General features: G+C 42.3%; 1 long non-coding RNA gene across 1 annotated transcript; it reads left to right on the top strand.

Moving 5' to 3' along the window:
• The first annotated feature begins 29,541 nt into the window (after positions 1–29,541).
• On the top strand, positions 29,542–133,870 carry LOC126459530 (uncharacterized). Its single transcript, XR_007585908.1, has 3 exons — positions 29,542–29,807; positions 133,184–133,345; positions 133,489–133,870. It is a non-coding gene; the product is annotated as an uncharacterized LOC126459530 (long non-coding RNA).
• Positions 133,871–144,179: the final 10,309 nt, after the last annotated feature.

The raw sequence follows: 144,179 nt of genomic DNA, 5'->3' as shown, positions 1-144,179 counted from the left end.
TACGGACGTATATATCAGCCTATCGCTCTCTCTAACCTGTCTCTCTCATTTTTTTCTTGCTGTAATAACCAGTGGGACGAAATTGGCGGCAACACGATGTTTCCAAGATAATGTGTCAGGATTTCATGACATGACCTAACTGAAATGTCACATTCTTCAGCAATCTCTCGGACAGTCGGTCTTCGACTGGCACGCACAATTTCGTTGACGTTCCTGACGTTAGCGTCGTCCGCAGGCGTTGAAGGGCGTCCTGAACGAGGGTCACCTTTAACTTCCGTCCGACCATCTTTAAACCGTGCGAGCGATTAATAACAACACGGACTACGGCTTAAGCACTCTTCACCGTAGGCTTTCTGTATCATCTGGTGTATCTCAGTACAGCTTTCTTGAGTTTCACATAAAATTTAAAGCAGAAACTATGAGCCTCTAATTCGGTCATCTCAATACAGCACTGAACAATAACAGTCATACAACAATGTAACTTCCGGCAGTTACACATTAAACACAGGTATGTGCAGGGATGCCAACCGCATTTCGCTCCAACACACCATTGGCACAAAATTACGAATGTTCTAGAATTTTTTGAAAAGGCCGCGCATATGTCTCAGGCGTCCGTATGGATCACGTGTATGCCTGCCAGTTTATCACTGGTCGCTATCGTCCAGTTAGCAGCTTTTTACCATGAGCTGCAGACGTCTCGTTGTAAAAAACTGGCCGAGACATTTCCCATGCGATGTTCCACGTGCAGTCCCGAAATTTCGTCACTGTGATTTTCTTGGTTGGGTTGCCTTTGAAAGCGTCGCGGTGTTTCTCTGTAGGGCCTTCTTTCTGGAATTTCTGTGATGCAGCTCATCTGTAGGTAGAAGCGTCGCACGTAACCACGTCTATGGTGGTATGCTCCGTGGGCGCTGTTGCGTACTGCGGTCTATATTTGTCTAGCAAGAATAAAAGAGGCTGCCTACAGTACGCTTGTCCGTTCTCTGCCAGAGTACTGCTGTTCAGTGTGAGATCCTTACCAGATAGGATTGACGGAGGACATCAAAAAAGGTTGAAAGAAGTGCAGTGCGTTTTGTATTATCGCGAAATACACTCCTGGAAATGGAAAAAAGAACACATTGACACCGGTGTGTCAGACCCACCATACTTGCTCCAGACACTGCGAGAGGGCTGTACAAGCAATGATCACACGCACGGCACAGCGGACACACCAGGAACCGCGGTGTTGGCCGTCGAATGGCGCTAGCTGCGCAGCATTTGTGCACCGCCGCCGTCAGTGTCAGCCAGTTTGCCGTGGCATACGGAGCTCCATCGCAGTCTTTAACACTGGTAGCATGCCGCGACAGCGTGGACGTGAACCGTATGTGCAGTTGACGGACTTTGAGCGAGGGCGTATAGTGGGCATGCGGGAGGCCGGGTGGACGTACCGCCGAATTGCTCAACACGCGGGGCGTGAGGTCTCCACAGTACATCGATGTTGTCGCCAGTGGTCGGCAGAAGGTGCACGTGCCCGTCGACCTGGGACCGGACCGCAGCGACGCACGGGTGCACGCCAACACCGTAGGATCCTACGCAGTGCCGTAGGGGACCGCACCGCCACTTCCCAGCAAATTAGGGACACTGTTGCTCCTGGAGTATCGGCGAGGACCATTCACAACCGTCTCCATGAAGCTGGGCTACGGTCCCGCACACCGTTAGGCCGTCTTCCGCTCACGCCCCAACATCGTGCAGCCCGCCTCCAGTGGTGTCTCGACAGGCGTAAATGGAGGGACGAATGGAGACGTGTCGTCTTCAGCGATGAGAGTCGCTTCTGCCTTGGTGCCAATGATGGTCGTATGCGTGTTTGGCGCCGTGCAGGTGAGCGCCACAATCAGGACTGTATACGACCGAGGCACACAGGGCCAACACCCGGCATCATGGTGTGGGGAGCGATCTCCTACACTGGCCGTACACCACTGGTGATCGTCGAGGGGACACTGAATAGTACACGGTACATCCAAACCGTCATCGAACCCATCGTTCTACCATTCCTAGACCGGCAAGGGAACTTGCTGTTCCAACAGGACAATGCACGTCCGCATGTATCCCGTGCCACCCAACGTGCTCTAGAAGGTGTACGTCAACTACCCTGGCCAGCAAGATCTCCGGATCTGTCCCCCATTGAGCATGTTTGGGACTGGATGAAGCGTCGTCTCACGCGGTCTGCACGTCCAGCACGAACGCTGGTCCAACTGAGGCGCCAGGTGGAAATGGCATGGCAAGCCGTTCCACAGGACTACATCCAGCATCTCTACGATCGTCTCCATGGGAGAATAGCAGCCTGCATTGCTGCGAAAGGTGGATATACACTGTACTAGTGCCGACATTGTGCATGCTCTGTTGCCTGTGTCTATGCGCCTGTGGTTCTGTCAGTGTGATCATGTGATGTATCTGACCCCAGGAATGTGTCAATAAAGTTTCCCCTTCCTGGGACAATGAATTCACGGTGTTCTTATTTCAATGTCCAGGAGTGTAGATGACAAATTATCTCGGATAGGATACACGAGTTGGGGTGGCAGTTAACAAAAGAAAAGGGTTTTTCGTTGCAGCCAGATCGTCTCACGAAATTTCACTTGTGTTTTCGTTTTCCTGCATGCTATTCGAGAGTGCAACGGTAGGGAAGTAGTCTCACGGTGGTTCGATGAACCCCTCTGCCAGACACTGCAGTGTGAACTTCAGAGTATTGTATTGTATTTTATTGCATGGAATGGGGACCTAGAAACGACGGAGAGGCTTCGTCCCCGCCGTAGCCCTCAGTGGCTCACAACAGGCTACAGCAGTCCACTCACCCCACCACCACCCCACACCGAAGCCCCCTCCCCCCCCCCCCACCCACCCACCCCAGGAACGTCTCACACCAGACGAGTGTAGTCCTAATGTTTGCGTGGTAGAGAAATTATGGTGTACGCAAACGTGGAGAAAGGTTTGCACAGCAGTATCCGACATAGTGGACATAGTGTAACTGAGGCGGAATAAGGGGAATCAGCCCGCGATCGCCGAGGCAGATGGAGAACCGCCTTAAAAACCATCCACAGACTGGTCGGCATACCTGACCTCGACACTAATCCTCCGGGCGGATTCGTGCCGAGGACCGGCACGCCTTCTCGCCCGGAAAGCAGTGCGTTTTTTTTCTTTTTTTGAAAATTTGTGCCAGACGGAGACCAGAACCTGGGTCTCCTGCTTGCTAGGTAGATGCTCTGGCCAATTTTTTTTTTCCATGATGGCCCTTGGACAGTTTATTTCTCCCCTCATGGTTAAAAATAATTGCACCGTGCACGTGTCTTTTTTTATTAAAATAAAACAAAAGAAGTCATTTCGACACAAAGGCAGGCACTCCTTCCTCAGGCCACAAGTGGCCCATCGGAGAGCCTTCCGACCGCCGTATCATCCTCAGTTGAGGATGCGGATAGGAGGGGCGGGTGGTCAGCACACCGCGCTCCCGGTCGTTATGATGGTTTTCTTTGACCGGAGCCGCTACTATTCGGTCGAGTAGCTCCTCAATTGGCATCACGAGGCTGAGTGCACCCCGAAAAATGGCAACAGCACATGGTGGCTGGATGGTCACCCATCCAAGTGCCGACCACGCCCAACAGCACTTAACTTCGGTGATCTCACTGGAACCGGTGTATCCACTGCGGCAAGGCCGTTGCCATTTCGACACAAACAAAAGGGTAAAATCAGAAAAACGTATAGGAAGGAATCGGGCGTCAATTTTAACGTGTCCACAAAAATAAAAAATAAATAAAAAATAAAAAAGGGGGCATGGCAACTCATCCAATGCCTTGTCGATGAAAAACGAGATACAACATATTAGAAAAAAATTCGCGATAACGGGGCATTCTGAGCCACGTCCAATGTGCGATGGCCATATATTGGGAAAAGGCACACGGATCTGTGTCATATCCACTCACCATCACGTAGTCGACATAATGGCCAACAAGCCACATGACGGTATTGTTCTTCGATCGAGGAAAGAAGGTTGAAACGGGACGCACGAGAATCCCCCCCCCCGAGACAGCAGCCTCCGACGTCCTGAGGAGAAAATCTGTTGTCGGCGAAGCCATCTCCAATGGTCATGACCGCAGGAAATCAACCGATGAGATAATGTATCAGTTTCATGGCAACGATTGCAGCGATCCGTTACACTGAGGCCAATACGAAAAAGTCGCACGTTGGTAGGTACAATATCATGAACAACTTGGTACCACGAGGACGCCACTTCCATCGGGAAAATCGTGAGGCTGATGGTAGACCAAACATCTTCCAGTTCGTTTCTGGCGACATGGCTTCCACAGAGGGAACACTCTGAGGAACTGGCCAGCGGCTTGACAGCATTTTTATGGAGAGATTCGCTTGGGACAGGATATTGACTCCCAAATAACTGACCTCACGAAAAAATTCCTTGACGTGCCGTAATTTATAACTAATCCTACCAGTATCTACTGGAGGTGTTAAACTCGCCGGTCGGATACAGTCATAAAGGCGAGCTGTGACTGGGGGGGGGGGGGGGGGCGTTGACACGTTAACACGGTGCGACGGATATGTAAGACAGAAGCCTTAACCCGAATATCAGGGAGGCCCAAACCTCCCTGAAAAACTGGACCGCGCTATGACCCCACAACGCACGCGAAATACAGAGTGGCCCCAGATAAACCTGCCAGTTAAACCTTGCAACTTGCGGTACATCATCGCAGGAAGTGGAAAGATTTGTGCAATAAAATAAGCCTTGGGATGAGAAGTTCCGCCTTATGCAAGACACCTTTTTTCTTTTTGTTTCACCCATACATGTTTCAGCACTTTTGTGCTATCATCAGTGGGTTCTATTTCTATTTTTAACTTACATGATGTTATTGTCCTCTTGTTTTGGTAGCTGTTCTGCTACACAATATACAACTTGTCATAGTTTTGAAGTTGTGGTACGTTTTCCTGTGTTGTTGGCGAAGTAAATAGGCTTACTTCTTTGCCTGTGTTCGCGTGGCAATGCAGTTTTTCCGATTACTCAAAACATAGGCAAAGAAGTAAGCCTATTTACTTCGCCAACAACGCAGGAAAACGTACCACAACTTCAAAACTATGACAAGTTGTATATTGTGTAGCAGAACAGCTACCAAAACAAGAGGACAATAACATCATGTAAGTTAAAAATAAAAATAGAACCCACTGATGATAGCACAAAAGTGCTGAAACATGTATGGGTGAAACAAAAAGAAAAAAGGTGTCTTGCTAAGGCGGAACTTCTCATCCCATTTTCTTAGCAAGCACGGAAACAACAAGAAGAACTGCACCACAAGATGACTGTTAAAATAAGCCTTACTTAACACATACTTTTTCATGGCCCGAACCTTATGAAGAACTGAGAGGGAGCGACGGCTCGTGTACAATGATTGCACCCTGAATTTTATCCGTGACAGACTTCCAGTTTATCGTAGCCATCTTTAGCGGACAGCTGTCAATTATAACACCCAACGATCGATATCGGGTGACCTTCGAAGCCCATGGAATTTCAGCTGCGTCAAATCCTCGGAAACAGTAAACGACATTACTGGTCATTAACTCGCGCTACCGTAAGACGACAAAAGGCACCCAAAACTTCCTTCAGCAGTGGTATATCATCATGGGTACGGAGAAGAACCATAACGTCATCAGCATATGCACGAACGGTAAACCTTTCTCCCAGCAGCGACCAGCCACTCGGACGAGCAGCTATAGTTCGCGATAATGGTTCCAGAAACAGCACGTAGAGCGACATTGATAAATGACTCCCTTGAAGGACGCCCTGACACACCGCGATGGGGGAAGTAAGACGGCCATTTACGTCAATGGACGCCCGAATACCAGTGATCAGAGAGCTAAACAGCCGTCGTGCAGCATTGTTAAAACCAACAGTCGTCAATACTCGCATAAGGAATCCGTGATTGAAGCGGTAGAACGCTTGGTGAAAATCAATGAAAAGGAAAGCGCTTGGCACGGGATTGGTGGAAGCAATCGAAATTAAATCTCGACATTCAGCAACGGGAGTCAGGAGAGTACGACCCAGAAGACAACGTTGACGGCTCGCGATGATGGTAGTCAACAATAGCGATAGTCGGCTACTGACCGCTCGCGCCACTATTTTATAATCATAGTTGAAGAGGGTTATCGGGCGAACCTGATCCACACTCAAACGTCCCGGCTTTTTGGGGACCAGGACTATTTTAGCAACCTTAAAGCTGGGCGGGAGAAGGCCTCCGTGGAACTCTTCATTCACCATGGAAGTTATCGTATCTCCTATTAGGGGCCAAAATCGAATATAAAATTATTTGCGAAAGCCATCGGGGCCAGGTGATTTATGGGAGGGAGAACGAGCCACAATATCAAGTATATCATCGCGATGGAATACAGAGAAAAACTCTTCTTGGTGAGCTGATGTTACAACACGATCAAGGAGGGAGGTGAAATCAACAGACGGTGGACCGTCTGAATCCACTTCAGCATAAAGCTCGGAATAGTACTGGTAAAGTTCACGCATGATATCAGATCGGGCGGACCACTGACGCCCATCTAGAGAACGAATGGTAGAAAGACGCGTCCTTTCAGATCCTTTTGAAGCCGGAGAAGATGATAGAGAGAGGTCAACTCATCCTGTACGATTGAACGAGGCTGGGAACGCATTCGGACCCCATCCATTTGCCTACGTTCGAGTTGGAGAAGTTTTGCCTTCACACGGTGGACGTCGACGACCCTCAAGGGGGCATCACGAGCATTATCGCAAAGATCGCGAAGGACTGCATAATAAAATTCCCTAATGCGCCTTATTTCAGCCGCTTTTTCAGCGCTAAAATGCATGAGTGTATTTTGAATCCGGGGTTTAGCAGAGGTAACCCACCATTCTAGAAGTGAGGAATAACGCGTCTGGGACTGGGTTGTCCGCCGCCATACGTCTGCGATGATGCCTTCCAGAGAGGGGTCCGTGAGATGTAGAGTGTTTGGCTTCGATAAAGGGCGCGAGAGATGGACCCGCTGCGGGACGTGGTTAAAAGTCACTGGAACAGCACAGTGATCAGTGAAACTGGCAGGAATTACAATAATCTATAGAAGCTGACTACATATGGGGGCAGATAAATAAAAGCGGTCCAATCGGCTACTTGAAGTAGCTGTAAAAAACGTTAACCGCATCAGTGTAGGATATCTGCAAACCCAAGCATCCTGGAGATGCAAGGACGTCACCATATCATTAAGTTCACGACAAAATGTATAATTGGGGGTCTGATCAACACGGTGTAAGACGCAGTTAAAATCACCCCCTAACAAAATCTCGCGCGGATTCCGTCGGAATAAATAAACAACTTCTTTCTTATAAAACCGCGCGCGATCGGATGAACGGCCGGATCCAGACGGAGCGTAAAGAAAAATTAAGGGGAGGTCTTAAAAACTACAGTCTATACCGCGACCATCATCTAGCGTTTCGAAGTACGTCAGCGGGATTCCATCTCGATAAAGCAAAGCCATACCGGTAGAATTTTCAGGTGCGACATTGAAAAACATAGAATATCCAGGAAGACAAAACACATCACATAATACTTCTTGTAAACACGTGATATCAGCTTGGGAATCGTAAATAAACTGGCGTAACGCAGCAAGCCGTAATTGGGAACATATCCTATTAACATCGAGGGTTAGAAATGTATACGCCTTGAAAGGTGGCCACACTGAGTCACAGCGCCAGAGAATGCGCCAAAGATTATTATTCCGCCCCCTCCACTGGTGCAGTAGTAGTTTAGAGGATGTCGAGGCAGTTGTTGTTCTGTTGGGGAGAGAGTAGATGCTGTTGGGTTGGTGTAGTGTATAGATGGAAGAAGTTCCAATTGTCAGAGTGTATTTGAGGAGATGGGCTTTTGATTTATGATACTGGTGTAATGGAAAATTTTCGTTAATATATAATGAGGTAAAAAGGTATTACAGTTTTCTTTAATGACAATGCCTGTTGCTCACAGGTACAGTCAACAAGGCATCTGGCTCGTGTTCATTTATTAGTCTTGTAATTCTGGTTTCTATGTGCAGTTATAGTATTTCTGCTTTTTCAATTAGTTCATTGTAAATGGTGTTTAAAATATTTTGTCGTATTGAGAAAGAACCGAGCCAGATAATGTACGTTGAGTCACACTACCACACACAGAACAGTTACACTTGTGCTATGTTGTTTCGTAGCTTTTATAGTTGCAGGGGACTTAGTTAAGCAATTGTGTTAATGGAAATTCCTTGTCATTCTTTATTTTTATTTTATGCAGTCAGGGTAATAATAGTCAGGGTCAACCGGTTACGAGACTTCGTAACCGGTCACACAGCTAGTAAAATTATTGCATTTATTCACTTTTCTTTAAAATTAAGGCCCCATGCAGCCTGCATCCATTAACACATGTAAGGCCAATAGAACAACATTAAGGAAAAAGCACTATCACGTCCGTCTCTCCCCAACGTCCGGAGGCGGGGAGAAGAAGGTATAATGCTAGCCTAGTCCTCCCCACCTGACGTCAAGGAATCCTCACTTTTTTTTTTTTTTTTTTTTTTTTTTTTTTTTTTTTTTTTTTTTTTTTTTTTTTTTACGACGCGCCGCGGCACGGGCAGGTTGAAAACGCTGTTTCACACCACTCTTGATGTGGAGGGGTTGGGGGCACGTCAAGCTCCGATTTGACAGAGGAGTCATCGTCACCCCACTTATCGGAAATCGGGGAGCACAACTCAGAACGACCAACAGCAACATCAGGTACAGAAGAGACAGGTAATGCAGTGCCGGTGTCGGGTGGCATCTCCTGAGCATCAGGAAGAGAACCCGTGGAATATTGTTGCTCGACCGTCTCAGCGTGGAGGAGGGGTGGTACTGCACTGGAACACTGTAAAGGCTGGCCAGCAGGCGACGTCTCTGCGGGAACAACGGAACTCACGGGAAACGTCACGTCGACGGGTGAAGTGGGGGACGCAAATTGAACGCACATTTGAAGATCAACAGAAACAGCTACATCCTCTCTGGTAATACTGGAATCACAATTAACATCAGTAGACAATCATTACCGCCAGAAGGTGCAGCCTCTGTCAACCCCGTGTCAGAAGAACGAGACTGGAGTGGGGCGTCCTCGAAATCTGTACCGTTCCTCAGTCCGCCGGCGTTTGATGTGCGCTGCACGAGACGTCGTCCCCTCGTGGACAGAGGCCGCACTGGTACGCGTTGGTAACGGTGGAAATTCGCGAGGAGTAGGGGGTGATGTTGCCCCTACATCGCTTAAAGCTGGAGACTGACTGACAGCTGACTGTGAAGTTTCTATGTCTGCTAACGTTTTAGACGTTTTTGATAAAAAGACATCAGAACAGTAGTACGGCGTGGGCAATCAGATCTGAGATGACCGCTTTCGTTACAGAGAAAATAAGTTCCTTCTTGCCCTGTATACGTAACATGGTTTCAGTAACTACAAACAGTTAAGTGGGAAGGAATATTCTTTTTAACGCACATGTCCACAGTCCGGATACCACTATAACGCTGGAAGCGATGTTGTGCTGACCAGCGTTCCCATCGGATATGCCGTATTACTCCAAACGGAAGCAACGCTGTTTAAGAAAGGAATCGTCCACTTCAAGAGGAAGGTTATAAATTCTAACCGGAGTATACTCGAGTGCCGCATTTTCAAGGAGGACTTGACTAACGTAACCATCGCGATGTGTAAACAACACTTTAGAAACAACCCGGGAGAGAAGTCTTTCTTCTTGAAAGGGATCATAAAACTTCTCAAAGAAGCATACAAATCAGAATCAAAGTAAGCAGTATCTAACTGATCAGGTGTAACACGGATAACATCAGCCAACCAATCGTGAATTTCTAAGGAGCCAGATTGAACACGACGCGTACTCTTGTCAAAACTGAAACGAACAATAGCTCGACGAGGAACAGGTTTGGGAGACTCGACAGACACCATGGCACGGGCAGAAAACACCGCCGCCAAAAGGAAAACGACAACAAACTCCGCTACGCAACTACGATGCGACTCCGGCCGATACACCAACAAGACTGAGTAGCTTCGGCACAGGCGGAAGTTAAAGTGCGCGTCATTTATGTTGGCGGCCGAGTTTAGGTTCGTTCTGCGCATCTGACGTCACAAAACACAGTCAGCCACTGAACAGAGAACGACGTTGCCAGAGCTCGACTGTGGAGCAGAGCACAGCACGGACGACTGTCTTCAGTTTTAGAAACGTTCAGTCATAAATAAAGTAATAGAACAAAAGCAATGTCTTGATAGCAGACTTTGTTTTATAGAAAGTTTGGAAAAAGCATTCTTTATACCAATTGCTTCATATTCTATTAATTAATTAAACCAAAGAAGCAATAAGACTCCTAATTCAGGCGATATCAATTTCACGAACCGCTTTTTCGCAATAAAGAACAGCGGTAATTGTTTATTTCCTATTGTACTTCGACGAAGTGTGAGTGATTCATTGTCATACCAAGTGTTTGTCAGAATTTTGCGTGACCTGTTAGAACCCTTATGGAGTTTCGTTAAATGTCGAGATCTGTTAGCGTAATGGTTAACGCGTTGGGTTGGTAAGTGAAAGGTGAACAGTTCAAACCTTATCCGGTGCCAAATATTTTCTTTATTTAAAAACAATATCGAAGTGTCTTACATCACGGACTTTATTCGTTTGAATGTAATTTTTTGAAATTTCTAGTGCTTTGTCTCTTTATTAACCCTTTCGCTGCTGCAGACACGTGAGCCCTGCATTCCGCGATTTTGTCACTGCACTGCTCGCCTGTGCTGACACATGGTGTTCCGACTGCTTTGACACTCTTATCATTCGATTTCACAAAAACTATTTGGCCCAAAAATTAGAAGCCAAACGTGCCCGGTGTAAATAAAACTTTTGTTACAGTCGCGAAAGATGGAATATTTCTCAATATTACATACGACACCTATGTGGTACTTAAATTAAATGAGATATTATTATACAGTAAATTTTGTATGAAATTTAGGTATCTTGTTCACATTTCATTCTCAACATTGTGGCAACTAAAATCGACCTTTCGGAAAGTATACTCTATGGACTTTTACCTCTGCAAACTTTTCAAAATTTCGTGCAATGGTTTACTATATTTAATGCTGCATAATAACTGCGTTGAACATCGAATCAAAATTAAGCCATTTATGGGGGGAAGGTATCAGTCAAGAAGATGTGTCTCTGTAGCAGCGAAAGGGTTAATGCGGCCGTGGTAAAGTGGCTTTACTTCATGAACTGCGCGCTCCCCCCTAAACGTAAGCTTGCGAACTATGCTATACTATGGCGCTGCTCCTCTTGGCGCGTGCGTCGTGTGCAACTGGCAACGCAGCAATATCCCGCGTCTAGGCGGGCATGCGCGAGCCGCCAAAATAAAAGAATTGAACTATAACAACAACCTGCTCGCTCAACGCTCAAGGCGACACTATGCGTAAGGTCGCACGGCTAACCGGGCGGGCGAACTCCAAAGTAGTCATGTACACTCATGCTCATAAATTAAGGATAATGCTGGTACATGGTGAAACAACGCTCTGATGGTCGATTTGCGGGTTTAAATCACCTCGGGGTATGACCATGTGGTGCATTTGACCTGCGGTCGTCGCACGGTGGCGCTGGCAGCAGTCCACATACGCAGAGGTTTGTTGGTGCATGCCAGAGTACGGTGGAGCAAATAAGTGTGCCGACGTTTTCAGACGTGCTAATGGTGACTGTGTGTTGAAAATGGCTCAAAGAACACATATTGGTGACGTTATGAGGGGTACAATACTAGGGCGACTGGAGGCTGGTCAAACACAGCAGGTCGTAGGACGGGACCTCTGTGTGCCACAAAGCGTGATCTCCCGCTTGTGCAAACGATTCCATCAGACAGGAAACGCGTCCCGACGCTACAGTACGGGACGTCCACAGTGTACAACACCACAAGAAGACCGATATCTCACCATCAGTGCCCGCAGACGGCCACGGAGTACTGCAGGTAGCCTTGCTCAGAACCGTACCGCAGCACTGGAACAGCTGTCTCCAAACACACACTCTACAGACGACTGAACAGACATGGTTTATTCGCCCGGAGACCTGCAAGGTGAACTCCATTGACCCCTGGTCACAGGACACCCCGTAAATCTTGGTGTCAAGAACACACTACATGGTCATTGGAACAGTGGTCCCAGGTTACGTTCACGGACGAGTCCAGGTATAGTCTGAACAGTGATTCTCGCCGGGTTTTCATCCGGCGTGAACCAGGAACCAGATACCAACCCCATAATGCCCTTGAAAAGGACCTGTATGGAGGTCGTGGTTGGATGGTGTGGGATGGGATTATGATTGGTGCACGTACACCCCTGCATGTTTTTGACAGAGGAACTGTAACAGATCAGTTGTATCGGGACGTCATTTTGCACCAGTATGTCCGCCTTTTCAGGGGTGCAGTGTGTCCCACCTTCCTCCTGATGGATGATAACGCACGGCCCCACCAAGCTGCCATCGTGGAGGAGTACCTTGAAACAGAAAATATCAGGCGAATGGAGTGGTCTGCCTGTTCTCCTGACCTAAACCCCATCGCGTACGTCTGGGATGCTCTCGGTCGACGTATCGCTGCACGTTTTCAAACCCCTACGACACTTCAGGAGCTCCGACAGGCACTGGTGCAAGAATGGGAGGCTGTACCCCAGCAGCTGCTCGACCACCTGAATCAGAGTATGCCAACCCGTTGTGCGGCCTGTGTACGTGTGCATGGTGATCATATCCCATACTGATGTCGGGGTACATGCGCAGGAAACAGTGGCGTTTTTTAGTACATGTGTTTCGGGACGGTTCTCTCAACTTATCAGCAATACCGTGGATAGGAATAGAAGGGAGAACCGATAGAGGTACTCAAGGTACCTTCCGCCACACACCGTCAGGTGGCTTGCGGAGTATGGATGTAGATGTAGATGTAGACTTACAGATCTGTGTCGTGTGTGTTCCCTATGCGCCTATGCTATTAGCGCCAGTTTTGTGTAGTGCCACGTTGTGTGGCACCACATTCTGTAATTATCCTTAATTTATGAGCATGAGTGTAGATGTAGATGCAGAACAAGGCCGCTGCCGGGCTGTGCAGGTTAGTTGTTTTCTGTGCTTTTGGATGTCCTGTGTGTATCAGCAGAGCATAAATTTGATCGGGCTGAGGCCTCCTTCTTTTGGCTTCAGAGCGCATGCTGTGTATGCAACTTTAAATGTGTCCCCACTTCACAGTAGCGAGGAGACCGGCGATCTTTTACAGAAGCTACACATTTAGCACGGATTTCAATGCGAGACGCTAATAATAGTTTGCACAGTGAAACTTTGTCTCGAAAACTGGCAGAAAATCCAAAGAGATACTCGTCGTATGTGAAGTATGCTAGCGGAAAGACACAATCAATGCCTTCTCTGCGCGATAGCAATGGAAATATTATCGATGACAGTGCTGCCAAAGCAGAGTTACTAATCGCAGCTTTCTGAAATTCCTTCACCAAAGAAGACGACGTACATATTCCAGAATTCGAATCAAGAACAGCTGCCAACATCAGTAACTTTGAACTAGATATGTTCGGCGTAGTCAAGCAACTTAAATTACTTAACAAAAGCAAGTCTTTCAGTCCAGACTGTATACCAATTACGTTCCTATCAGAGTATACTGACGTAATAGCTCCATACTTAAAATAATATACAACACCGCGATCGACGAAAGATCCGTGCCCAAAAAATGGACAGTTGCACAGGTGACACCAATATTCAAGAGAGGCAGTAGGAGTAAAGCACTAAATTACAGGTCCGTATCATTAACGTCGACGTGCAGCAGGATTTTGGAACATATATCGTGTTCGAAGATTATGCATTACTTCGAAGAGAAAAAATGGTGCAAATGGCTCTGAGCACTATGGGACTTAACATCTATGGTCATCTGTCCCCTAGAACTTAGAACTACTTAAACCTAACTAACCTAAGGACATCACACAACACCCAGCCATCACGAGGCAGAGAAAATCCCTGACCCCGCCGGGAATCGAACCCGGGAACCCGGGCGTGGGAAGCGAGAACGCTGCCGCACGACCACGAGCTGCGGGCTTCGAAGAGAACGGTTTATTGACACACAATCAACACGGATCTAGGAAACGTCGTTTTTGTGAAACTCAATTAGCTCTTTACTCACACGAAGTGTTAGAATGCTATCAACATGAGAATTCAAATTGATTCTGTATTTCTAGATTTCCAGAATACCTCTGACACTGTACTTCACAAGCAACTTGTAGCCAAGCTGCGTGCTTATGGAATACCGTATAAGTAATGTAACTGGATTCGTGAATTCCTCTCTTAGAGAGGATTCGTAGTAATTGACGGAAAGTCATCGAGTAAAACGGAAGTGATTTCTGGCGTTCCCCAAAGTATTCTTATACTCTGCTGTTCCTTATCTATATAAACGATTTTGGAAACAATCTGACCAGTCGTCTTAGGTTCTTTCCTGATGGTGCTGTCACTTATCGTCTGTTAAAGTCATCAGAAGATAAAAACAAAATTGTAAAACAATTCAGAAAAAGATATGGGGCGAAAATTGGCAATTGACCCTAAATAATGAAAAATACGAGGTCATCCTCACGAGTGCTACAAGGAATCTGGGATTCGTCAAACTTCGGCTACAGGGTAACTCAGTCTAATCTAAAGGCCGCAAATTCAACCAAATACTCAGGAGTTACAATTACGAACAACTTCAGTTGGAAAGAGCGCATAGAAAATGTTGAGGGGTACGCGAACCAAAGACTGCGTTTTATTGGCAGAACACTATGGAGATGCAACAGATCTGCTTTTAGCAGAGGCTGCCTACACTACGGTTGTCCGTCCTCTTTTGGGGTAGTGCTGCGCGGTCTGGGTTCCTTACTAGATAGGATTAACGTAGTACATCGAGAAAATTCAAAGAAGAGCAGCACGTTTTGCATTTTTGAGCAAAAGGGGAGAGAGTGTCAATGATGTGATATAGGATTTTGGGGTGGAAATCATTAAAGCAAGAGCGTCTTTTGTCACGGTGGAATCTTCTCACGAAATTTCAATCACTAATTTTCTCCTCCGAATGGGAAAATATTTTTTTGACGCTGACCTACGTAGAGAGAATCGATAACACAATTAAATAAGGGAAATCAGAGCTCGCACGGAAAGGTGCAAGTATTCCTTTTTTCCGCGCGCTGTTCGAGATTGAAATAATAGAGAATTATTGTGTTGATGGTTCGATGTGCCCTCTGTCGGTGATTTGCAGAGTATCCCTGTAGATGTAGATGCATTATAGATCGTACCAGTTCTTTGGGTAGGTTTAGAACTTGGACCATGAACCATGATTTCGACACTAAAATTGCGTTTATTTATTTTACCATTCCCGTCAATGTCAGATTTCTTGTTGCGTGCTCCTTAGTTAGTTCTCTGGTGGAATTTACCATTTTTCGCGAGCTGTAAGCTGTCGTATCGCCCATCACCATTTCCTCAGTATGGTGTATCGATATCAGCGCCCCGCAGGAGTATCGCCATTCATCTCACGTCACAGTCCATAACGATTAACCATGGACACCAGAACAACAACATCGCACACCCATGACTAACGTAGCAGTACACGTCAACGGAAAGGCACCTGTGCGTCGACAATCAAAAGCACCGTCACTCAACTCAACTGTGACATTTGCAATTCCCGCCAACTGTAGCAAGTTGCCTACAGAAACAAGTAGTAACATAATATCGAAATGTACCTACTTATCTTCTGCTCAGTGTTGGCTTCTGCTGTTGTTTAACAGTACGGTTGTTTCCTGTAAAAAAAGTCCAGGTTCTTACGTATGAACACACTTCTTAAATAAATTATTGCTTCCATTTTCCATTGTGCACTAGGAATTTTACTTTAACACTACTGTTCGACAGTTATAGTACAATGTTCTGTTATTGTAAACTTCGGGCAGTTCACAAAAAATGTGAAATATTTCGGACTCATCACATGCATGCGTCTATTACTTTGCCTGTTTTAATCAATACACACATCGTCGGCTTACAATTGAGACTAGCATGTATGTGACTTACAACACTTCCATCCTAAATATAAGTTCTTTACAGTACCCGTTAAAATATGTTTCAATACTCTAGTGTATTATTACAGGTCGATGTATTCCCGTCAGATAATTTGGAGAAGAGAGCAGTTTTACAATGCCTTTGCTAATTTCACTGTTATTATAATGTGAAAACTATGAAATTAACTGAATTTTAAATATTTCGTTATTCGTAACAATTTATGTTTGAAAACATTAGTGATAATGCTGCTTTTTATTAACTGGGTGAAATGTAGGGGTCTGAAAATGTGTGAAATTGACAGTGACAAATGGAATGACAATTTTAATATTACAAATATATAAATACGAAATATTAAACAGATGCAGATAAGAAAGAAGATAATTACTAGTAAAATGTGGTTCAAAAGGCCTCTAAGTTGGCTGAAGATGTTATCTCGCCGTTTTGAAATACATAATTATAAAAAGTTTTAATCAATATAATACTAACACATTGTGCACAGAATAATTCTTATTCAAATCCACAACTGAAACGTTATTGTAACATAATTTTGGTGCTAGGCCAATAATTTCTCTGTGAAAAGTTGGCTGTAATGGTCTGGAACACGTAAATAAAGACTGTCGTAGAAGTTAGAAATTGCAGACATACAATTATGTTTCAAATATCGAAAATGTGTCATACATTCCTTTTCTGTCAAAATAAATGTTCAAACTAAATGTGGTGCCACGTTCAGTTCCATTAGAGATGAACAGTCATGAATCAAGATGTTCTCCCGGCGATTTCAGCATCTAGTGAAATCCGTGCCATGTTACTCGGGAGTGTTAACGTTGGATGACGAAGAAATTTCCAAACATTAGTGCTACATGTCTTAGCAATCGTACACAACCCCTCGCTCGACGGAATGTCCGTACCGAAAGACTGGAAAGTTGCACAGGTCACACCAATATTCAAGAAAGGTAGTAAGAGTAATCCACTTAATTACAGGGCCATATCATTCACTTCGACATCCAGTACGATTTTGGAACATATATTGTGTCCGAACATTATGAATTATCTTGAAGAGAACGGTCTATTGACACACGGTCAACATGGATTTAGGAAACATCGTTTTTGTGAAACACGGCTATCTCTTTACGCATACGAAGTGCTCAGTGCTATTGACAAGGGATTTCAAATTCATTCTAGATTTCCAGAAGGCTTTTGACTCTGTAATACACAAGCGGCTTGTAGTGAAACTGCGTGCTTACGGAATATCATTTCAATCATGTGACTGGATTCGTGATTTCCTGTCTGAGAGGTCACGTTTCGCAGTAATTGACGGGAACTCATCGATTAAAATAGAAGTGATTTCTGGCGTTCCCCAAGGTGCTTTTCCTTATCAATATAAGCGATTTAGGAGACAATCTGAGCAGCCGTCTTAGGCTGTTAGCAGATGATGCTGTCGTTTATAGTCTACTAAAGTCATCAGAAGATCAAAACAGATTGCAAAACGATTTAGGAGAGATATATGTATGGTGCGAAAATTGACAATTGACCATAAATAATGAGAAGTATGAGGTCATCCACATGAGTGCTAAAAGGAATCCGTTAAACCTCGCTTACACGATAAAGCAGTCTAATCCAGAGGCCGTAAATTCAACTAAATACCTAGGAATTACAATTATGAACAACTTAAATTGGAAAGAACACACAAAAAATGTTCTGGGGGACGCAAACTAAAGACTACGTTTTACTGCCAGCACACTTAGAAAATGTTAACAGACCTACTAAAGAGACTACGTATGCTACGCTTGTCCGTCCTCTTTTGGAGTACTGCTGCGCGGTGTGGGATCCTTACCATATAGGATTAACAGAGTACATCGAGAAAGTTCAAAGAAGAGCAGCACGTTTTGTATTATCGTGAAACACGGGAGAGAATTTCACGGACATGATACGGAATTTCGGGTGGACATAATTAAAACAAAGGCGTTTTTCGTTGCGGCTGAATCTTCTCACGAATTTTAAATCATCTACTTTCTCCTCCGAATGCGAAAATATTTTGTAGACGCCTACCTACATAGGGAGAAATGATCATCATAATAAAACACGGGAAATCAGAGCTCGCACGGGAAGATATAGGTGTTCGTTTTTTTCACGCGCTGTTCGAAATTGGGATAATAGAGAATTATTGTGAAGGTGGTTTGACAAGCCCTCTGCCACGCACTTAAGTGTGATTTTCGGAGCATCCATGTAGATTTCGTTGTAACGTACTGCGTACAAGTAGGTAGAAAGACCCGTTATTGTTAGACTTGAATTGTTAAATACCACAAGAACCATAAAGTAACCACAGAGTAACCGTCGAGGGACATTTGATGCACAAACACAAAATTTTTTGAAGGTAATGTTGGAGAACTTTCACCTAGACGTAGAAAAAGAAGAACTACATGTTAGGGGCAACTTAGATCGTCCAGCTTAGGGGCAACTTAAATGGTCTGATGTGAGAAACAATAAACAACTCTGCTGTGTTGATTACGACCCACGAGCACTGCTGCCATTGATAGAAAACGTGCGGCTAACTGGATGTCGCACTTAAAACAGGAACAAGAAAACAAAGTTTGTGAACGTCTGATCATTTTGAGCACTGTTTAACGGCGCAAAAAGCTTAGAGATACCAGTCCACTCAAGCGGTTCAGAAGAGATTTTTATCACAGTGGTTCAAAAGTACTCGGGAGATCTTTCATAACCAGTTATCAGGGGCATACCGTTGCCTGGATTTCCGTCCTTCAAACCTTTGTTAATGTCTGCTGCAGACATTGATTAAAAATAATTAGCTTTGTCACAATCTGCCTGCAAAGTGTGCACGCGCCAAGCACCTGATGAAGTGCTTCAGTCCCTTATCAGCACTGAATGGCATTAAGTATTACATCAGTCGATGAATAAAACAGAGAACCTGAAAACCAATCAAAAACGAATGTTCTCAAGTTTCGCTCCGTTGTCCACAGGGCACCTGTAATACAGGTTTCTCAACCATGTCTCCACATCGGTCGTCGATTTTTAATCAGATATCGAGAGAAAGCAGAGAATCCTAATAGGGCCTACATAGGGGCAAGAAAATTTCGTACAACCGATAATCGCGAAAAAATAAACTCAAAACTGGCAGTTTTCAGCGAAATAACACGAAATCGGCGATTTTTACGAATTTAGCAAAATACTGGATCTGGCAAAAAAGTAACACCAAATCCGGAAAGGAAACTAACACCGATACTGGGAAGAAAAGTAACCCCGAATCTGGTAGAAAAAAAACTAACACTGAATCTGGCAAAAAAAAACATCGAATTTGCCAAAGAATAACGCCGAATATGGCAGCATATAACGCTAAATTTGACAAAGAAAGCACACCAAAATTGAGGACTGAAATTGGAAAAATAACTCTGAATAGTGAAAAAATGACGCAGACGTTGACAAAAACTAGCAAAACTGCCAAAAATTAACAATCAATTCGGCAAGAAACACCTAATTTCGTATAAAATTAAAGCTAAATTTACCATAAAAGTAGCTCTGTATCTAGCAAAAAATAATGCCAAAACTGACAAAAAATAGCACCAAATCTGACGAAAAAACCACCGAATTTGGCAGAGTAACACCGAATTTGTCACAAAATAATACCGAATTTGCCTATAAATTGAAATTATTTTTCCTTGTCCCTAGTCATACATTTCTTTTATTATTCTGAGGTAAAGTAGTCAGTGTCTCACTAAATTACAACCACATTAAAGCAAATGGAAAATGTCACACCATGAAACATCAGCCCGCTGTATGTCAAATTTTGCGGAAACGTACATCGCATAACAGGTATTAAATGCTTGTGTTCTTTGTGTTCTAAAGTAATGAGCATCATCAGCACAAATATGAAGTGTGGCCCTTGATCACGAATGCACTCTTGGATTCACTGTGGCGTGAAAGCAAACAATTATTTGCCATGTCTGAAACACAAGCTGTATCAATTCATGGACATTACTGGATCAAGAATGGTATGAAATTCCCAGACATGCTCTATGGGTGAGAAATTGGAGTACTGAATGGGTCAGTCAAGGACCCGTACATTCCTGAAGGCATTTGTAGTGTGAAATGCGGAGTGGGTTGTTGCATCACCATGCTGGGTTTGCCATTTGGTACAGACCACACAAAATAACCTGGCCGGTATCTGACGTGGTAGGGGAGGGGGCAGCAGTGGTGAAGGTGGGGAGGGGGAGGTGGGGCTCCAGTGCAGGTGGCCATTGCGTGGTAGGGGAACTGCAGCTCAACAGCTGGAGGCTAGGCACAAGCAGAACTTGTAAACTGCAGCCACCGAGCCTGCAAACAATCGTATTATACCAGTATGACCAATACACCAAAAAGGAAACCATTTATTATTTAAAACCCCATGGGTTACCAGATTGCAATTGCAATAGAAGGAGCGATTTATTTTCACCTAACTTATAAACCTTCTTCTCTTTTTCTTGTCCCCATGTCTCAATTAGCTTCTATTGCCAAAACACAGTGGGGGTTACACAATTTCGCCTCACTAACATGCCAATGCAGCTGCTATTGTAACAGAATCTTGAAAGAGTCTGTTATTTAACAAACTATTGGGGACAAGTCAGCTCAATTGCTTATCAAAAGTTCATAGCCTGTATAGAAATAAATATGTAATTTCTTCACTTACATTGTTAAAAACCCACACTAATTCTCATTTCACCAGCAATCGATGGCCTTTCAAACTGAAAAAAAAAATCTGTAGTTGCTTGTATATTTCAGCAGATAAGAAAACACAAACACTCAAAATGTTTTCAGTCTTGGCCTCATTTTGTTATTTATAATTTGATGAGACACTTTAGGTAACTGCCATCATCAGATCAAATACTTTAAAACATCAATACAATTTATATCGTAAAATAGTAAATACGAGTGCTTGTAGGAACTGTATGTGCATCCTCAAGCCTATGATGGCAGTTAGCCAAAATTATGGTCAGTATCCTGAACAGTCTCCAGCCTGCAGCTGGATCTGTTTGGAACATAAGATTCACCATCTAGTCCTATTCTACCACCATCTTTCTGTGTTCACACTGGTCCCCGTCTTAGCCTCTTTTTTCAGCTCATTGCTCCATATCTTTCAGACCTTGGTCTTCCTCTACATCATTTCCCTCGAATTTCCATTTCATGTATCTTCTTGGGGATCCTCTTGTTTTCCATTCTGTTTAAGTGCCCATACCATCTTAGCATTGATTTTTCTATCCTGCTTTGCAAAGGTTCCTCTTTCACTATATCACTTATCCTTCCATTCCTCATCCTACCTCTCCTTGTTACTCCTATCCTATTTCTGAGGAACTTCATTTCACATTGTCGTAATCTGCTTACATCTCTTTCCTTCATTACCCATATTCCCGATGCATATGTCAGTATTGTGACGTAATGACATCTGTTCATTATTGCTTTGATTTTTTGTGGAATGTCTTTGTTCCAAGCCACCCTCATAACACTTCACAGGAATACTTCTGCCTGTCTGCCACGTTCACTGATCTCTTTCTCATTTCTTCCATTTTCCACTGTCGCACTTTCCAAGTACTTGATATTTTCCACCTTGTTCAGTTGTTCACCTCCAGTCCTTATTCCACTAGTTGATCTATCCTTTTCTGTAGTTGTCACCAGGACCTCACATTTGTTTACATTAAAAATCATTTCGCACTTTCTCACAGATTCTCCTGAGCATCCAGCTGTTCTTGAATCTCCTCCTCCCTGTTTCCCCAGATCATCAAGTCATTTGTGTACACCATTGCTTTCATCTTGTCATCTCCAATTTTTTTCTGCAACAGTAACCATTATCTCACCCGAGACCACAATTAAGGGGAGAGGTGACAATGCCCTGCCGTGTTTCACACCACTTGTTTGCTGGAACCAATCCGTCCTTTCATTTTTCACGTTCACACAACTCAGATTTCCACAGTACGTGTCTTCCACTCCGATTTTTGTCTCTTTTTCCACTTCCTTCTTTTCTAGCGTTTCCCAGACTTTACTTCTACAGATGCTATCAAATATCTTTTCTGTATCGAGAAAGGTCATCACAAGGTCTTCCCCAAATTCACAGTGGTGCTCCTGGAGCTGCCTCACTGCAAATATGAGGTCAACAGTTGGTTTCCCAGCTCTGAAGCTGTGCTATTCTTCTCTCAATTTGTTTGTGACTCTTGTTTGAATTCTGCTCTCCAGTATCTTTCCATATACCTTTGCACAATGTGGTATCAGTGTGACTCCCCTGTAGTTTCTACTGCATTTCTGTAATATAGGGGCAATTAGTGCCCTCTTTGAATCTTCTGTTCTTCTCATTCCACACCATCCTCATCACATGATACAGATGCTGTTTCCAACCTCCCCTGCTGTCTTCGCCATTTAGACACTTATTTCGTCCATACTACATTATCCAATTAGAAACAATAAAGTATGGCCAAGACTGGAAAAAATTCTGTGTTTGTGCATTGTTATGGCGACTGACCTAAACAAAGACGTCTTGTCTGTCACTTGAAGTTTCGCCTATCAACTATGTGATAAAATACTCTCGACTTTCTGAACCACAATTTACCAACAATTCGCTTCAATATCTCTAACTCTTTACGCGATATAAGGGATTTAATGGATATTTCCCTTTCACTCTATCATATCCATATAAGCACAGAGAGAGTGCACTAGATACAATCAATTTTATCGAGATTGCAGATAGATATAGACCTTGTCTCACGTTTAAAGATAAATTCAATGCATTAGCTTCGTGTGAGTTCTAACATGCACCAAACGCAAACTCATAGTGACCAATCACCCATATACTGCTTCCTGTGGAATGCATCTTTCATTAGCTCAGACAGATGGAAGTCGAAAGGTGCGAGATCCGGGCTGTAGCGTGGATGGGGAAGAGCAGTCCGAAGAAGTTTTGTGAACGCCTATCGGGTGTGCAGACTTGTGTGAGGCCTTGTTTGGCATGAAGAAGGTGAATTTCTTTTGCATTTTTGAGGAGACGAAGAGGCTGAAGTCGTTACCTCAATTTCCTGAGAGTAGCACAATACACGTCAGAGTTAATCGTTGCACCCTGAGGGAGAGCATCAAACAGAATAACCCCTTCACAGTCCCAGAAGACCGTCGCCATGACTTTACCGGCTAAGGGTGCAGCTTCAAACTTTTTTCTTCAGAGAAGAGGTGGTGTGGCGCCACTACATGGACTGCCGTTTTGTTTCTGGTTAGAAGTGGTGAACCCATGTTTCATCACCTGTGACGATGTTCGACCAAAAATTGTCACTATCAGCCTCGTAACGCGCATGCGATTCCGCACAGATTGTCCTTCGTTGCTCTTTATGGTCTTCTGTTAGGCAGCAAGGAATCCAGCGGGCACACAGCTTCGAGTACCCCAACTGGTGGACGAGGGTGTCAGCACAACCAACAGAGATGTCAATTTGTGCAGCGACGAGTTTGATTGTGATTCATGGATCACCTCGAATGAGAGTGTCCGCACGTTCCAACATTGCAGGAGTCACAGCTGTGTGCGGCCGGCCGGCACGCGGGAGATGGACGGGTTTGTGCGACCTTGTTGCGATGATGACAGACGACTTGTCCAACGACTCACCGTGCTTTTGTTCACTGCCAGGTCTCCGTAGACCCTCTACAAGCCCCTACGAATATCTGCTATGCTCTGGTTTCCGCCAAAAGAAACTCACTGACAGTTCTCTGCTTGGAGCGCACCTCCTTTACAGACGCCATTTTGAAGGCTACGTACAGTGCTGCCGCCTAGCGGAACTTCACGAGACTATACGGGGTGGAGCGGGAATATTCCACGATATACCACAACAAATTCCGCATTTTTTCAGCCAAAAATGGCGGAGAAAAAAAAACGTGTTGCATCACTTATTAAAGGGCACTCGTAGTTTTAATTAGGGGAACTATTTACGATCTGGCTTTGTAGATAAAACCACAATGGTTCAGGATGCGATTTGTGCTTTTACCAGTGGGGGGGGGGGGGCGGGGGGGGGGGGGAATGTCTTAGGGGGTTAGTAGAATTATATATGTTACTAGCTTGGACCGTGGCCTTACGCATGGTTAAACAGCTATTTATAAATAGATGTTAATGCCGAAACTCACTATTGACGCGTATGCACCAACAGAAAAGCCATCTCTTGTTATATCTTTAAAAGTACATTATAAGTAAAGCTTATTTACAAAATCACCTACATAGGGTACAGATATACGAGGGGAATTAATAAAGTAGAGGCACATTTGTGAAAAGTTGTACTTATTCTGATGATAGAAAGCTGAAACATATTAATAGTATTAATAGTAAGACTTATTAAAAACTTTCAGTGTTCGGCTCCACAAATTTAAATTATATGTAAAGTTTTACTCCAGTGTGTGGGAAATAAACATCCCAGGTAGGGATGCATAAACTAAAACCAGAGGAGGGGATAGTCTGATGCAGAGGGGGGGAAATCCCCCCCATCCCCCCCCCCCCCTGCAAATCGCACACTGCAATGGTTACAGCGACCACTGAAGATGCTTTAAATGCAAGCGACAGGCGTTTGGTCCAATTAAGACATTATACAGGTCCAATTAAGACATTATACAGCCGCAAAGCATGGCTAAACTCCCTTGTGTAAGTGTTGTCAGAAGTTTGCAAGGGTAAAAATACATATGTGTCACGACGCAATTTTATTTCAAACGAAATATCAGCGTAATGAGCGCGTGTTAGTGCCGATTATCTATGAGATCGGTAAATAGGTGAAACGTTACAATAAAAGAAAATGACTCATTAAACATCATGCACAATATATAGCGTTATTCTCCCCTACAAACCTCCCAAGACACTTTATGAAAATATAAGTTGGAGGGGATGAGAAAGGGAAGGAACTAATGTTAGCTGAGGAATTAGCGGCGACGACCGAAGATGCGTACCGGTCTGGGACTCGAACGCAGGATGTCCTGCTTACGAGGCACTTGCGTTAACCGCTGCGCCATCCCGATACAGTGATTACCGCAATTGCGCGGACTATCTCAGCACGCCTCGCGGTCAAGCCATGTTCCCACTTAGCGCCACCTGTCCACAGGCCCCGTCCATGATCTCCGTGCCTGCTATTTCGAGATTCCCGCTGGAGGTCGAACGTGATTGTGTATACGGACTGAAGGTGATGGATTCAGTGCCCATCGAAGTGAATCAGCCGGTCGTGGTGGCCGAGTGGTTCTAGGTGCTCCAGTCCGGAACCGCGCTGCTGCTACGGTCACAGGTTCGAGTCCTGCCTCGGGCATGGATGTGTGTTATGTCCTTAGGTTTAAGTAGTTCTAAGTCTAGGGGACTGATGACCTCAGATGCTGAGTCCCATAGTGCTCAGAGGCATTTGAACCATTTGAAGTGACTCAGTTACTTGTCCGAAAGAACAGACTCCACGCATTCGTATAATTTCCTGCATTCATTCTCATCCAGCAAACTAACTTGGAAGTATGGAACTATGTAAACGTACAGGGACGCAATTATTGAACTATATGAAATAAAATCGTCGTAACTTCTGAGTTGTTTGCGTTAGAACGTTCAACTTGCACGGTTAGCCGCGGGGCATGATGGGAATTAGTATGCTCAATATGGGCTGGTTTAGCGGCGAAGTCCACTTTCGTTTGGATGGGTTCGTCAATAAGCAAAACCGGGCGTTTGGGGGACTGACAAGGGAACCTCCCCATCGCACCCCCCTCAGATTTAGTTATAAGTTGGCACAGTGGATAGGCCTTGAAAAACTGAACACAGATCGATCGAGAAAACAGGAAGAAGTTGTGTGGAACTATGAAAAAATAAGCAAAATATACAAGCTGGGTCGTCCATGTCTAAGATAGGCAATATTAAGGACAATATGAGCCGAGGAGCCCCGTGGTCCCGTGGTTAGCGTGAACAGCTGCGGAACGTGAGGTCTTTGGTTCAAATCTGCCCTCGACCGACAATTTTAACTTTTTATTTTCAGTTTATGTGACAAACCCTTATGTTTTCATCACTTTTTTTGGGAGTGATTATTACATCCACAAGAAAACCTAAATCGGGCAAGGTAGAAGAATCTTTTTACCCATTCGCCAAGTGTACAAGTTAGGTGGGTCGACAACATATTCCTGTCATGTGACGCACATGCTGTCACTAGTGTCGTATAGAATATAGCAGACGAGTTTTCCTGTGGAGGAATCGGTTGACCTATGACCTTGCGATCAAATGTTTTCGGTTCCCATTGGAGAGACACGTCCTTTCGTCAACTAATCGCACGGTTTTGCGGTGCTGTCGCAAAACACAGACACTAAACTTATTACAGTGAACAGAGACATCAATGAACGAACGGACAGATCATAACTTTGTGAAAATAAAGAAAGCAAAATTTTCAGCCGAGGGCAGATTCGAACTAAAGACCTCTCGGTTCCGCAGCTGTTCACGCTAACCACGGGACCACGGCGCTCCTCGGCTCATTTCGCGATCGAGGAATGTCTTCGCCCTCATCTGGTGGCTGTGTGGTGTGCAATGTCCTGTAACGGAATAATCGCTGCGATATACCTTGACGGCACGGTGACTACGGAACATTGCGTGAAGATTTTGGAATACGATTTCATCTCCATTATCCAAAGTGTCCTTGATTTTGACAAGATGTGGTTCATACAAGACGGAGCTTCGTCCCATCGAAGCAGGGGAGCGTTTCATGTCCTGAAGAAACACTGGGGACTACATTCTGGCTCTGGGATAGCCAGAGGCCACGGGCATGTTCCTCGATTAGCCGACATATTCACCATAATGGAGTTTATGTTGCTAAAATTTGCCAAAATCGTAAGAGAATTTAATCTAAAACTAAATAAGGAGAAAACAAAAACTATGGTAGTAGGGAAGACAAAAGAAAATGGTAAAGTTAATATTGAACTAGAAGATGATGTTCTAGAGCACGTTGAGAGCTTCTGTTATTTGGGGAGCACAATCACTAACGACAATAAATGTATCACAGGTTTAAAGAGAAGAATACCCTTGGCAAAGCAAGCTTTCCAAAATAAAAGGAATTTACTAACAGACAATCATATAAGGCTAGAAAGCAGGAAAAGTTTGCCAAAACTTTTGTCTGGAGTGTCTTAACATACGGATGTGAAGCATGGACTCTGGGAAAGACAGATAAAAAGAGACTGGAAGCAATGGAAATGTGGATATGGAGAAGAATGACGAAAACAAGCTGGGTAGATAGAAAAAGTAATGAACAGGTCTCAAGAGAAGTGAATGAGAACAGAACGCTGGTAAATTATATAGGAAGAAGAAAATAAAAAATGATAGGGCACATAATGAGATACAACCAGCTCCTAAAGAATGTATTTGAAGGAAAATTTTTAGGGAAAAAACCAAGAGGCAGTCCAAGAGCAACGTATTTTAATAACATCAAAGAAGATATGGGGATAAAATCGTATGAAGAATTGAAGAGGATGACAATGGAGAGGAGGACGTGGCTAGGTCGACAAGGCATAGCCTTTAGTTTATGATGATGATTCACCATATTCACACATGCGACTCCTCTTTGTGGGTCTATACTTAAGACAAGGTGCACAGCAATAACCCCAAAATCATTTCTGAGCTGTTAACAGCGACTCAGGAGGTCATCGACAGCATCGATGTTACGAAACTTCAGCACGTCATGCAGAACTTCGATATTAGTCGGTGCCACATCATAGCCAATCATGACAGGCGTATCGAACATATCATGACCTAAATTCGAATATCTTTAGTGACGTTTACATGTTGAATAAAGTGTGTGCACATCTTAGTTTGTAACTAATTTACGTTTCTTTTCATATAGTTCAATAACTGTTACCCTGTATATGTGCTGCTAATTAATTTACTTTGTCAGAATATCACGGTAATGGGTGTGTAATGGATCAGACAAAACACAAAAAACTACAACTGATTAAAATAAAGGCGTGCCCTGACAAACTTACTGCACTTGCACTATTTAATACGGAATGTTCTTGTCAGTTATTCTCTAGATATATACTACAAAGGAAATCAGTTCAGTTGAAGCAATTGTGTCTCAAATATGTGAAATAGAATCCATTTAAAAGTGATTTTATCAATTGTGTCTCAAATATGTGAAATAGAATCCATTTAAAAGTGATTTTATCACAAATTTGAAAAAAACTTTAATAAATTGATAGAACAAGCAAAGAACCATCGTTAACTTCAGTAACAATATCAGCGCCAATATTTACTACTGATTGCGCTAGTGAAGGTGTTCTGAGACTCCTAGACTAATTACAAGCTGTCTGTTTTGTCAGGATCTGTCCATGAAAATCAAACAGTAAACAGCAACTCTCTGGAACGGGTGTTTTACAATGAGGGCAACAAGTAAAGATGCAATTAGAGCGCTGAGCTATGAAAAACCCGTTATAGCTGTCTTATCAATGCTGTATAACTCTTTTATGAAACACGAGACGTTCTTGCATCATGCAAACGGAGCACTGAAGGCACGATCTCCAAGTGACCTCACATAGGTCATGTGTTCACGCCGCTGCGTGATGTTACCTAATGCATCATGTGATAATATATGGAGCAGAGTGTGGAAGTTCGACAGGGGTCAACGAAAGCTTTATACTAGCGCTGCGAAAGGAGAGAGTGGCGATTATGTTCCACGCACCTTTCACGTACTGCGCGAGTGGTCTGCCCAATGCAGCTTCGACACACTGACCTGGTACTCTGTGGAGTCAAACCTTCTCCAAACACACAACATCCTTTCGTAGCCCAGTAAGTCACCCATGACCTAGAATTGTATCTCCACAGGACATTCTATGCGGAATATTCTGCCACGGAAATCTTAGCCGGCCGCGGTGGCCGAGCAGTTCTAGGCGCTTCAGTCGGTTTCCGCGCGACTGCTACGGTCGCAGGTTCGAATCCTGCCTCGAGCATGCGTGTTTGTGATGCCCATAGGTTAGTTAGGTTTAAGTAGTTCTAAGTTCTAGGGGACTGATGACCTCAGATGTTAAGTCCCATAGTGCTCAGAGGCATATGAACTTTTTTTTTTTTTTTTTAATCTTGGCTCCTACCACGTTCTTCTGGGATTCAATTATTAAATAATGGATGATGTCGGGAACAAATATGTTTTATCCTTTATTACACCTCGTATATTAGCCCGTTGTTTTTTCATCGTTGGTTTGCTTTGGCAAACATATCGCAGAGTAAATAGTGTTTGATAATCTGTGTTTGTGACAATACGTTGTAAGTAATTTCATTCGTCAAAGATAACTTTATAATCTCTCAGAGGACTATTTGGAGTCAATTTCTAATAGGTTATCGCCGCAGGAAGAGATTACTGTAGTTTCCTCATAGATAGAGTACCATCTGTTCAGAGACTGGTAAATAAAGATCGTAACTATCTGTATGGCTTCAGATGCTGTGCCTGTTATTGTGAATTTCACTCGTGATGTTAGCGTATATGGAGCGTTTTCAACGTGGTGCTGTCGTGTTATTGTTACGAAACTTTCAAGATTTATTTGCTGAAATAGCTGAACGTATCGAAGACGTCTTTAGATGGACAAGCTCTATTCAGTTTTCAAAAGTTGACTGACACGGCTAACTACAGTGACTGGAAATTTAGTATGGAAATGTACGTAAAACTCGAGAAACTATGGGAAGCCACTGCTGGAACTGATGAATATCCGAAGAATGTACGGTAAGCATTATCCAAAATACAATTTAAGGAGAAAACAAACGACGCACCACGGAGGAATTATCCGAATGGGACGGGAATCGGTAGATGTGATGTACATATCTACACAAACAAACAGTTTCAAAAGAATTGGATCATTTATTCAAGAAAAAGGGCTTCACAAAATGAGCAATTCAATACCGCGTTGGTCCACCTGTGGCTCTTATACAACCAGTTATTCGCTTTAGCATTGACTGATCGAGTTGTATCGACTGATAGGTTATATCATCAAAATACTGGGCTAGTTAGAGGGCCATGCACATAATACTCCAGAAATTCTCAGTTGGGGAGAGATCCGGCAATCTTGTTGGCCGAAGTAAGGTTCGAATGGTTCAAATGGCTCTGAGCACTATGGGACTTAACATCTGAGGTCATCAGCCCCCTAGACTTAGAACGACTTAAACCTAACTAACCTAAGGACATCACACACATCCATGCCCGAGGCAGGATTCGAACCTGCGACCGTAGCGGTCGCGCGGTTCGAGACTGAAGCGCCTAGAACCGCTCGGTCACACCGGCCGGCTGGTAGGATTCGGCAAGCACGAAGACAAGCAGTAGAAACTCTTGCCGTGAGCGGACGGGCATTTTCTTGCTGAAATGTAAGGATGGCTTGCCATGAAGAGCAACAAAACGGCGCGTAGAGTATCGTGGACCCAGACCATCACTACCGCTTATCGAGCCGTATGGCGGGCGACGCTCACGTCGATATCTCACCACTGTCCAGAGCACCTCCAAAGATGTCTTCGCTGGTTTTCGTCGCTCATTTCGAAGCAGGACTCGTAACTGAAGAGATTTCTACTCTAGTCTATGAGATTCCAGATCGAAGACGTGTCTCTGGACGCCGCGGACAGTGGTCAGATAGAAAGAAATAGAACCTGATTGTCGGCCGTTATATGCCCTGACAACCAGGAGCGTTATTTTCATTTCATAGCAAGAAGAGGAGTTTGTGGTGAAAGGGTACAGTACCGCCCGACATTGAAAATAGGTACAACATACTTCATTATTTTTGTCAGAACAATACATTTTTTTGTAAAATAACTCAATTTCAATTAATACATCAAAGCCGGATACCAGTGTGGGAAAGAATGACAATTTATTTATTTAATTGATCACATGTGCACTCCCACAAAATAAATCCCTACATCCAGTTTGGTGAGATCTGTGAAATGAATGAATGTATGGTCGTCTGCTAACCGCAGATAGTGAGACGATTCTTTGGCCACCTTTGGTGGGACCAAAGAAAAGAAATTTACCTGAGCTTTGAGCGCCTGAAATGTGGCTGACCAATATGGTAGCAAGGTGCTCCCCCACTTCGACAGAGGTGCGAGAGGACCTGAAGAACGGCCATGTTTCAGCACTCTGCCGCTGGATCTTGTGCTGTTAAGACCTGTCTTAGGTGTGCTCCGTAAAGACAAATGAGTGGAGACATGGTATGCATGTGGAATACTTAAGAGTAGTTTGAAATAATTTCTCTATTTCAGGAACTTTTGTGGGGAGAATTAAATGTCAGGCAGGTAATATTAATGGGATCGTAGTAATCTTCGGAAGTGACCAACGGTCACAATGAAACCACGTGTAGCAATAAGTTGAAATACTTCCGCGTGCTTACGTTAAGCTGAATTACTAGCGTGTGTACTATAAGTTGAAATATTTAAGAAATGGCGTGTGCAGGACTTGAAATTAGAGACGAGTACTTCCACGTGGTGAGTATTGTGTGAGTCTCAATCTGTGTATGAGACAAAGGAGAAAGAGAAGTACTCGTCCATGGTATCAGTTGAGGACTCGCGTGTGTGATGAATATGTTCTTAATATTACTTTGCGTGTTATGTTTCCGTGTGACGCTTGATTCAATCTATAATACTCTGAGAGAGAAGCAAGGTGAGTCAGCCGTCTATCCAGCAACGCCACTTGGCTTGCATTGCACAGGAAGACGTGCATATATCTCCAGAGCTCATAGTAGGAAAGTAGAATTACGAAGTGGGGCAGTGTCGTGTGAAACTGGGATAAATATTAATTGAAGTGGGAAAGCTGAAAGTGATAATGTTGTGACCATTCCCTGTGTTGTATTTCATGTTGTAGTGTGGTGTATGTCATGTAATTTAAGTATGTGTGGTTGGCATGGGAGAGTAGCAAGGTAGTTTCAGAGGTAGTGGGTTATGCGTGTTCCTTTTGTACCGCTCGGTCTGGAGGAAAGTTACGTGATGATGGTTGTGAGAGTCGAAGTGTGAGATATAGCAAAAGATCCACCATCCTATCCAGAAAGTACACTGTAGCGTTAAATAATTACGAGACCATAAGGTAGAGAATAACCAATGTAAAGCCATGCCCACTGGGCGGAATTTCTCATGTGTTATCGTTGTAGGTTATAGAATTTGTGTGTTTAGGTTGTAGAATTTATCGGAATAAATAAGATAGTGAAAAGAAAAAGATTGGTGGCCTTTTCCTTTGAATTGTATGTTGTCATGATATCCAGAATTTATAATGTGTGCGCCATTCATATTCAGTGCGGTGGCCACGTGTTGATAAAAGCCGTTAAATAAAAGACAAAAAGAAAATGTGGTATTGCCAGTGCGTAGTGAACAGTCAGAGTTCTGTAAGTTACTGATAGTCAGATGTGCGTTTCCGTTGCGTATTATTCATATAGGAGGATAATTTGTAACTTAATCGTGAGTACGAGCGTTCATGTTACTCGATAAATAAGAATGAATCCACTCGCTTGGCAGACCACTCATCTTGCAGGCCTGACTGCTTGATGCCACAGTATGAGCAAGGCATGTGGGTGCCTCTCAGTGGCACAACTTGACTAATAGAAGGGATCGGTTGGTAGGACATGTTCTGAGGCATCAAGGGATCACCAATTTAGTACTGGAGGGCAGCGTGGAGGGTAAAAATCGTAGAGGGAGACCAAGAGATGAATACACTAAGCAGATTCAGAAGGTTGTAGGCTGCCGTAGATACTGGGAGATGAAGAAGCTTGCACAGGATACAGTAGCATGGAGAGCTGCATCAAACCAGTCTCAGGACTGAAGACCACAACAACAACAGCAAGACTCCTTTGGTTGTCATCCTCTGCGCTCTTACAGCACAGCAGTACGTCGCCGATATTCTATGAGTTGTCTTGCCCTTCATGGCATGCCACCCCAGGCTTACTTTTCGGCAAGATAATGCCCGCCCGCAAACGGCGAGATTTTCTACTGCCTGTCTTCGCTCTTTCCAAGCCGTACCTTGGGCAGCAAAGTCGCCGGATCTCTCCCAAATTGTAAGTAAGTTTGGAGCGTTATGGGCAGAGCCCTACAATCATCACAGAATTCTGACGACCCAACGCGCCAATTGGGCAGAATTTAGCACAGTATCCCTTATGGGGACATGCAACAACTCTATCAATCGAATCGTTAGTTGCATGACGGTCAGAGGTGGAACAAAGCGTTATTGACTTGCTCAATTTGTGAAGCTATTTCCTTTGAATCAATCATCCAATTTTTCTGAAATTGTAATCATTTGTTTGTCTGTACATGTATATCACATCTGCCGATTTCCGCCCCATTCGGATAACTGCTTTATGGTGCGTATTTTTCTTTTTTTCGTATCTTTGAGTGTATATTGAAGGTACGAAGAAAGTGAAAGGAAAACTCTTAAATGGAACAAGGTGGTTATTAAAGGGAACATTTGTCTTAGTTTGTTTAACCGCAGATTCACCTGTGTATCCAAAATTTTGTGGAGCAACGATTGGTAGAGATGCGTGGCAAAATTTACAATCTTCATTCTAAGATCAGAGTTAATCTACACTCATGCTCATAAATTAAGGATAATTGCAGAATGTGGTGCCACACAACGTGGCACTACACAAAACTGGCGCTAATATCATAGGCACATAGGGAACGCACACGACACAGATCTGTAAGTCGACGGTATTGGTGATAAGTTGAGAAAACCGTCCCGAAACACATGTGCTAAAAAACGCCACTGTTTCCTGCGCATGTACCCCGACGTCAATATGGGATATGATCGCCAGGCACGCGTACACAGGCCGCACAGAGGGTTGGCACACTCTGGATCAGGTGGTCGAGCAGCTGCTGGGGTATAGCCTCCCATTCTTGCACCAGTGCCTTTCAGAGCTCCTGAAGTGTCCTAGGTGTCTGAAGAAGTGCAGCGATACGACGACCGAGAGCAACCCAGACGTGCTCGATGGGGTTTAGGTCTGGAGAACAGGCAGGCCACTCCATTCGCCTGATATCTTCTGCTTCAAAGTACTCCTCCACGATGGCAGCTCGGTGGGGCCGTGCGTTATCATCCATCAGGAGGAAGGTGGGACCCACTGCACGCCTGAAAAGACGGACATACTGGTGCAAAATGACGTCCCGATACACCTGACCTGCTACAGTTCCTCTGTCAAAGACATGCAGTGGTGTACATGCACCAATCATAATCCCATCCCACACCATCAAACCACGACTTCCATACAGGTCCCTTTCAAGGACATTAAGGGGTTGGTATCTGGTTCCTGGTTCAGTCCAGATGAAAACCCGGTGATAATCACTGTTCAGGTTATACCTGGCTCGTCCGTGAACATAACCTGGGACCACTGTGCCAATGACCATGTACTTTGTTCTTGACGCGAGGGTTTGCGGGCTCTCCTGTGACCAGGGATCAGTGGAATACACCTTGCAGGTCTCCGGGCGAATAAACCATTTCTGTTCAGTCGGCTTTAGACTGTGTGTCTGGAGACAAGAGTTCCAGTGGCTGCGGGAAGGTCCCCAGCAAGTACTCCGTGGCCATCTGCGGGTGAGATATCGGTCTTCTTGTGGTGTTGTACACTGTGGACTCCCCATACTGTAGCGCCTGGACACGTTTCCTGTCTGCTGGAGTCGTTGCTATGATCTTGAGATCACACTTTGTGGCACATGGAAGGCCCGTACTATGTGTGTTTGACCAGCCTCCAGTCGCCCTAGTATTCTACCCCTCATAACGTGATCAATATGTGTTCTTTGAGCCATTTTCAATACACAGTCACCATTATCACGTTTGAAAACGTCTGCATACTTACTCGCTGCACCGTACTCTGACATGCACCAACACACTCTTGCGTAGGTGGAGTGCTGCCAGCGCCACCGTGCGACGACCGCAGGTTAAATGCACCGCATGGTCATACCCCGAGGTGATTTAAACCCGCAAACCGCCCACCAGAGCGTTGTTTCACCATGTATCAGCATTATCCTTAATTTATGAGCATGAGTATAGATTCATTGGGCTACAGTGCTTCAGAAATGTGCGATTGGCTTCTGAGGAAAGTATGAATGTGTATTTGTCGAAAATTATGGCACTTGCTCAACAAACTCGAAGCATTGGTAAGTAAATTGTCGATGACTTTGTAGCTGCGATTATGTTAAGTGGACTTCGAGCCGATTTCCAACCCTTGATTATGGCGATTGAGAATTCGTGTGTCACTGTTTGGAGTTATTAAGTGATTAATTCAAGAACCAACGAGTCGTCAATTTGCTTCGACAAATAAGACTACAGATTCGACGCTGGCAGCTAGTAGGCAGAACAGTACACGCCAGAACTCTAACATCAATTGTGATGTAAGTAATTCCAAGTCATTTAAATGTTATAAATTTTAGAAAGTTGGTAGTAAGATGATTGAGTGTAGAACTAAGGAGAAGCCAAATAAATGTACAATTTCTACGAATACTGTGACAATAGAAAACGAAAATGATGGCTCTAAATGCGTCTTCGCATTACGGTGACGGTTGGAACAGGGCGAAAATTATTGAACTATATGAAAAAGGAGGGCAACGGGCATGCCGCAGTGGATACACCGGTTCACGTGAGATCACCGAAGTTAAGCACTGTCGGGCGTCGCCGGCGCTTGGATGGGTGACCATCCAGCCGCCATGCGCTGTTGCCATTTTTCGGGGTGCACTCAGCCTCGTGATGCCAATTGAGGAGCTACTCGACCGAATAGTAGCGGCTCCGGTCAAAGAAAACCATCATAACGACCGGGAGAGCGGTGTGCTGACCACACGCCCCTCCTATCTGCATCCTCATATGAGGATGACATGGCGGTCGGATGGTCCCGATGGGCCACTTGTAACCTAAAGACGGAGTGCTATATGAAAAAGGAACATAAATTAGACACAAACTGCGGCATGCATACATTTTATTCAACATGTAAACATCATTACAGATATTCCGATTTTATGTTGTTGTGGTCTTCAGTCCTGAGACTGGTTTGATGCAGCTCTCCATGCTACTCAATCCTGTGCAAGCTTCTTCATCTCCCAGTACTTACTGCAACCTACATCCTTCTGAATCTGCTTAGTGTATTCATCTCTTGGTCTCCCTCTACGATTTTTACCCTCCACGCTGCCCTCCAATGCTAAATTTGTGATTCCTTGATGCCTCAAAACATGTCCTACCAACCGATCCCTTCTTCTAGTCAAGTTGTGCCACAAACTTCTCTTCTCCCCAATCCTATTCAATACCTCCTCATTAGTTACGTGATCTACCCACCTTATCTTCAGCATTCTTCTGTAGCACCACATTTCGAAAGCTTCTATTCTCTTCTTGTCCAAACTAGTTATCGTCCATGTTTCACTTCCATACATGGCTACACTCCATACAAATACTTTCAGAAACGACTTCCTGACACTTAACTCTATACTCGATGTTAACAAATTTTTCTTCTTCAGAAACGATTTCCTTGCCATTGCCAGTCTACATTTTATATCCTCTCTACTTCGACCATCATCAGTTATTTTACTTCCTAAATAGCAAAACTCCTTTACAACTTTAAGTGTCTCATTTCCTAATCTAATTCCCTCAGCATCACCCGATTTAATTTGACTACATTCCATTATCCTCGTTTTGCTTTTGTTGATGTTCATCTTATATCTTCCGTTCAAGACACTGTCCATTCCGTTGAACAGCTCTTCCAAGTCCTTTGCTGTCTCTGACAGAATTACAATGTCATCAGCGAGCCTCAAAGTTTTTATTTCTTCTCCATGAATTTTAATACCTAGTCCGAATTTTTCTTTTGTTTCCTTTACTGCTTCCTCAATATACAGATTGAATAACATCGGGGAGAGGCTACAACCCTGTCTCACTCCTTTCCCAACCACTGCTTCCCTTTTCATGCCCCTCGACTCTTATAACTGCCATCTGGTTTCTGTACAAATTGTAAATAGCCTTTCGCTCCCTGTATTTTACCCCTGCCACCTTCAGAATTTGAAAGAGAGTATTCCAGTTAACATTGTCAAAAGCTTTCTCTAAGTCTACAAATGCTAGAAACGTAGGTTTGCCTTTTCTTAATCTTTCTTCTAAGATCAGTCGTAAGGTTAGTATTGCCTCACGTGTTCCAACATTTCTACGGAATCCAAACTGATCTTCCCCGAGGTCCGCTTCTATCAGTTTTTCCATTCGTCTGTAAAGAATTCGCGTTAGTATTTTGCAGCTGTGACATATTAAACTGATAGTTCGGTAATTTTCACATCTGTCAACACCTGCTTTCTTTGGGATTGGAATTATTATATTCTTTTTGAAGTCTGAGGGTATTTCGCCTGTCTCATATATCTTGCTCACCAGATGGTAGAGTTTTGACATGACTGGCTCTCCCAAGGCCATCAGTAGTTCTAATGGAATGTTGTCTACTCCCGGGGCCTTGTTTCGACTCAGGTCTTTCAGTGCTCTGTCAAACTCTTCACGCAGTATCTTATCTCCCATTTCGTCTTCATCTACATCCTCTTCCATTTCCATAATATTGTCCTCAAGTACATTGCCCTTGTATAAACCCTCTATATACTCCTTCCACCTTTTGCCTTCCCTTCCTTGCTTAGAACTGGGTTGCCATGTGAGCTCTTGATATTCATACAAGTGGTTCTCCTCTCTCCAAAGGTGTCTTTAATTTTCCTGTAGGCAGTATCTATCTTACCCCTAGTGAGACAAGCCTCTACATCCTTACATTTGTCCTCTAGCCATCCCTGTTAGCCATTTTGCACTTCCTGTCGATCTCATTTTTGAGACGTTTGTATTCCTTTTTGCCTGCTTCATTTACTGCACTTTTATATTTTCTCCTTTCATCAATTAAATTCAATATTTCTTCTGTTACCCAAGGATTTCTATTAGCCCTCGTCTTTTTACCTACTTGATCGTCTGCTGCCTTCACTACTTCATCCCTCAGAGCTACCCATTCTTTTTCTACTGTATTTCTTTCCCCCATTCCTGTCAATTGTTCCCTTATGCTCTCCCTGAAACTGTCTACAACCTCTGGTACTTTCAGTTTATCCAGGTCCCATCCCCTTAAATTCCCACCTTTTTGCAGTTTCTTCAGTTTCAATCTGCAGTTCATAACCAATAGATTGTGGTCAGAATCCATATCTGCCACTGGAAATGTCTTACAATTTAAAACCTGGTTCCTAAATCTCCGATTTAGGTTATGACATATTCGATTCGCCTGCTATTATTGGCGATGAAGCGGCGCAGACGAATAGCGAAATTCTGCGTGACCCGCTGAAGTGTCGGAACGTCGATGCTGTCGTCGATCTCCTGAGTGGCTGCTTTCAGCTAAGCAATGGTTTTGGGATTATTGTTGTACACCTTGTCTTTAATATAGCCTACACAGAGGTGGCATGTGTTCAGATCCGGAGAACATGGCAGCCAATCGAGGCCCATGCCAATGGCCTCTGGGTACCCCAAAGACGGAATGCGGTCCCCAAAGTGCTCCTCCAGGACATCAGACAATTTCCTGCTTCGATGGGGTCGAGTTCTGTCTTGCATGAACCATATCTTGTCTAAATCAAGGTCACTTTGGATAACGGGGATGAAATCGTCTTCCAAAATCTTTACGTACTGTTCGGTAGTCACTGTGCCATCAAGGAATATCGCACCAGTTATTCCTTGACTGGACACTGCACACCACACAGTCACCCGTTGGCGGTGAAGAGACTTCTCGATCGTGAAAGGCGGATTCTCAGTCTCCCAAACGCGCCAGTTTTGCTTATTGTCGAACCGATCAGAATGAAAGTGGGCTTAATCGCTAAACCAAACCATACAGCGCGTACTAATTCCCATCATGCCCCGCTGCCAATCGTGCAGTTTGAAAGTCCTAACGCACACCGTTCAGAATTTATGACGATTTTATATCATATAGTTCAATAATTGCCACCTTGTATGTAGATTCTGGGTGTACGTGACCCGTTCATCAATTTCCATTCGACCGCAATTTCAGAAGTTTCGGTAGCTGATAACAGCAATCTTGAAGTAATTGGAGAGGGCAACGTTCATCTTCAAGTTACAAGAATAAACAGATAACTGTTGACGACAATGCTTATATTCCAGGCCTTGAATACAACTTACTGTAGGCTAGTCATACGAAAAGACGTAGATTGTGCGTCTTGTTTGATGATGTGCAGCGTGGTATACACAACAAAAGTGATGTAGCTGTCTCTGAACTACCAGTAGCAACTGCAACTCAGTTAAGCAGCGTATATCAATTTGAAGAAGTTTTCCAGTACGCAGATACTGTAGATATAAAGAGTTACGAAATGTGGCATCGAAGATTGAACGTGCAAGCATGAGATTATTAAAGGAAAAAATGAATAATGGACTCAACATTAACTTACGCGCACGTGTGTCTTACATAAAAGGCAAACGTTCTCGACAACCTTCTCCTAAAACATTAAGTAGAAGATCAAAAGATCTATATGGCATAGTGAATTCTGACGTTTGTGGATCAATCAGTATGAGTTCGTGGGGAAAAGCACGTTATCTAGTCACTTTTACGGATGATTTGTCGAGTCTTTCTGCTACGTACTAAAATCAACAAAAGAAGAAAAGTAAATCTTTAATTTCTTTTAAATATTGAAACACGTATGTAACGCAGCAGCGATGGCGAGGCATTGTAGCATCTGTGACCAGAGAGTATGCGCTTGACCGCGCGAGTGTTGCGAGTAGTCAGTAGTAGTCGTTGGGAGTACTCAGTAGTAGTCGTTGCGAGTCTGTCAGTTCAGTCGTTGCGAGTCTGTAGCTCTGTCTAGTTGAGAGCAGTACTCTGTTAGTAGTCGTCGCGTGCTGTACGCTAATTGTCGTCATGCAGAGCGGTCGGTCAGTAGTAGCAGCCCAGTGCGGTTGTGTGATGTAGGCGGTCGGCAACACTGGTCAAGATGGTGAATAAGGTATATTGTTAATTAATATAATCATTAGATAATGAAAAATTTTATTTATTGTAATTATTCTCCAACAAGTCTCCCAATAATAATTTTTTTATTTCAAAAGCATTTTCTCAAAAATTTAATTTTTTATTGAACTCAAGATTTCGTTGCACTTCCCATTTCATTCCACTTCTTTTGAAGAAAATTCCACTAAAATCACAAAAAAAGAGAATATTATTATTTGCAATGCAGTTCCTCCAAGCGGTGCGCAACAACAAGAGCAGATATGTGACATCCATTTATTCTGAGGTAAGACTTTAATTCGGATTGTTTTACACAGGGCCAAAGACCGATATTTCGGTTTTATTGAATTTTCTTGTCACTGAATGGACTTTAATTTTTTTATGAAAAACTTATATTTGAGTCAGATTGCGATTATCAGCTTTATTGTCATTTTATTTCTTATAAAATAACGGTGGGGAGGTTACACTTGGCGACACCCAGTCCAGGATCGTATTTCGTTGAGAGTCTTTTGAACAACAGTCAGATATCTGCTCTTATTTGCTTAGATATAATTAGGATTTGGCGCAACGCTTTTATTAACTTGTGACTTTCTTTCTACAGGTCAACGGCAATTCGTTGCTCTGTTGTATTTGTGTGTTGTTTTTGCATTGTGCTTATTTATTTTGTGAAAAATTGTGACTATAGCAAAAATGCCGCGAAAGACTGTGAATAGTGTATCGCGAGGTATTTTGAATGAAATTACCGACTCAAACAACTTTACCGATAGGACATATGACACGCAGCGTAATCATGACAATCCTGCGTCCACTAACAATCAGTGCATTCCAACAACTAGTGATGACTTTTGTCTTAATGATGAACAAACGAACTCGGTTATGTCCTCTGTTGATTTGACGACAATCGATGACGCAGAACGCTCTATTGTAATGAGCGCTGCCGAGCTTAACACACCCGATTTGGAAAATTCAAATAACGTACAGACAAATGTTTCTAATAAGAATGGACAGTGTACCGAAAATACGACGGATTCATTTAATTCCGAAATAGTGACTGACAATGTACGTTCGACTGACAGATCTTTTTGTAAATTACAGAATGACCAAATGGTCGCACAAAACGTGACAATTGGAGTTACGCAATCAAACAGCACAGATAATAGAGTAGAGAAAGTTACATTGGATCAAATTTTGGCAGTATTACAACTAATGACTGAAATACAGAGAAACGATCGCAAACAACGTGAATTAATTAATGAAAGGTATAAACAATCGAATGAAGATCAAGACAACATTAATAAAAAAATCAGACAACTTAGTGAACGGAATGAACAGCTTGATGCAAAGATTAAAGCCATTGCCCCGCAATATTATGACGATAGAGGACAATTACGTGTGAATACTAAGACTTGTGCTAATAACAGTAATGAAAAAGTTGGCACTGTTGCACAAGAATTAAGTAGCACACGTGTAGGCACAACAGAATCACATAAAGACAAGATTAATGCAGTCACTGAACAATGTTCAACGAACGAAACACAGATACACGAAATTAATGCAGTCACTGAACAATGCCCTAAAAACGCAGTACAGATTCGCGACGAGGTTAATTTAGAGTCAGTGGAAGTTTCACACACTCCGAATACGGAAGCTGACGAGAAATTTGCACGACAGATCAACCAAATTGACGAAAGTGTTACAGTAACAGAGTTGAAGACTATTTCAGTCACCAATACGTCACAGAATCCGCTACTTTGCGAACATTTGTCAGACTCACGCAGCGCGTATAATGTGAGCAATTTACAGAGACTACGCGAATTAAAATCCGAAAAGCAACGCGACTTAAAAACTGAAAAGCTATGCAACTGGAAATCAGAAATCACACAGATAAACAGACTTTCACACAAACCTGAACGTATTATCAAACTAAGTGACGAGAACGTAGATTTCGAGCAATTTGCATTTGTAAGAAAATGTAAAGAATTTAACAATGACAGAACACAGGTACACACTTTGAGCTGTATACGACAATTTGTTTTTATGCTTTCACCGCTATTGCGTGAAATGCAGAAACTAGCTTTGAACCAGAGGCGACAATTTGCTATTGTATTTTCATCAGTATTACCTATTATGCAGAAACTGGAATTAGCACGGATACAACAATTTGCCTTTGAAATTTTACCGCTATTGCCTGTAACACAAAAGCTAAAATTTATTTGCAGTACGTAAATGACCTCAGGGGATTCATTACGCTTTAATGAATATGTGCCGTAGCGAGCATAGGGCCCCGAGCTGTAGTAGTGCTGTTTCATCTTTAGTTTTCTGCACTGCTGCCTTCTCTTCTACTATCCTTTATATCTATCAAAACTGCTCTTTAACTATTGCTCTTTGTAGAACTAAGAATATGTAATGAAAACCCGATATGAGAAATATTTTACCGAATGTGACAATTTTCAGTAGGCACTCCAGAACCGCCGTAATTTTAATAACAGATAAAATCTTAATCATCAGTATGTATAAAATTTTGAGCAGTCGGAACCATATTTTTGTAACAATAGATGTTTTTCACCACAATAGCATGAAAGTCAGCCGCTTAGCATACGTAACCAACAATGCAGTCTACAAGGTCAACCAAACTTTAATGTTTCGCCGCGTGCACGTATAGTCCCAGCTCCAACAAATAGTAGCGCATGGCAGCAAAAAAATAACTACGTACAGACAACACACTATTTCAACTCGTATCGCAATGCGCCGTATAGAAATTACTATCATGACAGACGTAAAAAAAAAAAAATGATGAGCACAATTTTCAGCGTACATTTAATAACAGTCGATCTTATGAGCAGCAACAACATCAGCAACAACAAATAATCATGAATGAAACAGACAATAGGTGTCATCCATAGCGTAACAGGTCAGTAAGAAATAACAAAGCAGTTCATATAGTGGATATGTCACAGCATCTTCCCGTAAATAATAGCACGTACGACAGAATTTGACCAGACACAGTACAGACTGCATATTCCAGTAACGTAAGCACTACTTTAGACACGCAGAATGTTATTCACGAAAATGTTATTATTTGACGACATCAGAGACACTCTTTTACAGGAAAGACCATTTGTTCAGAAAACTATTTCACATCCTGTTATCGAAATTAAAATTGGTTCATCGAAATTCTCAGCAGTAATTGATTGCGGCTCACCGATATCAGTAATAAATGAAGAAACTTTTAACGAATGTAACAAAAAGAATACGTATCCGACATTACCATTAGGCAAAACAAAAGTGAAAGGAGCAGTACCGAGTAAAGGAGTAGACGTTAAATTACAGACGCATTTATCATTTTGTATTGCAGGTCATACCTTCCACTCAAATTTTTGGATTGTTCTTTTATTGACAACAGACGTAATTTTAGGTACGAATTTTCTGGTACAACACGACGCAGTCATTGATTTTCAGAATTCTTATTTAATGTTAAAGGATGAAAATGTACAGTTGGCTTTAGAATTTCAGCACTCTTTATCTGCGGAAGAACAAACAATTAACCGCACAGAGGTCATTTCCGCAACACGTAACATAGACCGTAATCCCACATTGTTCACGGATACGTACGTACACAACTATAATACTCCAGACGAAGCTGACTACGACGTAATGCAATCGATTTCTGATAAGGTTAAAGAGAGCAGTGCAAATACAGACGACGAACGCACGCAACTACGCAAAATTCTTTTACAGCAAGCTACATGGACACGCATGTTACGAGCCAGAAACATTTCTCCGATCTATATATCCAAGTACCACGCTTCTTCGAACCCTTGTGAAAGATTAATGAAGGAAATTGGTAAGCTGTGCCGAATATACTGGCACAAAAGACATATTGATTGGGATACACACATACTCTCATTCCAAGATGTAATTAATTCCATTCCAAATGAATCCACTATGCTATCTCCGACTGTTATACTGAAAAACGTTGAACCACCGAACAAAATTAAAGAATTAATAGAATTTCCCAAAAGTCGTCGCCTACGACACCACGAAATAATTGACATTGCGCTGAACAACATCAAACGTGCCGCAGAGCGCCGGAGAAGACAGCAAAAACAGGTTTGTACACGCCGCGTCTTTCACGTTGGACAGAAGATACTAGTACGTACACACTATTTATCCAGCAAATTGAAAGGTAAGTGCAGTAAATTTGAACTTCTATACGCAGGTCCATATCGGATTCGCAGCATCCCTCACCCCAATGTTGTACACGTCGAAACTTTGAGAACCAGAAAATCGAAAGGCAATCACCATATCTCAAACATTAAACCGTTTATTGAGTGAAACCACTGTATGATTCAACACACTATGATGCCATTTACTAATGCAATTAATTCACCTGACTAATTACTGATGATTATCGTATTTTTTCTTGGCAAGTGCCCGACAAGGTAAGGTTAGCAGGTCGCTCTTCTTGTCGTTACACATCAGACCGTGCATATTTTTCCAGATGAATTTACACATTTATGACTATTTCTGCAATTCTATTTATGTGACTACTTATTGATGATTATCGTATTTTTTCTTGGCAAGTGCCCGGCAAGGTAAGGTTAGCAGGTCGCTCTTCTTGTCGTTACACATCAGACCGTGCACATTTTCCATTTTTTGTGTATATGACTGTACTCCAGTTTTGTTTGTATGGACTATGAAATAGTTAAGATATAACACACACCAGTCGACTTTGACATTTTTTTTGCCTTATGACATCTCAACATCGTGACTGTTTCACATTTTTTTTTTTGCTACTGCATTGTATTATTCTGTGTACATTTTTGCATCTGAACACTGTCAATGTTTTTGACATATTACGTTTTCTGTCATGTTATGCTGTAGGGTTAATTATGTTACCATAAACCAGTCATTATCTAGTGGGTATATGATTTAAATGCAGGACATTAATCTTTGTTCATCAATTTCAGAAAGGAATGATGATTCTAAGAAATAAATTTAACATAAATGGGAATTTCACCTACGGAATAAACGAAAGGAGATGCAATAACTTTATGAGGAAGAGTAAATGGATCAGGATTAACAAACATTAACAAGAATATACTATACTCATCACAGAATAGCAGTCTTAACTAATTTTTTCTTTCAGAATACAAGGTGATTGATGCCAGCTGTCAGACTGAACTACACATCTTAGTTTTAGTGATGAAATATGCTAGAGATAAGGAATAGTTGTATAATGAGTAATGAAGTGATTTTTTGCAGATGATAATGAATACTGATGAATAATGATGAAGGAAATGGTATTATTAATAATGAAGTTTTTCTTTACAGGTGATGATAATAGTGATGTTATGATGATATGGATAATGAAGTTTTTTCTTTACAGATGAGGATAATGTTGAAGTAATGTATTTATGCTACGTAGTTATTTAAGTATTTGTTGCAGTTTGCTTTGACAGCAGGTGTTACATTGCATAGTAGGATGACTGAAAGTTTTGGAAAGGACAGCTATGGAACACATTTTATACACATTTCACTACCTGTTAATTCGAAGTTCACTACTTTTCAGCATAGTGTGCGTTTCTTCTTTCAGGTCAATAATCCGTTTTTGTATTTTTTCCAGGAGAAGTTTTTCATGACACTTACTAAACCTGTTACTTATTATACCTGTTCTAGTACTTGCATTTTTATATTTTTACCCATTTGTGTCTATCGTTTATAAATGTGATCACATGTACTGCCTTGCTACATAATCTTGCTACAGCTGACTCATGACGAATGACGTTACCTATCCTCATTTGCTGCAATAGGTCAAAAGCAAATAGTGTTATGTTTCAGCAATTAATTATCGATCCCAACGCAATGCATTGCTAACAAAAAAAAAATAAAATGTATTAACAGTCCCAAATAGTGATACCAGTTTGAGAAAATTCTGAATAATACTGATTAGCTCTGAATAGTATGTCACTTGAGTAATGACCTCTTAATGAGACTATATTCAAAATAATGCTTTGTCACTAGCTAATAACTGCCACTGTTTATTGTAATGATACCACTTATAATGCCTGTGATTATTAATGATTTGACTGTAATTAACTGATTTTAATAATGACTTCGTAATAATCTGAATAATGCTGAATGATGATTCTATTCAATACTTGCTGGCCACTGAGTGCCAATAATTAATGTCACTTGAAGAATTGTTATTAATTATGCCATTAATTAGCCTTTTTTTTCCATGTTGACTTTTCATGTTTTGGTTAATGGCCAATGAGTGCCAATAATTTGTATCACTCAATGTATTATGTTAATGCTAGGCCAATAATTGACTCTCCTTTTCAACTAAGACTTCTGATGAACATTATTCTGTCGTACTAAATATACTTTGTAACTGGCCAAGGACCACCACTGTTTATTGTAATACGATCACCCATGATGCCAGCTAGTGATTCTTAATAGATTGGAATGACACATAATTAATTAACTATGGTACTGTTTAATAATGCTTTGTAATTAATTAAGGCTAATAATTCTTACTATATTGAAATGACAAATGATCAATTAATTAACTGTAATTAGACAAATGATTAATTAACGACAAATGATTAATTAACTGTAATTAGACAAATGATTAATATGATTAATTAACTGGAATTATACAAATGATTAATTAACTGTAATTAGACAAATGATTAATTAATGACAAATGATTAATTAACTGTAATTAGGAAAAGGCTAATGATTATTGGAATGACAAATGATTAATTAACTGTAATTAGGAGAAGGTTAATGATTCTTAATTATACTCTGTAACTGAAAAGAATGCGATTATTTCATAATGCTTTGTAACCAGGAAAAGAAGGGTACTGATTCTATGTAAAACAATCAATGAACATTTTTCTGTAATACTACATACTTGGTACAGAAATGTTCAATAACTGGGCTATGAATGCCACAAACTACTAATTAAGTCTGTAATTGTCAATATTATGTGACTTGATGTCCTTCACCTCATAAGCTGACTACCCTGAATTACTGCAATGTCCATTTGTCCTGTTTATCCCAGTGATCATGGAGCACTATATTTGGTTTTGCACTAATTCTACGTTGGTGTGCCTTGTAAGAGTGTGGTGTTGACACGACATGCTGTCCACCACCATGAGCGATGAAGACATTATTATGGTCCCACTGTTTGGTGTACGTAATGTACTGCCAAAATGAAAACATGGAACATTACTACGACAGTTCAGTGTCTTGGCTACACTGATAAATTCTGATGGGAAAAGAACTTCAAGTTGTGTCACTTGGTGTTGTACTTCTGTGGAAAGATATGGACTTTCAGAGCAGCTGTGTGCAATCTAAAGTGCTACAACCATGATGCAATCCTTCCCTTTCCTATCCTGATTCTTGTCACATAAAAAAAAAAAAAAAAAAAATTTTTGGTAACATCATTTATGTTCATAGGTTATACATTTTTCGATTCGCTGAACTCCAATGCGAGTACACTTATGTCACTTGTCAACATAATATTTTTGCCAGTCTGTTCATTTGTTCTGAATATGCTAAAGAATTTTCAGTGCCTGTGCACTTTGTTATCTGTCAAATAATTTGTATATACTTTTCTGATTTGCTACTATGTTTGGTACTCACATTTTGTCTTTGTCTGATATATTTTGTACTTAGTGCGTGTGCACAACATTTAAATATTCTGTAAGTTGTAGAATTTTGTTAATTAAAGAAAAATTTTGCCGCGCTTGGCAAGTCCAAATGACTCACCATCGCTGCCAAATTTTTGCCCCCCCAGTGGAGGGTTATGAAACACGTATGTAACGCAGCAGCGATGGCGAGGCATTGTAGCATCTGTGACCAGAGAGTATGCGCTTGACCGCGCGAGTGTTGCGAGTAGTCAGTAGTAGTCGTTGGGAGTACTCAGTAGTAGTCGTTGCGAGTCTGTCAGTTCAGTCGTTGCGAGTCTGTAGCTCTGTCTAGTTGAGAGCAGTACTCTGTTAGTAGTCGTCGCGTGCTGTACGCTAATTGTCGTCATGCAGAGCGGTCGGTCAGTAGTAGCAGCCCAGTGCGGTTGTGTGATGTAGGCGGTCGGCAACACTGGTCAAGATGGTGAATAAGGTATATTGTTAATTAATATAATCATTAGATAATGAAAAATTTTATTTATTGTAATTATTCTCCAACAAGTCTCCCAATAATAATTTTTTTATTTCAAAAGCATTTTCTCAAAAATTTAATTTTTTATTGAACTCAAGATTTCGTTGCACTTCCCATTTCATTCCACTTCTTTTGAAGAAAATTCCACTAAAATCACAAAAAAAGAGAATATTATTATTTGCAATGCAGTTCCTCCAAGCGGTGCGCAACAACAAGAGCAGATATGTGACATCCATTTATTCTGAGGTAAGACTTTAATTCTGATTGTTTTACACAGGGCCAAAGACCGATATTTCGGTTTTATTGAATTTTCTTGTCACTGAATGGACTTTAATTTTTTTATGAAAAACTTATATTTGAGTCAGATTGCGATTATCAGCTTTATTGTCATTTTATTTCTTATAAAATAACGGTGGGGAGGTTACAATATTTACTGTTAAAAACAGTCTTGACCACGATTTATTTATCAAGGTGACCGTATTCGACCACTGCTGTGGTCATCCTCAGACCATTGAGTAGGAACCTCTTTCTGTTGGAGAATGACTACTGGTGATTCTCCAACAGAAATAGGTTCCTACTCAATGGTCAGAAGATGAACACAGTAGTGGTAAATTGATAAATAAATCGTGATCAAGACTATTTTTAATAGTAAATATTTATAACACATTGATCACTGCCACTCCCATAATGTGTTCAAAAGTATTTAATTTCTTTCTGCGTGGTTCTGTAATGATGTTCCGTAGCAGATTTGCGGTACCCGGCGATTGTGCAACTATATATGTATCGCATAACAGATACTGAAAATTCTTATCCTTCGCTGCTGTCACGCCCATTCATTTTTAGTGCTTGTGACGACAGATCGCTAGACTCTTTTTGTGCAAACAGCCACTGGACCTGTGAATCTCTTTTATACGGCAAATAAATAGCGAAAGGTAAAAAGCGTTGTCACCACTATTTTGCCGAATTGAGGAGAGTTGTGCCGACGAAAAAGGCCGCAAGGCACTGCTGGATGAAACGTCGGGCTGTACCGACTAGTTCCGAGAATAGCCGAGCTAAGCCGAGAGAAGGCCTGCACATCGTCTTAGGACGCTGTTAGCCACGCCGTGGCTATCACCCTGTCTTAGCAGGATTGGAGATCTACGTTGCACAAAGGAACGAGCCACGCAGATGGCTCAATGCGCAGAATTAGATCGCTATTAATGTCTCTCATTTGTGACGATCGGCTCAGCGGAACCAGATGCCGTAACTTGTTTCTGCTGGAATTGCTGGAGTCTGCAATGACTTGCGGTGCCGACGTGGAAACCATCAGCAACATAAACCAGCTTGTTGCATGAAGGACAGTGCGGTCACATACTACACTGGTTCTGATTTTTTTAACGTTTAAATTCTGATTTTCCTACTTTTATGACGCATACTTTCTGCTAACATGAAACATCATCATATGCATTGTCACCTTAAAATTATATTTGTGTATTGTTATACAAGTTACTTTACGACAAATACTCTGTCCTTTTAACATGCATCTTATGGAATATACGATTTAATAATGCTCATAAGTCTTTCATTTAGCATTGTAATGTATTGTACTGTATGTTAACAGGGGGCCTAGAAACGACGGAGAGGCTCCGTCCCCGCCGCAGCCGCAGTGGTCCACAACCCCACGACGGATACCGCAGTCCACTTCAACCCTCCGCCGCCCCACACTGAATCACTCTTTCAGCGCTTTCAGGGCTATTGTGCGGTTCGGCCACCGGTGGACCCCCCCCCCAGGGAACATCTCACACCAGACGAGTGTAACCCCTACGTTCCGTGGTAGAGTAATGATGGTGTACACTTATGTGGAGAACTTGTTTGCGCAGCAATCGCCGACATAGTGTAGCTGAGGCGGAAGAAGGGGAACCGGCCCACATTCGCCGATGCAGATGGAAAACCACCTAAAAACCATCCACAGAGTGGCCGGCTCACCGGACCTCGATACCAAGTCCGCCGCACGGATTCGTGCCGCGGACCAGGCGCTCCTTCCCAATCCGGAAAGCCGTGCGTTAGACTGCACGGCTAACCGGGTGGGCTTCCATTTAGCATAACTAACTATCATATGCAGAACTGATAATGAATTAAGGATGGGTCCGCCTTTTTCGCAGGTACACAAGTACTGTTTTCTTCTATCACCCAAACATGTTTCACCATACTTGTGATATGCTCAGCAGATTTTTCTTTTATTTTCCTGAAATACTTACAAGCAGGTTATTTTTAGTTTAAACAATACGATACATCAGATCTTGTTGTCATTTAAATAGTAAGTGTGCTTTACCTTTTATTTCACATTGTGTACATCCTGTGCTTGCCAAGGAAATTCAGCCACAGGTCTAAAATAGGAGACCATATCATCTACAAACTTGAAGCATGTTAAGTAGTCTGCATTGCATTTTTTGTTCATTATCCGGTCTTTAAGATGTATATTCTGGTAAAATTTGTGGCATACGCTTCTTGTTGTCCTTGCTGTTGAGGTATTTTCTTAGTCCTTCGCTGTGACAAGTTTTTTTTATGTATGCAGAACTGTAATTATGAAGAACATTGTTTTAATATTTTGAAGTCACTTGTAGCGTATGTGCGTTGCCGTGGTAGGAGAAGTTATACAAGTTATTTTACGACAAATACTCTGCCCTTTTAACGTACACTTACGGAATATACGATTTTATTATGCTCATAAGTCTTCCATTTAGCATTGTATTGTATGTTAACCGGGGCCCTAGAAACGACAGAGAGGCTCCGTCCCCGCCGCAGCCGCAGTGGTCCACAACCCCACGACGACTTCCGCAGTCCACTTCACCCCTCCGCCGCCCCACACCGAACCCAGGGTTATCGTGCGGTTCGGCCCCCAGTGGACCCCCCAGGGAACGTCAAACACACCAGACGAGTGTAACCCCTATGTTTGCGTGGTAGAGTAATGGTGGTAAAGCTACTATTGTCGCTTATATACGAACATAATCCTACCCTTTCAGTTAGTATGACAACGCATATTACACGTATCAAAAGATGATACACGTATATGGACCATATTTTATGTTAATTTTGAAGTATGCTTTGCTAAGTAGAACAGTTTTTTAATTTCCGTGCTTGTAATTAGGTTTTTACGTCTTCCATTGTTGTTTCAATATCTGGACGTAAACAAAAATGTTGTAATTACGCCAGACAGAAAAGAAAATAAATTGCGATCACTTACGACTGCAAAAGCTTCTTCGGCATTACAGTTCCTGTTCGAGTATCTCCTGTCCTCTTTATCAGAAAAAACTTTTAGTGAAGTAAAACAACAAGTAAGAGCCGTCTGTTCATACACCTGCGGAGCAAGTTGCAGAGTCCGGAGACGGAGGGATTAGTGGAACTTTTCTCGAGCTTTCTTGGACACAAATTTCACTGGGGGCAGTTTACAGGACATCGCTTCCTTCTTCCCAGGTTTGATAACTAAACAAGCTGGGTATAAGAAGTTGTATAGGGTTTTGAAAGTAGGGGATTCGTAGTGGCAGATGTAAGCTTTGGATGTGAGCTGGGAGCCGAGCCTGGGTAGCTCAGCTGGTAAGAGCACTGTTTGTGAGAGGCAAACAGCTGAGTCCAGTCTGCCACCTAACTTTAGTCTGCCAACCGTTTTAAACTCTGTCCTGTGTTTGTAATCAGCTCAGTAATCTCGCTGGTATGGGAATCTTCCACGCACGCGTTTCAGCATGAACAAAGAGACAGGGAACGACCTTGACTGTGGAAGCGCCCAGCGATGTTATCTGTGCTAACAATAATGGCCTCGCCCTGGAGTGATAAGACCGCGCGTTATCTGGAGATGTAACACAGCTGGTCGGCAGAAGTAGCCGGTCTGACCTTCCCAGAGGACAACAGCCTCGTATCTGGCGCGCCGCTGTTGCTAAAGCCCTGTCAGTCACCATCATCACGTGTGATGCGCGCCGCTCCTATGTGAGCGCCCAGTGACAGCAACGAATCGCAGACTGCGCGGCTTCGTCCACAGTTCCTGAGCGTCGCTTCTCCGCCGTCTTCGAGAACAGGCTGTTTCAAAAAGTATTCATCCGCATCTTACCACACCGTACAGTCGATTCTCGACAATTTGAAGTACAAGAAACTACACTCTGTTCATCATAACAATAAAACTGTTGCAAAGAAACACAAACGCGATGGTTGGTCAGAAGCCGTAGCTCAAGTACACTGGTGTTGTTACGCTCTTGGAAGTAGGTCCCACTTATGTATTGGATATATTACTACCAAGTTACGGTACATGAAACTTTTATCCTCTTCAGTCCCAAGGAAAATTTTTCTATTTTTTCAAATATTTTATTATAAGAGCATTGCATATGGTTATCATGAATGAGCATTGTAATGGTGATTTTTTGTTACTGTTCATCTGGGAAGAGGTTTTCCAATATCCAGCCAGTTGGACACCCTGGGACTCAAAGTAACTATTGATGATACATGGTCATCCAAGGAAAAAGACAAGAATAAGTTTATATTATTTATTTATCGTTAAGAATAATTACTTACATAATGTTACAAAATTATAACACAAGAAAAACAGTTTTGTCACAGATATTTCTGAAACTGTGGTAGTACATCATAATAGATTTCATTTCTGAAAGTCAAAAAAACATTTTCTGTCACTAGTTATACACAAATATACTTGGCATTTTGAGCGTATGAACTTGGTTTTAGCTTTGCAGCTCTAGTTTCGGCATCTCATCCATTTATTTTTGTCTGTAATTGGGCAGAGAGGTAAATGTTTGCTCTCACTTTTCCTGACATCTTTGTTTGGGATTTGAACTATTTTTGCACATTTTGTAGAAGCCCCTTCATGAAATTCAGATTCAGAGTCAGAAGAGTAAATGTCGTGTCTCGCAGGAGTTGCACCTGGACTCAGTGATTCACCAGTGTAAATCTTGAAATCTAGTAAATCCATAATTGATTTCTTTCCAACACCTAGTGCCTGCTGATCCTTTTTGTACTGAATCCATGAGTTCACAGTTGCCATATCAGTGAAATGGAATAAGACTCTTACAGACCACTTCATCGTGCATGTGGAGATTCGATAGTAGGAAATCATTCTTTCACAAAGATCCACACATCCCATTGAATTGTTATAGTCACTGATACATTTGGGTTGAGGTACTTCAATTAATCCTTTTGCTCTTCTGTCCCATCTTTTGACTACATTAGTAGGAGAAGCACCAGAGAATGTAGACGTTACTGTTACAGAACGATTATCGATCCATTTCAAAACAGAAATATTTCCGTCTTCTCTGACGAACTCGTCGAAGGAACCTCTGCCTCTCTTCATCAATTCCTTGTCTGCAGTGAGTTTCGATCTGAGAGCAGTTGGAATATGGCTGACTAAAATCGTTCCTACCGCATACATTTTTCTTTCCATCAGGTATGTAACAGTGTAATTGTTGTGAAATATCGGCCACAATACACAGCATGCTCGCAGGGACTGGATTCGGATTGTTCTTGTCATACTGTCTAAGAGATGTTTTGCCATGAAAAGGAATCATTTGTTCATCTATCGAAAGGTGGCTAGAAACTGGCTGTGAGAGACATTTTCTCCTAATACTGTCAAGCACTGGTTGCATTTGCCATAGTTCATTTCTCTTGAGTTTGCCTGGAGCACTCAGATTATGTACATTGTGCAGGTAGTTCCTCAATTTGAACATACGATTCCTTGGAATTGTAGTCACCGCAGGGACCCTCAATCTACTGCGACAATACATTCTCAGTCTTGGTAGTTTCATACAACCTGTTATTATATGTGCACCAACGAGTTTCTTAATTTCTGTAGCTGTTGCATTTAACGGAACCTGGTTATCCTGAAGCGCCTTTATGTTTGTCTGCTCAGCGATGAGACGCCATGTGAGGTTTCCAAAATACTGTTCAAAATATCTTAATGGTGTCCATAGTTTCCTGTCATCCACTGACCACTCCTTCTTTGTAATATTAGCTGTGTGATCAATAATAGATCCTTTTTTCCAAAACATTTGTCTAGGTTCTACTTTTGATTTTCCAGCAGTCCATTTTCTCATAGTTGAAGTGCTTGGGCATAGATTACTATCTTCAGTTTCATTCTGAAAGAAGAAATTATAAGTAAAAAAACTGTTTTTAGACAAATAATTGAAATTCAGTATATTTTCCAATCTTCAGTATTTTTTGAGTAGGTATCTCAGAAGGAAACTATTGTTGTAAATGAAATTAATAATGGAAGGTTTACCATGTCTGATGAACTGTCACTTTCGGTTTCAGGAACATCTCAAATGTCCAACATACTGCACATACGGTTACAGTATAGAAAAATCCGTAACTTTTCTTAAAGAAAAATAGAGTAGTGTCCAGCCCGCTGGAAATGGGGACCGAAGAGGTTAAGATATGTATTAACAGCTATCATCGTTTTTCTTAATCACGTTTTAGCTACGCTTTTTTTATTTCAAAAATCGTGTATAGTCACAGTTTCTGTACAGTTATCCTCCGATTGTCGCGCTGTTAATACGCAGCATGAAAATGGCTGACGCTGCTTCCTGCTCCTTAGTGAAACACGCGTGTGGAACACGGCTAAAAAGTGCCGAGAAATAGGTCGTCCGTAACATTTGTCGTAAATTAACAGAAAAAAATCGGCTTTTAATTTTTCCAAGGGACAGTATGTGAAGGTTGAGATACACATACAGATTGGATGTATAACGCAAACGGTAGCTTACTAGATTGATAACCTAGTGCAGTTCATGGATCGCTCGCACAAGTCTCGCCATAGTTAACTACCTTCTTTCATTTAATCTGAGACACCCACAACTCGTAATTGTAAGTTTATCATCATTTTTCTGAATAATGCCCATCTTCTTGTTTGTGATTACATATTGCCCGCGAAATTCCTGTTTTTATTTCAAATATAAATTCTTAGTTATCGATATTTTATGAAAGATTGTTAACAAAGGTTGCTTAAATTAAGAAAGCATAAAGTTTCAATTTTTAGGGCAAAAGTGAAAAACCAAATACTCTTTGTTTGGACCATGTCCATTGTTTTATACCACAGATACAGTCTCATACGAACCAGAGTGATAAGTGTCGCAGAAACAAGAAAAACAATCATTTTCACAGCATCGAGCAAACGATAAAAATGCTGCATTTTTACACTTCCCACAGTTCCATTACGATATGAACCTAACAGAACTGGTCTGGAGCGAAGTTAAGGGATTTGCCTCGAGAAATATCAAGACCGTTAAGCTGCCAGATGTTGTTGTTGTTGTTGTGGTCTTCAGTTCTGAGACTGCAAGCTTCTTCATCTCCCAGTACCTGCTACAACCTACATCCTTCTGAATCTGCTTAGTGTATTCATCTCTTGGTCTCCCTCTACGATTTTTACCCTCCACGCTGCCCTCCAATGCTAAATTTGTGATGCCTTGATGTGCCTCAGGACATGTCCTGCCAACCGATCCCTTCTTCTAGTCAAGTTGTGCCACAAACTTCTCTTCTCCCCAATCTTATTCAATACCTCCTCATTAGTTACATGATCTACCCACCTAATCTTCAACATTCTTCTGTAGCACCACATTTCGAAAGCTTCTATTCTCTTCTTGTCCAAACTATTTATTGTCCATGTTTCACTTCCATACATGGCTACACTCCATACAAATACTTTCAGAAACGACTTCCTGACACTTAAATCTATACTCGATGTTAACAAATTTCTCTTCTTCAGAAACGCTTTCCTTGCCATTGCTAGTCTACATTTTATATCCTCTCTACTTTGACCACCAGCAGTTATTTTGCTCCCCAAATAGCAAAACTCCTTTACTAATTTAAGTGTCTCATTTCCTAATCTAATTCCCTCAGCATCACCCGACTTAATTCGACTACATTCCATTACCCTCGTTTTGCTTTTGTTGATGTTCATCTTATATCCTCCTTTCAAGACACTGTCCATTCCGTTCAACGGCTCTTCCAAGTCCTTTGCTGTCTCTGACAGAATTACAATGTCATCGGCGAACCTCAAAGTTTTTATTTCTTCTCCATGGATTTTAATACCTACTCCGAATTTTTCTTTTGTTTCCTTTACTGCTTGCTCAATATACAGATTGAATAACATCGGGGAGAGGCTACAATCCTGTCTTACTCCCTTCTCAACCACTGCTTTCCTTTCATGTCCCTCGACTCTTATAACTGCCATCTGGTTTCTGTACAAATTGTAAACAGCCTTTCGCTCCCTGTATTTTACCCCTGCCACCTTCCAGAATTTGAAAGAGAGTATTCCAGTCAACATTGTCAAAAGCTTTCTCTAAGTCTACAAATGCTAGAAACGTAGGTTTGCCTTTTCTTAAAATGGTTCAAATGGCTCTGAGCACTATGGGACTCAACTGCTGAGGTCATTAGTCCCCTAGAACTTAGAACTAGTTAAACCTAACTAACCTAAGGACATCACAAACATCCATGCCCGAGGCAGGATTCGAACCTGCGACCGTAGCGGTCTTGCGGTTCCAGACTGCAGCGCCTTTAACCGGCCTTTTCTTAATCTTCCTTCTAAGATAAGTCGCAAGGTCAGTATTGCCCCACGTGTTCCAACATTTCTACGGAATCCAAACTGATCTTCCCCGAGGTCGGCTTCTACCAGTTTTTCATTCGTCTGTAAAGAATTCGCGTTAGTATTTTGCAGCCGTGACTTATTAAACTGATAGTTCGGTAATTTTCACATCTGTCAATACCTCCGTTGTGGTTGCATCTGCGGTACGGGTATCTGTATCGTTGAGGCACGCAAGCCTCCCCACCAACGGCAAGGTCCATGGTTCATGGGGGGAGGCTGTATTGGAACTAATGCACGCAGCTTTTTCACATGTCACTGCCGTACGCTGGCGGGAAATAGAACAGCGCGTCATAAAAGAAGAGGAGAAAATGCGGAGCCCGGGTGGCTTGGAGGATTCTGTTGCTGGCCGACTCGTTAATCAACGTAGCAGATGACAGTTCCAGAACTGAAATGTATTTCGCGGATTTGGATACGGAAGGAGCTAAGAGATTACAAGACGACTGACCACTTTCAGTGGCTTCAGTATTCAGTAGTGCGGTGAACTCCATGCAGTATGCTTTTGCGTCACACACAGCTCGCTCAGAAAAATTAAGTTCTGTTTAAATTAGGAATTTTCGTCATTCCTGTTTGGAATTAGAATACTGTGTTAGGCGAGGACGACAGCACTTTATGTTTTTCGTCTGGTCACCTAAGAAGCGTGTGGTAGTGCTGGAGTTTTCGCAAGTATAATTTCATTCTCGTTAAAAATTAAATGATATTCGAAACTATTTTGTTTCTATGCTCGTCTCTTTTTACGTCTGAACTGCAACTGCTCACATCATTGCAGGTTAACTAGACCAGCTGGCTGACCAGTGCTGTCCAAGTTAAATGCGCCGATAAAGCTGTTGTCCGGCATTATCGCTCAGTCTAAGAGCGTGTAACACAGCATAAAACATATCCTTATGATCGTACCTGACTCTACTGGTCACAGCTTAGCTTCCGCTCCACGTCAAACGAAATCCAACGACATTCAAGCAGATGCGGAAGAATACATGGCGTAATGTGAACATCAGGTTTATTCTAACGATAAACACAGTATTGTACGGTTACCTCACATCTTCTACTACCAGAACACTCTCTTTTCACTATGAATGTATGAATGATGGACCAACTGTCACTGTTCTTAACTGCGGAACCGTTATTCTTCATCTATGATACTTTAACTAGGACTTGAATGACCGTCCAGACACTCATTGTTGTTCTGTCGAAATCAAGCGGAATTAAACAAACGCCTACACTGATCTGGTACATGGCTAAGGCCCACATCTACACTTGGAAACAAAAGCAAAACTGAGTTCACAAGCGCATACTCAATCTCCCATACATAAACAGATGCAATTATAAACTTACAATAATGTTTAGTATTTTATTAGGTAGAATGGATCGTGCTTCAACTCATGCAAAGCCAGTGAGCATTGATGTCGATGGTGCATTTTTTTCCAATGTGAAATTTTTAATGTTTGGACTTCTTACACACTTATTAAAGCCTGTTCAACAATCTACACATAATCAATTGTAACTGAATAGAAACTGTGCTATGAGATAAAAACAAGCACCTTCGCAGGCTGCAAAGGCCCAAGGGACGTCTACCGGCCGCCGTGTCACCCTGTACCTTGTGGCGTCATACGGATGCAATTCATAAGAAAATTACTGCTGTTCTGTACGAGTCGTGAGTGTAAAGTACAGTATTTCATTACTGTATTAACACAATGTCACAACTGAACTGCTAGCGAAAACAAAAAGTTACGCTTTCACTAAAAGAGTATTAAGTTTTACACTGACGTGAAGTATTCGACTGAAGCAAATATTTTAACTTCCCTGTTACATACTTAAGAGAACATATTTAATTTTGGTATTTTTTTCGACCTGTTCAGATTTACTTTGTTGTTGAATATATTTAAGTACCGTTAGTGACATGTTATTAAATTCACCTTCACACACTCTTACGCTTGTTTTGAGAATGGCTTCACCAGAAATGTACGTTTTATTTTTTTTCTCTCTCACTTGTAGCTGCAGCGATGACGCTGATTGAGGAAGGATGCTGATCCCGGCTGGCAGATGCTTTGCTGTAGCGGGAGTTGTTAAGTTGACGACACCCAGTTTCGTAAAAGAACAAATTTAACTGAAAATATTAATGGCTAGTATTAAGGTTTTCCCACACTGTCCTGTTGCCAAGATTTCTTTAAATGCATTATCAAAGCCATTTAAGTGAAGACAATCGACACAGAAGCAGGCAGAAGAATGAAGAGTTCGTTAAGGAGGGTGAGTATACAGAATACTAGCAGTGGCTGTGTATGAATAAAATAAAAGCTACTTCTTTTGACCGAAAAGAGGAGAGAGCCAGTGAAGACAAAACCACACTTTCTCTCCCTCCAAGTTTCAACTTTCAAATGTCCTACATCAATTTTTTTTATTAAGCCTATTTAAGCCTATTAAGCCTATTTAACAACATCCCTCGAAAATCGAGTGGGAAACTACAACATAATCAGAACGAATGTAATAACTACTGGTTGCACCCACAAAAACCGTATCTTTCGTGTTGACAAAACTTATCAAAATTCAGGAACGAGGTCTTAGAGCACCAAATGAGCTCCAGCAATATGTTAGTACAGATGTTAGTACATCTCTGTAAATAGGGGTTTGAAAAAGACATTTTCTTCTTATGGCTGTCTATATTTTAGTATGCACTGCTGTGTGGCATTATACTATTTCAATGCATAATCAATTTGGGCAATTCCACAGTATAAATCAAGTTATAATTAGTGGAAACCGTCGTGCGTTTCATCCTGCTTTACAAAATCAGACGTTGTACACAATACTTTCCATCACTTGTAATTTAATTAATACTGTGGAATAGCAAAAACCAGTTACTTATGAAAATGTTTACGCCAAATTGTAATAGCACAAAATAAAATATATACAGTCATAAGAAGACTTGGCGTCTTTCAGAAGAACCCATAAAAACGGTGAACACGTTCTCCAAGAAGATAGTTGAAGGAATTGTATAGTACCCTTCAGTCATAGAGTGGACGTCGAAGAAAATAAAGACAGAATATGCAGCAACAAACAAATACAATAAACAACCCTACACGCTGACAGTGTACCATCGCACTAAGAATTGAGAAACGATTAGGCCACCAACAAAAAGATAAAAAAGCTGCTACAATACATAAAAAACCAAATATGAACACATTTTCGAACTCTAACATCAACTGGACTAAAGTGTGCAGCACAGTAAACTGATCGGACAGGCGGAAACTGTGCGACCAGATTGAAACAAAATAAACTGATAATCTGATAGAACTTCATGAACCAAACAAAGACCACAGAACGAATCTTTATCAAGAGTTGGGAAACTTTGCAGACAACAGGAAACATGGATAATACATGTTAACATCAAAGCTGATACAATAGTAATGAACATTTTTAGCAGCTTGACAGATATATTGCACAATGTAATAAAGCCATAAAGTAAAGCAACCTGGTGCAGTTATGGCTTTTACAATAACACAAATTAATGAAAACAGAAGTTAATGAAAGCCAAAAATAGCATCTGTGATGATATATTGCAACAATTCAAATACAAGTACTATTTTTATGTAAAAGGATATTATCAAAAAGAATAAAGTGAGATATTTTTAAAGACGAAACTGTCAATTGATTTTATGTACGAATGCATGCTCTCGCGATGATAGCAATTCATGACACTGATGTGGGTGTGCCAACTGTAAAAATGGTTAGTTCGCCTAAGCAGGTTATTCCAAAGGATTTAAATATGCTAAATCTCATGTTGGTAAATTGTCGAAGTGTCTGTAGCAAGATCCCCCGAGTTACTCTCTGAAATAAACATTAGTAATGGCAATATTGCATTAAGTACCGAAAGCTTGTTGAAACCAGACATAAATAGCAGTGAAATTTTGAACTCAGGTTGGACAATGTTTAGAAAGGATAGGACTGATGCTATGGGAGGTGGTGTGTTCATTGCAGTTAAAAGGTATTTAAACGCAGTTGAGATCGATACTGGGTCGGACTGTGAAATAGTCTGGATAAAGCTGTCAATCACACAAGGAGTGACCATGGTATTAGGATGTTTTTATAGATCACCAGCATCCGCACAAACGTTGCAGAACGTTTCAGGGAAAGTATTGAGTACATAGGAAATAAATATCCAAATTATCCATTAGTTATAGGTGGAGACTTTAATCTGGCGTCCATTTACTGGGAAAATTACATGTTTCTCACAGGGGGCAGAAGCAAAGACTCGTGTGAAGTTATTCTAGGAGAGCTCTCAACATACAACCTTGAGCAATTGGTTAGGAAACAAACTCGAGATGGGAACATATTAGATATCTTGGCGACAAATAGACCTGATTTTTTTGAGGAAGTTAATTTCCTGTAGAAGAAGGTATTAGCGACCATAAGGTCGTTGTGGCTTCTGTGTCAGTAGAAGATGCAAAAAAAAAAAAAAAAAAAATTCACCGCGGGACACAAAGATATTGAGCATCTTTGGTCGGAATTTAAAGGTATTGTCCACCACGTTCTAGAGAAATATGTGTCTAGCAAAAATATAGGGGAGGGAAAGGATCCACCTTGGTTCAATAATCATATTAGGAAGTTCCTGAGAAAGCAGAGAATTTTGCACAGTCGTTTTAAACGTAGTCACTGCCCCGCTGACAAATAGAATTAATGCGAAATGAAAGGAGCTGTCAAAAGGTCAATGAGAGATTCTTTTAACGAATTTGAAAGCAATATTTTATCTGCAGATTCTAAAAATAACACCAAAAATTTTGGTGATACGTAAAATCTATGAACGCTACGAATAATTCAATACCATCTCTTGGTGCCAGTACGGGTAATGTAACGGATGATGATAAACAGAAGGCCGAAATTCTAAACCAAGCTTTCAAAAATTCTTTTACAGTAGAAGACTGCAGCACCATTCCCCCTTTCAATTATCGAACAAAGATGGCTGACATTTTAGTGTATCTGTGATTGTGAAACAGTTCAGATCCTTAGACGCCAGAAAGGCATCTGGCCCGGACGGTATCCCCATAAGATTTTATGTTGACTATGCTACAAATATAGCACCATTCTTATCCATCGTCTATCAGAAATCATTGGAACAGTGGAAAGTTCCACAGGACTGGAAGAAGGCCCAGGCCATAGCAGTCTATAAAAAGGGTAGGAAATCGGATGCACATAATTACTGACATCGATTTGTTGTAGAATCTTGGAACATACTTTGTGCTCAGACATAATAACCTTTCTAGACTGAGAAGATCATCTGCAAAAACCAGCACGGTTTTAGGAAACAGCGAACATGCAAGACACAACTGGCCCTCTTTGTACATGATAAACAACAGGCTCTAGATACTGGCTCCCAGGTTGATGCCGTATTCCTCGACTTTCGAAAGGCGTTCGACTCAGTTCCGCACTGTCGCTTGCTCCAAAAAGTGCGAGCTTACGGTCTGTCCGATGATATATGCGGTTGGATAGAAAGTTTTCTAACGGGCAGAGAGCAGTGTGTCGTCCTGAATGGGGAGACTTCAACAGAAACAAACGTAACATCAGGTGTGCCCCATGGCAGCGTAGCAAGGTCCGCTGCTTTTTACAATTTACATAAACGATCTAGTTGATGGTATTGACAGCGGCATTAAACTGTTTGCCGATGATGCTGTAGTCTACAGGAAAGTAGTATCACATGAAAGTTGTGATCAAATCAATGAGGATTTGCAGAAAATAAATGCGTGGTGTAATGACTGGCAGTTATCTCTCAATATTAGTAAGTGTAAGCTACTGTGTGTAACAATCCTAAAATCCCCATTAATGGACGAGTACAAAATAAATGCTCAGCCTTTGGAAGAGGTAACTTCCGTCAAGTATCTAGGTGTGACTATTCGGAATGATTTCAAATGGAACAATCAGATTACAAATGTAACGGGTAAAGCGATCTCTAGATTGCTGTTTATTGGTAGAATCCTGAAGCGATAAGTCCTTAAGCTAAGAAAATACTTACAATACGTTAGTTCGTCCAGTCTTAGAGTATTGTTCGTCTGTATGGGATCCTTACCAGTTGGGTCTGATTCAAGAAATTGAGAACGTCCAAAGAAGAGCGGCAAGATTTGTGACTGGTACATTTAGCCATCGCGAGAGCGTTAATTTCATAGAAAGTTTGAAGTGGGACACACTTGCAGATAGACGACGAGCTCAACGGAAGGGGCTGCTCACTAAATTTCAAAATTCGATCTTCGCCGAGGATGTAGAGCATATAACGGTTCAAATGGCTCTGAGCACTATGGGACTTAACATCGGAGGTCATCAGTCCCCTAGAACTTAGTAAACCTAACTACCCTAAGGACATCACACAAATCCATGCCCGAGGCAGGATTCGAACCTGCGACCGTAACGGTCGCGCGGTTCCAGACTGAAGCGGCTAGAACCGCTCGGCCACTCCGGCCGGCTGTAGAGCATATATTATTACCACAAACTTTCATATCGTGCGACGATCACCATTCAAAGATAAGGGAAATCCGAGCTCGTACCGAGGCGTTCAGACAGTAGTTTTTCCCTCGCGCGGTCCGCGAGTGGAACAGGGGGGGGGGGGGGGGGGGGAAATATGACTTCGGCGCGAATAGTGCCCTTCGCCACACACCGCTTGATGCTTACTAGCGGGGTGTATATGTAGATGTAGATAGCCGCGCGGTCTGAGAGGCGTCTTGTCACGGTCCGAACGGCTCCCCACGTCGGAGGTTCGAGTCCTCCCTCGGGCATGGGTGTGTGTGTTGTCCATAGCGTTAAGTTAGTTTAAGTTAGATTAAGTAGTGTGTAAGCTTAGGGACCGATTACCTAAGCAGTTTGGTCTCATAATATCTTACCACAATTTTACAAAAAAAAAATTATTTTTTCGCAATAATATCCATTAATAAAATAGTCTCGGGTTTCAAACCGCATCACGTGGTTAACTGCTCACAAGCTTTCCGCACATATCTCCTCTGTCATTGTCAAGTGGTTGACTGTCGTATGCATGGCGCTACCGCGCTTATAATATAGCTGCGCCGCAGCCAGTGACGTCTCTGGTGTTCAGTCCTGCACCGTATTGGGTAATATATCACTTGAGAGTGGCAGAGGAGTAGATAGTTAACCACTTGCTGCAGCTTTAATCCCGAAAATATTTTATTAATCAATTACTTACACTTTTGATTATTTGTGTAAATGTAGCAGTGCACATTTACTCCTAAGCCATACAGAAACTATAAGATCAGGTTCATTAAAGGACTTGAGCTGTATTAAAAACATTTACTTAATTTCACATACACTTTTGGGAACTCATACTATAATAAGATGGTTATTTCTTTGAAATACATCTAATGCAGCTGACTACTTTTAATGAAATAATGATTTACTCAAAATTAAATAAATAATTAAAATAACCGTATCACCCAATACAGTCAGTATAAAACTCTTCCGTTTATTTGCAACTATTGATGGCTTAATAAATTAATTACTCTAACGTACATGAAATATGTTACCTATCAAACTATGTACAGATGGGATGAGAAGTTCCGCCTTGTGCAAGACACATTTTTCTGTTTTGTTTCACCCATACATGTTTCAGCACTTGTGTGCTATCATCAGTGGCTTTAATCTTTATTTTTAACTGTAAAATTGTTGTTACATTTTAACACATGTGTTGCTTATAACATTATGTCAAAGTTCCATTTATAGCTTAATTGGCGAAAAGTGGATTATGCATTAGTTAACATATCTTACATGATGTTATTGTCCATTTATTTTGGTAGCTATTTTGCTACACAATATACAACTTGTCATCTGCAAACAGAAAAACATAATTTATTTTTCTTTTTGTTATTCATTTACGAACGGAAATGAGTTTATACCCCTTTTTTGTGTAACTTGCCGTTTTGAAGTTGTCGTGCGTTCTTCTGTGTCGTTCGCGAAGAAATAGGCTTACTTTCTGACCTATGGTCAGTTGGCACTGCACTTTTCGATTTCTCAAAACATAGGCGGAGTTTTCGCTGCCATTACGTGTTATTTTGGCTGTGTGGTGTTCATTTGTTTCGTAGCATGTTTGGCTGGGTGGGGCGAGCGAGTTTGAATTGTATTTGGTGTCAGTGGTGTATGGTTTGTGTGGATTTGCATGTGTGTGTTGAGTACTGGGGCAGAGAGATAGATAGATAGATAGATAGATAGAGAGAGAGAGAGAGAGAGAGAGAGAGATGGAGAGAGAGAGAGAGAGAGAGATGGAGAGATAGGTAGATAGATAGATAGATAGATAGATAGATAAAGAGAGAGAGAGAGAGAGAGAAGGAGAGATAGGGAGGGAGGAGAGATAGAAAGATTTTTTTTTTTATTTTCCATGAGTAGTTTTGGTGTGGGTGTTATTTGTATAGTTCTTCTATTGTGGCGAAGTGGGTTTTGTTGCACAGTGCTGTGTATGCATTGGGTACTTTCTTTCCTTGGGCTACTGATTTTTGAATGTGATAGTTTTCTTCTATTGTAAATTTTTGGTATAAGCTGCTACTAGTTTTTAGGATGAGTAAGGCAGTTTCAATGTTTGTTGGGTGGTGATTGTGTGCTATCAGGTGGTCTGCAAATGTTGAATGTGAGCTATTGCTTTTCAGTGCTTTGAGGTGTTCTGTATACCTGGTTCTGAAATTCCTACATGTTTGGCCCACATATACATACTGACAGCAGTTGCAAGTTAAGTTGGTACATACCGGACTGGCTGTATTTGTCGGTGTTGATGGTATTTCTTCCAAGTCTGCTTTGTATTGTGTTGGTTCTGTATGCGATGTTGAGTCCTTGTTTCTTTAGTATATTACCCACTCTGTGTGTTGAGTCCTTGTTTTTTTGGTATATTACCCATCCTGTGTGCTGAGTCCTTGTTTCTTTAATATATTACCAACCCTGTGAGTGTGCACCAAAAATGGGGGAGTGTCAGAGAAGCTGAAAGACGGTTTCTTACGGCTATTCAAGAATCTATAATAACTCACAGCAAATCTGAATACATCTGTGATGTCATAAAAATTAGACACATCCCATGACACAACAACATCTACATCTACATGGATACTTTGCTAACCACATTTAAGTTCCTAGCAGAGGGTTCATGGAACCACCTTCACAATTCTCTATTACTCCAATTTCGTATATCGCGAGGAAAAAACGAACACATTTATCTTTCCGTACGATCTCTGATTTCCCTTATTTTATTATGGTGATCGCTTCTCCCTATGTGGGTCGGCGTCAACAAAATATTTTCGCATTCGGAGGAGGAAGTTGTTGATTGAAATTTCGAATTTTCGTGAGAAGATTCCGCCGCAACGAAAATCGCCTTTCTTTTAGTGATCCTGTATCATTTCAGTGATACTCTCTCCCCTATTTCGCGATGATACAATACGTGCTGCCCTTCTTTGAACTTTTTCGATGTACTCCGTCAGTCCTATCTGGTATGGATCCCGCACCGCGCAGCTGTATTTCTAAAAAGAGGACGGACAAGCGTAGTGTAGGCAGTCTCTTTAGTAGATCTGTTACATTTTCTAAGTGTCCTGCCAATAAAACGCAGTCTTTGGTTAGTCTTCTATGCGTTCTTTCCAATTTAAGTTGTTCAGAATTGTAGTTACTAGGTATCTAGTTGAATTTACAGCCTTTAGATTTGACTGATTTATCGTGTAACCGAAATTTAACGGATTCTTTTTAGCACTGATGTGGATGACCTCACACTTTTCGTTATTTAGGGTCAATTGCCAGTTTTTGCACCGTACACATATCTTTTCTAAATCGTTTTGCGATTTGTTTAGATCTTCTGATGACTTAACCAGTCGATAAACGACAGCGTCATCTGCAAACAACCTAAGACGGCTGCTCAGATTGTCCTATAACACTACTCTGGGGAACGCCAGAAGTCAGTTCTGTTTTACTCGATGACTTTCCGTCAATTACTACTGACTGTGACCTCTCTGACAGGACACCACGAATACAGTCGCATAAATGAGACGATATTCCATAAGCACGAAATTTCAGTGCAAACGGCCTGTGTGGGACAGTGTCAAAAGCCTTCCGCAAGTCCAGAAATTTGGGATCATTTCAGTATCTTTAAAACTACAAAACTTGATATAATACAGTGAATAAACATGTTCACAATGACCTTCTGAATCAACAACTTTTAAACGCTTCATGCATTTTCAACAGCAATACCTCAGATGATAGTACTGCACTACAGTTATCATCTCAGAGCAGATTAGTTCCATCTATTTTATTTACTGACTTATGACGTCTTTTACATAATTTTTATTATATAAATGTTGTCAGAACATCATATCCTCCACAATTAGACAGTAAATGAATACAGCATGAATACCTCATACCTTGACATACTTGTGTAGTTTTTAATGATCAGTTTACTATTTTTGCTAGCAACTTTATTTAAATTTATTAAAAAAAACAGTGCTAATTTAAAAGTGATCAATCGCTGGCATTAGTTAACACCACAACTGAAAAGAGAAACACAGACGCTTCTGCCAAGAAGCCGTAAACAAATGTTTAAACAATATTTGATGACACGTCACTGTGTAACGCCGGAAATGCATATCCTCGTATTTCCATCTATTGTACTATTAATTTTTTTTCCTTGTTTTGTTACCTGAATATATGACATTTCTGTGTCTCTACATATTGTAATTGTTTTACTATTTGTATATATATATTTATGCATTTATGTCGATGTATAATTGGTTTGTTTCGTAAATATTATTTGTATTTTTACGCTGGGTCTTTCCTAGGGAAAACTGCTATCGAACGATTACATCGATAGGTCGTGTGAAGAATCAAAGTGTGTAGGATCTTTGGTAGTGTTAACTCTGCCGCGTGGAGCGCGGGCAGAGCATGGGGAGTCTGGCTGGGGTAGCGAGTGGAGGAGGTGTTGTGTGACGCTCCCGCGAGTTGCCGCGCTTTGCGGGTTCAGCAGCATATAATTGCGCTCGACTTGCGATGATAGTTTCTGACATGGTGTCGCGGACGGGAAGCATTAGCTGGCGGACATCAAGAGCCCGTTTCGCCTGGTGACCGTGTCGAGAAGAAGGCGCGCCAGCATCCAGCTTCTGCAACAGTGACGGCCGACAATGAGTGACTGTCGCCACCTCCTCGATCGACGACTTCAAACCTTCAATCAACCAACAAGGAAGACTAAAAGCACTTTAAGTTTCAGAACTGTATGGCAGACCTCAGCTTTTCAAACTGTTCCATTTGCCTCGCAAAATTACAGCAACTTAGCATGAACTTTTGTTGCTCATTGTCCCAATTGCATTACCAAGCAGGGTCCCTTCCTTTTCCGAAATGAACCCGAGTGTCGTTGAAATTCAGACGCCAGCATTAAAGTACAATCTGCTTTAATTTCGAAGTTCAGTTTAAGTATTCATAGCTGGCTACAATATTTAGATTACGCAAGCACAAATTAAGAGTGCGAGTTTTGTTACCGTATTTTAGCTTGCCTGTGACTGCAGCTCAGCTTGGTACGTACTAAATTTTACTATTGTTAATTGTTCAGAATCATTTACTTCAAGTTCAGAGCTAAATCTCTTATTTCTAAATTGCGTAGATTCAAGTAGCTTTTGAAATGATTGTTGAGGTAGTCCAAGACTAACCGTATTTTACTGAATTTTGACGTGCTTAAGAAAGAAAGCTTCTTATTAATTTCAGTCACTAAATGAACTTTCAGTTTTCCAGTTTTATTAATTCTTTTGCTAAATTAAGTCAGAGTGCAGCGAAAGTTATTACTTCTGACAAACTTTCAGTTTTCACACTACACGTGTCAACCTTCAGTTGCCACGCTTCTAGTGCTAATTATATGTGTAATTACCTTTCTTTTTCAGTTACTATAGTAATTGTCCTTAGGACTGGCGACCGTAATTTCCCCCAAATCTCAAATATCTAATTACCGCTAGTTAATTGTTAACGTAACGGCCGCACATTTACTTTCTTCATTAACTTTGCCCCTTTTCAAAATTAATTTCCACCAGTTTCATTTGCATTTTTCCTTTCATTTAGATGTAACCCTTTCCTCCCTCTTTACCGACAGATTAACTTCGGTGACGATTGCTTTTCCCAAATTTCCATTAGGTACACGCGGTTTAATTTTTCACTGTCATTAAGGTCGATAAGTGAGGGGGAGGTTACAACTGTCATTTAACGTGAGCACACTAGCACAAAATACTAGCCTATTTATTCATGAACAAACCTTTACTTATACTGCAAGTTAACTGAGTCTAACGGAATGTTGTAACATTTCTTTGTTGAAATATTGTTATAATGTATATTTCAGACCGAGAAGTGGTCAATATGAGTCAGACGATGTCTGTAGAACTTAAGAATGATGTATTTTTGGTTAGGATGGCCTTCAGTCAATGAAAAAGCAGACAGTAGCGGAACTGGAGGGGAGAGGGACACTTTATCGAATACGGAGCTCAAGGGAGCGTTTCTAGTTACTTTTATGCGAGTTCTAGAAGTATGCAGACCTGCCTGTCGTAATGAATGGTATTCAGTCATGGAACTCTTGAAGGGACTTTATATTTCGAGAGATCTGAATGTGCTTCATAAAGGGACTAACTTTTCCACTTGTGTTGTGGAACTGAGGGTCAATAGAGTATCAGTTACTATTCTTTGTATCACGTTTTATAATTTGTAAATCATCACGTTGAACTCTGAACTGTTTTGAGCTGGTGAATATTTCATTTATTGTGATTACTAAGTGGACTTAGTTTTTGCGAATCTTTGGTTAAAGTTTGCTGGGGGATTTTGCTACAATCTCATATCGCTCTCAGGGTAACTACACTGCGTTCGATAAGGATATTTTCTGTCTGTATCTTAACCCTTTGTTTCCTGACATAAGAAAATTTTTACTTTTTAACATTTTCTTTGCAGAATTTATGCTATTGTGGCCTCAAATGACGGTAGGATTTTTTGTAAAATTTTATTTCATTTTTTGCAACTTTTTTCTCTCCTGGTACTCAGAAGTACCGTCAGACTCCATGGACAGAATCACAACATGCGCAGAAAAATGCTCCAATTTTTATAACTTGTACTTTATTCCACATAAATATTAAATATTTTTACATTAAAAAATTAACAGAAATATGATATTTCTGAATTTTTTTTAAAATTTCGCATAAATTTATTCTAGAGCAACTTCACAATACATAGTAACTTGGCTATACATTTTTGACAGTATATGCATATCACATATTTAGTGATACCTCATGAAATTGTAGGAAACAGTTCTTTTTCTCATTGCAGCACAAATACACTTTACATGTACTACATTGTGAATGTAGTCTCGACTGAATTTTATTTTTTGCACACATTTCGCATCGTCCTCTTTTACAACTGAACACTACAAAATGGTTTCCTCGGTTGCCAAGACGTGCATCCTTCGGAACAGAAAAGTTATCCTTCCTTCTCTTTGGGAGAGTTATTTCATCTTTACCAGAGTTTCTCTTTTTGAGATTTGGCACTTGCTGTTCATTCATTAGCCCTAGTGCCACAGCACGCCTGAATACCAGCAGTGGCAGTGCCCCATGTAGATCACTGAAAATGACGTAAGCATTGACAAAAGCAATTTCTATTGCTCCCCAGAAGAGACGGTGCCACCATTTCTTTGATCGCCTGTCAAGACCATAAGTTGAACGTAATCTGTCGGCATGATCCACACCACCCATCTTTTTATTGTAATCACATACAATAACTGGACATGGTATAGTCATACTAGTTCCATCTTTCTGTTTTCTTGTCACTACACTCTGTTCGGTGCTATGGAAGTTTGACGCAAAATACACTACTTTATTTTCCTTCCATTGAAATACTGTTAGTTCTAAAGATGACACTCTGTGATTTGATTTAGACATTTTTCTTTAGGTAAATTCCCTGGCAAGCCTTCCCTGTTTTTTCTAATTGTTCCACAGGCAAATGTATTTACGGATTTCTGTGTGAGAAAAAGTGGACAGAACAACTAGTGAGAGGTAATGCATTGTTGCTACAATAAAGTGTTCGCACAACCTGACGGTACTAATAAGTCCGCCTTATATTTTCCACTTTATCTCATTCACTTGTAACGTAATGCTTCAAACTGTTATAAAAAAACAAAGAAGGTAAGTACGTACAATGGAAAACTCAACGGAAGTTTCAATAAATTGCGCACAAATTCAGGCAACACCATGGAAACAAGCACATACAATCTTCTGTTTTCACAGCAGCGCGCAAAAACAATTTCAGGCTCTGACGGCCAGAGAGGTCTATGTATTGCACAATAACAACTATGAAACAGTAGAGCAGAGTTACTGTTACGTACCGACAGGCTCTCAGATCACGAAACTGCACTACGAGAAAATAATGAGAGTCAAAACTTACTGGTACTTTTAAGTACTGTCAGGCAACAAAGGGTTAAATGAATATCGTAGGGCCACTTCCCATCTATTTGAGATGTTATTTCTTGAATAAACATTATTCACCATAATTCTCTGTCGTCTGCATTAGTTACAACCGTTACGGCCTCTGTAGGACCATGGGTAGCCATTTCATGGACTGCATTTTCCTCTTCTTTTCCCAGAATCTCTTCATTCTTTCTCTTCTTCTCTCCCGCTCTTCTTCCGAGATCTTCAGTTTCCGTTTCTCCTGGCGGCTCCTCTGGTGACATTCTAATCTTTTCCTGTATTCTTCTCTATCATTGATCTCCGGCATATTTGTCGATGTATATTTGTTCCTCCAATTTTCCTTTTCTTCGACCTTGATCCCCAGTTCCAACCACTCCTTCCGAAGTTCAACAACCCACTTGGTTCCTGTCTTTCCCCTTGTCCTCCCTGTTGTTTCCCACATTCTCTTCGTCATTCTGTCTATACTCATCCTAACTACATGCCCAGCAAACCTTGCCCTTTTGAGTCTGATTTCCCCTGATATTGTTCTCATGTTCCGGTACAATTCTTCCCTAGGTCTTCACATCCACCTCTCTCCACTTCTTTTGGGACCTAGTATTTTTCTCAGTATTTTTCTCTCTTCTTTCTCTAGTTGTTCTGCCAAATTTCTTCCTAGTGTCATCATCTCAGCAGCATGTAATACTGCTTCCTCACCGTTGCCTTGTAGTGGCTTGTCTTTGCCTCTGTGGATATATTCTTTTTACTGTATATATCTCTCGTCATGCAAAAGGCTGACTCATCTTCTTTATCCTCTCTGTTATTCCCTTCTTGCTCCTGTTCAGTCCTGTTATAAATTCTCCAGGTATTTAAATTTGTCCACCATTTGCACAGTGCCTTCCGGTGTTTCCCAGTCTGCAGTGGTATTTAATGTCTTTGTCTTGTTATAGGCGATCCTCAGTTCCACCTTTCTGGCTACCTTACTTAAGTTGTAGAACCTTAGAACCCTTGTTATTACATTATTCATTTATCATTTATTTTGTATTTCTGTGTATTTCATTATTTGCAATTCTCGCCAATGAATAGACTATTTGACTGTAGAATCAAAGCTACAGATTATTACTTGCAGCATTTTAGCTGCAGGGCCTGAAAGCTAGATACACTGTGTTAGCAAAAGTATCCGGACACCTGGCTGAAAATGACTTACAAGTTCGTGGAGCCCTCTGTCGGTAATGCTGGAATTCAACATGGTGCTGGCCCACCCGTAGCCTTGATGACAGCTTCCACTCTCGCAGGCATACGTTCAATCGGGTGCTGGAAGGTTTCTTGGGGAATGGCAGCCCATTCTTCACGGAGTGGTGCACTGAGGGGAGGTATCGATGTCGGTCGGTGAGGCCTGGCTCCAAGTCGGCGTTCAAAAACATTCCAAAGGTGTCTCATAGGTTTCAGGTCAGGACTCTGTGCAGGCCAGTCCATTACAGGGATGTTATTGTCGTATAACCACTCCGCCACAGGTCGTGCATTATGAACAGGTGCTTGATCGTGTTGAAAGATATGATCGCCGTCCCCGAACTGATCTTCAACAGTGGGATGCAAGGAGGTTGCATGGGGGATTAATTAAATAAATTTGAAAATAATTTTTATTTTTCGTAGCTGTATGTCCGATTACGCTGTGTCTCGTAATCGGTTGGTCCTGACTAGTATTATTACGCTATCTGACTGCAAAGAACAACAACAAGAATGAAATGAAATTTTTCGTTGACACAATTAATTAATTAAGTCCCCAGCAACTATGAAACCTACGAAACCAAAGCATAAGTATAACTGTTCTGTATGTGGAAGTATAACTCAACGCACATCTGGCACGGTTCTTCTTCAACAAGACAAGAATTTTTAAATACCAATTTTACTGACGTGATAAACGAAAATTACAAATACTATAATTGCGTAAGGAAAGCAGAATTGAACTCTAATACAAGAACACACGCCAGATGCTTTGTTGACTGAACCTGTAATGACGCATTATTTAGGACACTGAAATAAAAACAAACTGAGTTAGTTACCTCATTTATATTGATGAAAATCATTCTAATCCTTACATTATATCCCAACCAGAACTCTCCAATATCACATCTCAGCAAGCACTGCCTAATAGCACATCTCAACAAACACTCTCTGCTACAACATCTCAGCACAGACTACCACGAGACCTCGACAGGCACTGACTACTACGAGCTCTCTCCAAGCACTGACTACTACGAGCTCTCGACAAGCACCGTGGAGGCGCCTTAATAATACTCTTTGGCGCAATCTCTGGCGCAGTGGCTCAGTGTAGCCACCTTTCATATGCCCCTCCTCCACAGGCCAGAATTTGATGGTATTTTTTGCCAGCATTGGTGGTGAAAATACCACCAAATTCGTCCACAAAAATACAGACAAAAATAAAAGATAATATTAATACCTAAATATCACATAATTAGTTAAAATTTTGGCTTTGCACTGACCTTTCAATAACCTAATATATAAAATACAGTAGGCAATTCAAATTCTTTTCATACATGTGGCTTTACATAATAGTTTACACAATACACAAAAAATCAGTTTATACAAATGTTCACATAAAATACTTTTAATTATTCAAAAAAAAAAAAAACAAATAGTTGACAATTCCAGCCCAGCAATGGTCAACAGGTGCAAACACCAACAAGTGAAATCATTTCAGCAGAAGCAGTCCATCAGTTGCACCCAGCAATGTTGAGAGCAGGTGCAGACACCAACAAGTGACATCATTTCAGTAGAAGCAGTCCATCAGTTGCACCCAGCAATGTTGAGCAGGTGCAGACACCAACAAGTGACATCATTTCAGTAGAAGCAGTCCATCAGTTACACCCAGCAATGTTGAGCAGGTGCAGACACCAACAAGTGACATTATTTCAGTAGAAGCAGTCCATCAGTTACACCCAGCAATGTTGAGTAGGTGCAGACACCGGCAAGTGACATCACTTCAGTAGAAACAGTTCTAACAGTGGCACCCAGCAATGTTGAGTAGGTGCAGACACCAACAAGTGACTTCATTTCCATACAAGTAGTCCATCAGTTACACCTAGCAATGATGAGCAGGTCCAGAGAGCAGTCCATGATATTCACTATCACCGATCACACTGTTCATCAGAGTATATAAGCACAAATTAAACATGTCCTAGTGGCACCAATCATGTAGAAAAAGTACAAGTAACAGTCCATAATATTCACTATCACTGATCACACAGTTCATCAGCAGAAATTAAACATGTCCTAGTGGCACCAATCATGTAGAAAAAGTGCAAGTAACAGTCCATAATATTCACTATCACTAATCAGACAGTTCATCAGCAGAAATTAATCATTCCTAAGTGTCACACATTATGTTGAAAAAGTGCAGGTAACAGTTCATAATATTTACCATCACTAATCAGACAGTTCAGGCATGAACAATAGTTTGAATGCACATACAAATGCTTTTACACTAAATATACAAATCATAACAAACACACAAATGATGTCAGATAATTTTCATATTAACTATTACAAATACTCAAATACTAGTAAACCTATAATATTTATGGGTGTCAGTGCAAGCCACAACAAACAAATAAAATAATATTTAGGAGATCGGTGGGTAGGATTAGGAAAGGAAAACACACAAAACACACTCACTCATCTTTCATCCACATTAAGTACTACTGTGTAACTGAATAGTGTTAACTGTGTAAATGCAATTCTGTCAAAATCTGACGTTCATCATGTGTATCAAGTAGTAGTGGCAGCAATGTATAACAGTCAATAATAGTTAAGTCAACGTCATAGTCATCATGTCAAGATCAATGTTTGCCAAGCCAGATCAAATGTACTGTTGTTGAACAACTGTCAGTGAGCCAAGATATGCAAATACTTCCTCTCTTCAAAAAAAAGTATATACTGCTTAGTGATTTAACAAAGTGTGTGTATAGACTATCTTCCTTCTACTTTAGTGTTCTATTCTGCTATCTTCATCCCCCTTGTTCCGTAAGACCAACAAAAAAAAATATGCTCCTCACTTACTTTACTTCTTATACACCAAAACTCCAATAATCATCAGCATCACATAATCTCAATAATACCTCTTCAATACATCGATACATATAAACCTTATCATTAATAGCATTTACCTTACCTCTTGTCCACAAAAACTCCAATAATCATCAACTTCATATAATCTCTATACCTCAATAATACCTCTTCAATACGTCGATACATATGAACCTTATTACCAATATCACTTCACTTCCGTAACAACTCTTTCCTCTAGTCAGTCTCCTCGAACAAGTACAGATAAAATCCTAGTGCAAACTTCAGTTCATCCTCCCATACAATCTGAAGACACATTGTCAACACACAACCTCTGTGTAATCCGTCTGACCCAAATCTTCTACTCATTATGAATTATAAACAAAAGAAATGCATACATGACCTCTAACAGACTTAGTTCGAATAACTCTCAGTAATTAAGTACGATTACGGAATGTGAATGATCATAATATTTCACAGTGTGTACACCATTTCAAGAATTATGGCAGAAGCAAACATGTGGAGTATTTCTTGTGTCTAGTGTCACTTCCTATTTCAATTGCTCACGAAAAATGCAGTGTAATAACTGTCAATGGTCTAAACCTAGTTTCGGTATGTCATGTCGTTAGCTTCCTTCCTATTAGCATAAATTTATACAGCTTCCATAAAACCTCCAGCTCATGTGACTTCTATGAAGTTCTTTGTACCAATGTCGTTCATCGAATTATAGCAGTTCATTTTCTTATCTTAAAAATATAAGGCACTGAGCGTAAGCAAAACAAGCAATAGCGAGTAAATATACCAGTAGAGAACAGAATGTCAACAAGTGGATGCAGCACAATCCTTACAACGAGGCTCTGCCAAGCGAACAATCTATAATTAATCCAATAGTGTGACCTAAACTCTCTGTTTGTACACAGTATATCAGCATTTCTATACACCAAATAAAAGAGTAGTTATGACAACAACAGATATGTATAAATATGCAATCCATACGCATAGCAGTAAACATGTTATCTAACATAATAAACAGGTCATTAGCATCATATCAGCATAAGCAAATAAATGCTCATATGTCATCTTAATAAGTAAACATGAAGGCGCAAGCAGATAAATCACAAAGTATAACTTACATACATAATCACAGTCAGCACAATTAATCAGGTTACAATTATAATTTAAATAAATAAGCACAGCAGGAACATAATTAAAAAAAATATGACATCAGTGAAAAAGCATAGCAGCCAAGCGATGCATAATATATACAAATAACAATCCTGTTCATTAATAAAACATTGACAAAAATCAGAAAATGTACGCAAGCACGTCGCTTCACACGTAAATTCATAGAACATGAAATTAGCACAAAGTATGAATCACGTAATCGCGAGCAGCAAATTACGGCTAAAGTATGTACCTAAGTGGAAATATGTTACCTGAAAAATAAACTCAATTAATAGTTACCCTTTTTAGTTTATTAGTTTCTTCTTCGAAATTACATTCTTCCTGAAAATTTCTCGATAGCAAGTCCTCTTAACGTCGGAGACACACAGAATTTACCTGAAGTTCTTAAATATTTTATACAACCGTATCCTGGAAAATACTGAACGTTAATAACATAATTCATCAAGTCACTATAGCTTTATACTGAATTTAATCGGAGAAATTAAACTGTGTATTTGTTTACGGCTGCCAGTGCATTCGCACTGAGCGCTCGATCAGCTGTAGGCGCGTGACGTAGTAAGCAATTGTTCGCGGTCAACGACTGCTTTGTGCGGCGCGCAGACTTGACTGTTGCTTTGAGTACGTGCCGCCGCCAAAACACAGCGCGGTATCCTTGTACTCTCTGCGTGTTTACATGTAGCTGTTAGTTTCTCAAAAGTATGTCATTCCACAAAAATTTTTACGTTAGATATATGATGTATTCCTTTAGAGCGTCGAGATTTAAGAGTTTCTACTTCGACAGTGTTATCATGAATAATTTTACGAATTGTATATGGACCGTTATAAAGCAGAAAAAATTTGCGACACAAGCCTTTTCCTTTGTGAGACAAACGATGAGACTTAATTAACACCTTTTGACCAACTGACAAGATTTTTGAACGACCAGGACGCTTAGCTGATTTCTCTCTTCTAGCAGCCGCAGATGCAATATTTTGCAGAGCCATGTTGACAACTTCAGAATGCCGTAGTTTCCGTGTAGGCGGAAAAGGAACTACTTCAGAAATGCGATTTGTCGGTGCTTTATTTTTTAATGTCAATATAGGCGGTAAAGAAGTTGAATCATTAGGAAGTTCATTCAGAATGTTTTGAAAAATATGAAGATACTGGTCCCAAGTTCTGTGATTCTGATGACAATAAAGACGACACAATTTATTGATTTCCTTCATCCATCTCTCTGAAGCGTTAGATTGAGGGTGAAAAAGTGAAATGAAAATTGGTTTAATTTTACGACGCTGTAGAGTACGAAGCCAAATTTTAGAACGAAACTGTGATCCATTATCTGATATAACCTTATCAACATGACCAACTTCTTTAAGAAAGTGTTTGATGAAAGCGTTAGATACTGAACGAGCTGTTGCTTTGCGTAAAGGTGTAAAACATACATATTTTGACGTCAACTCCACTGCTACGAAAATGTACGCAAAACCATTAGTAGAACGAACCACTGGACCGAACACATCAACTGCAGCCATCTCCTTTAATTTCGCTGGAATGATAGGAAACAACGGTGCTCTGTGAGAAACTGTTGGCGGCTTAGCCTTTTGACATAATTTGCATTTGGCCAGAACAGATCGAATACGTTTTTCCATATTACTGAAGTAGCAATTTTCTCGTAATTTGTGAAAGCATTTTCTGGGACCAAAGTGTGCATAACTGAAATGCGTATACCAAATCAGCTTATTAACCCACTCATCAGGAATACAAACTAACCAAACAGAGTTGTCGACCGATTTTCGTTTAAAAAGAATGTCATTGCGGACTAAATAATGCTGCCTAATCGCCACGCTTTCCTTTCTCCTCCACTTCTCCTTCATGTCCTTCCAGATTGGATCCTTATTTTGCTCCTTAGCGATGTCCTGGAGCGAAGACGAAATAAAGTTCTCAAACGCAAGACCTTGAATATACATCAAACAATAATTGTTTTCTATGCAGTCCTCTTAAGCACTTTGTTTCAAACCCATAGGTGCACGTGATAAAGCATCGGCAACAATATTTGAAGAACCCTGAATGTAAACAATACTAAAGTCAAATTCCTGTAGGTACAACGCCCATCGTGACAATCTACCGTGAGTTAATTTTGTTGACATAAGAAATTCCAGAGCTCGATGATCGGTGTAAACCTTAGTATGTCTGCCAAACAAAAATGTCCGAAATTTTGTGAAAGCCCAAACAACAGCCAAAGCTTCAAGTTCCGTAATCGAATAATTCTTTTCTGATTTAGAGAGGACACGACTTCCAAATGCAATAGTTTTCTGTACTACAACGCCGTCTTCTTCTATCTCTTGAAATAAATGTGCACCTAGGCCTTTGTATGATGAGTCCGTCGCCAAACAAAATTCTTTAGATAAATCCGGATGTGAAAGAAGTGGAGCAGCAACTAAAGCATCACGAAGCTGTTCAAATTCTGATTGAGCTTCCTCATCCCAACACCAATTAGATTTCTTTTCAGATAGTTCGCATAAACGAGGTGTGGCCAAATCGTCCAATCTAACAAAGCGTCGAAGAAAATTACAGACACCAAGGAAACTACGAACATCACGTTTTGTGGTACGAATAGCATAATTACGAATAGCGTCTAATTTTTCTGGATCAGGAAGAATACCCTCTGTAGAAATAATGTGACCGAGAAATTTCACCTGAGGACGACCAAATTCAGATTTTTCCAAGTTCACAGATACGTAACAATGAACCCAAAATTTTGTTGTGCTCACTCCAAGAACGTTTAGCAATAAGAATATCGGCAACATATGAAGTACTATTGTTACGAAGACAAACAGGTAAAATTTCATTTAAGCTACGAATAAATGCTGCAGAAAATATAGTAAGTCCAAACGGTAATTTCTGAAGTCACTTTTGGGTAACATAGTCATATCACGTTATTTTTTATCTACTGTCTAGATAGATTGATAGTCGAAGAGTTGGTTTGACAGATGCAAAGAATAGTAAAAGAGTAGGCAGCGGTACAGAAAACTAAGAGAAATAGCACCACTACAGCTCGGGGCCCTATGCTCGCTACGGCACATATTCACTTAGAGTAGTGAATCCCCTGAGGACTTTAATAGCCGCACATAATTTCCAGTTTGTGACTTAATGGCTACTTTGGCGGTAGTGCGTACATAAATTGATCTAGCCATGAACATGAATGTATGTCATTCTTAGAATTGCGGAAGATCTTAAATTTCCGAACAGTCAAAAAGTGTTTATAGTCAAAGTTTTCGCCTCGTGGCGACAAAGACCTACCGCGTCTGTCCCAGTCCGAATGTCGATTATTGTAAAGTACGCGCGCCTGGCGCTCTCTTGTTGCATCCCGTAAATGAAATAAATTATTTTCTTCAAACCCTTCTGGTATCTGTGATTCTAAATTTCCTGTGCCGTCTTTTCCTACGATTTCGCCCTCAATCTGTTTGACTTGCTTTTTTAAAGCCTCAAATTCCCTTTTCACGCCTTCATTAAATTTTCCCTGATTTTCAACATGTTTATTTATGTTCTGATACTCTTCGGTTTCTGCAAATGGCAATGGTGCTGTATCATCCGAATCTCTGTCCCCATGTAAACTAAGATTTGTCAGTTTATCTGAAATTTCCTCAACTCTTTCCGATAAGTCACCTAATTGTTCTTTCTGTTTATTTACGTCTTCCGTAAGTGTCGCGACTCGGGTTTCAGTATTGACACATTTGGTAGCTAGCTGTTCATATTGTTGTGTTAGGTTATTTATTCTGTCATTTGGTACGGATTCCTCGATTCTCTCAAATATTTCTCCTTATCATGAGCACGTTGTAAATTTAACTCTGAAAATTTTTGTACTATCACACGATCTCTTTCTTCTTGTTCTTTATCCTGTTCCCTTTGTCTAATCTCTACTGCAATTAATCTATTATTGTGAGAATTCAAAATCGGTTGTACTTCTTCTCTGATTTCTTTCTTTAACTCATCTTTCATATTTTTGAAACATGTCCCTATTCGTGAATCTAACAGTGTTTCCAAAGTTCCCATCTCTGTTTTTAATTCAGATCCAAACCGTGTTTCCATTGTTCCCACATCAGTTTTTAATTCAGATCGTAAAGTTCCTATCTCTGTTTTAAATTCAGATCGAAACTGCTCCATTGTTCCCCTATCTGTTTTTAATTCAGATCGTAACTGTGATCCCTGCTCGATATCAGCCGGTTCGAAATTCTTTTCGCCCCTAACATTTCCCACAAAACCAACTTCCTTCGTCATAGCTGTAAGGCTATCTGTGTTCGATACTATTTCAGAATCTTCTATCGTTAATCTCGGATTCTGTGAATTTTCTGATTGAGAAAAATTTTGAAATGGTTCCGGACTATTTTCCCGACTTATTACATTGTTTTCCACTTCATTATCCATCATACTGTTTTCCTCTGTTGGCGAGTTCGCCATGTTAACAATTTCGTCATTCTCACTATCCATCATTTTTGCCTTTTTCATCGATCATGTAATCATTTGCAAGACATACAAAACTCGTCACTGTGCGAAAATTACACACAATGCCTCCTTATCTCCAACAATACCATTTACATGCAATGTCTCCCTCAAACACGATCAATCGAACAATTGAAATAATTGCACTAAATTGTCAAACCCGTAGACAAGACAACAAAAATAATAAATTTTGAAAAATACCATTAGAGGAATGCCAATTACCAAATCTACACATTCAAAATAGACTACAATTACTAAACTACAAATTACTACAACAATACTACTATCTACTATTTTTACAATCAGAAGAATTCCAAGGGACGATCCGAAGCAGCGGTCGCCACGTGCATGGGGGCTTAATTAAATATGATTGAAAATACTTTTTATTTTTCGTAGCTGTATGTCCGATTACGCTGTGTCTCGTAATCGGTTGACCCTGACTAGTATTATTACGCTATCTGACTGCAAAGAACAACAACAAGAATGAAATGAAATTTTTCGTTGACACAATTAAGTCCCCAGCAACTATGAAACCTACGAAACCAAAGCATAAGTATAACTGTTCTGTATGTGGAAGTATAACTCAACGCACATCTGGCACGGTTCTTCTTCAACAAGACAAGAATTTTTAAATACCAGTTTTACTGACGTGATAAACGAAAATTACAAATACTATAATTGCGTAAGGAAAGCAGAATTGAACTCTAATACAAGAACACACGCCAGATGCTTTGTTGACTGAACCTGTAATGACGCATTATTTAGGACACTGAAATAAAAACAAACTGAGTTAGTTACCTCATTTATATTGATGAAAATCATTCTAATCCTTACATTATATCTCAACCAGAACTCTCCAATATCACATCTCAGCTAGCACTGCCAAATAGCACATCTCAACAAACACTCTCTGCTACAACATCTCAGCACAGACTACCACGAGACCTCGACAGGCACTGACTACTACGAGCTCTCTCCAAGCACTGACTACTACGAGCTCTCGACAAGCACCGTGGAGGCGGCTTAATAATACTCTTTGGCGCAATCTCTGGCGCAGTGGCTCAGTGTAGCCACCTTTCAAGGTGCTTAAAACACCAATGTAGGTCTGTGCAGTGATAGTTCCACCCAAACCAGTAGGGGCTGCAAGCCTCCTCCATGAAAAACACGACCACACCATTAACTCAACCACCTCTGAATTTTACTGTTGGTACTACACACTCTGGCAGGTGACATTCACCAGGCATTCGCCATACCCACATCCTGCCATCGGATCGCCACATTGTGTACCATGATTCGTTACTCCAAACAACGTTTTCCACTGTCCAATCGTCCAATGTTTACGCTTCTTAGCCGGCCGAGGTGGCCGAGCGGTTCTAGGCGCTACAGTCTGGAACCACGCGACCGCTATGGTCGCAGGTTCGAATCCTGCCTCGGGCATGGGTGTGTGTGATGTCCTTAGGTTAGTTAGGTTTTAGTAGTTCTAAGTTCTAGGGGACTGATGACCTCAGAAGTTAAGTCCCATAGTGCTCACAGCCATTTGAACCATCTTTTTACGCTTCTTACACCAAGCGAGGCATCGTTTGGCATTTGCCGGCTTGATGTGTGGCTTATGAACAGCCGCTCGACCATGAAATCCAAGTTTTCTCACCTCCCGCCTAAATGTCGTAGTACTTGCACTGGATCCTGATGCAGTTTGGAATTCCTGAGTGATGGTCCAGATAGATGTCTGTCTATTACACATTACGACCCTCTTCAACTGTCGGCGGTCTCTGTCAGTCAACAGACGTGGTCGGTCTGTACGCTTTTGTGCTGTACGTATCCCTCCACGTTTCCACTTCACTATAACATCGGAAACGGTAGAGCTAGGGATGTTTAGGAGTGTGAAAATCTCGCGTACAGACGTATGATACAAGTTATACCCAATCACCTGACCATGTCCGATATCCGTGAGTTTCGTGGAGAGCCCTATTCTGCTCTCTCACTATGTCTAATGACTACTGAGGTCGCTGGCATGGAGTACCTGGCAGTAGGTGGCAGCACAATGCACCTAATATGAAAAACGTACGTTTTTGGGGGTGACCGGATACTTTTTAATCACATAGTGTATGCGCAGGTCGACCCTACGTCTACATCGAGTTATTCTTTTCAAACTGAGACGTGCATAGCCCACGTACGTAAAGTACGAGCAACTGCAGATATGATGCAACTGGCTCCCTCGTAAGGTATGCTGTTTGGAAGGGCAACTACATTAGCAGTAACCTTTAGGTACTGTTGCAATAATCAGTGAAAAAGTGGAAAATCACAAAAATAAATTTACATTTGCTTTTTTTAACAAATGGCTATTCATATGAGGTCCGTTTAAAAAGTCTTCCACTTTTATTTATAAAATCAATCTTTATTCAGACACAACTGCTTGACATTAATCACCTCATAATAGTCTCCTGATTCGCACCTGTCCCAACGCTGCTGCCATGGATGGAAGCATCGCTGGAAAGCGTCTTTTTATACGGTCCGCAGATGCTCCGTCGAATTCCTCCTAATGTCTTCCCTGTTCTGAAATCCGGCTCTTTTCAGATTCTTTTCCAGTTATCGAACAGCTAGAAGCTACTCGGTGCTAGGTGAGGGGTGTAGCGAGGGCGATAAATCATAGCCGCCTTGCGTTTGGCCGGAAAACTCTGAATTAATTGAGAACGATGATTGGGTTCGTTATCGCGATGAAGGCGCCAACTGCGCGCTGCCCGCAAGTCCGGCCGTTTGCGTCTCACCGCTTCACGAATGTGTTTCAGAGACTCTTATTAACATTAGTACCTTTTGGGGCGTACTCGTGATGGATCACGCCATTGAAGTCAAAAAAGACGGTCATCATGACTTTCACAATGCTGCAGACCTGCTTCGCTTTTTTGGGTCTCGGGGACGATGGATGCTTCCATTGCGATAACTGGAACTTTGATCCTGGGTCGTACCCATAAGCCCCATCATCAGTGACCATTGTGTTAAGAAAGCTGGAATGACTATTCAGTATCCAGCATGTCCAGTGCAATTTCCAAACCAAGTTTCTTCTGCTCAGTTGTTAACAAATTCGGCACAGATTTTGCTCGGATACTCCTGAGGTCCATATGCTCCGTTAAAATGGGATGCATGGATCCAATACTAATTTTAACCTCGTCTACAAGTTCTCCGATCGTGAGTGGTCTATCCTGCATCACCAGGGTCCTTTCGTGACCAATAACAACCTCATCTGTAAATGTTGAGGGCCTTGCCTGACCGTGCTTCACTCTTCACTGATAAGCGGCCATTTTTGGAGCGCTCGCACTACTCCTTTATCTGTTTGGTCCCATTGCGTCGACCGAAACCACTTCTCGAATCTTGCGGATTGTTTCAACTTGAGAATCGCCAAGCTGAAAACAAAATTTGATGGACTGAAGCAATAACGTTGTTCCACTTCTTCTGTCGTTTTGCTCACAATACAACATCCGACGACTTCAACTGACACATATTCCCTTGCCAAAGGCTAGTCATCGACTGAATTTTTTCCGCAGTCGTGAAAAAACCAGGCATTCGCACTGCGATTGCCTACAAACTCAGAGTGCGCGGGCCCCTATACCATTGTTGGTTTCAACAATAAAAAATAAGGTGGGATACTTTTTGAACAAGCGTCGTATGTCTTCCCACCTAATCCCAGACATGCTGTGTGGGTGACAAGTAAGAGGATCAAGCAGATCAGTCAATGATACGTTGTGAGGACGCTGCTGTTGCATCTAGATCGATTCTAGAGCAAATACAAACTCTGGGAGGTGCGAAAACGCTCTGTTAAGTGTCTCTCGTCCCAACAATGAGCTTCATGGTTGCTTGTTTCTGAGCGCACGCCATCGTGGCAGTCGCTGATAAGGAATTTCAGGTTCTGTCCGTCGCGAACACCCGGTCAGAGAGAGTCAAGTAGTGTGCTGAATTTTACGGTCGCGTGTCGGAAGAATAATGAACATCACTTCGCAGATTGGGTATGTCGTTAAAGATTTAAGCATCTAAAGAAGAAGTTTTATTCGAATCTCGCGGCATGAGTTTATTACTATGATTCAATAATGCATTACAAGGATATAATAAATAAGTAGTGGTATCTCAGTCGATTGTACTTACTGAACTTCACCCATCTGATCGTTACTAGTGGTGAAACTATCTGCCATCCACGTGGAGAGGGGTAATGACAATAAAATGATGTGATGCCTCCCTAAAGTTGTGTGAACTGCAGTGTGGGGCATTACACAGTTGCAATATGCCATTCCGGATCTTAGCTTAAGGAGGGTGTGAAAATGCAATTTTGCTTTCTTACCACGTTCCTGCAACAATTACCATATGAACCCTGCTGTTGTATGCAGAATATGCCTACACCTTGGTACCAGGAGACGGAGAAGTATGGTTCTCGAAAACATCTGCTATCTGTGACCCGTTACTATGTCATCTGTTTACACTTTGTCTCACTAACGGAAGTGAGACTAGTTCCTGAATGCTACTCGGTGTCCCAGATGACTCTGGCTCTAGACAATGCAAGGCTCTAGTGTTAAAACTGATAGCCAGGATATGGGTGAGCAGGAGATAGTAGGCCAGCAAGAAAACTTTAATTACAATCAAATGTGTCAAACCTCTTATTTCAAATTTTAATTTTAACAACTTCTCAGTAGCAAAATAGTTAAACCTTTAACCGTTTACACAAATTGAACCAGCTTGACCAAACTGTTTTGAAAACTTGAAACAGTAAGCAAAGCAGGAAAGACGTTGATTTGAATTCTGGCGTAATTTTCATCACAGCAGTTCAGAAGCCAGTCCACTGTTCGCCTCCACTAATGGGCCATGTCTGGAAGTGAAACATGGACGATAGATAGTTTAGACAAAAAGAGAATAGAAGCGTTCTAAATATGGTGCTACAGAAGAATGCTGAAGATTAGATGGGTCGATCACGTAACTAATAAGGAGGTACTGAATAGAATTGGGGAGAAGAGGAATTTGTGGCACAACATGAATAGAAGAAGGTATCGTTTGGCAGGACACGTTCTGAGGCATCAAGGGATCACCAATATAGTATTGGAGGGAAGCGTGGAGTGTACAAATCGTAGAAGGAGACCAAGGAATGAATACACTAAGTAGGTTCAGAAGGATGAAGGTTGCAGTAGCTACTCGGAGATGGAGAAGCTTGTTCAGGATAGAGTAGCATGGAGAGCTGTATCGAACCAGTCTCTGAACTGAGGACCACAACAACAATGGGCACAACTCTTGAATAGTAGAACGAAAACAGAGAAAAGATTACACTGTAAAAGGGTCACAAAAAGAACTCACAAAAAGAACTTGTTTAAACAACATGAACGTGGGTCAAAAGTATCCTGACAGTAAATTGACCGGCAAGAAACAGTAATTATCGAGACAGAAAAGTGGTTTCTTTTGTGTAATTGCTCAAATCGGCATATAAGACACGATCAAAACAATAACTTTGAACATTAAGGTATTAAAACCATTGTAGTAAAGAAAATGTTAAAGGCAATTACAATGAAACTAATAAAAAAGTAACTGGTACCTAAACAGAGAGAACAGTTTCATGAAGCACAATAGATAGCGAAAGAAGCAGTGACTGAATAATAGTTCAGTAGTGGTAATATTACAAGCGTTTGCCATAAACTAATAAAATTGATAGCTGACACAGAAAATTGTTTTATAAAGCACAACAGATGGCATAACAGCTAACGACAACACAGTTCTAATTCATGCTAACCATTTGCAAGAAAACTCATGGCAATATGACGACTTTAAAAGAAAAACAGCACATCCAAATAAAAAAAATGGAATACCGTATCTGACTCTGCGAAGCGTTAACCTTTAAGTACACTATTGCAAACCAGTGCATCGAACACGTGAGATGTTCACGCTTAGGAGTACAGCCAAGTGAGTTCTCGAACAGGCTTAGATTATTTCTCAAAACCTGTGGCCAACTTCAACTGACAACATGCAGCAGATTGTAAATCGCATCAATGGTTGCATACAGAGTCGGGGACGCCTTTCGCAGACTGGAACTGAGTTTGCTCTAATAGACCACAGTGGTAGCTCATAAGTCATCAAATAATGGCGGAGACACGTATGTATACTGTAATTAAAATCAATTAATTATCTGAAGGCGCCGGCCTGGGTGACCGAGCGGTTCTAGTTGCTACAGTCTGCAACCGCGCGACCGATACGGTCGCAGGTTCGAATCCTGCCTCGGGCATGGATGTGTGTGATGTCCTTAGGTTAGTTAGGTTTAAGTAGTTCTAAGTTCTAGTGGACTGATGACCTCAGAAGCTAAGTCCCATAGTGCTCAGAGCCATTTGAACCATCTGAAGGTAGTAGTCGGCAAAACTTGATCACATCTGACAGACCTTTGCAAACTCCAAACAAAGTCATGGCGACGCAACTTGTAGACATATGGTGTCACTACGAATAGCTGTCTGAGGTAACTGTGTATGTGTGTATGGGGGGGGGGGGGGGGTGAGGGGGACGCGTCTCCCACCAGGCCGAGAGTGCTACCAACGCTCACCGCATACACGAAAACGTAACATCGTAGCGCCACGAACACACCACATCGCGGACGCTACAATACCCGCTGCAGGGATGCTCACAACCGATCAGTCGCACTCGAGACTGCACCACAAGGGCTGAATTACACTACTGGCAATTAAATTAACTGCACCACGAAGATGACGTGCTACAGACGCGAAATTTAACCGACAGGAAGAATATGCTGTGATATGCAAATCATTAGCTTTTCAGAGCATTCACACAAGGATGGCGCCGGTGCCGACACCTACAACGCGCTGACATGAGGCAAGTTTCCGACCGATTTCTCATACACAAGCAGCTGTTGACCGGCGTTCCCTGGTGAAACGTTGTTGTGATGCCTCGTGTAAAGAGGAGAAATGCGTACCATCACGTTTCCGACTTTGATAAAGGTCGGATTGTAGCCTATCGCGATTGCGGTTTATCGTATCGCGACATTGCTGTTCGCGTTGGTCGAGATCCAATGACTGTTAGCAGAATAAGGAATCGGTGGGTTCAGGAGGGTAATACGGAACGTCGTGCTGGATCCCAACGGCCTCGTATCGCTAACGGTACAGATGACAAGCATCTTATCCGCATGGCTGTAACGGATCGTGCAGCCACGTCTCGATACCTCAGTCAACAGATGGGGACATTTGCAAGACAACAACCATCTTCACGAACAGTTCGACGACGTTTGCAGCAGCATGGACTATCAGCTCGTAGACCATGGCTGCGGTTCCCTTGACACTGCATCACAGACAGGAGCGCCTGCGATGGTGTGCTCAACGACGAACCTGGGTGCACGAATGGCAAAACGTCATTTTTTCGGATGAATCCAGGTTCTGTTTACAGCATCAGGATGGTCACATCCGTGTTTGGCGACATCGCGTTGGACGCACATTGGAAGTGTGTATTCGTCATCGCCATACTGGCGTTTCACCCGGCGTGATGGTATAGGATGAAATTGGTTACACGTCTCGGTTACCTCTGGTTCGCATTGACGGCACTTTGAACAGTGGACGTTACATTTCAGATGTGTTACGACCCGTGGCTCTACCCTTCATTCGATCCCTGCGAAACCCTACATTTCAGCAGGATAATGCACGACCGCATGTTGCAGGTCCTGTACGGTCCTTTCTGGATACAGAAAATGTTCGACTGCTGCCCTGGCCAGCACTTTCTCCAGATCTCTCACCAATTGAAAACATCTGGTCAATAGTGCCGAGCGACTGACTCGTCACAATACGCCATTCACTACTCTTGATGAACTGTGGTATCGTGTTGAAGCTGCATGGGTAGCTGTACCTGTCCACGCCATCCAAGCTCTGTTCAACTCAATGCCCAGGCGTATCAAGGCCGTTATTACGGCCAGAGGTGGTTGTTCTGGGTACTGATTTCTCAGGATCTACGCACCCAAATTGCGTGAAAATGTAATCACATGTCAGTTCTAGTATAATATATTTGTCCAATGAATACCCGTTTATCATCTGTATTTCTTCTTGGTGTAGCAATTTTAATGGCCAGTAGTGTACCTGCGTTACGGTGCCAGTGGTAAAGGCCGTATGGCAACATGAGATTTCAAGCCCAACTTCCAGTAATCTGTTGCCGACAGGTCGCACTGACTCTGCCCAGATTTCTGCTGTTGTCATCCTTCCGTTCTTCAGAGCTAGTCGAACAATGCTACAATCTTGTCGTGGTGTAGTCTTTTTGAAAGGTCTCATACCTGCCCTTCTTGCCACACTTTTGACCTGGGACCGATTCCCGCTCAGGCTGCGGAGGTGCGCTGATCGTTGCGTGTTAAGCGCTCGCTCTCCAGCATGTATGGACGACGCGGAAAGGGAGGCAAAGCCGCCGCCCTGCTGCAGTTGCTGGGCCTCGTGCTCGGCGCATCAGAAGACGGGGGATGAAAGAAGACGGCGGAGCGGAAGGAGCAATGCTATCGCTGCCAAAAACTTGTCCACGTTGCCAAGTATTGTCGGAATCCAGTGGCGTGCCTTCGGTGTGAGCAAGCCCACGATTCACGCCGCTGCACGAAGAAGGACGCCACACGCTGGTGCGCCGATTGTGGCGGCGCTCACGCAGCTACATCAAGTACTGGAGTCGCGTTGACAAAGCTCGACGTAGACGCAGCGTAACCTCCCGACAAAAAATAATATAATAAATATTATGGGTAGTGATTCTAATTTTAGTGTAACCTCCCCACAAAATTCATTCTTTCACGTTTAACCTCCACACAAAATTTGTTTCCCATTTAATTTACCCACAAAATTCTTTTCTCATCTAATGTAAGCTCGAAACAGAAAAATTCCTAGAGCTCGTAATAAAAAATAAATTCAGTAACCTGGTAAATTTTGGACGACAGCAGTGCTGCGTCATGGCCCTGTAAGATCATTCGGAATAAAAAAGGAAAAATTCTTACCTCAATAAAATTGTCGAATATATCTGCTCTTACAATAAATTTTTCCGGCACAGCTCTGTGCAATGCTGGCCGATAGATTGGTCATTTATGAAAGGAAGCAACTGATTTTTCTTTTGCAACAATCGGAATGATCATGGATTGGAGAAATTAGTAAATTATTTAAATTGAAATGAATGCTTGTAAAAAAATTACTTTATATGACAAAGATTATAACTAGGACATTTTTAAAACATTTGCATGGGAGTTCAGATAACATTACTAGATATGCGTGAGGCTGCTTTTTACCTTATACAATAATACTCAGGCCCCGGCATCGCTGCACCGCGACCGGCCCAGCCAACACGATACACTATACCAGACCAGAGCAGACTCCAGACAAGCAACAACTTACTGCTACAGCTACATAGTTCCTACTCAGTCAACATTGCTCTCTGGTCAGCGATTCTCTTATACCTTGCCTATCGCAGGCAGTGCATGACCAATACATCGAAATTACATCTGTTCGGACCTCTTACATAACCCTCCACTGGGAGGGCAAAAATTTGGCAGCGATGGTGAGTCAATTGGACTTGCCATGAGCAACAAATTTTTCTTAATTAACTAAGATTACAGTCACAGAGTATATACATATATATAAGTGCAGAACATGAAATGAAATAGAGTGCACATGCACTGAGTACAGAACATATCAAGAAATCAGAAAATGTATACGCAATGAGTACGAAACATACACTCCTGGAAATGGTAAAAAGAACACATTGACACCGGTGTGTCAGACCCACCATACTTGCTCCGGACACTGCGAGAGGGCTGTACAAGCAATGATCACACGCATGGCACAGCGGACACACCAGGAACCGCGGTGTTGGCCGTCGAATGGCGCTAGCTGCGCAGCATTTGTGCACCGCCGCCGTCAGTGTCAGCGAGTTTGCCGTGGCATACGGAGCTCCATTGCAGTCTTTAACACTGGTAGCATGCCGCGACAGCGTGGACGTGAACCGTATGTGCAGTTGACGGACTTTGAGCGAGGGCGTATAGTGGGCATGCGGGAGGCCGGGTGGACGTACCGCCGAATTGCTCAACACGTGGGGCGTGAGGTCTCCACAGTACATCGATGTTGTCGCCAGTGGTCGGCGGAAGGTGCACGTGCCCGTCGACCTGGGACCGGACAGCAGCGACGCACGGATGCACGCCAAGACCGTAGGATCCTACGCAGTGCCGTAGGGGACCGCACCGCCACTTCCCAGCAAATTAGGAACACTGTTGCTCCTGGGGTATCGGCGAGGACCATTCGCAACCGTCTCCATGAAGCTGGGCTACGGTCCCGCACACCGTTAGGCCGTCTTCCGCTCACGCCCCAACATCGTGCAGCCCGCCTCCAGTGGTGTCGCGACAGGCGTGAATGGAGGGACGAATGGAGACGTGTCGTCTTCAGCGATGAGAGTCGCTTCTGCCTTGGTGCCAATGATGGTCGTATGCGTGTTTGGCGCTGTGCAGGTGAGCGCCACAATCAGGACTGCATACGACCGAGGCACACAGGGTCAACACCCGGCATCATGGTGTGGGGAGCGATCTCCTACACTGGCCGTACACCACTGGTGATCGTCGAGGGGACACTGAATAGTGCACCGTACATCCAAACCGTCATCGAACCCATCGTTCTACCATTCCTAGACCGGCAAGGGAACTTGCTGTTCCAACAGGACAATGCACGTCCGCATGTATCCCGTGCCACCCAACGTGCTCTAGAAGGTGTAAGTCAACTACCCTGGCCAGCAAGATCTCCGGATCTGTCCCCCATTGAGCATGTTTGGGACTGGATGAAGCGTCGTCTCACGCGGTCTGCACGTCCAGCACGAACGCTGGTCCAACTGAGGCGCCAGGTGGAAATGGCATGGCAAGCCGTTCCACAGGACTACATCCAGCATCTCTACGATCGTCTCCATGGGAGAATAGCAGCCTGCATTGCTGCGAAAGGTGGATATACACTGTACTAGTGCCGACATTGTGCATGCTCTGTTGCCTGTGTCTATGTGCCTGTGGTTCTGTCAGTGTGATCATGTGATGTATCTGACCCCAGGAATGTGTCAATAAAGTTTCCCCTTCCTGGGACAATGAATTCACGGTGTTCTTATTTCAATTTCCAGGAGTGTATTAACAAATCACATGAAGTGCACACGCACTGTATATATTTCTACCATTTTACAAGAACTAGTATACACAATGAGTACAAAACATATTAACAAATGACATAATGTGCACATGCACTGTATATATATATATATATATATATATATATATATATATATATATATATATTACCATTTTATAAGAACTGGGAAAGGAAAGGGAAGGATTGCATCATGGTTGTAGCACAGTAGGTTGCACGTAGCTGCACTGAAAGTCCATATCTTGCTACAGAAGCACAACACCAAGTGAGACAAACTGAAGTTCTCTTCCAAGAAATATTAATCAGTGTAGCCAAGACACTGAAATGTCGTATTAATATTCAATGTTATCATTTTGGTAGTACATTAGGTACACCAAACAGTGGGACCATAATAACATCTCCATTGTTCAAGGTGGTGGACAGCATGAAGTGTCAACAGCACACTCTTGCAGAATCCATACTCTTTCACCAACGTAGAATTAGTACAAAAACCAAGTATAGTGCTCCATGATCATGAGTATGGACAGGACAAACGGACATTGCAGTAATTTCTGGTAATCAGGTCAGAAGGTGAAGGACATTAAGTCTGATGCTAGTCATCATTGACAATTACACTAGTCTATCAACCGATTTGAGTAATTGGTGCACTCAGTGCCTAGTTACTAAACATTTCTGTACTATGTATGAAGTATTACAGAATATTATTCATAAGTCATCTGATTACAGTGAACATTGGCACTCATTGGCCAGTTACTAAACATTTTTATGCATTGTTCAGGAGTCAGCATTCAAAACAAGAGTTAATGAATGGCTTAGCATTAACATAATTCATCTAGTTATAGTAATCATTGGCACTCATTGGCCAGTTACAAACCATCAGAAGTCATCATTCAAAACAGGAGCTAATGAGTGTAGCATCAAGCAACTGGTATTCATATATAATAGCATGTAAGTGACATAAGACAAATTTAAAATATAGGAAACAGTGGCATTCATTGGCCAGTTACAAAGTATTCATATAGTTCTATAAAACATTATTCAATATTATTCAAAAGTCATCATTCAAAATGAGAGTTAATTATTGGCATAGCATTTATAGAGTATTGCAAAAATATTATTTACAGAAATTATTGGCATAGCATTTATACATTGTTACAAAACATCGTTCAGTATTGCTCAGAAGTCACCATTCAAGTGACATAGGACATATTTAAAAATGTAACACACTGTAACTATTACTCAAGGTCTGTGGTTATAAAACATCATTCAGTATTACTCAGAACTCTCTTAAACTGGTAGCATTATTTGGGATTGGTAATACATTTTTTGTGCTAGCAATGCATTGCGTTGGGATCGATAATTAATTGCTGTGGCATGAAAATATTTGCTTTTGACTTATTGCTGCAAATAAGGATTAGTAACGTCATTCGTCATGAGTCAGCTGTAGCAAGGTTATGAAACAAGTAGAGTATATGTGATCACATTCATGAATGACACACACAAATGGGTAAAAAATGCATGTACTAGAACAGGTTTAATAATTAACTGCTTATAGCACATTAATTTCATGAATAGCTTCTCCTAGAAAAAAATACAAAATGGATTATTGAGCTGAAAGAAGAAACGCGTATTATGCTGAAAAGTAGTGAACTTCGAATTAACAGGTAATGAAACGTGTACTCAATATGTATGTACTCTAGTTGTCCTTTCCAAAACATTCAGGCATTATTACATGCGATATAAGACAAACTGTCAAAACGAACTGCAACAAATACTTAAATAACTACATAGCATCGCTTAACTAACAGTAAATATTTAAACTTCATCATTATTCTCATCTGCAAAGAAAAAACTTCATTATTCATATTACCATAACTTCATTACTATCATCACCTGCAAAGAAAAACTTCATTATTCATAATCATCTGCAAAAAAGACACTTCATTATTCATTATTCATATTACCATTTACTTCATACAACTATTCATAGTATAGAGTTTCTTATCTCTAGCATATTTCATCACTAAAACTAAGATGTGTAGTTCTGTCTGACAGCCTGCATCAATTGCCTCGTATTATGAAAGAAAAATAATTAGTTAAGACTGCTATCATACGATGTGTATAGTATATTCTTGTTAATGCTTGTTAATTCTGATACATTTACTCTTCATGACGAGGTATTGCACCTTCTTTCGTTCATTCCGAAGGTGAAATTCCTATTTCATAGTAAACCACTGTGGTTTGTTTAATTTATTTCTTTTACACGTTATTGCTTCCTGAAAATGATGAATAGGGATTCATATCTTGCATTTAAATCATATACTCATTAAATAAAAACTAGTTTCTAGTGATATAATTAAGTATACAGCATGACAGAAAACGTATTATGTCAAAAACATAGACAGTGTTCAGGTGCAAAAATGTACACAGAGTATCATAATGTACGTGGGCAGTTCAATAAGTAAGGCAACACATTTTTTTTCTGAAACAGGGGTTGTTTTATTCAGCATTGAAATACACCAGGTTATTCCCCAATCTTTTAGCTACACAACACTATTTTTCAACGTAATCTCAATTCAATGCTACGGCCTTACGCCACCTTGAAATGAGGGCCTGTATGCCTGCACGGTACTATTCCACTGGTCGATGTCGGAGCCAACGTCGTACTGCATCAATAACTTCTTCATCATCCGCGTAGTGCCTCCCACGGATTGCGTCCTTCATTGGGCCAAACATATGGAAATCCGACGGTGCGAGATTGGGGCTGTAGGGAGCATGAGGAAGAACAGTCCACTGAAGTTTTGTGAGCTCCTCTCGGGTGCGAAGACTTGTGTGAGGTCTTGCGTTGTCATGAAGAAGGAGAAGTTCGTTCAGATTTTTGTGCCTACGAACACGCTGAAGTCGTTTCTTCAATTTCTGAAGAGTAGCACAATACACTTCAGAGTTGATCGTTTGACCATGGGAAAGGACATCGAACAGAATAACCCCTTCAGCGTCCCAGAAGACTGTAACAATGACTTTACCGGCTGAGGGTATGGCTTTAAACTTTTTCTTGGTAGGGGAGTGGGTGTGGCGCCACTCCATTGATTGCCGTTTTGTTTCAGGTTCGAAGTGATGAACCCATGTTTCATCGCCTGTAACAATCTTTGACAAGAAATTGTCACCCTCAGCCACATGACGAGCAAGCAATTCCGCACAGATGGTTCTCCTTTGCTCTTTATGGTGTTCGGTTAAACAACGAGGGACCCAGCGGGAAGAAACCTTTGAATATCCCAACTGGTGAACAATTGTGACAGCACTACCAACAGAGATGTCAAGTTGAGCACTGAGTTGTTTGATGATGATCCGTCGATCATCTCGAACGAGTGTGTTTGCACGCTCCGCCATTGCAGGAGTCACAGCTGTGCACGGCCGGCCCGCACGCGGGAGATCGGACAGTCTTGCTTGACCTTGGGGCGATGATGACACACGCTTTGCCCAACGACTCACCGTACTTTTGTCCACTGGCAGATCACCGTAGACATTCTGCAAGCGCCTATGAATATCTGAGATGCCCTGGTTTTCCGCCAAAAGAAACTCGGTCACTGCCCATTGTTTGCAACGCACATCCGTTACAAACGCCATTTTAACAGCTCCGTACAGCGCTGCCACCTGTCGGAAGTCAATGAAACTATACGAGACGAAGCGGGAATGTTTGAAAATATTCCACAAGAAATTTCCGGTTTTTTCAACCAAAATTGGCCGAGAAAAAAAATGTGTTGCATTACTTATTGAACTGCCCTCGTAGTAGCAAAAAAATGTAAAATAGTCACGATGTTGAGATATCATAAGGCAAAATGTCAAAGTCAACTGGTGTTTGTTATATCTTAAAGATTTCGTAGTGCAAACAAACAAAACAGGAAAACAATCATACATACATGAAAAATGGAAAATGTGCACGGTCTGATATATAACGACAAGAAATGACTTTCTTTGTGTTCTGCTTGTATGTTGTGTAGTTGATAGAGGCGAGAGTTGAAGACTTTAATGGAGAAAGAATTTGATAAAATTAATATGTCACTAGATAGAATTGCATAATTGGTCATAAAATATGTAAGTTTATCCGAAAAAATGTGCACAGTCTGATGTGTAATGACAAGAAAAGCGACCTGCTAACCTTACCTTGGTGGGCACTTGCCAAGAAAAAATATGATAATCATCAGTAAGTAGTCACATAAATATAATTGCATCATTGGTCATATAAAAATCAGAAAATGGCATTACAGTGTGATAAATCATAAAGTATGTTCATTCAATAAAGGGTTTAATATTGGAGACATGGTGATTGCCTTTACTTTTTCTGGTTCTCAGAGTTTCAACGTGTACTACATTGGGGTGAGGAATGCTGCGAATTCGATATGGACCTGCGTATAGAAGCTCAAATTTACTGCATCTATTCTTTCCTCTGTTGGATAAATAGTGTGTACGTACTAATTTCTTCTGTCCAATGTGAAAGTCACGGCGTGTACAAACCTGTTTTTGCTGTCTTCTCCGGCGCTCTGCGGCACGTTTGATGTTGTTGAGTGCAATGTCAATTATTTCATGGTGTCGTAGTCGACGAGATGTAGGAAAGGATACTAATTCTTTAATTTTGTTAGGTAGTTCAACACTTTTCAGTATAACAGTCGGAGATAGCATAGTAAATTCATTTGGTATCGAGTTAATTACATCCTGGAATGACAGTATGTGTGTATCCCAATCAATATGTTTTTTATGGCAGTATATTCTACATAGTTTACCAATTTCTTTCATTAGTCGTTCACAAGGGTTCGAAGAAGCGTGGTACCTGGATATATAGATCGGAGAAATGTTTCTAGCTCGTAACATACGTGTCCATATAGCAGATCGAAACTGTGATCCATTGTCGGAAATTACTTTCAATACATGTCCTACATGAAATAGAAAATGTTTACAAATGCTTTCGAAAGAGATTTAGCAGTAGCTTTGCGTAACGGTGTGAAGGTAACAAATTTCGAAGTGAGTTCAACAGCGACAAAGATGTAGCAAAAACCTCTATTAGTTCTGGGAATCGGACCAAAAATATCTACAGCGGCCATGTGTCTCAATTTAACAGGTACAATGGGATGTAATGGAGGAATATGTGAAGTCGTATCTGACTTAGCTTTCTGGCAGATTTTACATGACGCTAAAACACGTCGAATACGTTTCTCCATGTTGGCAAAATAACAGTTCTGTCTCAGTATAAGAAAACATTTTCTGGCTCCGTAATGTGCGTAACTTAAATGAGTATACCAAATTAATTTGTTAACAAGCTCGTCAGGAATACATAATAACCAACTGTTGCTGTCAGGGTGAGAGCGGCGAAACAGAATGTTATTGCGTACAGTGTAATGGTTTCTAATGGTAACATTATTCCTATCTTGCCAAAGGTGTTTAATTTCTTTCCATACGTTGTCTTTACTCTGCTCTTGTGCTATGTCTCGTAATGACGCCGAAATGAAATTTTCAAATGCAACTTGTTGAATATACATGACGCTAAAATTTGCTTTGCAGAAGTTGGTTGCGATGTCTTGCTGATTGTTGCTGAGAGAACGGGATAGTGCGTCTGCTACAATATTTTGTGTACCGGGAATGTTAACAATTGTAAAATTAAATTCCTGTAAATAAAGTTTCCATCTGCTTAACCTGTCGTGTGTTAATTTTGCTGAAAGTAAAAACTGTATCGCTCTATGATCTGTGTAAACGGTCGTATGTCTTCCATAAAGAAAATGCCGAAATCTCGTAAATGCCAATACAACACATAATGTTTCAAGGTCTGTAACAGAATAATTGCGTTCAGCAGGTGACAGACTGCGACTCGCAAAGGCGATGTTTTTAATTACTGTACAACCATCTTCTTCAATTTCCTGAAAAATGTGTACGCCTAAAGCGGTGTTAGAACTGTCGGTGGCAATGGAAAAATTTCTAGTAAGATCTGGATGTGATAAAAGTGGTGCATTCAACAAAGCTTATTTTAGATTGACAAATTCAGAATGTGCTTGGCTATCCCAGGACCAAATAGTGTTTTTACCTGTCAATTGACATGATCTAGGGGTGTCTAAAGCAGAGTAATGAATAAATTTACGAAATGTTAATTAAACCCAAAAAGCTGCGTAGTTGTTTCTTCGTCGTAGGAACAGTAATGTCACGTAAAGCTTGAAGTTTTTCCGTGTCAGGCGCAATGCCTTTTGCTGAAATTACATGTCCAAGAAATTTTATAGAAGTTTTGCCAAAGTGCGATTTACTGAGATTAACTGTGAGTCCTTGTGCACGAAAAGTTCGTAACAGTTGTTCAAGAATCAGATTGTGTTTAGACCAGTTAGCTTCTGCAATAAGAATGTCGTCTACATATGTTGTGATTCTGTCTTTTAATTCTGTCGGAAGTATAGTATTCAATCCGCGAATAAATGTTGCTGAAGAAATAGTTAAACCGAAGGGTAATTTACAAAATTTATAACAGTCACCAAAACAGAGAAAAGCCGTGTACTTTCTGCAGTCCGGATGGAGATGAATTTGCCAAAATCCAGATTTCAAATCTAATGTGGAATAAATAGCAGTACCATGAAATTTCTGTAGAAGTTCTTCTAGTGTTTGAGGGCGATCTGTTTCATTAATAATAATGTCATTGATGTGGCGCGAATCAAGTACGAGCCGAAGTGATCCATCATTTTTCTTAACAATATGGAGTGGGTTTATGTATGGACTAACTGCCGTTTCAATAATTCCTTGATCAAGCATAGCTTGCAATTCTTCCTTAACTTGTTCTCTGTGAATATACGGAATGGGATAATGTTTGACTTTAAATGTGTCGTGCTGTTTAACTTGAAAATCATACATAAAACTAGACATAGTACCAGGGATGTTGTCAAAAACTGGAGCTTGCTGTAAAAGAATTTTGCGTAGTTGCGTGCGTTCGTCGTCTGCATTTGCATTGCTCTGTTTAACTTTATCAGAAATCATCTGTATAACGTCATAGTCGGCTTCGTCTGGAGTATTATAGTTGTGTACGTACGTTTCTGTGAACAATGTGGAATGACAGTCTATGTTACGTAATGCGGAAATGACCTCTGTACGATTAATTGTTTGTTCTTCTACAGATAAAGAGTGCTGAAATTCTAATGCCAGTTGTACATTTTCATCCTTTAACACTAAATAGGAATTTTGAAAGTCAATAATTGCGTCGTGTTGTACCAAAAAATTCGAACCTAAAATAACGTCTGTTGTCAATAAGGGAACAATCCAAAAATTTGAGTGAAACGTATGGCCTGCAATACAAAATGATAAGTGTGTCTGTAACTTTACATCTACTCCTTTACCAGATACTGCTCCTTTTACTTTAGTTTTGCCTAATGGTAACGTAGGATAGGTATTCTCTTTGTTACATTCGTTGAAAGTTTCCTCATTTATAACTGACATAGGTGATCCAGCATCGATTACTGCTGAAAATTTGGATGATCCAATCTTTACTTCAATGACAGAGTGTGAAACAGTTTTTTGAATAACTGGTCTTTCCTGCAAAAGAGTGTCTCGGATGTCGTCAAAAGTAATAACATTTTCGTGAACAAGGTTCTGCGTGTCAAAAGTATTGCTTGTGTTGGTGGAAGATGCAACCTGTACTGTATCTAGTCAAATTCTATCTGACGTGCTAATATTTGCGGGAGGATGCTGTGGCATTTCGACTATTTGTACTGTTCTGTTATTTCGTCCTGACGTATTACGTTCGGGATGATATCTACTGTCTGGTTCATTCATGATAATTTGTTGTTGCGGATGATTCTGCTGCTGGTAAGACCGACTGTTATTAAACGTACGCTGAAAATTGTGCTCCTTACTTTTACGTCTGTCATGATAGTCATTTATATACGGTGCATTGCGATATGAGTTGAAATGGTGTGTTTTCTGTACGTACTGATTTCCTTGTTGCCGTGCGTTACTATTTGGTGTGGCCGACGCTATACGTGTAGGCGGCGAAACATTAAAGCTTGGTTGACCTTGCACATTACATTGTTGGTTAGGTGTGCTAACCGGCTGGTTTTGTTGCTGTTGTGGGGAAAAACCTCTATTGTTGCCAAAATGTGTTTGCTGTTGCTGAAAATTTTGTACATACTGATGATTAAAATTTTGTCTGTTATTAAAATTACGCTGGTAGTGCTTGTCATTTCAGGAGTGTCTAATGAAAACTGTCACTTTCAGGTAAAACTTGTCGTATCAGGTTTTCTTTACACGTTTATAATCCTAGATAGATCGATAGTTGAAGAGCTGTTTTGATGGATATAAAGGATAGTAAAAGAGAAGGCAGCAGTGCAGAAAACTAAAAACGGGGCCCTGTGCACGCTACGGCACATATTCATCGAAGTGTAATGAATCCCCTGAGGTCTCTAACGCGCTGCAAATAAATTTTAATTTCTGCATTACAGGCAATGCCGGTGAAAATACAAAAGCAAATTGTCGTATCCAGTCCAAAGCGTGAATCTGTGTTCTGTCATTATTAAGTACCTTAAATTTCTTAACAGATAGAAAGTGTTTCCAATCAAAATTATCGTCTTTGTATGTATGAACAGGTTCAGGATTGTATGATAATCTGTTTGTCTGTGACTGTTCGGAATCTAACTCACGTACTCTCTGTAAATTACCTAAATTATACGTGCTGTGTGAGTGTGAGAAATGTTCGCAAAGTGGCGTATGCAGTGATGTGTTAAAGGCTGAAACATTTTTCATCTGTCACTTCTTGCTGTAAAGTTGACAATTTTCTACGGAATGTAGTATTGGACGAATCTATCTCACTGATCGTCTGCTGTAAAGTTTGGAATTCAGGTGTTTGATTAAACGAGATTGGTGAAGTATCGTCTGATTTGGTGTCATTATTACTTTCGATAACGTCAATACGACTGGCCAGTTCATCATATTTTTCAGTCAGTACTTTTACCTGATCATCGTTTTTAGTATCGCAAGCATTAATTTGTTCTTGTATTTTACGTGTGGTTTTGTTTAATTTTTAACGTCTGCTTTGATGGCATCGGGATCCTGTATTAGTTCTAATTGTTCAAGTCTGTCGGTCACTGCCTGAAAGTCTACTCTGTGTGTGTCTGTTTTTGTTTTAAGATCAGCGATTTCATCATGCAATTCGGTGTTCAACTGTTTGATAGCATTAATTTCGTCTGATACTGTAGCAATATTGTTGTCTACGTATGTTTTTGCTTTCGTAAACAATTTACGCCTTTCTTCCTGTCTCTGTGCAGTAATTGTTTCCATGACTTGTTGCTTTACTTTATTCTGTTCCTGTATAAATTTACGGTAACGCGTTTCACTGTTTTGTAGGTGGTGATTAAAACGTTCGTCAATTTGGCTGTTCTGTTGGTCAAATTTCGCGTCTACTTTCGCATCCAGTGTGCGTGAAAGTTCTGATGACATTAATTTAAACTCGTCGCGTAACTGTGTTGCGTTTTCAGAGCATTGTTTAGCGACTGCACTAATTTCATCTCTAAGTAACTTAGTTGTGGCTGCATGTGTATTACTTAATTCTTGTGCCACAGATCTAATTTCTTCACTACTGTTCCTAGCACAAGCATTAATTTCCTCACGTAATTGTTCTTTAGTATCATGACACTGCACGGCAACGGCTGTAATCAGTTCACTAAGTTGTTTGTTCTGCTCATTTAGATTGTCATGTTTTTCATTCAACTGTTTAAGATTTTCATCAAGTTGTTTGAAGTTGTTGTCTTGTTTTTCATTCGACTGTTTGGAATTGTTGTCTAGTTTTTCATTTAGTTGTTTGAGATTTTCATTATTTTCATTAATTTGTTGTTTGAGATTTTCATTATTTTCATTAATTTGTAGCAATAATGCCATAACTTGATCCAAGCCAAAAGTAGAGACTCTATTTTCTATGCTGTGTGTTGGCGTATCTGCATGTGTCACGTTTTGTATAACCATTTGGTCATTCTGTGATTCTTGAAAAGGTTTGCCAATCGGATGTGCACTGTGGGTCAGTACCTAGGAATCAAATAAATCTGACGTATTTTGACTACATTGTTCATCTTCGTGAGAAAAATTTATCTGTTCACTATGCAAATTTTGCAAACCGGGTGTGTCAAACTGAGCAGCGTTCATTGTATCGGAATGTGCCGCGTCATCAATTGTTAAATTTACTGTGGACATAATTGAATTTGTTCGCCCATCATTAGGATTTAACTCAATACTAGTGATCGGCGGGCACTGATTATCTGTAATTAGACGATTATCAAAATGGCTCTGAGCACTATGAGACTCAACTGCTGATGTCATTAGTCCCCAAGAACTTAGAACTAGTTAAACCTAACTAACCTAAGGACATCACAAACATCCATGCCCGAGGCAGGATTCGAACCTGCGACCGTAGCGGTCTTGAGGTTCCAGACTGCAGCGCCTTTAAACGCACGGCCACTTCGGCCGGCAGACGATTATCACTATTACACTGTGTGTCGCAATTATTATCGGTCAAATTATTTGAGTCGGCTATTTCACTCATTGCACATAGCGATGTACTGTTAAGAGTTTTTCGCGGCATTTTTCACAAATCAAAATTAAGCATAAAATGAAACAAAGACAAAGCGAAATGGAACAAACAATTACAACAAAGAGAAATAAATTGCCGATGATTTGTGAAAGAAAGAGTGACAAATTAGTAAATGCGTTGCGCCAGATGCAAACTACATTTACGTAAATAAGAGCAGATATATGACTACTTCTCAGAGATTCACAAAGAAATACGATCCTGGCTGGTTGTCGCCAAGTGTAACCTCCCCACAAAAAATAATAAAATAAATATTATGGATAGTGATTCTAATTTTAGTGTAACCTCCCCACAAAATTCATTCTTTCACATTTAACCTCCACACAAAATTTGTTTCCCATTTAATGTACCCACAAGATTCTTTTCTCATCTAATGTAAGCTCGAAACAGAAAAATTGCTAGACCTCGTAATAAAAAAAAAATTCAGTAACCTGGTAAATTTTGGACGACAGCAGTGCTGCGTCATGGCCCTGTAAGATCATTCGGAATAAAAAAGGAAAAATTCTTACCTCAATAAAATTGTCGAATATATCTGCTCTTACAATAAATTTTTCCGGCACAGCTCTGTGCAATGCTGGCCGATAAATTGGTCATTTATGAAAGGAAGCAACTGATTTTTCTTTTGCAACAATCGGAATGATCATGGATTGGAGAAATTAGTAAATTCTTTCAATTGAAATGAATGCTTGTAAAAAAATTACTTTATATGACAAAGATTATTATTAGGACATTTTTAAAACATTTGCATGGGAGTTCAGATAACATTACTAGATATGCGCGAGGCTGCTTTTTACCTTATACAATAATACTCAGGCTCCGGCATCGCTGCACCGCGACCGGCCCAGCCAACACGATACACTACCAGACCAGAGCAGATTCCAGACTAGCAACAACTTACTGCTACAGCTACACAGTTCCTACTCAGTCAACACTGCTCTCTGGTCAGCGATTCTCTTATACCTTGCATATCGCAGGCAGCGAATGAGCAATACATCGAAATTACATCTGCTCGGACCTCTTACAACAAGACCACCAAGAAGGCGGATACGGTCATGGCCGTTGCGTCCTCGCCACCCCCCGCCTCCGGCGGATCCGTGGTGGTCTATGACGCGGCTGTCCCACCGGGCGCAGTAAGCGAGGCGTGCGCCAGGGTAAGCGCCGCCGCCGACGAAGAAATTGCTGCCCACAAAGCCGCAATGGCGGAAGAGAGGGCAACACTCCGAGTCGAACTAGCCGAGGCTCGGCAGCTGGTGCACAGTCTCCGTGATGCACTGGCCAGTCAGCCCCATCCAGCACAGAAGAAGGATGCTGACACGCAGACTGCCGCCCCCGTGGAACCTGTAGTAATACAGAAAGCCACGGGGGTGGTAACACAAGACGCAGCCGCACAGACAATCGTCGCGGTGAAGACAAGGCAACCCCAATGGTCATGGAGGACGCCCCTTGCCCCCTCTCAAAAATGGTTCAAATCGCTCTGAGCACTATGCGACTTAACGTCTGAGGTCATCAGTCGCCTAGAACTTAGAACTAATTAAACCTAACTAACCTAAGGACATCACATACATCCATGCCCAAGGCAGGATTCGAACCTGCGACCGTAGCGGTCGCCCAGCTCCAGACCGTAGCGCCTAGAACCGCACGGCCACTCCGGCCGGCCCCCTCTCCAAGAAGCAGTTGTAGCAGATAGTGTCCGTTCATTTGGACACTCTCAGGTCCTACAACGCCCTCTCTCCTCTCACCCCTGCCGAGTGGGAAGTTCTCGTCGCCACGATAGAAAAAGCCGAGAACACAAGCAAAGAAGAAGGGTCGAGGACCACTGAAGGCGCCAAAGCCACTAGCATTGAGGCTGCGATAGACCCTGTAGTGTCACAAGCAGACACATACAAGAAGAAGAAGGACAAGAAGAAGAACCTTGACGCCGGGAGACCTTAGAAGACCATCCTCATCACCACGCCGGACACCCTTCATCAACACCATCAACCATTCGCCGTGACAGTCGTCGACTGACAGTACCAAGGGGGCCAGTCTAGTCAAGGCCCCTACCAGACGCATGGTCATCGTCCGATTCAACCGCCGCTTGTCCCTGAACGGCAGTATCAGTATTCCATAAATATACACATCATCCCAGTAAACCCCAACCAAACGTCCCAGCCTTCAACCCGTCAATGTGGAATAAATGTCTCACGACAGCAAACTCCTCCTTACCTCCTCAAGAAGAGGAAACTTAAGTGCGAAGAGAGCGACCTGGGACCATCTGCCCACACTCGTCTAGGCAGTCACTGCCCTGAGCCGATGGTCTGTGCGATACGACTCACCCGTGCCCCTCATGCCAATGGTTCGACCTTTCTTGAAGTCCGAAAGCTGGCTGAAGCTCCACGTGCATGGCTCCTGTGTATGCTGGGTTGCTGTCTCCAGATACACCCGACAGCAATCACGTATTCTCGCCGTTCTTCATCTGTAGGAACGGCTTTGTGCTGTACTGAGAATTTTTTTAAAAGTAAGATCACATAAAGATGAACTTTTGTATCATACATCCCACGTACATGGAAACATCACAGAGAAAGTAAAGGGAGACTGGGGTCTGAAATTCCGAGGCGGTAACTGGAACAAGCATAAGGAAGGTAACTGGTCGTGTCTTTTTAACATAACCATCTCGACATTTGCATTAAATGATTTAGAAGTACCACGAAACTCCTGAAATTGGATGTGTAAATAGGTGTTTGAACTCCACTTCTCCTGATTACTGATCTTGTGCCACAAACAACGCTCTACCTCACTTTTTTGTAAACTAAAAGTTTGTAATTGAGCTGAATTACAAAAAATTGCAATGTAACACAGATGATGCAAAGCCTAATCATTATCAACACAACCTTTAAATCTCTTACACTAAACAAAGAATAGGAAAAAAAATACGCTGAGCAAGGAATAGAAAAAATACGTGACAATATCAGTGTACTTTTTAAAAGAAGATAAACTGATTTTGCCGGCCGAAGTGGCCGTGCGGTTAAAGGCGCTGCAGTCTGGAACCGCAAGACCGCTTCGGTCGCAGGTTCGAATCCTGCCTCGGGCGTGGATGTTTGTGGTGTCCTTAGGTTAGTTAAGTTTAACTAGTTCTAAGTTCTAGGGGACTAATGACCTCAGCAGTTGAATCGCATAGTGCTCAGAGCCATTTGAACCATTTGATAAACTGATTTTATCTATGCACAGCATTTTCTCTATGCTGGTTTTAGACGTCGATTGAAGAAATAAAACAGCAAAATTGCAATAATTACAACAAAATACATGTTAAATAGAATAAGAATTTCACGCGTACTCCGGAAAAGTGAACACATATTTCTGTTAATGATACGAATGATTTGTTAAAAGTTGTTGTAGATGAATCTAGTTTCTTTAATTTTTCTTAACTGAACTGTATAGACAGTAAAATTAAGACGTGAAATACAACGCACACTATTTTCTTCACATTTACTTTTAAAAAAAGTTCAGTTTTACTGCAAACACTGCATTCTCCTATGAACCCTAGAAATAATCTAAATTTAAGTCTATTATGTTTGTAATTTTATAACAGTCTATTGTTCCGTGACGTGGCTATGAAGCTGGTTTGAACACGAAGCGTTGAACATCTTTTTCAATCCGCGAACAGTTCTCGGGAATCACGCGCAGAGACTCTGTTCTGGAAAGATAATCAAGATAAGTATCAGTGGGAATTCCGTTAAAAGGAAGACACTTCTCTTCAAAGTCCGCGTGTCATTCCTTATCGAGCTGATGAATTCACGTAGATTACATCAGATACAAGGGACAAGGCGACACTGGCATCGTTTTAAGTTATACAACACTGTGGTTTAGGGGCGAAAGAAAATGTCTTCATCACTCCGTTGACTTTGTAGCTAACAACTGCTGCAGAATTTTGCAACATGTTTTATTGATCTCATGTTACAGTATTTTTGCAGACCGAATATCTTCTCTATAGGAATCAACCTAAGCTCTGAAATCGAACGATCGTTTAAAACCCGGCTCGCTCTGTTCTTCTTTGAGACCCAGGAAGCAGCAAGTACAGGTGCCCACCTTGTAAATGCCTTCTGCACTGGCGTCTAATGAACAAAATACGAGCAAAATACGACACCAACTGTGCCACTGGACTGAAAAAAAAGTCTTCAGACGTAAACGTAACTTCGGATGTGTCTCAAGAGAGTCCTCTAGGACCATTACCTTCCACGAAATACACTGATCAGAGAGAATATTATGACCACCGACGTACTATTGACATAAACTCGTCCAGGCGAGGAATGACTGCTAGTCAGAGACACGCACTGTGTATGTAGTATCAGTGTGCGTGCTGCCCGCGTTTTGAATGGCGAACGCGCGCGACCTATCTGAGTTTGACCAAAGACAGGTTGATAATGGCGTGATGGCTGCACGACTTGTCGGGTGTTCGGGGAGTGCTGTGCTGACGAGGGAACCTCCCCATCGCACCCCCTCAGATTTAGTTATAAGTTGGCACAGTGGATAGGCCTTGAAAAACTGATCACAGATCAATCGAGAAAACAGGAAGAAGTTGTGTGGAAGTATGAAAAAAATAAGCAAAATATACAAACTGAGTAGTCCATGCTCAACATATGTAACATTAAGGATACAACTTCCTGAGTAGCGCCGTGGTCCTGTGGTTAGCGTGAGTAGCTGTAGAGTCAGAGGTCCTTGGTTCAAATCTTCCCCCGAGTGAAAATTTTAATTTTTTATTTTCAGACAATTATCAAAGTTCAGGCACACATACACACAATCAACTTCGTTCTCCAAAATTCCAGGACATGTTCAGATTTGCTTGGACATATGCAGGATTTGACGGTCTACACACGGAAAAAGTTGAAAACGTTAAAAACGTATGTTTTGACAGAGCACAGGGAAAACTGTGCGACTGTTGCAGTCATTTGTTGCAGTTTATGTGACAAACTCTTATGTTTTCATCACTTTTTTGGGAGTGATTATCACATCCACAAGAAAACCTAAATCGGGCAAGGTAGAAGAATCTTTTTACCTATTCGACAAGTGTACAAGTTAGGTGGGTCGACAACATATTCCTGTCATGTGACGCACATGCCGTCACCAGTGTCGCATAGAATATATCAGACATGTTTTCCTGTGGAAGAATCGGTTGACTTATGACCTTGCGATCACATGTTTTCGGTTCCCATTGGAGAGGCACGTCCTTTCGTCTACTAATCGCACGGTTTTGCGGTGCGGTCGCAAAACACAGACACTAAACTTATTACAGTGAACAAAGACGTCAATGAACGAACGGACAGATCATAACTGCGAAAATAAAGAAATAAAATTTTTCACTCGAGGGAGGGGACTTGAACCAAGGATCTCTCGTTCCACTGCTGCTCACGCTAACCACGGGACCACGGCGCTCCTCATCTCACTTTGTCCTTGATGTTGCATATGTTGCACATAGACTACTCAGTTTGTATATTTTGCTTCTTTTTTTCATAGTTCCACACAACTTCTTCCTGTTTTCTTGATTGATCTGTGTTCAGTTTTTCAAGGCCTATCCACTGTGCCAACTTATAACTAAATCTGAGGGGGGTGCGATGGGGAGGTTCCTTGTGAGTGTCTTCAACACGTGCGAAACCGAGGTAAGCCACGGCCAGACGTCTTGGGGTTGGGCGGCCAGCCCCTTCTATTACAGATGTTTGACATCGTAGGATGGGCAGACTGGTAAAACAGGACAGGCGGCGAACTGTGGCGGAACTAACATCAGACTTTAATGCTGGTCAGAGTTCAAGTGTGTCTGAGAACACAGTGCACCAAACACTCTATCGATGGGCCTCCGCGGCCGACGACCCATGCATGAAGCGCGTAGCGTTCCAAAAGATTGGAAAAGGGCACAGGTCATCCCCGTTTTCAAGAAGGGACGTCGGACAGATGTGCAGAACTATAGACCTATATCTCTAACGTCGATCAGTTGTAGAATTCTGGAACACGTACTATGTTCGAGTATAATGACTTTTCTGGAGGCTAGAAATCTACTCTGTAGGAATCAGCATGGGTTTCGAAAAAGACGATCGTGTGAATCCCAGCTCGCGCTATTCGTCCACGAGACTCAGAGGGCCACATACGGGTTTCCAGGTAGATGCCGTGTTTCTTGACTTACGCAAGGCGTTTGATACAGTTCTCCACAGTAGTTTAATGAACAAAGCAAGAGCATATGGACTATCAGACAAATTGTGTGATTGGATTGAAGAGTTCCTAGATAACAGAACGCAGCATGTCATTCCCAATGGACAGTGGTCTTTCGGAGTATGAGTGATTTCAGGTGTGCCGCAGGGGAGTGTCGTAGGACCGTTGCTATTCACAATATATACACTACTGGCCATTAAAATTACTACACCACGAAGATGACGCGCTACAGACGCGAAATTTAACCGACAGGAAGAATATGCTGTGATATGCAAGTCATTAGCTTTTCAGAGCATTCACACAAGGTTGGCGCCGGTGGGGACACCTACAACGTGCTGACATGAGGGACGTTTCCAACCGATTTCTCATACACAAACAGCGTTGCCTGGTGAAACGTTGTTGTGATGCCTCGTGTAAGGAGGAGAAATGCGTACCATCACGTTTCCGACTTTGATAGAGGTCGGATTGTAGCCTATCGCGATTGTGGTTTATCGTATCGCGACATTGCTGCTCGCGTTGGTCGATATCCAATGACTGCTAGCAGAATATGGAATCGGTGGGTTCAAGATGGTAATACGGAACGCCGTGCTGGATCCCAACGGCCTCGTATCACTAGCAGTCGAGATGACAGGCATTTTATCCGCATGGCTGTAAAGGATCGTGCAGCCACGTCTCGATCCCTGAGTCAACAGATGGGGACGTTTGCAAGACAACAACAATCTGCACAAACAGTTCGACGACGTTTGCAGCAGCATGGACTATCAGCTCGGAGGCCATGGCTGCGGTTACCCTTGACGCTGCATCACAGACAGGAGCGCCTGCGATGGTGTACTCAATGATGAACCTGGGTGCACGAATGGCAAAACATTTTTTCGGATGAATCCAGGTTCTGTTTACAGCATCAGGATGGTCGCATCCGTGTTTGGCGACGATGCCGTGGACGCACATTGGAAGCGTGAATTCGTCATCGCCATACTGGCGTATCACCCGGCTTGATGGTATGGGGTGCCACTGGTTACACGTCTCGGTCACCTCTTGTTCGCATTGATGGCACTTTGAACAGTGGACGTTACATTTCAGATGTGTTACGACCCGTGGCTCTACCCTTCATTCCTGCAGGTCCTGTGCGGGCCTTTCTGGATACAGAAAATTTTCGACTGCTGCCCTGGCCAGCACATTCTCCAGATCTCTCACCAATTGAAAACGTCTGGTCAATGGTGGCCGAGCAACTGGCTCGTCACAATACGCCAGTCACTACTCTTGATGAACTGTGTTGAAGCTGCATGGGCAGCTGTACCTGTACACACCATCCAAGCTCTGTCTGACTCAATGCCCAGGCGCATCAAGGCCGTTGTTACGGCCAGAGGTGGTTGTTCAGGGTACTGATTTCTCAGGATCTATGCACCCAAATTGCGTGAAAATATAATCACATGTCAGTTCTAGTATAATATATTTGTCCAATGAATACCCGTTTATCATCTGCATTTCTTCTTGGTGTAGCAATTGTAATGGTAGTGTATAATTGATCTTGTGGATAACATCGGAAGTTCACTGACGCTTTTTGCGGATGATGCTGTAGTATATCAAGAGGTTGTAGCAATGGAAAATTGTACTGAAATGCAGGAGGATCTGCAACGAATTGACGCATGGCGCAGGGAATGGCAACTGAATCTCAATGTAGACAAGTGTAATGTGCTGTGAATACACAGAAAGAAAGATCCTTTATCATTTAGCTTCAATGTAGCAGGTCAGCAACTGGAAGCAGTTAATTTCATAAATTATCTAGGAGTACGCATTAGGAGTGATTTAAAAGGGAATGACCATATAAAACTAATCGTTGGTAAAGCAGATGCCAGACTGAGATTCATTTGAAGAATCCTAGGGAAATGCAATCCGAAAATAAAGGAAGTAGGTTACTGTACATTTATTCGCCCACTGCTTGAATACTGCTCACCGGTGTGGGATCCGTACCAGATAGGGTTGATAGAAGAGATAGAGAAGATCCAACGGAGAGCAGCGGGCTTCGATACAGGATCATTTTGTAATCGCGAAAGTGTTACGGAGATGACAGATAAAGTCCAGTGGAAGACTCTGCAAGATAGACGCTGAGTAGCTCGGTATGGGCTTTTGTTGAAGTTTCGAGAACGTACCTTCACCGAGGAGTCAATCAGTATATTGCTCCCTCCTACGTATATCTCACGAAGAGACCATGAGGATAAAATCAGAGAGGTTAGAGGCCACACAGAGGCATACCGACAATCTTTCTTTCCACAAACAATACCAGACTGGAATAGAAGGGAGAACCGATAGAGGTACTCAAGGTACCCTTTGCCACACATCGTCAGGTGGCTTGCGGAGTATAGATGCAGATGTAGATGTGCCAATGTTATCGCCACGACATCGGCAACTACGACTGAAATGGTCACGTGGCCATCGGCACTGGACGTTGGTCTAGTGGCAGAGCGTCGCCTGGTCTGATGAATCCCGACACCTTCTTTCGTCATGCCGATGAGAGGGCCCGAATCCGTCATCTTCCAGGACAACAGCTCCTTGACACCTGTACTGCGGGACGGAGACAAGCTCGCGGTGGCTCCATTACACACTGGGGAATATTCACGTGGGCATCCGTAGGCCCAGTGGAGATAGTGCAAGGCACCATGACGGCCAAGGAGTATCGTACACGGGCTGCAGACGACGTACACCATTTCATAACGATCATATTTCCCGATGGTAGTGGCATTTTTCAACAAGATAATGCGCCATGTCACAAGACCAGGAGTGTGATGGATTGCTTCGGGGAACACAGTGGCGAGCTCCAGTTGATGTCCTGGACCCCTAACTCGCCAGATCTTAGCCCGATCGAACTCATCTGGGATGTGATAGAACGTGGCGTAAGAGCTCATAGCAACCCATCCATTGAATGTAGTGGAATTTGGTGACTTTCGTGTGTATATGTCGTGCCAACACCCTCTAGCGACCTACCAAGGCCTTATTGCTTCCATCCCAAGATGCGACGCCGCTGTTATCCGTGCCAATGGTGGGGATACCGGCTGTTGGGTTTTGTAGTCATAATATTCTGGCTGATCAGTGTATGTAAATGACATAGTATATAACGTCGAAAGTTCTATAAGGGTTTTCTCGGAAGATGCTGTTGTGTACAGAGAAGTTGCAACGCTAGAAAATTGTGGCGGAACGCAGGAAGACTTACACAGAATCATCGCTTTGTGTATGAAATGGCTACTGACCCTCAACATAAAGAAATGTAACATATTGCGAATACATAGAAAGATCCACTATTGTATGATTACACGATTGCAGAACAATCACTGGAACCAGTTACTTACATAAAATGTCTAGGACTATGAGTAGGGAGTGATATGGAGTGGACCGACTACATAACATTAATCTTGGTTAAGGCAGACACCAGCCTGAGATTCATTGGAGAATTCTCAGAAAAAGTAGTCCGAGAACAAAGGAAGTAGCTAACAAAAGCGTCGTTCGACCAATACTTGAATATTGCTGGTCAGTCTGGTGTCGATACCAGATCCAAAGAAGAACAGTGTGTTTCGTTACAGGTTCATATACTAAGTTTGAAAGCATCACGGAGGTGGTCAGTCAAGTCCCCTGGCAGACGCTACAAGAGAGGCATTCTGCATCGCGGTGTGGTTTGCTGTTAAAGTTCTGAGGAGCGAACCTTATTAGAAGAATCAGTCAATACGTTGCTTCCTCTTGTGTACATCTCGCGAAAGAAAAAACCATGAAGGTAAAATCAGAGAGATTCGAACCCACACAGAGGCTTCCCAACAATCGTTTTTTCCCGCGAACCATGCGTAACAGGAACAGGGAAAGGGGGAAGTGAGACGGTACACAGAGAAACCTCCGCAACACACCTATAATGTAGGAGTAGACTATCACAGGATGGTAAATGCTGTCTCACAATGAACCCCTTGAGTGCGAGGTCGGAAGTACAATCTTTAGTAAGGTTCATCTGAAAGTGTTATGACAGGAAAAATATTAGCTGCTAATAACTCATGTTCATTAGGAGGGCTACAGAAAATGAGTGTCTGGGAGGTGCAGAGATCAACCTTCTGTAGGATGTACGTATTACATTTCACAAATCGGACATCATCGACTTTCATGAAATGTTCAAAACAAACCATTGACTTGCACCAGGAACACCGAATGAAAATGGCGCGCCACAGTGATCACAAAGTTTCACACCATCAAGATAGAAGACGGACTCCTTGAGAGTTAAAACCCTGCAGGACGTTCAGCTAAGTATCCACTCTTAAAGAATGCATGTACAGGGTGCGGCAGAACCTATTACCGCTGGGGCTGTTGTGGGGGTAGGCAGTTGAACGTGGTCTGCCTTTGTTGGGTCGTTGACCCCATTTCAGTAGCCAACATGGTCTGGACCAGTGCACATCGTGGTTTTGCCGTTCGCGCTTATTATGAAAACAACAGATCTGTGATCGCTACACAACCAGCTTTTCGGCGACAGTTCAACATTCCACGTAACAATGCCGTTATTAATGCAAACACAGTTCGGTCCTGGGTTCGGCAGTTGGAGGAAACTGGTAGCACACTAAGAATAGATTCACATGGCCGACGCAGATCCATCAGAACGCCAGAAAATTTGCAGCGGGTGAGAACAGCAGTTCAACAATCGCCGCAACGTTCTGTTCGACGACATGCTGTTGCATTGGGGATTTCAGACCGCAGTTTGAGAACGATTCTACAATGCGATTTGAAGTTCCATCCTTTCAAAATAATGATTGCTCAACAATTACGCCCAGCAGACTACGCCAACCGTCAAAATCTGTGTGAGCAAATGTTTATTCAGATCCCTGCGCATGCAGCTTTCTTCAGTAGTGACAAGGCACTTTTTCATCTTAGAGGGTGCGTGAATAAGCAAAACTTTCGCTACTGGGCTGAAAATAGCCCCCGAATTATTCACGAAAGACCGCAACATTCACCTAAAGTGACAGTGTTGTGTCCAATATCATAATCTGGCGTGGTAGGCCCTTACTTTTTTGGGGAGGAAGGAGTAACCGTGACAGTGAATTCCACACGTTATGTTTCAATGTTGCAAAATTTTCTGCAACCTAGAATCGACGAGATGGTTGAAGAACATGGACTGGGGGACCTGCGGTTCCAACAGGATGGAGCTACTGTTCACACAGCTCGAATTTCACTTGATGTTTTGAGAGAAATGTTTCCGGGACGCCTCGTCTCTTTGAGGTGTGATGACGGGTGGTCTGCGCGATCATTAGATTTGAGCATTTGTGACGACTTTCTTTGGGGATATGTGAAGGAAAAGGTTTTCAAAAGCCGCCCTCACACCCTACCAGAGTCAAAAGAGCGGATTATTGATGAAGTGAATGCCATACCCCGCGATATGTGTGCAAGAGCTGCTCGAAACTTCAGGGATCGTCTACAACAATGTATTGATGCTAACGGCCGCCATTTGAGGACATTATTTTCAAAAATAAATGAATGTAAAATGATATATTGTTGGGTTGGGGCGTTTGAGGGAAGAGATCAAACTGCGAGGTCATCGGTCTCATCGGATTAGTAAAGGACGGGAGGGAAGTCGGCCGTGCCCTTTCAAAGGAACCATCCCAGCATTTGCCTGGCCCAGCATTTGCCTGGAGCGATTTAGGAAAATCACGGAAAGCCTACATCAGTGTGGCCAGACGTGGGATTGAACCTTCGTCCTCCCGAATGCGAGTCCGGTGTGCTAACCACTGCGCCACCTCGCTCGGTGGTATATTGTACTAATTTAGAAAATAAAAACATTTTTCTCTATATATCCAGATTTACTTTTTATTGCTCCTTAAAACTGATTAGTCGGTTCTGCCGCACCCTGTAGAATCATATTGGTGAAATATGGTAATGGAGAACTGGTGGAATGTGATAGCATGCAACCGAATGCGAAACCGACTGTCGTGGAGCTTATTGTGAAACCGGCTATCCTTCAAGGTATAGCTGCAGATGATGTGATAATATGTTTCACAGACGCAGAAAAAACAAACATCCAGAGACTGAATTTGTCCAGTGGTTCCTCGTGGTATGAAATGAAATGTCACACGCTTTTCAGGAGGAACAGTTTGTTCTAAAGCAGTATATTTTTATTCGCATACCAGGATTCAAGCAAAAGCAAGTTATTTTGACCAGCTAATGGCCAAAAACAGTGCTGATATCAAAGCTGTAGTTCCGACTCTTTCTTACTGTGACGTAAGCACCTCCAGTCCCTCGCAGCACAATAAATGCGTAACTCTCGAGCCGATTTACCGTCCAGATTAACGATCACCATGATTGTACACGAAGGCGTTAAGGCATAGATGTTAGTTGCTCTTGCTACAGCTCTCTTGGTACTTCTTACTTCCAGGGATCCTTCCTTTCATGTGTGTTTCCTCTTCGATCTTTGAATGGTCGGAGTTGAAAACAAATTCTTACTGAACAGTGCGATAAGTTCGTTTATCTCATGTACAAATTTTCGGGCCGATTCCGCAGTTTCCTGTCCATCGTCAAGTTGACACTTTCTATCTTACGTCTTACAGTTCTGTAGCGCTGTTTGAAGTTATGCATCCATCCACTGTTTCCCTTGAAATCACTGAACTTTACGTCGCGCGCAGTTTGATGTGCATGACGTAGTAGTTCACTCTCGTGCAAATCCTGTAAATTGTGTCGAGCATCTTTGAAACGCTCAAAAACCAGTTTTTGTAACAAGCGGGCATTGTCCTCCCTTGAATATCGGTAGGTTTTCTTATGCACTACACGATCATAATGCTGCGAACTTATTCGAAATCTGTTCATAATTGTTCTTTTCTACGCTGCGGCTGATCTTCCATGTGCGTAACTACGTTTAGTACCCGTTACGTAGACAACAATAAATTGTCCTTTACTACGTTTCACTAGATGCGGGGGATTTGTGGCTCTGTCCGACAAGAATAATAAAATATATGGCTCGACACCTGTTTCGCTATCGCTTTCACTTGTTACGCACGTATCATCATCATTACTCCTAATGTACTTTGTCCGCACAGTCGAGCATGTACGACACCACATATTCCACTGACTTATCTTGCAGAAACGCTAATATTTCATAAGCCAATTCTTTCTCATTCATTTACGCGATCAGTCCCAGTGGACCGTGGACAGTTAGAGCTCTCCATCTGTCTCTGTCTTCTGCTATCTGTCTCCAATTTTCCGTGACTCCCAGCTGCAACAAGTCTTCTCTCACTCCATCGACCCACCTCTTTCTAGCTCTTCCCACTCGTCTGCTGCCTGACGGGACCCAGTCCATTGCGATTTTGGGCCACCCTCTTGCCTCCATTCAAACATGTACAGCCCACTGCAGCCTTTTGCTTCTCATCACTGCTCTTCTAATTCAGTGTTATGGCGTCTTCTCCACTCTCCAGTAGTCTGATCTCGGACTGGTCCAAATATTTTCCTGAGGACCTTCCTTTCAAATGTAAGCAGTCGGTTAAGGTCTTGTTTTCAAGTGCTCCAGGTTTGAGAACCATAAAGTACTACTAGCATTCTTCATGTCTAATACAACCGTAGCTTTAGTTGTTGAGAGACACTTCTGCATTTTAATATAGGGTCTAGAGAGCGACAGCATCTGTTTCCCACCTGCGGTGGTGCTTTTATCTCTGCTTCAGTTGATGTTACTTCTGCAAAAATTGATACAAGGTATTTGAACTCTGTCTCTTGTTTATATCTGGTGTTGTTTACAATTAAATATCGAGAATTTATATCTCTCTTCCTACGGTCATATACTCAGTCTTTTCAGGGCTAATTTGTAGACCGATCCTAGCTGCCAATAACTCCAAGGTCTGGACACTTTTCTTCAGATCTTCTTGTGTGGATGCTAATAGTGCAGTATCGTCTGCATAGGTCAGATATGTAATGTGTTCATTGCCAATTTGAATGCCCTGGAAGTTTTCTTTGTTGAAATCCCGCATTACCTTCTCAAGTGCCAGGTTGAAGAGGACAGGTGGTAGCCCATCTCCTTTGCGTAATCCTGTTACAACTTGGAAGTTTTCTGTCATTTTATTGCCTACCTTAACCTTAAGGTTTGTGTCATTTAGGCATACTTCTACCAGTTTGACCAATTTCTTTGGTATACCAAAATCTGTCATAGTTCTAATCAGGCTCACTCTGCGAAATTCATTGTGTTCTTTCCTGAGGAAATGTCAACTTCGGCAACTGTTATTATAGTCCAAAGTTTGCTTTGTTTATTGTTGCCATTGTTCCGCTTTGTATCAATACCACTAGGACTGTAGCACTGTTGTGAGTTACTCGTCGACTAAACAGTTCAACCACGCTCCATAGCCTCGTGCCGTGCTCCGCATTGGACAAATCCAGACCCGCCTCATGTTGTCATTAGCAGCCAATATTGTGATTGCAAGACAGACAATATGTGGGGCGTTGAATGCCGTATACATCATTGGCCTTTTACGACCGCGCACTCAAGTGGCTCCTCGTCAGTCACGCTATTCAGTAAGACCATAGGATGAAGTTTACCAATGGTTCACAGCAAGTGCGAAATTTGTGTCCTTTTTAAAAATATTATTGCAACATTACGAACGTATTTTTTCATTAAACGGGCCAGGGGCAATTACAGAGAGGGGGCTGAGAGAAAGGGTAGCCAACATATCCTGAACACTGAAGAGAGATTCATTTAAAGCAAAGGACTAACTCTAATCAACACTTGAGTGTATACTATAAGTAATATTGGAAAGTTCTTCACTGTATTACTAAAAACGCAATGTAAAAAAAAAAATTACGAATTCCTAAGGCAAAACAATTTGTATCAATATTCCCCATGAAACGAATAAATTATATAAGGCAGATGATATTCAACTTCCTGATGAGATTGTTTGCGGGGCAGATCATGTCAGATTCAAATGATTGGCCACCTAACAGCAACAGGACACATAGGGATCACCGAGTTCGTGGGCACTTGATTTATCAGCAGACCTAAGTTTTGTCAACATGATTGTTAAAGGGCTCACGAAAGTCACTGAAAAGCGATGGCTGTACTGGCTTTCGTGGCGTCTGAAGCAGAGAACTGCAATCTTGCACAGACTTGGAACGCATCTCTAGAGTTACGTTTGTAATCAGTCGATTTCATCGAGAAGTATTCCTGAAAGACTGAAACATGGCACAAGTAACGACAATTTATAAAAGTGAAAACAAGCAGCTAATTATAAACACATCCATCATCCTTGCCGTGTTCTTAAAAAACGTAGCTTCCAACATAATACTGAACCACTTTTCTTAGAATAAACTTTTTATTTAACAGCTCACTTTGATTTCTATGAAGGCTTCTCTACTGAATCCTCAGAACACATTTCAGACATAACTAAACCAGTTCAATCGCCCTGCTAGAGCATAAAGAGGGCTCATAAGGACCAACACACGCAATGGTAGGAACAGAAACTGTAGGCAGCCAGTGGTCAGTTCGAGGATTTCGCTATTTACTTCTGGTGTTTAAAATGCTGTATTAGTCTCTTATGGTTTAACTAAACCCTAACAGCCTCTTCCCACAAGCAAACTAAGCTATGTTTTGATGTTTCCCTAAAGCTATGTGTTGTCGCAGACCAATATCATTTTCGGAATGTTTACGAATTACTAGTGGATCAATGCTCAATCCAATTAAAAAATATGGAAACGACAAGTTGCATCGTCGTATGTAGTCCACATTTAAACTATAGGTCCCCCTAATGCTTTTTTTCAGACGTTGTAGAATGGTAAGGGCCTAACTATTGCAGATGGAACATGCCTATCAAAGCAATGTGGTGTAGGCAGTCTTTGGGCTTAGGATAGCTTTACTATTCAAATTCCTGGCAGAGTGTCAAGACACAGGAGGCAGGAGACAATTTCGCCTTGCGTAAAAGGTACTAGAATAGGTAAAGAAGTGGGGCAATACTGAAAGCAATTTCTCGTCCCTTCTCTAAGCTCTGAGGATACTTTTCCTGGAGTGTTCACTACAGACTCAGTGCCGAGCCTGTAGACAGGAAAGACGTAATGGAACTTAAATAAAAAAATTGTGAGTTAATGCACACAACCTCCACTGTATTGCGTGTACCAGGAGGAAATTGGCGGCAGGTGGACTACAACGAAATCTTTCCGATGCTTATAGGCTTTATCTTCGCCAAGAGGCTATATTCCACCTTCGATTAGGAAATAAACGTCTTCAATGACCTTTATGAAATGAATAAGACTTCTAAGATAACGCACTAAAGCAAAATCTGGCGCAATTCAAGATAACTATCCACTGCGGACCCGCGTCAATGACGGCTGTGTTGCAAAATAAACTTCGTTCACGCCACACTGGGGACAATGAAAAAGCGCTATTACTGGAGACTTTTTCAAAACTGTGTGGTATGTACAGTATTTCTAGATTTCCAGAAGGCTTTTGACACTGCACCACACAAGCGGGTTGTAGTGAAATTGCCTGCTTATGGAATATCGTCTCAGTTACGTGACTGGATTCGTGATTCCTGTCGGAGAGGGCACAGTTCGTAGTAACTGACGGACAGTCATCGAGTAAATCAGATGTGATTTCTGACGTTTCCCAACGTAGTGTTGTAGGCCCTTTGCTGTTCCTTATGTATATAAGCAGAGACAATCTGAACAGCCGTGTTAGGTTGTTTGCAGATGATGCTGCCGTTTACCCAGAAGATGAAAACAAATAGCAAGACGATTTAGAAAAATATCTGTATGGTTAAAAAGTTGGCAATTGACCGTAAAGAGCGAAAATGTGAGATCATCCACATGAGTGCTAAAAGGAATCTGTCAAACTTCGGTTACACGATAAACCAGTCAAATAGGCCGTAAATTCAATTAAATACCTAGGAATTACAATTACGAACAACTTAAATTGGAAAGAAGACATAGAAAATGTCGTGGGGAAGGCAAACCAAAGACTGCGTTTTATTGACAGAACCCTTAGAAAATGCAACAGATCTACTAAAGAGACTGTGCTCTTTTGGAATACTGCTGCGTGATGTGGGATCCTTACCAGATAGGATTAACGGAGTACATCCAGAAAGTTCAAAGAGAGCAGGACGTTTTCTATTACCGCGAAATAGGGGAGAGAGTGTCACTGAAATGATACAGGATTTGGGGTGGACATCATTAACACGAAGTTGTTTTTGCTTGCGGCAGAATCTTCTCACGAAATTTCAATCAAAAACTTTCCTCTCCGCATGCGAAAATATTTTGTTGACGCCGACCTACGCAGGGAGAAACGATGATCATAATAAAATGAGGGAAATCAGAGTTCTCACGAAAATATATAGGTGTTCGTTTCTTCCACGTGCTGTACGAGATTGGAATAATAGAGAATTACTGTGAAGGTGGTTCGATGAACCGTCTGTCAGGCACTTAAATGCTGTTTGCAGAGTATCCATGTAGATGTAGATGAAGAAGTGTTAATGCGACGGAGAACTCGAATTAAGATAGATATTAGCCTTTCCTTTTGACGTTTACCTACATTATCTTAACTTCCTGTTATTCATGAGGTGAAAAACTACGGACACCCCTACGTAATGTGAAATTCCCCGCTAGATGTCACGAGAGGCTCACCCACCGGTATTAGAGGAGGCGGGGAGTACTGTGTTGCCAGTTGAGCAGCAGCAGAATTGATGAGTCCGGAGAACTCAGTAACATCGGTCGTCGGATGTCAACTGAGTGACAAAGCTATAAGGGACATTTAAACCATTATACAGGATGGAGAAAAGTTGTGCCACGAAATTTTAATCCTGGCTAGCTGATGGCAGTAGGAACCAAAATTACTAATGATATGTAGGTCGACAACGCACCATTGTTAAACTACGGGAACTTGACGCCACGCGCAGCGATTGGCCGTGGAATTGCCCTGTTGCCGTTCGTCGGTTGACGAGCAGCGCTATGGTCGTCGGTTCACACAGACAAACGCCCCTGCCCCGTCACTCCCCCAACGTTATACGCACACGTGTCGAATAGGTCTTGCTCTACCTCACGGCAGAGGCATTCACCCGTATACTTCGCTTTGGTGCACACTCACGCCACTGCGATTCAGTCATACAGTAAGCAAGGCGGCACAGTATTCGTCTGAAGAACAAAGAACTAGCCGACGGTAACGTGCATGAAGCTCGACGCTTGTATGAGGAACGGTACTCAGCAAGACGCCACCCACACCTGCAAACGTTTACAGCAATTCACCGGCGACTTGGCGAAACAGGTTCGTTAGCGGGATATCATGGTGATGCTGGAAGAGCTCGAACACGACGGGATGCTGCATTTGAAGAGGCTGTTCTCGAGCGCTTCGAGGAGGCACCTACGACAAGTACTCGAGCGGTTGGACACGACATGGAGGTCACTCATTTGTTAGTCTGGGAGGTTTTGAGGGATGACGGCCAGCATACACTTAGTTTCCACTCTGTCCAAGACCCAAATCCTGTAGCGGTCTATGAACTCAGGGTAGGGTTTTGCCGGTGGTTTCTGCGACGTGTTGCACCAGATCCCGACTTCCCCGCCATTGTGTTGTTTACCGACGAATGCATCTTCCATCGGGATGGCCTGCACTCGAAACGTTCATTACTGGACAAGGGAAAATCCTCACCTCACTTGCGTCCACGGACACCAGGAACAACATTTGGGCAGGCATTGTGTGTGACCATCTGATTGGTTGGATTGTTTGGAGGAAGAGACCAAACATCGAGGTCATCGGTCTCATCGGATTAGGGAAGGACGGGGAGGGAAGTCGGCCGTGCCCTTTCAGAGAAACCATCCGGGCATTTGCCTGGAGCAATTTAGGGAAATCACGGAAAACCTAAATCAGGATGGCCGGACGCGGGATTGAACCGTCGTCCTCCCGAATGCGAGTCCAGTGTGCTACCCACTGCGCCACCTCGCTAGGTACCATCTGATTGGGCCGCTCTGTCCACCTCCTTGACTTGCTGGGGCAAATTACCTTCAGTTTTTGCAGGAAACCCGACGCGGCCTATGGGAAAATGTTCCCCTGGACATACAGCTCCGCATGTGGTTGCAGCACGATGGGGCGCCCACACATAACAGTCGTGCTGTGCGCGGATATTTAAATGAACTCTCCGACGACCGGGTTATTGGCAGAGCTACTCGTAGGTCATGGCCCAGCGATCAACAGACGTCGCGCCACCATACTTTTTCCTGTTGGTACTCTACAAGGCTCTAGTTCACCCACCTGGACGCGAAGCACCTAGAAACGAAGAGAAATTAACGGATCACATTCAACTTGCCACCAATCACATCAGGGCAATGCCAGGTATCTTTGAAAAAATTCGGCAAAACACCGTTCGACGTTGCCAAGCTAGTGTCGCGTCAGAGGGTCGTCAGTTCGAGCACCTGCTTTAACTAAACAATGTCCTAGCTACAAAAAAGGCCCTCTTCAGGGCCGACACAATTTTAAAAGACTTTCTGTACGCGAACTAACAAACGGTTCAAATGGCTCTGAGCACTATGGGACTCAACTGCTGAGGTCATTAGTCCCCTAGAACTTAGAACTAGTTAAACCTAACTAACCTAAGGACATCACAAACATCCATGCCCGAGGCAGGATTCGAACCTGCGACCGTAGCGGTCTTGCGGTTCCAGACTGCAGCGCCTTTAACCGCACGGCCACTTCGGGCGGCCGCGAACTAACAGCCGTTGACGGATTTGTTCCTGGTACGTCTTATGATGAAGCGACAATGGATGTGTCGGGACCTCGGCGGATTCACCCTCCAGGCCTCCAGAGTGGAAGGCTGGCGCGCTACCGACGAGCTTGCGGCTCACCTTGGATACATCGCGATCTCCAGCAGGAAAAGCACTCGCCGTCATGCGTTGTCCAGAGCATCCGGCAACATGGCAATCCCGCGGCCAATCGGAGCGCGTGGCGCCAAGTTTCCGAAGTTTAAATATGGCGCGTTGTCGACCTACAAAACATTAGTAATTTTGGTTCCTACTGGCATCACCTGCCCAGGGTTAAAATGTCGTAACACAATTTTTCTCCACCCTGTAGGACTTGGCAGTCGGCGTGGTTGTGAAGTGGAAATGCGTAGGAGCAACCACAGGTAAACCAAAACGAGGAAGACCTCATGTACTTGGAGGGGGATCGTCGAGCATTGTGGAGTGTTGTTGTAAAAAATCGCACAAAATCAGCGGAAGGGGATCTTCCGTGAGTTCCGAAGTACTACCAGTAGTGCAGCTGGCACAATGACCGTGCTTAGGTAGTTAAAAGGGATGGTGTACAGTGGTCGAACAGTTCCTCATAAGCCACGCATTTCTGGAGTCAGTGCTGTTCGACACTTGAGGGGGTGTAAGCAGCGAAGCCACTGGACAGTGGACGTCTGGAAACGAGTGATCTGGATTGATGGCAATCCTATGGGAGAGTTTGGCTTTGGTGAATACCTGGAGAAAGTTACCTGTCATCACGTACAGGGTGGTCCATAAAGTGACGGGGACAAATATCTCACGAAATAAGGGTCAAACGAAAACACTAAAACGAACGAAACTCGCCTAGCTTGAAGGGGGAAACCAGATGGCGCTATGGTTGGCCCGCTAGATGGCGCTGCCGTAGGTCAAACGGATATCAACTGCGTTTTTTAAAGTGGGAAGCCCCATTTTTATTACATATTCGTGTACTACGTAAAGAAATATGAATGTTTTAGTTGGACCACTTTTTTCGCTTTGTGACAGATGGCGCTGTAATAGTCACAGACGTATAAGTAAGTGGTATCACGTAACATTCCGCCAGTGCGGACAGTATTTGCTTCGTGATACACTACCCGTGTTAAAATGGACCGTTTACCAATAGCAGAAGAGGTCGATATCGTGTTGATATATGGTTATTGTGATCAAAATGCCAAACGGGTGTGTGCTATGTATGCTCCTCGGTATCCTGGACGACATTATCCAAGTGTCCGGACCGTTTGCCGGATAGCTATGTTATTTAAGGAAACACGAAGTGTTCAGTCACATGTGAAACGTCAACCACGACCTGCAACAAATGATGATGCCCAAGTATGTGTTTTAGCTGCTGTCGCGGCTAATCCGCACATCAGTAGCAGAAAATTGCGTGAGAATCGGGAATCTCAAAAACGTCGGTGTTGAGAATGCTACATCAACATCGATTGCACCCGTACCGTATTTCTATGCACCAGGAGTTGCATGGCGACGACTTTGGACGTCGTGTACAGTTCTGCCACTGGGCACAAGATAAATTACGAGACGATGACAGATTTTTTGCACGCGTTCCATTTAGCGACGAAGCGTCATTCACCAACAGTGATAACGTAAACCGGCATAATATGCACTATTGGCCAACAGATAATCCACGATGGCTGCAACAAGTGGAACATCAACGACTTTGGCGGGGTAATGTATGGTGCGGCATTATGGGAGGAAGGATAATTGGCCCCCATTTTATCGATGGCAATCTAAATGGTGCAATGTATGCTGATTTCCTACGTAATCTTCTACCGATGTTACTGTAAGATGTTTCACTGAATGACAGAATGGCGATGTACTTCCAACATGATGGATGTCCAGCACATAACTTGCGTCTGGTGAAGCGGTACTGAATAGCATATTTCATGACAGGTGGATTGGTCGTCGAAGCACCGCATGGCTCGCACGTTCACCGGATCTGACGTCCCCGGATTTCTTTCAGTGGGGAAAGTTGAAGAATATTTGCTATCGTGATCCACCGACAACGCCTGACAACATGCGTCAGCGCATTGTCAATGCATGTGCGAACATTACGGAAGGCGAACTACTCGCTGTTGAGACGAATGTCGTTGCACGAATTGCCAAATGCATTGAGACTGACGGACATCAATTTGAGCATTTATTGCATTAATGTGGTATTTACAGGTAATCACGCTGTAACAGCATGCGTTCTCAGAAATGATAAGTTCACAAAGGTACATGTATCGCACTGGAACAACCGAAATAAAATGTTCGAACGTACCTACGTTCTGTATTTTACTTTAAAAAACCTACCTGTTATCAACTGTTCGTCTAAAATTGTGCCCCATATGTTTTTGACTATTAAAGCGCCATCTATCACAAAGCGAAAAAAGTGGTCCAACTAAAAAACTCATATTTCGATACGCACTACACGAATATGTAATAAAAATGGGAATTCCTATTTAAAAATACGCAGTTGACATCCGTTTGACCTATGGCAGCGCCATCTAGCAGGGCAGCCATAGCTTTCCCTCTTCAAGCTAGACAAGTTTCGTTCTTTGTAGTTTTTTCGTTTGACGCTTATTTCGTGAGATATTTGGCCAGGTCACGATCAATGGACCACCGTGTATAATGCCTACAGCAAAGTGAGGAGGTGGGGGTAATGTTACAGTACAGGGTTGTTCTTCATCGTCAGGGTGTGGGGCCCTTAATTCGCTTAATAACGTTGTATACAGAAGGATATGAAAACATTTTGCAGCACTGTGTACTGCGTGCAGTAGAGGAACAGTTCGGAAGTATTCATCGTGCCAGTATGACAATGCACCATGTCTCAAAGCAATATCAGCGAGACGGTGGTTTGGGGACAATAACATTCTTGAAATGGACTGCCCTCTCCATAGTTAAGTCCTGAACTCTGTGGATAGCCTGTGGGATGAGTCAGAACGTAGCCTTCGCTTCAGTCCCTGGCGTCCAACAACAGTGACTTCTCTGGTTTCGGCTCCTGGGGAATAATGGGCTGCCATTCGTCCACGGACATTCACACACTTCCTTGAAAGAGTCCCCAGCAGAATCCAAGCTGTCATGAAGGCAAAGTGTGGACACTCCCCATATTTTGAACACGGAAATTACAGGGCTATTACAAATGATTGAAGCGATTTCATAAATTCACTGTAGCTCCATTGATTGACATATGGTCACGACACACTACAGATACGTAGAAAAACTCATAAAGTTTTGTTCGGCTGAAGCCGCACTTCAGGTTTCTGCCGCCAGAGCGCTCGAGAACGCAGTGAGATAAAATGGCGACAGGAGCCGAGAAAGCGTATGTCGAGCTTGAAATGCTCTCACGTCAGTCAGTCATAACAGTGCAGCGACACTTCAGGGCGAAGTTCAACAAAGATCCACCAACTGCTAACTCCATTCGGCGATGGTACGCGCAGTTTAAAGCTTCTGGTTGCATCTGTAAGGGGAAATCAACGGGTCGGCCTGCAGTGAGCGAAGAAACGGTTGAACGCGTGCGGGCAAGTTTCACGCGTAGCCCGCGGAAGTCGACGAATAAAGCAAGCAGGGAGCTAAACGTACCACAGCCGACGGTTTGGAAAATCTTACGGAAAAGGCTAAAGCAGAAGCCTTTACTGTTTACAATTGCTACAAGCCCTGACACCTGATTACAAAGTCAAACGCTTTGAATGTTCGGCGCGGTTGCAACAGCTCATGGAAGAGGACGCGTTCAGTGCGAAACTTGTTTTCAGTGATGAAGCAACATTTTTTCTTAATGGTGAAGTGAACAGACACAATGTGCGAATCTGGGCGGTAGAGAATCCTCACCCATTCGTGCAGCAAATTCGCAATTCACCAAAAGTTAACGTGTTTTGTGCAATCTCACGGTTTAAAGTTTACGGCCCCTTTTTCTTCTGCGAAAAAAACCTTACAGGACACGTGTATCTGGACATGCTGGAAAATTGTCTCATGCCACGACTAGAGACCGACAGCGCCGACTTCATCTTTCAACAGGATGATGCTCCACCACACTTCCATCACGATGTTCGGCATTTCTTAAACAGGAGATTGGAAAACCGATGGATCGGTCGTGGTGGAGATCATGATCAGCAATTCATGTCATGGCCTCCACGCTCTCCCGACTTAACCCCATGCGATTTCTTTCTGGGGGTTATGTGAAAGATTCAGTGTTTAAACCTCCTCTACCAAGAAACGTGCCAGAACTGCGAGTTCGCATCGACGATGCTTTCGAACTCATTGATGGGACATGCTGCGCCGAGTGTGGGAGGAGCTTGATTATCGGCTTGATGTTTGCCAAATCACTAAAGGGGCACATATCGAACATTTGTGAATGCCTAAAAAAACCTTTTTGAGTTTTTGTATGTGTGTGCAAAGCATTGTGAAAATATCTAAAATAATAAAGTTATTGTAGAGCTGTGAAATCGCTTCAATCATTTGTAATAACCCTGTATAATTTTCCATAACATCATGTCAAAATAATAGTCAATATCGCACTCACCCATTAGTAGGAACATATACGCTCACGTCAGAAAAGTAATGGGGTACCTCCTAATATTGACTTGGACCTCCTTCAGAGTGACGCAGCTCGGCGTAGCATGGCCTCAACAATTCGTTCGAACTCCTCTGTAGAAGTATTGGGCTATTCTGCCTCTATAGCAGTCCAAACTGCGAAAGTGTTGTCTGTGCGGTATTTGTGAACGAACTCACCTCTCGATTATGTCCCGTAAATGTTCGATGGTATTCCTGTCGGGCAGTATGGGTGGCCAAATACATTCGTACGAATTAACCAGGATGTTCTTCAAATCAGTTGTGGAACTATAACATGGCGTATTGTCATCCGTAAATATTCCTTCGTTGTTTGGGAACATCAAGTCCACAAATGGCTGCAAATGGTCTGCAAGTAGACGAACATAATCATCTCCAGTCAATGATCGGTTCGCTTCGACCAGGGTGCAGTCCATTCCATGTAAATACAGGCCACACCATTATGGAGCCACCACCAGCTTCCACAGTGCGTGTTTGACAACTTGGGTCCACGGGTTTGTGGGGTTTACGCTGCACTCGAACCCTACCATCAGCTCTTGGCAGCGGATATCGGGACTCACTTGACGAGGCCACCGTTTTCCAATCGCCTAGGGTCAAACCGATATGGTCACGACCACAGGAGAGGCGCTACAGGCGATGTCGTACTGTTTGCAAAGGCACTCGCGTGAATCATCTGCTGCGATATCCCAATAACTCCAAATTTCGCCGCACTATCCTAACGGATACGTTCGTCGTAAGTCCCACATACATTTTTGCGATTGGTTCATGCTGTGTTGCTTGTCTGTTATCACTGACAAGCCTACGCAAACGCTGCTGCTCTCGGTCATCAAGTGAAGGCCGTCGGCCACCGCATTGTCGCTGATGAGAGGTAAATCCCTGAAATGCGGTATTCTCGGCACACTATTGGCACTGTGGACCTCGGAATGCTGAATTCCCTGACGATTTCCGAAATGGAATGTCCCATTCGTCTACCTCCAACTACCGATTCGCGTTCAAAGTCTGTTAATTGCTGTCGTACAGCCATAATCACATCGGGAACTTTTTCACGTGAATCACTCGAGTATAAACGACAGCTCCGCCAATGCACTGCCCTTGCATACTTTGTCTATGCAGTAATACCGCATCGCTATCGCGTCGCTTTTGTCACCTCAGTATAATATCCGCTATCATGTGTCCGTATACTTTCGATAATGTAGTGTACAATGGCACGTGCAAATTGACTACAATTGCCGGCCGCGGTGGTCTCGCGGTTCTAGGCGCGCAGTCCGGAACCGCGCGACTGCTACGTCGCAGGTTCGAATCCTGCCTCGGACATGGCTGTGTGTGATGTCCTTAGGTTAGTTAGGTTTAAGTAGTTCTAAGTTCTAGGGGACTGATGACCACAGATGTTAAGTCCCATAGTGCTCAGAGCCATTTGAACCATTTTTTTGACTACAATTGTGACTCTCCATACGAAGAGCAAAAATAATCGAATGTGTAATTACCCTAGTAACGTGGACTGTATTAGCATGCCTAAACTACAGGTCTTTGCTTATGGAAGCGAAAAGTCTTTACACTGTTCCTTCCTCGTCTTTACACAGTTCCTTCCTGTAGTAGTTCGAAGCGCCGCCACCAGTAAGGCAGTTACACAGAGCTAAACCGAAGTCGACGGTCAAACTTTCGGAGATCGTTCTCGGTTACTTTGGTATAAATGACTCGCGGTCTCCGCCGGGTCGTTAATGAGTAGGTAACTGCGTTTCGTTTGCTTTCTTACCCCCTCCCCCCCTCTTCTTTTATCTGCGTGTCTTTACTGCACTGAAATATCCGCTCAGCAAAGCCAATGTCGACGGCATGCGCTGTGTAGCTTGTTTGGCAACAAACTCACTCCACTCACTCATTCACCTTACTTGCTGTTGACAACAGTAGAGCACTCAAGTTGCTCATCAATAGTGCTCTGTTCTACCTCGCGTTTTGTTTTCCAGGGAGTATAACAATAATAATGGCGCGCGACGAGGGCCTCCCGTCGGGTAGACCGTTCGCCTGGTGCAAGTCTTTCGATTTGACGTCACTTCGGTGACTTGCGCGTCGGTGGGGATGAAATGATGATGATAGGGAGTGTTACAGTTCCATCCACGAACCATGGCGATTCGCGCATGTCGAGGCACGAACGGGGATTGCATTGTTGACGGTTCCAAGCGACAGTTGCGGTACGCGCATGCGCGCCCTTTCCGCTGCAAGAAAGCGTATATCCTGCAACTTATGTCTGTCGCTTGCTTAAGCAGAATTTATCACTTACCATCACCATGAGCGATGACACCTCGCAACAAATGAAACAGAAATTCAGTAAACAACTGGATACGGTCGTGTTTAATGCTCGCATTAGCTACGGTATTCACAGCGGAGTGCTCGGAACACTTCTGAACGCACATTGGCTGTCGGAGAATGCGTGATGTAGATGCGCAGAACAAGCCCAAGCTCGACCGCCATCGCTCATTACTCCAACTATAGTTGGGGAGTTGGCACCACGTGTTCGGTCTGCTGAATCCAATGGAAAACAGACACAAAGGCGCAATGGTGGTCTGTTCCAGCATCGACTGCAATCGCATCGTAGTACTTTTGCACCTCAACGTGGGGCTTCCGAAAAAACCGAATCCTTCGATGTTACAATGGTAGATATTATAGGTTCTCTCACTGTTTCAAATTTTCCACTGAAACAAAGGTAACTGGGGCAACAAACGGAATAAGTAGATACTTCTACATTGTTGCTTTGTAACGAGCCACCGCGTACCACGGGACCACGCAACAGCACCAAGGCAATGCCGTCTAAAAACCACGGAAAACATGAAAAAAGTGCAAATTAGCGACTGCTGTCCAAACTAAGCCGTACGATGATTCAGGTTCCACTGGCATTGCACCAATCGACTGAACAACTGCGAGGAATCTCTGACGCAAAAACTGTTAGGTAGCTAATAATGGTGATTTTACTAGCGTAATGATAGTCTTCCGTGATTATCCACAATGATAGAAGTAGAAATAATAACGGTGAAGGTTGAGTTGTTTAGAAGCAATAGTAGGAATAGCGACTGTGATCGTAGCAGTAAAGGAAAGTTTGCTAAAATGGTCTCCGCCTCCCCCTAAAGTGGACCCCCTGGTCTCTTGCTTCTGTGTTCTCCGTAACTTTAGTGGGACCAAGTGTAAATACAGTTTAGATTCCTACCACTCTTAACAATTGAAAACATAAAAGTCTGTAAATGATTCCGCGATGGTGTTACGGCAATTTATTTTTGAAGACTGCAAGAGCTGACAAGTGCGAGAATTATCGCACAATCAGCTTCACAGGTCATGCATCCATGTGGCTTACAAGAATAATATAGAGAAGAATGGAAAAGAAAAATAAGGATGTGTTAGATGACTATCAATTTGGCTTTGGGGAAGATAAAGGCACCAGAGGCAATTCTAACGTTGCGGTTAATAATGGAAGCAAGACTAAAGAAAAATCAAGATACGTTCATAGGATTTGTCGACCTGGAAAAAGCGTTCGACAGTGTTAAATGGTGAAAGATGTTCGAAATTCTGAGAAAAATTGGTGTAAGCTACAGGAAAAGACAGGTAATATACAGTATGTACAAGAGCCAAGGAGGAAGTGCTACGATTAAAAAGGGAGTAAGACAGGAATGTAGTCTTTCGCCTTTACTGTTCAATCTGTACATGGGAGAAGCAATAATGGAAGTAAAAGAAAGGTCTAGGAGCGGAATAAATTCAAGGTGAAAGGATATCAATGATACGATTCGCTGATGACATTGCTATCCCGAGAGAAAGTGTAGAGGATTCGCATGATTTGCTCAATGGAATCAACAGTCTAATGAGTACAGAATACGGACTGAGAGTAATCGAAGAAAGACAAAAGTAATGAGAAGTATCAGAAGTGAGAACAGCGAGAAACTTAACATCAGAATTGATGGTCACAAAGTAGATTAAGTTAATAAATTCTGCTCCCTAGGCAGCAAAATAACCAATGACGGAGGAGCAAGGAGGACATCAAAAGCAGACTAGTACTGGCAAAAAGGGCTTTCCTGCCCAAGAGGAGTCTACTAGTATTCAACATAGGCCTTAATTTGTGGAAGGAATTTCTGAGGAAGTACGGTTGGAGCAGAGCATTGTATGGAAGTGAAACATGGACTGTGGGAAAACTGGAACAGAAGAGAACTGGGGCATTTAGATGTGGTGCTACAGACGAATGTTGAAAATTAAATCGACTGATAAGCCAAGGAATGAGGAGGTTCTGAGCAGAATCGGAGAGGAAAGGAATATATGAAAAACACTGACAAGGAGAAGGGACAGGGTGATAGGACATCTGTTAAGACATCAGGGAATGACTTCGATGGTACTAGAGAGAGCTGTAGAGGGCAAAAACTGTAGAGGAAGACAGAGACTGGAATACATCAACCAAATAATTGAGGACGTAGGCAGCAAGTGCTACTCTGAGATGAAGAGGTTGGCACAGGAGAGGAATTCGTGGCGGGCAGCATCAAACCAGTGAGAAGACTGATGACTCAAAATAAAAATTGTAAAGATCCGTGTTTATCACACATATTTTACTATTCACAACTACCGGCTTCGGCTACTGCTATCTTCAGATCCGTTACAAATAGGAAAACAGTGGTGTAAACAACTAAGTTAAATTAGCTGAAGCAAAATCTATAACAGGTATAGTGATGCATATGAAAAATAATAAAAGATTCAACAACGGAAACTCCAGGACGGAATGTAACAATGTTATGAAAAGGATAGTGTGGCCTCAGCACCCAGAGACTGCAGACATGTGTGTGTGTGTGTGTGTGTGTGTGTGTGTGTGTGTGTGAGTGAGTTACGTATGCGAGAGTATGTGTGTGTGTCTCCTATATCCGACGAAGGCCTTGTTGGTCATTTTCTGACGGTCTTTTTGTTGTGCCTATCCGCGACTCAGCATCTCCTCTATATACTTGTATGAATATGTCCGAAAGAACAGACACCATTTTCATATAAATATATAGTTCTGGCAATTCCGGCCATGACGTTCTTCTTCTGTGCGCTGTGTGGATGCACACATATTCCCCGAACTCTTACGGGTCTTGGTAAGAATGTCTTCCACGAGTAATGAGGGTGTTAGGATGGCACCTAAGAATGTAGTGTGTGGACATATAACGTGAGAATGTGGGTCTCGCGGTAGGCGTGCGCGAGATAGTCCCTGCTCTCGCGCTGTCCTCTATGCCCTCGGTGGCTCAGATGCGTGCCGGCACGGTAGCTCAGCGTGTTCGGTCAGAGAGCTGGTTGGCCTTTGCAATAAAAAAAACTTGAGTGGACGGATCAACAAATGAACCTGAATGGATGTCATGTGACGTCCGCAACGACCAAACACAACGGTCACAAAAAAAAAAAAGATGGATAGAGCGTCTGCCATTTAAGCAGCAGATCCCGGGTCCGAGTCCCGGTCGGGGCACACATTTTCACCTGTCCCCGTTGATATATATCAACGGCCATCAGCAGCTGAAGATATTAATATAATTCTAATTTCGTTTTAATCTCCTCTATGTGGTGAGTAGCAACTATGCTTTTCATTGTATTGTAAAAATTATACATGATTAACAGCCATACATACCACAAAATATTTTGATATATGTATCAGCGTCAAAATATATATATGTAGGTACATAGTAAGAGCTGGTGATGGCCGGGAGGCGTCCAGTATTTGCACAAATAGCTGATGCCAGCAGAAGGTACCCGAGTAACCAGTATCGTAAATGTAATAGTTAAATGCAAAGTCATTAATTAAAATTACTTTATATGGCAAAATGAGCGTCTGTCAATAACACATGAACTGAGATACAATATGTGGAATTAGATCCATACTTAAAACCCACATAAAACTAGTAAAGAGTAATAATGGGAAGCTCCCACCAATCTGCAGCGGGCGGCTCAAGTCGTCCGCTTCACTTGTTTTTTATCAGATCGCCATTACAATCATGTTTTGACGACGCAAAAACTTTTTACATATAAATATAGACTATAGTCACGTAAACCGGATCCCTTACTTTTTCAGGTTTAATGCGTACCTGTATTCGTACACACACTTATTCTCTACCAGATTCCGAGTGGAATCCACCACTATCATGGGGAACGCAAGAATCCACTTTTCTGTTTTACTCGATGACTCTCCGTCAATTACTAAGAGTAAAATGTAAATGGTGCATAAGATTATAAAGTAAGTATTACATGCATTTCGTACATAATTGTAACTCTTTTTTAAAATACAAAATAGGGGTCCTGTTTTAGACACTTTCCTCTATTAGTTTTACCTATAGTAATAATAATATTTTGCTTAATTTGTTTTTTTTTTTATAAAAGTTCCAGATATCATCAGGAAATGGAGATTACAATTTTATAGCCACCGATATAGCACAGACAAAAACATGCTCGCAAAAAATTATAAACTTAGCCTTATCGATGAAAAACGACACATGACTGATGAAGACCTACAAGAAATTGGCATTCGTGAAATAATTCAAGACGGAACAAAATTTAGAACCGTAGTCCACAAGCAAAAATTTGGTTAGAACTTAAGGAGAAACATAATGAACGAATGTAGAAATACTGGGAAGAAAAGAACAGTTCAAACCCGCTCCTAATTCTGATACAACGAATAAAACGACGCATTATTTTTATTTGAGAGAAGGTGAACTTCTTAGCTTTATTTTTAACCGCAGCGTCGTTGTTATTTAAACTAAAAAGAAAGTAGAAATTTATCTGTAGACCTAAAACACGACCTATTGTTGGGTAGTGTGTAACAGGATATGATTCAGACTAAATGAAACAAAGCATCAAATTACTAAGTATCTTTGTTGCAATCGCGCTAATAAGATTAAACGCAGTGGCAATTAAAAATGCTATGTCTTTGTGTTAAACCCAAATCCTTCTTAACTGTAAGCGTAGAAAAAAAATAATCTGCCTTGCTTCAGACGAGACCGATTATTCCTTCTAGCTCGCAAGGTGCACTGTTTTTTAATTATGTCTGCATTTCGCAGTCTCGCAAAAACAGGTTTAGAAGTAAACAAATGTCACTTGTCGGTCGAGAAGGGCTTTAGATTCCTTTTCTTGGTACAAGGTCCCATGGAACGGCAGAACCAGCTACAGTATGTGGCCTTGGACGTGTCGACCGCACTAAATTATGAAATAATGTGTATCTTATGCGAGGCACTCCCCACGTCTGGTGCAAAGGAATGTGCGGGAATTGCGACCAGTTCCAAATCCGTTTTGCTACCATTTCCATTACGACGGAACGGAGGATACTATTATTCGACTACGATAACATGTACATGTGAACATTAGCACAGTGCTTCCCAGCTTGCGGTAATTAACACCCTGAGGGGTGAAAACCAAAAGGGTTAGACTGTGTCCATTTTTGTGTTTTTGTTGTGGTCTTCAGTCCAGAGACTGGTTTGATGCAGCTCTCCATGCTACTATATCCTGTGCAAAGCTTCTTCATCTCCCAGTACCTACTGCAACCTACATCCTTCTGAATCTACTTAGTATATTCATCTCTTGGTCTCCCTCTACGATTTTTACCCTCCACGCTGCCCTCCAATACTAAATTGGTGAGCCCTTGATGCGTCAGAACATGTCCTACCAAGCGATCCCTTCTTCTAGTCAAGTTGCGCCACAAATTTCTCTTCTCCCCAATTCTCTTCAATACCTCCTCATTAGTTATGTGATCCACCCATCTAATCTTCAGCATTCTTCTGTAGCACCACATTTCAAAAGCTTCTATTCTCTTCTTGTCCAAACTATTTATCGTCCTGCCGGGCGGGGTGGCCCAGCGCTTCTAGGCGCTTCAGTCTGGAACCGCGCGACCGCTACGTCGCAGGTTCGAATCCTGCCTCGGGCATGGATGTGTATGATGTCGTTGAGTTAGTTAGGTTTAACTAGTTCTAGGTTCTAGGGGACTGATGACCCCAGATGTTAAGTCCCATAGTGCTCAGAGCCATTTTTATTTATCGTCCATGTATCACCTCCATACATCGCTGCACTTCATGCAAATAATTTGAGAAACTACTTCCTGACACTTAAATCTACACTCGAAGTTAACAAATTTCTCTTATTCAGAAACGCCTTCCTTGCCATTGCCAGTCTACGTCTTATATCCTCTCTACTTCGTCCATCATCAGTTATTTTGTTCTCCAAATAGCAAAACTCATTTACTACTTTAAGTGTCTCATTTCCTAATCCAATTCTCTCAGCATCACCCGACTTAATTCGACTACATTCCATTATCCTCGTTTGGCTTTTGTTGATGTTCATTTTATATCTTCCTTTCAAGACACTGTCCATTCTGTTCAACTGCTCTTCCACGTCCTTTGCTGTCTCTGACAGAATTACAATGTCATCGGCGAACCTCAAAGTTTTTATTTCTTCTCCATGGATTTTAATACCTACTCCGAAATTTTCTTTTGTTTCCTTTACTGCTTGCTCAATATACATATTGAATAACATCGGGGAGAGGCTACAGCCCTGTCTCACTCCCTTCCCAACCACTGATTCCCTTTCATGTCCCTCGACTCTTATAGCTGCCATCTGGTTTCTGTACAAATTATAAATAGCCTCTCGCACCCTGTATTTTACCCCTGCGTCCTTCAGAATTTGAAAGAGAGTATTCCAGTCAACATTGTCAAACGCTTTCTCTAAGTCTACAAATGCTAGAAACGTACTTTTGCCTTTCCTTAATCTGTCTTCTAAGATAAGTCGTAGGGTCAGTACTGCTACACGTGTTCCGTCATTTCTACGGACCTCCTTTTGCGTGGCGTAGTGCAGCAACTCGATGTGTCATGTACTCAATAAGTCGTTGGAAGTCTCCTGCAGAAATACTGAACCATCTAGTCTCTGTAGCCGTCCGTAACTGCAGGATTTTGTGCACAAACTGACCTCTCGATTATGTCCCACGTCGGGTGATCTGGGGAGCCAAATCCTTTGTTCTGACTGTCCAGAATGTTCTTCAAACCAATAGCGAACAATTGTGACCTGGTGACAAGGCGCATTGTCATCCATAACAATTCCATCGTTGTTTGGGAACATGAAGTTCAAATGGTTCAAATGGGACGTAACATCAGAGGCATCAGTCCCCCTCCTTAAACCTATCTAACCTAAGGACATCACACACATCCATGCCCGAGGCAGGATTCGAACCTGCGACTGTAGCAGCAGCGCGGTTCCGGACTGAAGCGCCTAGAAGAGCGGCCGATGAACATGAAGTCCCTGAATGGCTGGAGATGGTCTCCATGTAACCGAACATCACAATTTCCTGGCAATGATCTGTTCAGATGGATCAGAGAACCCAGTCAGTTGTATGTAAACACAGCCCACAACATGAACGAGCTACCACTAGCTTACAAAGCGCCTTGTTGACAACTTGGTTCCATGGCTTCGTGGGGTCTGCGCCACAGTCGAACCCTACCATCAACTGAAATCGAGACTCATCTGACCAGACCACGGTTTTCCAGTCGCCTAGGCTCCAACCCATACGGTCAAGTGCCCAGGAGAGGCGCTGCAGGTGATGTCGTGCTGTTGCCAAAGGCACTCGCGTCGGTCGTCTGCTGCCATAGATCCTTAACACCAGATTTGGCCGCACTGTCCTACCGCATATATTCGTCGTACGTCCACATTGATTTCTGCGATTATTTCAGACAGGAGGAGGAGGAGATTAGTGTTTAACGTCCCGTCGACAACGAGGTCATTAGAGACAGAGCACAAGCTCGGATTAGGGAAGGATGGGGAAGGAAATCGGCCGTGCCCTTTCGAAGGAACCATCCCGGCATTTGCCTGAAGTGATCTAGGGAAATCACGGAAAACCTAAATCAGGATGGCCGGACGCGGGATCGAACCGTCGTCCTCCCGAATGCGAGTCCAGTGTGATTTCACACAGCTTCGCTTGTTTACTAGCACTGACAACTCCACACAAACGCCCTTAAATGAAGACCATCGGCCGATGCGTTGTCCGTGGTGAGAGATAAAGCTTCAAATCTGGTATTCTCAACACACTCTTGATACTGTGGATCTCGGAGTACTGAATTCCCTGACGATTTCCGAAATGGAATGTTCCGTGCCTCTTAACTCCAACTGTGCGGCCCCGGTAGCTGTGTGGTCAGCGTGACAGAATGTCAATTCTCAGGTCGCGGGTTCGATTCCCGGCTGGGTCGGAGATTTTCTCCGTTCATGGACTGGGTGTTGTGTTGTCCTAATCATCATCATTTCATCCCCATCGACGTGCAGGTCGCCGAAGTGGCGTCAATTCGAAAGACCTGCACCAGGCGAACGGTCTACCTGACGGGAGGCCCTAGCCACAAGACATTTCATTTCCACTCCAACTAGCATTTTTGTGTGTTTTCCTTCGTTATTGGCATAGGTTGATACCGGCAAAAAGTGGTTGTACATCCACTTGTCCCCACTCTTTTTGCCTTCAGTGAACCCGCCTTTTGTTGCGCTGCACTTGCGCTTTTTCGACTTCGGCCAGTTTTGTAAACATACATAATGAGCACAGAAGATGTTTTATATATAAAAGCGAGAAGCGTCTGGTGAAAAACACAAGTAAATTGCATTTTTATTTATTTAGCGTATGGCTAATACAGACATATCATAAAATTAAATTACATATACATATGATCATCAACAAAAGCAAAACGAGGATAATGGAATGCAGTCGAGTTAAATCGGGTGATGCTGAGGGAAATAGATTAGGGAATGAGACACTTAAAGTAGTAAAGGAGTTTTGCTATTTGGGGAGCAAAATAACTGATGATGGTCGAAGTAGAGAGGATATAAAGTGTAGACTGGCAATGGCAAGGAAAGCGTTTCTGAAGAAGAGAAATTTGTTAACATCAAGTATAGATTTAAGTGTCAGGAAGTCGTTTCTGAAAGTATTTGTATGGAGTGTAGCCATGTATGGAAGTGAAACATGGACAATAAATAGTTTGGACAAGAAGAGAGTAGAAGCTTTCGAAATGTGGTGCTACAGAAGAATGCTGAAGATTAGATGGGTAGATCACATAACTAATGAGGAGGTATTGAATAGAATTCGGGAGAAGAGGTGCTTGTGGCACAACTTGACTAGAAGAAGGGATCGGTTGGTAGGACATGTTCTGAGACATCGAGGGATCACCAATTTAGTATTAGAGGGCAGCGTGGAGGGTAAAAATCGAAGAGGGAGACCAAGAGATGAATACACTAAGCAGATTCAGAAGGATGTAGGCTGCAGTAGGTACTGGGAAATGAAGAAGCTTGCACAGGATAGAGTAGCATGGAGAGCTGCATCAAACCAGTCTCTGGACTGAAGACCACCACAACAATAAACAACATACATATGTACATATTTACACAAGAAACTTAAGTTTGGCTTTACAACTGAATGTCCAGTCCTTCAATCCAGTGCACTGCATCTGGAGTTGGTAACAGGAAGTCCTCTTTAGCACCGTGATAGGCTCGAATCCTGCATTCACTGACAATGTGGTGAACAGTCTGGTACGGAGCCCCGCAATCATAGGCTGGATCAGGCAGCTTCTTCCACTTAAAGAGGGCATTCCTGCATCGGCCATGGCCGGTACGGATTCTGTTGACTATATAAGAAACTATCAGTCTCGAGTGCGGTAATGAAACCAACCTTTACCAAGGTTTCATCCCAAATAATTGAACCTTCTTCAGGAGATATACCCGAATCTATAATTTGTGTAAGAGGGCATGGTCTAGAAATAAAACTAAAACAGCCTGAATAGGCGCAGTCACATTTTAAAGATTTAATCTGAAAAAAAACGTTGGTCCATACACTGCAAGCATCACATGACAAACTATGGCAAACTATTTCGCTCTGGGGTTTATAAAATCACCTGTGGAGATTGCCCGAGCTATTAAATAGGTCAAACAGGCAGAGTCATTGCTACTAGATATAAGGAGCGCATTCCAACCAAAAGTGGTGGCGGTACACGAGATTCCTCCTCCGCCGAACACCTGATCCAAATGGTACATGCGCCTAATCCCCTAACCAGCACGGAGCTACTTCATCATGAGATTAAAGGTACTAGATTAGACATCCTAGAAGAAATGGAGATTTTAAACACCTGCAGTTTTATAAGGATAACCTCCTTAATGATCAACTTCAGTTAAAAAACAAGAATTTTTTTGAATGTTTTATGCCATTATTTAGAATACCATGACCAGATAATGGTTGGTTAGCAGGAGCCGAGCAGTATTTCGGTGGCGGTGCGATACAGATGGTCAGTGTTTGATGCACTTTATTTTAGACATCCCTTAAGGTAGTAGCTAGCATGCGTGCTTTTGAGCACGTGACATTTTGGTATATGATTTCCATCAGGTGGTCTTTCCACATACAGTGCTTACATAGTGTGGCACACATGGTTTTTAAATAGTTAAGATTCTCGCATCTATCCCATAGACAATGGTCATATTCATATAAGTGGTTACTAGCCCACGAGCGGTGAAATGGAGCCTCAGGTGACAAGATGAAGTTTGCTCGTCCGTTCACGCAATTACCATATTTTTTACACGTAAAACATAATTTGATCTATGCTGGTCATTTGCTATTACATGGCGATGAAGTGGCGTTGTTCGTTGATTCACGCGTTATTTTAGTAATAAGATAAAAAATTAATCTTGATGTCATTCTTCATTCAGTGCGTGTCAACAATAAGAAGTATATCTACATCAACTGATAAAAACACCTACATCTGTGTACAGGTTAACCGAGATTATTGCATTGTGGCGTTTACCAACTACAGTTTCGCTGTTTTGTGTCCTATGACATCTTTCACTAATAACGATGGATGCGTTATGCGGCATTCGTTGTGGAAGGGCCGATATATTCTAATAGTGTAAGTCGGGGTAGTGTGGTCGAACTTATATAAACCTATGCATAGTTTTTTAGATTTTAGTCAAAACCTGGTGCAGAGGCTTTATGTTTTAAGATTTTCAACCTCTCTATACGTTATTTGTTTTAAGATATAACTGCGTTGGTCTTTTATCTTTGACAGTCATGGTCTCAGTTAGACATGCGCAGTGTTCCCCGCCATGTTGATTTGCAGTGCGTTATATAGTCCTACTTAGTTTCACGTGAGCTCCCGAGGCCCACCGCACGGCGTCCATGGAGACGAGGCGCACGCCAGAGCTTAAGTTAAGTCTTGGTGTTGACTTAGTACTTATGCACCGCATTTTTAAAATGTGACTACGCCTATTCAGGCTGTTTTAGTTTTTTTCTAGACCATGCCCTCTTAGACAAATTATAGATTCAGGTATATTTTCCGAAGTAGGCTCAATTATTTGGGCTGAAACCTAGGTAAAGGTTGGTTTCATTTCCGCACTCGAATTTGATAGTTCCTTATGTATTAGATTATCACGATTGCTGACTGGGCTGCAATGTTGAAAGTACAAAAATTTTTACCTGCCGATCGGTTGAGAATAGTCCAGGTCTTGCGTGGTAGGTCGAATCCACTTGGAACTTTAGCACCTGAGAAGATGTTACGCAGGCGCACATTTGTCTCTGCTTCCCACTGATCTTTCCATTCTTCAAGGGGTTTGAAATCCTTAGCAACCATGTCAGCAGCATCACGCAGAGTTGGATGGCGTGATTTCAGTCTCTTAGGATTTAAAAGTGGCAGGTCGCTATGCACGGGTAAGTTAGAATTCCTGGAGATCTTGTGGAATTCCCTCATAAGGGCAGTACATCTGCGTAGATCAGGGGGCATTATACCGGTTAACAGTGGAAGCCAATAAACTGGAGTAGATCTGATTGCGCCAGATGTTATGTGCATTGTCGTATTCAGCTGGGTGTCAACAAGCCTTGTATGACGACTGTTCATCCAAACAGGTGCACAATACTCAGCACTTGAGTACACCAAGCCCAGAGCTAAAGATCGCAGGGTGGTTGCTGAAGATCCACAGGTAGTTCCACACAGCTTATGGAGGATGTTGTTTCGAGTCAACTTTTGAGCTAAGTTGAGAAGATGTTGTTTGAAGCTGTTCTTCTACGCGCTCTCACAGGAAACGACGTGAGGAAGAAGTGTACGGGCCAGGATGACATCATGATGTTTTGGGTTCCAATTATGACGAAGAATTCTGCCTCTGAAACTTACTTTAATTGCCATATGCATCAGACGGAAAAATCAGTAATAATTATTTATAATAGCTGATGAGGAAGACAGCCATGCAAAAAAACACAGAAATGAGACTGCTTGCATTAGTATGGAAATATTTCTCATGGCGTATTAGCATGCGCTTATTTTCTGACCTTCAGTTACATTCTTCTTTTCCTGGTGCCTTTGTCCCGCACTTTCGCATGGTTATAGTTGGATTTGGCAAGGTTAATTTAAGGAGTGGCCGGATGCTCTTCCTGTCCCCATCTCGGTGGATGATGTTATGATGAAGACAACACAACACGATGACGAGGATGAGGACAACACAACACTCGGTCCCTAAGCGGAGAAAAATCCCTGACCCAGCCTGCAGTCGAACACGGGCCCTTTTGAGCGGTATTTGTCGCGCTGACCACTCAGCTCTAGGATCGGACTCTACCCTTCACTTACATTCCGAAGTTGTGATTAGCTTCGTTACAAGTGTTCGTCATGGTGGCAGTTGTTTATGAAAGGCTTGTTACTACGCACTACCAGATATCAAAAATGGTGGTTCTTCTACGCGCTCTCACAGGAAACGACGTGAGGAGGGAGTGTACAAAGGTGTATGGAAATTGAAATTCACACTACAATGAATTATCATTTCACACCAGCGCACAAATTTATAGCGTCAGTCTCAGCTTTTCGTTGTCACTCCTCAAACATGACACTTCTGCTCGAAGGCACGAAGACAGTACTTAACTTCTCGTCCACTGGCACCGAGCTGAATGAGTTTGATGAAATTTTCCAGAACGAATCGATCACGCTGCATCGGTAATGTGCGCCGTTTCGAAACTTCCCGACAGATTAAAATTGTGCTTGCTGGCCTAGGACTCGAACCCGAAACCTGTTCATTTCGCAAGCGGTGTTCCTGCAGACCGAGCTATCAATGAACGACATACTATGACGAGCCGCCATAGATTCGCTTCTCTCAATAAGTCGCTCCCACCTTCGAAACTTCAAAGAGTTCCACCGCCGGTCCGGCACGCAGTATTCATCTTAGAGGGGGTCTGATGCAACCTGTCACAGTTTGAAAGGTTGTTACGGCTCCGGAAGTGGTCGTTTTTTGTGCGATACTGACCACAGATAGCAAACACTTTTCCTGAGTGCATGTATGAAGGAGGTCCTCTGGATCAGAGGTTTGTGCTATTCTCAAGTAGTCAGTCCGCGTGAGAGACTGGATTGACGAGCATGATTGGAAGCATCGTGTGTACTGATGCGGAGTCCTAATTTCGGACCGGCCGTTGTGGCCGAGTGGTTCTAGGCGCTTCAGTCCGGAACCGCGCTGCTGCTACGGTCGCAGCTTCGAATCTTGCCTCGGGCATGATTGTGTGTGATGTCCTTAGGTTAGTTAGGTTTAAGTAGTTCTAAGTCTAGGGGACTGATGACCTCAGATGTTAAGTCCCATAGTGCTCAGAGCCATTTGAACCCTAATTTCGAAATGTTACTGCAGCAATTTGGAACTGATAGAAGAAACCAACATCCAACCACATGCGCTAGCTTTGCAGATAGTGAGACGTCACTTTTAGGGAATATTTTCAGCATTGACTTGTAAATTTCGTAACTCGCATTCTCTGACTATTACGGTACTGTTGTTTCATTACCTCGTAAATGCTTTAACTCAGGAAAGGAAGATATCACCCTTTACCCCTTTTCATTTTTAAGTACTGAATGTAAATTTGGTTTAAAAGATTAATTCTGTGATTGTTTTAAGTTTTGTACGAAGAATTACCTTGAAGAGCTTTGTGTTTGATGTCCACATTGCGTCAACAATGCGCTCATGTTCATAGTGCTGATTAAAACACAAATCTAAAGTCCAATTAGGTTTTCAAATTATTCGAGATTAAACCTGCACGTCCCACTCATATCCTAAAGTTTCGAAAAAAAAGTATTTCGGACTCGCATTGCAGTTCTCCAGATCGGACTGTTAACTGTTTGTTAGGCTGGGGCAAGATCTTGCATTGAACGTGGCGACACCAATTACACTTAGGTGACGACATTCAAGGGATACCTCATAATATCGACATGGCGTGGACTCAATAAGTCGATGGAATTCTCCTGCACGAGTGTTAAGCCATGCTGCCTCTACAGCCGTCCATAATCGCGAAAGGGCTACCGATGCAGGAGTTTGTACACAAACTGACCTCTCTTTATGCCCCATACATGTTCGATGTGATTCATGTCGGTGATATGGGTGGCCAAATCATTCGCTCCAATTGTCCAGAACGTTCTTCAAAACAATCGCGAAGAATTGTGGCCCGGGTGACAAAGCGCATTGTCGTTTGGCAACATGAAATCCATGAATGGCTGCAAATGGTGTCCCAGTACCCGAACATAACCATTTCCATTCAGTGATCGGATCAGTCCATTCCGTGTAAACCTAGCCCACACTGTTATAGAGCCATCATCAGCTTTCACAGCGCCTTGTTGAAAACTTGAGTCCATGGCTTCATGGAGAAAAGTAACTCATGTGACCAGGCCACAAAGGCACTCTATCGAACGTCTGCTGCTATAGCCCATCGACGCCAAATTTCGCCGCACTGCCCTAAACGATACGTTCGTCGTGCGTTCCACATTGATTTCTGCGGTTATTTCACTCAGTGTTGCTTGTCTGTTAGCACCGTCAACTCTACGCAAACTCCGCTGCTCTCGGTCGTTAAGTGAAGGTTGTCCTTAGTGAGAGGTAGTGCCTGAAATTTGCTATTATCGGCACGCTCTAGACACTGTGGATCTCGGAATGTTGAATTGCCTAACGATTCGGAACTGGAATGTCCCATGCGTCTAGCTCCAACTACTGATCCACGTTCAAAGTCTGTTATTTCCCGTCGTGCGGCCATAATCACGTCGGAAACCTTTTCACAGGAATCACCTGAG

The sequence above is a fragment of the Schistocerca serialis genome, chromosome 1 (genome assembly GCF_023864345.2).
Source record: "Schistocerca serialis cubense isolate TAMUIC-IGC-003099 chromosome 1, iqSchSeri2.2, whole genome shotgun sequence".
In the NCBI taxonomy this organism is placed as follows: domain Eukaryota; kingdom Metazoa; phylum Arthropoda; class Insecta; order Orthoptera; family Acrididae; genus Schistocerca; species Schistocerca serialis.
This window is presented reverse-complemented; position numbering and strand designations above follow the sequence as displayed.